The sequence below is a fragment of the Gracilinanus agilis genome, chromosome 3 (genome assembly GCF_016433145.1).
Source record: "Gracilinanus agilis isolate LMUSP501 chromosome 3, AgileGrace, whole genome shotgun sequence".
In the NCBI taxonomy this organism is placed as follows: Eukaryota; Metazoa; Chordata; class Mammalia; order Didelphimorphia; family Didelphidae; genus Gracilinanus; species Gracilinanus agilis.
The window spans coordinates 558,321,363-558,465,541 of NC_058132.1; the positions used below are offsets into that span (position 1 = coordinate 558,321,363).

Sequence of the window (144,179 nt, forward strand, 5' to 3'; positions counted from 1 at the left end):
ATAAAACATTTTATATGTGTCAACTCATTTAATCCTCATGACAACCCTGTGAGGTAGGTGCTTTTATTAAGCCTGTGTTATATATGAGGAAACTGAGTTTGAGAGAGGCTAAGTGACCTGCCCAGCATCTCATAACACATAACTGTCTGAGGCAGAATTTGATCTCAAGTCTTACTCTATAAACTATATCACCTAGGTGATGCTGGCTCATCATATCTTCTTATTTGTAAAATGAGGAGGATTTATTAAAAGTATTCTAAGACACCTCCAAGCACACTTTCTCTTTCAATGACTCTAACGTGGTTCCATATCTTTATGTGTCTTAAAGATAAAGCAGCCTAGAAATCCAAGACTCTTCTTAGAAACTGAAGACCAGATTTCAAAAAATGCAGTTGATTTTTTAAAACAGACCCCTTTTATCTGTCGATTTGGACTTTAGTCTACAGAAAGATTAATCTTATTCTTAATCCAGAGTCTGATCTTGTAGATCTTGGAGCCCACAGCAGGATGTTTTGTTTTTCTATCAATGCATTCATTACTGCTTGCTTATATCATTTTAATTTTGTTGATAAGACCATAACATTTACTGCACAAACCTTGGATGACTGAGATCGAAGATGCTGAGGTGACCTGGATAGTGTTGTTGTTGTTGTTGTTCTTGTTGTTGTTGTTCAGTCATTCAGTCATATCTAATTCTTTCATGACTCTCTTGACCAAGCACTCCAATACTGTCCATGGATTTTTCTTGGCAAAGATACTGGAGTTATTTGCCATTTGCCTCTCCACTGAATTAGGGAAAAGCCTGGGTGGCAGTACAAAAAGGGAAAAAATACTTTTTTGTATCTTTGTTTTCGTGATAAACACCTCTAAGAGTTAAGAGAGAGGTATATGATTGTGATGGAATATTAATATTCCATAAGAAATTATAAGCAAGATTCATTTCAAAATACATGGAAAGATCTATGTGAAATTATGAAGAGCAAAATGAACAGAACCAAGAGAATATTATACGCAATAACAAATACTTTTTTGAAGAATAACTTGTATAAGTCTACCTTCTGTAATGAAAGGTTCAAATCAGAAGTTTTCCCTTTGGTAGTATCTGGAAATGTATTCCCTTCAACACTTCAGGTATGACTACTGACTTAAAAGCTGACTGATGTTCCCTATCTTGCCCTGAAGTTTGTGTGACTGAAGTCAGATGTGTTTTATCTTCAATCACTGACCAAGCTTCATTATTGCTGTTATTTAGTCACACAGGTTACTGGGGATAACAACTGCTCCTTTTCCCTTCCCTATGCTTTTGGTTGGAATTCTTCAGCTAAGGGGTTGAGAAAGGTGGATGTAGAATTTCCTAAACAGCTGCTATCATCCAGCAATTCGGTGGGTTGTGTCTTTAAATCTAAATTTTTGCCAACATACTGATTTGTTTGTTCTCTAACCTCTTTCTGTGACGTGTCTGAAGCAAGTGAATGGGATAGAATTTTGGCATTTAACTTCCCTGAGTATCCTGAATGCATTCTTTTCTGGATACATTGCAAATTCTCACCATAATGTTCTTTATCCAAGTTTCCCCTTTGTTTTTGACTTGGAATAAAAAGAGGAGTTTGAGGTTTTGATAGCTTTGAACAAGATTGCAAGCTTTTGTCAGTGCTTGTATGATCTTTATGCTTCTCATTCAATGTTTTTGTGATGGAATGAGAAAGCTGATCTCTTATATAGTTATCCTCACTATTGCCATATATTTCTCTGTGCATCTGCATTATTTCTTCCCATTGTTGGTTATCTACCACAGACATATCTTGGTATTCTGTGTAGCTTGCTTTAGACACCTGTTTTGTTTTGCCCAGTTTTTCTATATTATTTTTCTCACTCAAGCTACACACTCTCACAGCCAAATTATAATGATTAGAACTTTTTGAATTAGGAACCTCGATTCATAGTGACTTTGGCTTCGTTCCCATTTGTATGTACCTTTCCATTTCTTATAGGGATGGGGATTGGCTAAATTTCTTACATGCATGGCTACAGCACAAACCATCATGTTTGCTTTCCTCACTTCTTTTTGTACCATTATTGTTTTGGGACCATTTTGTGTTGTAATAGGTCCTTCTTGTACTTCTGTCTCTTTGATTATAATTGTCATTTTTGGAAAAATCAATTTGTTGCCTAATCTACAAAATTTTAAAATATGACCTGAACATCCACAAAGAAAACACCAAGGGGAAAATGATTTTGGTCTTTGGGTGTTAATTGTAGGTTGCTTGTATTGATTTTTGGCTCCTACTAGTTTGGAGGGCAAAATTTTTTATTTCCTCCAATTCTTTTTCTCTTTTGGTGTGTTTCAATTGCCTTTTCAAATCAGCTATCAGTTCATCTTTATCTGAGTCAGTTTGTCTTGCTATTCTTGCTTCCTTTTGCTTTGAATCATGGATGTAGGAAGCATGCTGTCTTACATCTTCCAGTGGCAGTGATTCCCACTGTGGACAGTTTTGTCTAAAATAGTTTTGTATTGGGATTGATGTTCCCTTTACAAATTGCCTATGGATATGATCTATGGTGTCTTGGGCATGAGTATCACGTAGTCCCAGGATTGTCTTGGCTGCCTCTATTACTCTATTGAGGAAACTGCTAGGATGTTCCTCTTCTCCCTGTCTTAATTTTTCAAATTTTTGCCATGAATTTGGTCTTTTTGCATGGATTCTCATTGATTCTAATAAATCAGTTCTACATTGGATCAGGTATCTAAGGTTTGCATGTTGGGTAAAATCTAAGTTCCGATGGACCAATGGCCAGTCTGTTAAATTTGGGTTTGTCCTTGTTTCATTTAGGAATTTTTCCTTTTCTGAGGAAGAGTAAAATTCCCCTAAAAGAAATTCCACATCATCGAAACTAGGATTAAATAGTGTGAACACCCTTTTTAATTCTTTTATACTTTTGAATATTTTTTCAAAATACTTTGGAAAACATCTCTTTAGCACCTCCATATCACTTGGGGTGAATGCTTTATATGTTTTCACATGTACCACACCTTCCCCAGGCTGCACAATGGTTCTATCTACGAATGGTAAAAGAGAGACTATGGAATTTGTGGATGGTTGGTTACTATTGGGCTTTGATTTGTTAAAGGTATTATTTCCCAGGTATTTGGACTCCACAATCTCTAGCTGGAGAATTGTGTGCTTGTCCAGTTCCTTTCCTTCCCTTATCTGTTTCAATACTTGGAATAGTAGTTTGATGTTATCTACTAGTTCCCCAGAATCAATATCTTTCTTTTGTGAAGTAATTGAGTTAAACCATTTCCACAGGTGAGAGAAAACATTTTTAGAGTCCATAAGAAATTGCCAGATTGTTAGGATTATGGCTATGGTTGTTGGAATGAAACAAACACATTCAGCCAGGGTCAGAGCACACCATTTATAATAATCAGAGATGTTCAGTAGTTGCACGAAATTAGGGACCCTTATAAACCAAATCTACCATACCCTGCATTAGGGACCAAGAAATCATTGAGATGCTAGATAGGATGAATGTTATCCTAGCCAGCTTCATTTTGGTTGTTTCAGAAGATTTTAGGTAGTTCACTAACTTTGCTCACCAATTAATGTTATCAAAAAATAAATAAAAAATAAATAATCTGAGTAGATGGGTGTGAGGAAGGATAAAGGGGAATATAGGGTGATTATATGGTAATTGGAGGAGGAATGAAGGTATGGGAAGGTATATAGGAGATAAGGGAAATGGGGTATGTAGGAGAGGGCAGCTGAAATGGGGTATGTAAGAGAAGGCAGCTTAAACAGGTTTATTCCCAGAGGCTTGAGAAAGAGGATACAGGGAGGAAATTAGGTCCAGTAAGAAACGTTTAGGCTTGACTGGAGGCTTTCTCTTGTTAGTTTCAAAGTCTCTTGAGGGAGGAGTCGAGAGGGCCCCTCTCTGCCAGTCAAACTGATGGCTGGAGGAAGTCTTGGGGAGGTACTTCCTGTCAAGATGGATGCCCAAGTTTTCTCAAGAAATAAAGGAAAATGATTCCTTCCTCTTGGCCCTTGTCTTAATTTTCGACACAATGACTCACCAAAGGGTTTGAATAGGTAACAAGGGGATTTATTAATACCAGGGTCAGTCAGAATGAGAGGGGGTTCAGGGTTTTCTAACTGCTGCTAGGGAGAGGGGTGAAGGTGGGGGATGGGTGGCGGAGAGGTTAGACAGAGAGAGTCTGGCTCTCCCAGTCAGGAAGATTTGACTGCCTTTTAAGTAAAGACTTTATCAAACCTAGGGATAACTTATTTGAGGATACTCCAATTATCTAAAAAAACTAAAACCCACAATGCTCAATCATCAAGCCCTCCCTTCCAACCAGAACACAAAGGAAAATCAGGGAAGGGGAGGGATGGAGATGGGATATCAGGGAGAGGTCCAGAGAAATGAGATAGGTCCAAATTTCCCCAAACAAAATAAGCACAGGCCAAAGCTGAAGCAATTAGGCCAAAGCCAAAAGGCCAAAGCAAAAGCCTCCAGCCACAGCGAAAGCCAGAAGGCAAAAGCCTCATCTGTTGGAACTTCACCTCTATTTATAGCTTTAAGTTCTAACTGACTTTCTGAACATTCTAAGATGCTTAACTGACTTTTTTTGACTGTTAGAAATTACAGAAGCAAAAAGTTTCTGTTAGCCACCTTGCATTACACTTCAGAGAAAGAACTGATAAATAGAAATAAGCAAGAAATAGATAGATAGATAGATAGATAGATAGATAGATAGATAGATAGATAGATAGATAGATAGATGATAGATAGATGATAGATGATAGATAGACAGACAGATAGATAGATAGATAGATAGATAGATAGATAGATAGATAGATAGATAGATACATAGATAGATAGATAGACAGATAGACAGATAGACAGATAGATAGAAATTTTTAATATAACAAGCTTTTTTTTCATTTTCAAAGAATCAAGATGGCTTGAGGAAGAATATTGAAGAGTAGAAGCCTTATAAAATACTGTCATGGCTTCCATTCTCCTCTTTTGCCAAACCATCCTTTTCACAGATGCTAAAATAACTTTCCTAAGGCCTTACATAGATATGAGTATGTCATTCTGTTATTCAAAAGTCTTCAGTGGCTCCCATTGGCCTCTAAAATAATCATTCAGGAATTTAAAGTCCACTGTCCTCTGGCTCCAACTTACCTTTCCAGTTCTCTTTCCTATTCATCTTCTGCCCCTCCTCTATATATCAACTAAACTGAACTCCTAGGTATGTCACAAATTTGACATTCATCTCCTACCCCTGTGCATTTATATAAATTGTACTAGAAGGTACTTCCTCCTCATCCCTTTCATAATACTACTTTCCAAGCTCAGTTTAAGAGCCTTTTATAGATACCACTTCCTCCAGTAAAATGCAGGGACATTTTTTTTCATTTTGTCCTCTGTGTATCTAGCACCTTATTCTATAACAGTTTGCATATAGTAGGTACTTAATAAATGTTTGTTGAATTATACTGAATTGGATTGTGATGCTTTGTTCTAATGACATTCACCTTCATGTTAGTGTTCTTGCCTTTCTAAAATTACTTTGCATGTACTTATATGTGTATATTTTACATCCCTCAAGTAGAAATGTAAGCTCCCTGAAGGCAAGGACTATCAAAATTTAACACAATGCCTTCATTTGGATTACCGAAGGATTTTTCCCACAAGATGAAGTCAGGAGGTTAAGTATTTAGGTTACAATGAAAATCTTTCAGGGGAACAAAGGCCCAGTGCTTCTACCAGTTAAAGGCAAAGGAAACCAGACACCCTGAAGCAGTCTTGATGGTAGCAGACCCAGGAATGCATCCTTGAATCCTCACATTTCTCTACCTCAAGCTAGCCCTGTAGTTTTCTAACTATAGTCTTCCAAGGATGATAGAGCCCTGACAAGGAATGATGATTCAGCCTGGATATCTTTGAAAATCTTATTTCCTCACTCCAATACCCACCCACATTGGTCACTTAGAGGATACTTGCTTGATTGACAAAATAAATGTTCTGCTCTCCTGTGGTGTTTTTGATCAAGGACCTCAGTGCCAAGTTGACCTATTTATCAATCCCTTGAATTTAAAATTAAATGCAATTTCAGTATATGATAGCACAATAGAAAGTTCCAAACCCTGAGACTCCAAAAGTAATCTTATGCAAAATGGAAGCAGGACAGACTACCAAGGACATGTATAAAAAAACTGAGTACATCTGGGGAACAAATCAGAAAGTCCAAAGTGCAAAATGAGTTTACCACTACCAGGGAAAAGGGTAACGGGGACATATTTTATATGTGTATTTGAAAGGATACATTCTCTAATTGTTGCATTGAGCAGGAGATGGAAAGCAGATATTTTGGAAAATACTGAAGTTTAGAATGTCATCATCATTAAATAACACATAGTGGTGCCAAGAAATTTATTAATTGCTCATTGATTGGCCTTTGGTTTTTGACAAAAAAATAAAAAATAAAAAATCAGAGGCCACAATCAGAAGCCTGATATAACCTGTGCTAACACTGAAATAAAAAGGGAAATCAGACTAGATAAAAAGCCACTTAGCAAACTGCCTGCAAATTACTGTCTCCTGTTTACCTCTGCCATCATTTCACATATCCAAATACTAATTCTGCATTCAAGTATAAACTCATTTCCTTGGCTTTGACAGGCTCATAGCACACTAAGAGTTGGAAGGCATCTCAGAAGCATTTTGTCCAACTCATCACCTGAACTCAAATTCCCCTTCCAAATGGCCATCTGGTCTGTAATGAATGAAATATTGGGTATGCACTTACTTTGTACAAAGCCCTATGTTAAACACTTGGGATAAAAATGGAAACTCCTCTCTAGGAATTCACATTATAATGGAGGGAGACCATACATTAGGGAAGGTATCAGCTGTAAGTCAAATGGAAAAGGCCCTTCCAATATGACAGCAAATCAGAATAATGCCTCACCTTTAATGTCACTTTCATTGATAAAATCATATCCATTTCTGATGTTGAACCACTTGACAGTGCCAGGCAAGAACTCTATTTTCTGGGTCTTCGGAATCTAGGATTATAGCACCTACAGGAGCAGTTACCAGGCTGCATCTCCATAGGGAATCATTTCCCAAGTTTATGGCTTTGGGCCCTGAGTTGGAAGTATTGCCAAGGTTTGGGAGTTAAGGCTCATGGGCTATCTCCATCAGAATCAGAAAGCAGACAGTTGACAAGGGGGCAGTAGTGGTTTGACTTGCCTGGCACATGCTGCCTCCTATCTCTGCTTCCAGGTGCCTCACGGCTTTAGTTGGGCTGGCTTGCCTGCTATGTGAGTAGCACTCCATTGGCAGTTGGTAGAAATGGCTGGATCCCTTCTAATGGAGTTAATTATTCTCCAGATGATTGCTGTGAAGGCTAGGATAGAAGCTGGCTGGTGGACTAGGAGGCTCTGACACTTGCAGAGTCCTGTACCATCTGACTTTTAGGTGTCAGTTAGTTAACAGTGGTTGCTGTTGTCTTGGCATAAAAATCTCAACTCAAAGAGCCTACTACCTCTAAAGACTAAAGGGTCAGTATTAAGTGGCTCTATGTGAGATACATCTAGAAGAATAAGTGGGTGTCAAATTGTGTGAGTCCTTGAATACCAAAGGACTTTAACTTTTATTCAGACAACAACAGGAGCCACAGAGGATTTTTGAGCAGAAGAGTGATAAAACTAAGCAGAAATTTAATTAGGGACACTGGCACCTAGGACAGATTCAGTTGTTGGGGTAGAGATTATGGTCTGGAAACCACTTACTCCTGCTTTTACTAGGATCTGTACTGCCCCCTCCCTGGATCGAACTTGGTCCAAAAAAAAAAAAAAAACATAACCCCACTCAAGAATAACTAAGCTCCTATCCCCAGAAGGCTAAGTTCCCTAAGATTTTCTTCTCCATAAGTATACCTCTGTCAGAAGAAAGACTTTTCCACTCCAAGAGAATCCTGACCCTTGTTCTAAAAGAGAATTGTCTCTTCTTCATGAGCAGATTGTAGTTGTGGTACATGTTTGATTTATCCAAATTTCTAAAAGACTTAAAAACCTCTGTGCCAATTTAAAGTTTCCCAAGTATTTGACAATAATAAAGTAGAAAATAAAGTAATGTTTTGACAAGGTGGTACTGAACATCAGTAGCATCACTTATCTACTTCTTAGAATTCCTGTAAGAGCAATTTCTCCTTTGTTACAATCAAAAGAATTTCATCCCCTCCTTTTCCTTCATCTCCACTTCCTCTTCTTCAAGCCCCTACTTCTGTCCTTTCTCTTGGATCCATAGACACTCCTTTCTCTGAAGTTAATGGCCTGTAGGAATGAATCAATTAACAAATATTTATTAAGCATCTAATATGTTCCAGACATTGGGTTAAGTGCTGAGATAAACAGTGAAGTAAAATAGCCCTTACTTTAAAGAAACTTCCATTCTACTTGGGAAATGAAAATATCTACAGATAAGAAAATAAAAATGAGATTTTGGAAGGAAGTACTTAGAACTGGATAAATTCAAGAGTTAGTTGGACACAATTTTTGAATAAGCATTGAAGGGAGTTTGGGTTCCAAAAGGAAAAGGTGAGGAGGGAGAGCAGTCCAGGTATAAGGAACAATCTATGGGTCAGATCATAGGTAGGAGATGGAATTTCTTATGTGGGGAATAGCATGTATAACCATTTGTCTGGAGCATATACTGCTTGAAGAGGAGTATAGGACAAGTAATAATAATAATAATAACAATTAACATTTATATAGTGCTTGCTATGTGCCAGGCAATGTATTAAGTACTTCAAAATTATTGTCTCATTCAGTCTTTGTAATAACTCTGGGATATAGGTGCTATTGTTATCCCCATTTTATAAAGGAGTTACTGAGGTAAACAAACTGACTTTCTCTGATGCTACAGACAAGCTCAGGTCTTCCTCACTTCTGGCCCAGCACTTTATCCACCATACCACCTAGCTGCCAAGAAAAGATGGCCAAGAGATAGACTGTGAAAGTGTGATTGTTATGAATTCACCCAGTTAATCTTTTATTCCTGATGAAAATTATTAGCACATTCCAAGTTGGATCTATCACTAACACTACTATTACCATCTTTTTTTTATTTTTACAATCATATTCCCTACAAAATCATTCAAAATAGTGATTGGTTAAAAATACAAAAGTATATAAGTTCATCTTCTACATTTAAATTTTAATTGATTGTTCTCTAGAATTCCCAGGTCTTATGTATATGTTGCTATAAATTTCAATAATTGTTCCTGATTAGTAAAATATAACCTTTACCTCCTGCCATTTTTCTCTCTGATCTGAATATTCCAGTTCTTCTGGCCTGCTTTCTCAGAAGACTTTCTTATCATTCTACTAGATTCAAGTCCTTCTCCTCCTTCCGATGTTCATGTCATTTTCCAAAACTACACTTCCCCTTTCCTAATATCCCCCATGTCAATTAGGAAATTGCCCCAGAATAGCTGGTTCAGTTCCCACACAGAGTATTTTAGCAAGTTACATATCCTTTTAGAACAATAGTTTATTTACATAATTTGACATCAGGTCTATTGCATGGTCCAACAAATAAAATTGTGTTTCTTCATTTACTAATGATCTGAGGTCTAAGTCGGATTGACCAAAGTATGATTCTCAAGGCACAGTTACTTCCACTGTCACCCCTACCCCTAACACAATAAAATCACAAGAGAGGTGAAAAAAGCAGGAGCTAGAGAATGAGGATGGGAGGGGTAACATTTCTTCATAGATGAGAGTTGAGCAGCTGGCTTAAAAACAATAATCAAAGGAAAACTGAACAGGGTAGGATGTCAAGATAAGATAAAGCATTAAGATGAGCTGCATAAGGGTCTTCCTATGGGTCTCATTTTCAATCTTCATGTAAATGAAGAATCAATTGAAAAACACATTGCAGATGCTGGTAGGATTTTCTTTTACTTTGGAGAGAAAGATTGATCTGATCAAATTAAAGGACTGGTGGAATTCAATAGGATGAGATTCAGGGAAAATAAATAGAAGCACTGGATGAGAGGTAGAAGAAAATAAAAATTCCATCCATGTAGAAAGAATCTTTAGGAAATAATTTGGTAAAAACACATCTGAATGGCACTACAAATGTAGGAATAAATTTGAATATGGAAATAAGGAAGGAAACACATTTTTAATTTAAACGATACATCTAAAGGAGCATTATATATCCAAAATGCAAATAGGTAGCATGATGTTGCAGAAAGAACAGATGTGGATTCAGAACACATGGCTTTTTGACTCCAGTCTTGACTCTGCTATTATAACTTGGGAAAATTCATTTCCCCCTGTTGGCATTAGTTTCTTCTTCTGTAAAAAGAAGGAATAGGTTAAATAATCTGTAAATTTTCTAATACTCCAGTGAAACTATGTGTCATTAATATCCTTCTCTTCAATGTTGCAATTTACATCTTATTCATGCCTAGCCATTCTGTGCCACTTTTGTCCATATCCTTTCAAAAATCTGCCACAAACTTTGGCCCACTCAAAATTCTGGAGTCTTTCCATGAATTCCCTTGATGGCAGAAATACCAGTGATACACATAGGTTCCTACATAACTCATCACACACAGTTTCGTACAAATCTGTTCACATCTTCCAATACTCTTTAGATTACTCACAATTGCAATATTCCATGAACATGCATAAAAGTTAGAACATTGGTGATAAGAAAGTGGACCTTGATCTCAGTGAGAAGTCCTGAGTTCAAATAAAGTCCTGAATTCAAATATCTCTCGCATATCTCATATACTTTATACTCATATTACTAGTTACATTATACTCATATTATATTAACTACATGAATATCAATTAGCACTATAATTTCTACAGTACATGGATATCCTTAACCTAATATACATCATAATTTTACATAAGACAAATTATATGAACAGACATATACATTCTATACATAGTCATTTTTCTTTTTGATTTTTCTAGCATATCATCACTACTAGGAATACCTCAATCCTTACCTCACAAGAGAGATCACCATCCTACCATCTAAAGGCTTGCAGTCCTTTAGAGGAAACCCATGAATTGTGATGTGCCTGGCTCCTTTCACTGGCTCCTGGTTGTTACTTCAGGATCATTTGTTCATTGCTTCTAAACTACCATTAAATAAAGTATCACATTCTTATGCTTATTAATCAGTCCTTAATGCAGCAAAACTGATTCTAACTGGCATGAGGGAGGAGCTACATCCAATGGGCAGGCAGCTGGGAACACTAATAACATCTAGGACCTAACATCTAGTGCTGTCCTTAAAGTCCATGCAGAGTAAATGGGGATAGTATATGAATAATATTAAGATATATTATTATAAGAATTAATTAAATTTTATAGAGAGAGTATTAATCAATAGCAATATATTCAATTAATAGTTGATATTAAATCAATGATCTAAGGACATATATTTATATACCAACCCCAACAGGAGAGAGTACATGGAAATAATTTATAATAGCAAATGCTTCCTTTGAAAACATTTAACCTATGACAAAAAGAATTTACTTGGATCCATAGGAAAAAGAAATCTCAAACTACTCTAGTATCCTTGCCAAGAAAACTTGGATATCTATCACCCATGTCATCATAAGGAATCAGACACAACTAAACAACTGAATAAAATAATTTTCCAAAGATGATTTTAATATGATTTCTTACTATTAAATTCTGAGATTACTTCATAATTCATTTATGGCAAATGTCTATGAAATGTGTGTCTGTATATCTGTGTGTGTGTGTGTGTGTGTGTGTGTGTGTGTGTGTGTGTGTACTGAATGAAAAACCTATTGACTGTCCAACCAACTTCATATCATAGGAGAAGATAAACATTCTCCATCCATTTGTTCTTTCCAGTATGATAATGACTCTGAGATTATTTTTAAGTAATTAAAATATAAGAAGCTCTACAATATTTCAGGACTTGACACAATTGATTCAATGTAATCCCTGAATAGTATAATCTATATGATTTACTATCTATTAGAAATTCCTCTTCCGTTTAGACTCTGTGATAGACAGCCCTCATAAAAATGACAGATACTTTTGATGATCTTGTTTCACTCTTTTATGACTTACTTGTTAATAATTAACAAATCATTGAACAGTTATCTGTTTCATATATTTGAAGAAGTCTTAAATGCTTTTAACATTCATAAAAAATGTCTTGTTGAAAGAGCTTACTTTTGATTCAACCATACCACTGCTGGGTTTATACCCCAAAGAGATCATAAGGAAAAACACTTGTACAAAAATATTTATAGCCTTGCTCTTTGTGGTGACAAAAAATTGGAAAATGAGGAGATGCCCTTCAATTGGGGAATGCCTAAACAAATTGTGGTATCTGTTAGTGATGGAATACTATTGTGCTGAATGGGATAAAGGAAAAACTGAAGGAATCCCATGTGAACTGGAACAACCTCCAGGAATTCATGCAGAATGAAGGAGCAGAACCAGTAGAACCTTATACAGAGACAGATACACTGTGGCACAATCAAATGCAATGGACTTCTCTACTAGCAGCAATGCAATGATTCAAGACATTGCTGAGGGACTTATGAGAAAAAATGCTATCAACATCCAGAGAAAGAACTGTGGGAGTAGAAACACAGAAGAAAAACAACTGCTTGATCACATGGGTTGATGGGGATATGATTGGGGATGTAGACTTTAAGCAATTGCCCTAATGCAAATATTAATAATATGGAAATAGGTCTTGATCAATGACACATGTAAAACCAGTGGAATTGCTCATTGTCTATGAGAGGGGGATGGAAGTAGGGAAGAGAAAGAACATGAATCATGTAGCCATGGAAAAATATTCCAAATTAATTAATTAAATAAAAGTTTCCAAATTAAAAAAAAGAAAGAGGAATTTAAAGGCAACAGTTTCTTGCACTGAATCAAACAGTCAACAGTTAAGTTTAATGGACACTTGTATTATTCACACTTTTTAGTCAATTGTGCAATTATAAAGTAATGGTATTATGTGAACTAAAATTTGTGAACATTTGTCTATCTCCTTTTCATACTTTCATCAATGATACTCTTCACATATATGTGTATTCTCACATTAATGCCATAGAAATTAGAAAATAAACATATGGATCAGAAGTTACTCATATTCTCCTAATAATTTTATATAAACCAAGTTTTTTCAATGCTTTTGATATTTTCTCTCTTTTAGATACCTTGAAAATCAAGACTTCAATGAACTCAAAATTGTGCCATCTCTAGCTCATAGTTAATCTTCTTTGTGTTTATTTGGTCTAGACCAATTGCTTGAACTCCATTTACACTTCCTCATGAAGCATGTACTGAATTGTAACGTTAGAGGCAAAATGTTGTAGGATCAAAGACTTATTGTCAAAAGGAGCTTACTATGAATATCTTCTTCAGTCTTTCTTGTTTTCCATATGTCTTGTCCTTCCTCCAATTTAATCCTTATATATCCTCAGGATGACTTGGTTGGACGGACTGTTCACCAAACTTTCTCAAAATTCTGTTTTTGTCTTCATTGGTGCTTTATTTTATCATCATCCAAAACCCTTCTCCATAAGATGTTAACAAGCAAGTTTGTATTCTAAATAGGCATTGCTTTTGGAAGCTAATATCTCTCTGCTTTGCAAGAAGACCAAATATTTGTTAGGTGAAGTGGTTTCAAAACTCTTTAGATCTCTTCATGGCATCAATTGACGTATACAGGTTCTTTGGGAAACTTTTTAAAAATATTGTCAGAGTCTGTTTCTCCATTCATTGTCCAATGTTTGGCATCAATAAGTGAGGTTAGAATTATTTTAGTTACATGATAGTTTTCTCATTCTTGTTCTTTAACCTTTGTACTGAATAAATTCTAATTTTGATCTTATCCCTAAAACATTAGTGGCCCTATTGTACACAAACAACTATTTTTAGAAAAGACACTCATATCAACAATGATTCATCTCCTGATTGATGAAATATTAAATTTTTCTTATGTTATTTGCTGCTTGCCATTTCAAGTGCTTTTCTTGAAGAAATTTAGCTTAGCAGATAGATTGTTGGACTTAATTCAATAGAAATGAGGGTTCAAGTCCTGCCTCTAACATATAGTAATTATTTTTCTTGTAGTAAATATTTTTGCAAGTAATTATCATAAGCACTAAATTGAGATGACCAAATTTTCCATGAAATTATACTTCCTGTTGCTATTGAACACACAATAAGATCAATTCTCCAAACACTTGTGTATGCTTTATCAAATAGAACTCACAGTCTTCTACTTAGTTGCAACTTCCTTTTTACCTTCTGTTTTCAATCATAGTGAGAATTTAAAGATATTATAATTCATTTCTTCTTGAGTTTATGCCTCTCAAGCTATGTCTACTCAGTGGTCATTTGACAAGGATCTGACACTTAAATTACCAACAGCTAAATAAATGTTTTGTTGTTCATTTGTGCCCAACTCTTTATGACCCTGTGGACCATAGTTTATCAATACTGTTCATGGTTTTTGGAGGGGGTTTTTGGCAAAAATACTAGAGTGGATTGACTTTTCCTTCTCCAGTGGATTAAGGCAAATAGACATTAAGTGACTTGCCCAAGATCACATAGTAAATTAATGTTTAAGGAGTTCCAAAAATTGTATCAACTTAAGTACCCTTGACATCCCATTTCATTCTTCTGCCATTATTGCTGCAGAAGTGGAAAAAGTAAGGACCAAGAGCCATTTTGTATTTTCTTTGGTTTGTGGACTGCCATGTCAAAGAATGTAATGCCAAGTTGTCAGCTTCCTAGTAATGATCTTCTCTGTACTTAGAGTGACAGACTTTATACCCAAAGTCTTTCTGGGCAGAACTTGCCAGCCAGAACTTGTGCTATACTGGCATAGCCTTTAGAAATCCAGATGAGCAAAGCCATCAATAATCATATGAAAAAATGTTCTAAATCACTCTCAATTAAAGAAATGCAAATTAAAACAACACTGAGGTGCCACCTCACATCTATCAGAATGTTCAATACAGCAGTAAAGGGAAGCATTGGAGAGAATGTGGAAAAATTGGGATAGTGATGCATTGTCGTAATTGTGAAATGATGTAGAGCAAAATAAGCAGAACTGGGAGAATATTATACACAATAACCACAATATTATATGATGACAAGCTGTAAAAAGTTGGCTACTCTCAGCAAATTAATGATCTGGGACAATCCTGAAAGACTTATGATGGGGAATGCTATCTACCTCCAGAAAAAGAACTGTTGGATTCAGATAGACATAGATCAAAGCATGTCAGTGTTTTTAAGGTTTTATTTGGGGAGTGTTATGTTTGAGTGTGGCCTTACAACAATGATCAATATGGAAGTATATTTTATATAATAAAGATAAAATTTCAAAAATAAATATACTTTTTAAAAATCCAAATGAGGTCCTGGAGTAGGGTTATTTAGGACAGTTGGTCAAGATATCATTCTCATGGGACAGCTATTTCCACTAAATTGCCCTTTCTGTTAACACAAAAAAAATTCATGAGGACAAATGGAAAAGCCAGCAGCTGAAGGAAGGAAGGAAACTTCTGTCTTTATGAATGAAGTTTGGGCAGCTGATTTAAAAACCACAAAGGAAAATTGGTTAAGTGTCATGTCAAGACTAGAGAAAACTTCAAGATGAGTTGCAGAAGAGTTCTCTAGTGGGTCCTATTTTCAATGATCAGTATAATAATGAAGAATCAATTGAGAAATACATTTGCAGATACTGGTGAAATTCTCTCTTACTTTGAAGAGTAGAACCGATCTAATCAAATTAGAGAACTGGTTTGAATTCAATAGGATGAAATTCAGGGAGAATAAATAAAAGACACTTCATGGGAGATAGAAGTTAATCTAAATCCTATGCATGCAAAAAGAAAGGTGAAAAAATAATTTGCCAAGATCATATCTGAAAGACTCTGCAAACATCAAAATGAATCTGAATATGAATGTAAAGGGGAGAAAAGTCCATTTCAATTCAAGGGATCCTTCCATGGGAGCAGCATACAACATGTGAATAGGTAGCGTAGTGTAGGGGAAAGCACACTGAATTTGGAGTCAGAGGATATGAATTTGAATCTCAGTTCTATTCTTAATTTTGTCATGTTACCTTTGGCAAATTTGACATTCTGAATCTGTTTCTTCATCTATAAAAATAGGGTAGCCTAGATGAACTCTAAAGTATGTTTCAATTCTAATTCTTGTGCTCATCACTGGCAGTTCTTCGTCTAGAAGTTTCAGGCACTAATCAAGTCAGCAATTATTTATTAAGTACCTGCTATGTGCCAAACACTGTGCTGAGTCCTGGGTATGCAAAAAAAAAGGGAGGTGGAGGGGGCAAAAAAGGTACTTATTCTCAGGAGTTCACAAGGAAATATTCATATTATCACAGAGAATGCAAATAAAAGCAAGCATAAAAAGCTTAGGTATAGAAAACATGAGCTGAAACAGCAGCCTCAAAATTATTAACTTGCCTAGGCTATGGAAGAAAAGGCTAGCATATTTATCAAAATGATAAGCAAACATTATTAGTGATAGCAGTAAATGCTGATGGTATATAAAAAAGCCAATGTTATTTAGAAATCAGAATGTTAGACCTTGAATGGAACCCTAAAGCATCTAGCCCAACACTTATTTTTATAGATGAGCAAAATGAGGCCCAAGGAGTTTGGTTAAATTACCCAAGATCACATAACTCATTATTAATACAGACAAATCTAGAAATAAGGTTGCCCAATTCCCAAACCATGGCTTCAGGATCAAATTACTGACTCCCTGGAGAAAGTCCAGAAAATAAAAGTGGCCCACAACTGTTCTCTAGCCTGGTTACTTATAATTGACCCAAACAAGTGACTGTCTGGCATGTTTCAAAACCTTTCCAGAGAAGACAATTCTTCAACCTTTCTCACAAATCAGAAAACAAAATCTTAACCTACACAAAAAAGATTATCTTTCCAAATTGCACTTTCCATGGAAATGGAAAGCTGTATTCTTATTTGAAGAAGGAAAGAAAAGGAGAATTGGAAGGCTAAGTGATGTGTCTGAAATCTCCCAGATGAATGAAGGGAAATGAGCAAAATTCAGTGTCCTTGACTGAAGAGAAAGGCAGGTTAGTAAAGAATATAGAATACTTGACTTGGAGTCCAAAAGTCTTATGTTCAACTCCTGATAGTAACACTTACTAGTGGTGGGATCAAGTCATTTATCCTCTCTGAATCTTAATTTCCTCATCTATAAACTGGCAATAATGCCTGTCTCGTATAAGTTGTTCTGAGGTTTAAATGAGATGATGTATATAGACAAAGATGTGAATTTTTAAGTGTTACGTGAATATCAGTTATTATTATTAAGAATCCTGAACTTTATATTGTTCTTGAGAACAAAAATAGTATTTCTTAAAAGCAAATTCTAGGTAGTATATCATTGACAATATTCAGATTTATGAAATAGTTAAATAGAAAACTTTTGAGTGAAATTATTCTGAGTATATATGTTCTGGCTCTGGTTCTGTTTGAGAACTGCCATGACCACAGAGGGTAAGAAAAAGCCCAGAATTTTCAATTCCATTTCATAGATGAGAAAAAATGAGCTTGGGAGTTTCTAGGTTGCTTATTCAAAAATCACACAACCCTGACTAAAGCTGGGTGGCCTGATTTCTATGCTTGAGCTCATTCTGCCCAGATCAGAGAGTTCTGCCTCAATTCGGAGTAAATAGAAATGGAACCAGACTCCCAAAAGGTGGGTGGAAGAGAGATTCTCCCACAAAGACAGACACCCATACCTTTTCTTTATGCTTCCTTCAAAATGTGACTGGTAGAGGGAAGGCTGGCAGAATCCTGAGTGATTATGTGAAAGGCATTATTAGTTTAAAAGCTTTGGGAAAAAAGAATATTCTTCATTTTTCAAGAACCATTTTGGCTTCTGATAATGCTGAAAAGCTTGTGAATCAGAGCAATATAATAAACTAGAATGGAACCATATGAGGAACTTTTAAGTCTATTAGTCATAAGTCAATCAACAAGTATTTACTAAATGATTACCAGTGCCAGACATTATACCAGGACTGGGGACACAAATCCAAAAGTGATATGGTCCCTCTCTCAAGAAGCTTATATTCTATTGTTAGATCTCCAAAGGAAAGTTCTAGGAGACTTCCTCCTATTTTTGATACTGATACACGGTAAAAATGTGAAGAAATATGAGTCCTTGTGAGGATGTTATAGTTAATTTAGCTTTGTAAGAAGTACATTTGAAAGAAAAGAGTAGAAAAACCAACAAAGAAAACCAAAATCTCTCTTTGTCCCAAGAGTACATGAACAGAACCGAGGTAGAAATATGACCAGTCCCAGGTTCATGTAAAATGCAATATGGGTCATGTTTCATCTCTCTTTTTAGCAGTTTTTCCCTCCCATGAATTTTTCTCCTCTAAGCATCTCAGGTCTGAAATATTCTCCCCTTACCCATTTTTACCTCTTGTTCCCAAGTCAAAACTCACTGTCATGTCTCTTTCAATAGACAACTGTCAACAAGGTGTCAAATTGAAACTTGATAAAACTCCTTTTGATGCATCTAATAGCTGATAAAGCTCAATGTGTTGTCCTTACCAAGGACATATAAATTTTAATCAGTGACAGTTCCTTCATTCATTACCATTTTTAGGCATCAAGAATGGTGGGCTAGTAGAGAAAATGAATGAAATGACCGAGGGAGATTCCTGAACCCTTCAAATCTAAGATTGGTTCCCATTCCTAAATTGGACTCAGGGCTATCTGAGGCTTGAAATGAAACTCTGTCTCAGTAGGTAATAGGAAGACTACACTGAAAGGGAACAAAATATTATGAAATGCTGAGCCTCAGGGTACCAAAGGTACTAGAAGGTCTGCACTTTCAGTGACTCTGAGATTGAGCTGATTATTTGTTCCATATTCAGGCTTATTTCAGGGAGAGCCTCCTCCTCTAGGTTACAAGGATAAAGAAGGTTATAGAGTTGACTCTGGATCTGAATTTAGTCCAACCTAGAAAGGCCCAGGCATTAGAAATCCCTAAACCAAATAAACTAAATCAACCAACAAGCATTTATTAAGCATTTTTTATGTTCCAGTCACTGTATTAGACTATGGGGTTACAAAGACAGAAATGAAATAGTTCCCATTCAATACTGGCTGTAATAAGTTTTAGAACTTTTCTTACTTTTTTGAAAGAGGGTATCCATGATCTTTTTTTATTATGGTTTTCAGATGATTCAACATTTCTTGGATTATTTCTCTTTCCATTTTTTTCTAGATCCTTTGTTTTTTTTTTCATGAGAAATACCTTGAATTTTTTCTCCCTTTTTGTCCTTATTTCATGAAGTCATTAATTTATGTATTGTCCATTCTGATTTTCAGGAATCTGCTTGGATGAGATTTCAGACTTCCTTTACTAATTTGTTTATTCTTCTACTTCCTTTCCTCTAGAACTCTCATTTCAATTTTGTAATAACCTTTTGATCTCTTGCTTTATCTCGTCCAAGTATTTTAAAAGATTTTAATATTTATTTGAGTCTTTGCCTGTGAAATTGCTTATTCTCTAGGCATCTGTCTTGGACATCCCTGGATCCATAAAACTTCTTTATTGTTCATGAACAGAAGTTTGTGCATATTTCTAGCTTTAATTCCAGAAATAAGACTTATGTCAAGGCCAGGCCCTAACTGCTCCTGCACATGCATTATCTGAGATCCTGTTACTCATCCAGCCTGCTTTTGATGTCTGCTGTGTACAAAGTATTAGCAAGTTCCAGGCTCACCTAGACCCTCCACATGGAGCAAAGAGATCTTTATGACAGTCAAGTATGGCTCTTATCAGCTAGTTGCAAACTTTCAGAGCCATTTGTGCATGCTTACTAATTGCTGCTCACTGTTAGGAGCTTTTTCTATTCCCATTTCCATATTTGGGACTTGAGAATCTTGGATACCTAATTTTCCTGTAGAATCCCTTCCTAGAGCACTCTAGTCTTAAATCTCATGTAAATGCTCTTAGGTTTCTAGGCTAGAGAACTCCTAGGTTGTTAGAGCTGGAAGGATTTTCAAGCCTCATGTTTCCTCACTGCAATATCTCTTTCTGGACCTTTCTTTAGTGCCTAGAGATTTCTGGGTGTTCTCTTTTTTTAAAACCTAAATTGAATAAAGGTACGTCTATGAGGTATATTTCTCTTTTATTTATTTTTTACTAACAGGTAGGAAAATTGACAATTGTTTTTTGACATTTTAAAATTCAGATTTTTCTCCCTCTCTACCCTTCCCCTCAGGCGATGAATAATCTAATATAGGCTACATCCATACTTTCATGTAATATTGCTCATCATGATAGAATATACATATCACACATATGTTAAAAATGTCATGAAGAAAATATAGTGAATGATGGCATGCTTTGATCTGCACTCAAGATTCCAACAAGTCCTTCTTTGGCTATGGATAGCATTTTCATCACAAGTCCCTTGTGGTTATCTTGGAGATTTGCTTTGCTGAAAATGGGTTAGTCCTTCACAGTTGATTATTTCTGTTGCATTGTTCTGCTAGCTCTGCTTACTTCACTTTCAATCAGTTCATATAAGTCTTTCCAGGTTGTTTTTTTAACTCATCCTATTTATCTTCTTTATGACTCAATAGTATTCCAATACAACCATATATGACAACTTGTTCATCCATTCCCCAAGTGACGGACAATTTCTCCATTTGCAATTCTTTGCCACTACAAAAAGAGCTGCTAAAATATTTTGGTACAGGTAGGTTCTTTTCTCTTATCTCTGATCTTAGAACATTTTTTCATATAACTAATTTCTTCCTTTGAGAAATGACTGTTCATATTCTCAGTAAAGAGGGGAAACTTTGTTTCTTCATTGCCCATTCTAAATTCTTCAATTTCTTTTTTCTGCTCTTATTACTATAGGGACCATTTCTATCCCAAAGTTAAATATAAGAGTGGTGATAATGGGAATCCCTGATATATACCTGATAATATTGGAAAGGGTTTTAGTTTATGCCTATTACAGATAAAGCTTGCTGATGGGTTCAGATAGATGCCTTTTATGATTTCAAGGAAGATTCCATTTATTTTAATGTTTTCAAAAGTTTTTGTAAGGAATGAGTGCTTTATTTTGTCAAATACTTTTTCTGTATCTATTGAAATAATCATGTGGTTTCCGTTGGTTTTGTTATTGATATAGTCAATTACACTGATGATTTTCCTAATATTGAACCATCCATATATTCCTAGTATAAAGCCCACCTGATTGTGGTGTATGATCCTGTTGATATGAAGTTGTAATCTCCTTGCTAGTATTTTATTTAGAATTTTTACATCAATGTTCACTAGGGAGATTTATCTATAGTTTTCTTTCTCTGTTTTAGCTCTTCTTGGTTTAAGTACAAATATCTTATTTGTGTCATTAAAAAGAGTTTGAAAAGATTCTTCTGCTAATTTTCTAAATAGTTATGTAGTACTGGAGTTAGTTGTGGTAGAATTTACTTATGAATACATCTGGCCCTGGAATCTTTTTCCTAATGAGTTCTTTGATAGTTTGTTCAATTTCTTTTTTTGTAATGGGCTTAGGTATGCTTTTTCCCTCTTTTGTTAACCTGGGTAATTTATATTTTTGTAAAAATTCATCTATTTCTCTTAGATTGTCAGACTAATTGGCATATAGTTGGGTAAAGTAACTATCAATAATTGCTTTAATTTCTTCCTCAGTACTTATGATTTCACCTTTTCCATTATTGATACCAGTAATTTTGTTTTCTTTCTTTTTAAAACTCATTTTATGTTTTATTTATTTTTTCATAAAACTAACTCCTTATATTATTTATTGGTTCAATAGTTTTCTTATTTTCAGTCTTATTAAGTTCTCATCAGTTTTCAGTATTTCCAATTTGTTGTTTAATTGGGGATTTTTTTTTAAACCCTTGTACTTTGGTGTATTGTCTCATAGGTGGAAGATTGTTAAGGGTGGGCAATGGGGGTCAAGTGACTTGCCCAAGGTCACACAGCTGGGAAGTGGCTGAGGCTGGGTTTGAACCTAGGACCTCCTGTCTCTAGGCCTGACTCTCACTCCACTGAGCTACCCAGCTGCCCCCTTAATTGGGGATTTTTAATTTGTTCTTTTTCTAGGTTGTTTTTTTTTTTTTAGTTGCATGCCCAATTAATTGATTGGCTCTTTTTCTATTTTATTGATGTAAGCATTTATCAATATAAATTTCTCCCTAAGTCCTGCTTGGTTTCAGCTCATAAATTTTGGCATTTTCTTTCCTCATTGTAATTTTTAAAATGAAATTGTTCATTGTTTCTATAATTTGTTCTTTGACCCAATTATTCTTTAGAATAAGATTATTTAATTTGCAAATAATTTTTCTTTCCTTCTCTTGATATTTGTTGGGTGTAATTCTTATTGCATTATAGTTTGAAAAGTATGCATCTAATATTTTTGCTTTTTTACTTTTGGCTGTGAGGTTTTATAACTTATTGTGTGTTTTCATCTTGATCCGAAAGAATTTTTGTGATGAAATGGAGCTGTTGCTCTAGTTACTCTTCCTTTTTGGCTCCATGCTCGGAAGTCTCCATTATCTTCCCATTCACTCAACTCTATTGTTTGATAATCAATTCCTCAAGGAGGTTATCACCTGTTGTACAGATTTCCTTTCACCCTCAGACCCAGTCTCATGCTTAAACTTCACATTTATACCCTTATGTTCCCTCCAGCATCTAGCATCCCAGTTCATTAACTTACTTGACTTACACCATCATTCTTCCTCAATAATTCCCAAGGAGAGTCACATCTTAAATCTTATTATTATCTGTAAGTATCTCTATCTATGCCATTTATTTCCCCAACCCCATCTCTTGAGGTCTGGTCTCACTGTGCCTTCTTTCACAGTGTTAAATCTATAAACTACCAGTTCAACCATGCATTAAAATCTACTCTTGACTAACTTCATTGTCATATCGCCAAAACCTACCATGGTTTTTTCACCATTTCACTCACACTTGAACCGCTGCTGTACATATCCATGTAGCAGATTACTACCAAGCCAGGCTGATCCCTTTGTATGCTCAGACAAGAGATTAGCTACACACGCTTTTGAGGAATGTAATCCAGTATTGCTTCTTCCTATTCTGGGAGACATTGAAAGAACAAAGAGACAGATAGGTAGTCAGCGACAGAGGGACAGGGAGAGATAGAGACAGACAAACACTTTTCTCTTTTTTAATAACCAGAATGTGACAATTGGACATTCTGAGGAATGGCTGTCTACACATGATTGCTTATTTTCATTCTATGTGAATAAGTATTAGGTTGTAAAGCATAGTCATGATCTTATTTCTTCCCTCTCTGCCCAGCTGAAGCAGAAATTGATTCCAAAGCTTAGTCTGTTCCATAAAATTAATCTAATTTCTGTTTAAGTAGTATAAAGGGTTTTTTTTTGCCAGTTGGATAAATCCTATAGATTGTATCATTTTGATCTATGTGTTATCTTTTTTGAGAATAGAAGGAAGAGTGAATGCTAAATTGCTGAGATTTTTGTAGTGAGAATTTTTTAATTTTTTTTTATTTTTAGAAAAATGTTTTCTATGGTTACATGATTCATGTTCTTGCTCTCTCTCCCCCCACCACCCTCACCCACCCCATAGCCGATATGCATTTCTACTGGTTTCTTCATGTGTCATCGATCAAGACCTATTTCCATATTATTGATATTTGTTCTGGAGTGGTCATTAAGAGTCTACATCCCCAATTGTGTCTGCATTAACCCATGTGTTCAAGCAGTTGTTTTTCTTCTGTGTTTCTACTCCTGTAGCTCTTCCTCTGAATATGGGTAGTGTTCTTTTCCATAATGACCCAGGACAATTCTGAGAGAATTTTTTTAAAGGGACCAAGGCTTGAATCTGGATCCAAATAATGCCAGACTTGAAAGGGAGTAATTCAAATAAGATAGAATCTTTTGATCCTTTTTTAAATAAATTTTTGAAAATTCTCATAGCTGAGGAAAATTAAACCCCACAAATACAGCTCTTAGGTAATACAATAAGTCACTGTAATTTTTTAAATCATATTTAAATGGTGAAAAGAAATCTGGTAAAAGAAGATCCCCTCAAAGCCATCATCCTATATCTCTTCTGTCTCTCTGCTAAATTCCTTGACAGTTGTTTGTTCTCATTGCCACTATTTTCTCACCTCCCATTCACTTCTTGATCCCTTACAATCTGACTTCTAACCCCACAAATTAAAAGAAAACAAGTTCTACAATATTGCAAATGATCTCTAAACTCTTTAGTCCAATGATTTTCTCAGTCCTCACTCTACTTGACATCTCTGAATATTTTGACACTACTCTCTCCTTCTCCATTGGCTTCTGAGCCCTGAATGCTCTTGTTTAGTCACCTTTCCTGCATTATCATCCACCTCCTGCTCTATAACCACATATGCGCTCCAGGAAGCTTTCTGGGCTCTTTTTTCATGTTATACTTCCTATTATTAATGGAAACAATCCTCCTGATTTAATTATCATCTTTATAAAATGATTCTCTGTAAGTGGAATTTTGTACTCCAAGACTCCATTTCCCAGAATCCCACTTTCATCCCCATGTTATGTCCTCACGTTTTGGAGATAAAGATTCTGTAACCCCACTTTCGTGCACTCTTCTCCCGCTAACACGATTGGGAAAATTTCTCTTTAATCTTACAATTCTAATATCTGCATAATACATAGTAATCTCTCTCTCCTGAACACCCACCCTACATCACCAATTATTTATTGGCCATCTCGCCTGGATATCCCATTGATATCTGAAACTCAATATAACTAAAATGTAACTGATTGTTTTCCTTCCTAAGATACAACCTTTCTCCAGATCCCCTGATATCTCTTTCTTGAAGGCACCATTATCCTTCACATGTTCCTGTTTGCAACCTTGAAGTCAACTATGATTCCTCCCTCTCCCTCATTGCTCAAATAATTGCTGGGTCTTGGCAAAACCTTTTTACTTGCTTCCTCTCACTTAGCCAATACCCTAGTTTAGACCCTTTTCCCCTCCCCTCGGGGTGACTGCAGAATCTTCTTATATGATCTCCTCGCTTCTTTTCCTTCAGAGCTATTAGTGTTCTTTCCCTCTTTAAATTACTTTGGATTTACTTATATATGTGGTCTTTTTATTCTCTATGCTGAATGTAAGCTCTCTGAAGACAAGGACTATTTCCTTTTTGTCTTTTTATCATCAAAGCTTCACACATTTTCCACATATGGTAAGTATCTAATTAATATTTGTTGTTGTTGCTTTTTAAATTTAAAAAATGATGGGGCACCTGGGGAGCTCAGTGGATTAAGAGCCAGGCCTAGAGATGGGAGGTCCTAGGTTCAAATATGGCCTCAGACATCCTGGCTGTGTGACCTGGGCAAGTCACTTAATCCCCATTGCCTAGCCTTTACCACTCTTCTGCCTTGGAACCAATACACAGTATTGATTCTAAGGTGGAAGATAAGGATTTTAAAAAATAAAAAGAAATTCAAAATATGCAGTTATACACTGAAATCACGAAGTTTTTACCAGTTCTTGGTCTTTAAAAGAATTTTGGTAAAGATTTTCTTTTGGAAAATAAATTTATAGTATATATCAATATGATAATTGTACTAGGTAATAATAGTAATAAAATAACAACTTAATTCATATTAATTCAATAATTTAATAATAATAATAATAATTATTATTATTATATAGTGCTTTAAGTTTTACAAAGCATTTCACATATAGCTCAAAACTACACTTGGACTTTGGGGACACCCTACATGTTATTTCATATAAATAGGGGTTCAAGAAATATACTCAAGAGATTACAAAAGTTCCAATTATCTCTAAATTCTTTAGCCCAATGACCTTTTCTCAGTCTTCACTCTACTTGATCCCCTTGGAGCTTTTGACACTGTCTATTATCTGCTCTTTTGGCTTCTCTGTCCTGATTCCTCTTGCCCAGCCACCTTTGCTGGATAATCATCCATCTCCTGCTCTATAACCATTAAAGAGTTCTCAGTAGTAATTGATCCTCAAAAATAATCTAAATGTATTTAATAAGGTTCATTTATATGTGATATGGCTATCAGATGACTAGAATCTAATCAAATAATGCCAATTCAATACCATAAGCATATTGAATATTAATTAACAGTGTTAATTAGAGCAATATAAACTTTATCTTCCTCAATTCCATTTAGCACTGGATTTTTCAACTAATAAAAAACCTTTCTTGGATTATCATAAATTGTTATGGAAATCACAAATTGCGGAGGCATTTATGGAGGAGAAATAATTTATTCATTAATTACTAAAATTCACTGACCATGAATTTGTCACAGAAATAAAACTGTGGCACTTACGCCCAGATGCACTCATAAATAACTAAATAATTAAACTCTCAGCCACAGAAAAAATACTGCACAATGAGCACAATGAAATCCAAATAAGTATCACACAGGACAAAAATAGGACATGTAATAATAAAAAAAAAATTCAATGCTAAATCACATGTGACCCTGCTGTCCCTTTTACACTAGCAGTTTCCAGAATTTTCACTTTGTTTTCCACAAATTCTTCCAAGTTCTTGGCTTCTCAAAAACTGATAAGTTTTTGGAGTATCCTAAGAAAGACTGTTAAAACAAACAACTCCAGAGAACCTGTAGCACTGTGTTGAAATAGTGTCCTAGCCTGCAACATTCGATTGAAGGAACTTAGAATGCTTAACTTAGAAAAGAGAAGATACTTAGGGGTATATGCAGACTGTCTTCAAATATTTGAAGAGTTAGTCTGTATAAGAGGAATTAGACATCCTTTGTGGCTCAAAGCGGAAGTCTAAGACTAGAGGGTACAAATTGTGGGGAGGCAGATTTAAGTTATACAGCACATTCAGAAAACCTTAGCTGTTAATGCTTTTGGAATGTTGTAAATATAAGGATGAACTTTCTAAGAAATCACTGGTCTTGGAATAAGGATGACTTGGATTCAAATCTTACCCTGGAAACTTACTAACTAAGGAAGGAAGAAAGAAAAGAAGGAAGGAAGGAAGGAAGGAAGGAAGGAAGGAAGGAAGGAAGGAAGGAAGGAAGGAAGGAAGGAAATTAGTTTTATTAATTTTCATAGTACCTTCTTCACATATCTGCTGAAAGTCTACAGTAAATATTACTTGATCTATGTTTAAAAGAAGGGAGGGAGATAAAGAGAGAGAGAGAGAGAAAGGAGAGATTAATGAGGGGAGGAAGGGAGAAAGTCACAAAGGAAATAAGCATTATATAGCTCCCACTATGTGCCAAGCACTGTGCTAAAGTGCTTTCCAAACATCTCATTGGATCCTCACAATAACCCTGGAAAGTAGGGGCTATTATTATCCCCATTTCACCATTGAGAAAACAGGCAATTAGAGTTTAAGTGACTCATGCAGGATCACATAGTGTCTAACATTAGATTTGAACTCATCTTCCTTAGTCAAGGGCCAGCAGTATACCCACTGGGACACTGCTTCATTTAACTTCTTTGAATCTCATTTAATTACCTCATTTAACTTCCTTCCTTCTCATCATCTTCACCTATAAAATGGAGATAAAAGTCTTTCCCTAACTGGATTGTTGTTAGGATTAAGTGAAATAATATTTTGTACAAAAGTTTTCAAACATTAAAGTAATATATAAAATTTTAGTATTTTTTCTTAATATTTAGAGTTGTGCCAAAATGAAATTATTGGGCAATGAGATTCCTGTCACTAGAATAGTTCAAGCAAAGACTGGCTGACCACCTGAGAAACATTCTGTGAAAGAGATTCAAAGCTGATCTCCAACTTCACCACAACTCTTTATCTAACTATAGATGGTTTGTGGCAATAATCTCTCAGCCATGAGAGTGGGAACAGCCATGGCCCTTAATATTACTTAAAGCAACTTACATCTTTGGAGTATTTGGAGGCTTACAAAACATTTTCCATGCAACTCCCAGGTAAAAAAAATGCATATACTATTAATCCTATTTTATATCTAAGGGAATTAAACACTTTGGGAGATCAACTGACTAGTCACAATTAACTAACACAAATAACTAGCTAGTCACAATTTAAACTCAGAACTCCTTACTCCAGGTACAACACTATTTCTACTATATCCAACTCACTTACTTGGTAGGCATGAACCCTCTTGATGCAAGGAACATCTTCTGACTGCCGGAATTGGACCAGGAGAATCTTAAACAGGCCTTTTGAAAGCTCTTCAGGGGACTGCTCCATTGAGATCACCCAAAGCCATGATGGAACATCACTCAGAATGATTAGCTGCAATATACTTCCATACCTTGGGCTCTCTGTCCAGAGCACTTTTCTCTTGTATTTGGAAAACAAATCAACATGTTGGATTTAATCTGACACTTCCAGAACCATCTTTTTATAGAAAGAACAATGGTTTGGGAGACAAAGAAGATTCTCGTATGATGATGAACGAGTCCTTTCTCCAATTTGGGCTTCATTTTCCTCAACTCTAAAACAAAATGATTGAACTCTATGATCCTCACGTTCAAATGACTGATTAGTTCCAGTTCCCTGTTATGTGGTTAATCATTTCTCCTTAGTGCCACAGGTAGGTAGTTTTTTTTTCTTTTTATTAAAAAACAGAATAGTTATTAAAAATTAGCTGGATAACCCTTGGAGTTCACCCTTCTCAGAAACCAGGGTTTTCCCTTCAGAAAAACAATACCACATATTTAGCATGCATACATATCCTCTATCCTGAACCTAATGCACATGTTTGTTTGTTTTGTTTCCCTGACTGTATATTCCCCGGGGTTTTTTAAGCATGTAAAAGATGACTTTCAAGAATTGGGCTTGAATAAAATGTTGAGTTTGTATCGTGTAGCCATGATAAAGTCATAAACATATTAATAAAGAAATCAATGGTATAAAATCAACTCTCCCCTTCCCCTAGCCCTGCCACCCCTGCTAGCAAGGGACCATCTGCTACCCTGTGTTTCATTATAGTACTTAATATCCCCATGATTAGTGTTTCTCCCCCTGTGAGTTTATTTTAGGGATACTCTCATGAATAGATGAAAAGTTATTAATTATTTGTTTGGATAATCTCCAAAGCATCCCTGCATTCAGAGCTTTTATAGCATGCCTTGCTAGAAGCTTTATTTGAAAAAGAGGGAAATAATAAGGGATGAGGTGGTAAAAAAGTTTTTGAAGCATGTAATTCAGTACTCTGGGACTTGTGTTGTAAATTATCCAGATGTCTTTGTTTAGGTAGAATGGGATAAGAATCAAAGACTTATAAGAAATTTAGAAAAAAATTTAGAATACCATTATTAAGACACCAATTTAAACGCCTAAATTTTACCAACTTACAAAAATGATTCAGGTTCCTTTTTTTTGATTGCTGTTTTTCACTAATTATAATTCAAATAAGTCATTTCTGTAAAAGTTTGCCAAGAGCTCCAATTTGCAGTGACTAATTTTTCATGGAACTCTTGAAACTGGGTAGGTGGCAAAAGCCTTCAGCTTCTTTAATTTACAAAGTTACTGACCCAAAAAAGTCCATGAGAAGTGGCAAATTAGGGATAAGAAACAAAAATCCATCTCCCAGTTGACTATGAGAGACAAAAACCCACACCCATTTGTTGACCTGGATAAATGCTAGAGCTGCTATGAGCGATGCCCAGTAAAATGTCCTCCATTAAATCTAAGTGGTGCATAGAGATGAAGTAATTAAAATCAAGTAATTTATAGCTCAAAGTCTTTTGAAATCTCTTGTGGCAAATGGATTAGTGTCAGTTATTCTAAATCATTAATTGTTGGCATTTTTACCATGCAATTGATAGCTCCCATAGAGATAACCAAACACTCAAAGTTTAATATCATTTATGAAGATCATTTTATAGCAATTAATACTTTTAAATGATGCCTCTTTTAATATACTTATGAAATATATGTATCAGAAAAATATGTTACTAACATTCAGTAATCATTTCTAATCTTCAAGTTTACTTCTACTAGTCACCATTGATGGAAAAATTCTGCATTGCAAATTTAATAATAACTGATACTTGTATAATTTGCTAACATTTCCAAGGGCTAAATAGTCATTATTTCAATTGATCCTCACAGATTGATGGGATATCATCTCCATTTTTTAAAATGAGGAAATAAGATTAGAAAGGATACATAACTTAGCCAGGCAGAATTTGAACCTAGGTCATCCTGAATCCATATCCAAGAACTTTTGGATGATCCCCTCTGTGACCCTTAATTTTCTCATTTGTAGAATGAGACTACATTCTTTTTGAGATTTCTTCCACCTGAACTTGATAAATGACTCTCTTTATTTGGGAGTTGTATTGTGCACAGGTATAATTTGTTTAATGTTTTATTTCTACCAGCAGCCTAAAGTAATTTCACACAAAAAAAAATGTTCTCAGGCAAGAAGTTGCTTTCAGAAGAGACCTAGCTTTAGGGTTATTCTATATAGATTCAAAACATAATGAGATCCACGGTAGTGGGGAGAGGAAGGAATTAACAGAATCGACAACTTGGTTATTATCCTATTGGTGGTGAGTCTCTAATAGACTAAAAACATTTAGAAAACAAAATGGAGCTCATCAATTCTGGCCTAAATAATGGCTGAGATCATTTTGTAGATAATGTGAGCCAAAGGTTCAATTTTCTACCACACTGATCTCAGGAATGGTTTCTAGCCCCCAAATGCTCTTTAAGCACAGGGATCTGGTGGAGGAAAATTTTTATTACTACTCTCATCCTTCCCCTAGTCCACCATACATAATTCACCCTGCTAGCAACCACAAAGATGGTTTTATAAATCCCAATGATGACAGTCTTTGAAAAAGTTTGGAAAATTCTCCTTATCCTAACATGGACAAGAGGAATCAATAAGCTTCCTATCCTCAAGGAGTTCTAAGTCTAATTGGGACCATGCTGTTAAAATATGTTTATGAATTAAATAAAGATGATAATGAAAGGTTGAAAATGTATAAAGCCACATGCAGCACAGAGTAGGTAAATTCAGCATCATAGATTTCATTTAGACTTGATTGAATAAATTATGTAACTAGAAAATGTCCATGGACTTAAATATAACAGTTTACAGCACAGAGAAATTAGAAGAACAAGGACAGGATTCATGTCCAAACAAGGGCTAGAAGATGACAAAATGGTCAATTTTGCTTACAAAAAATGTAAACTTTTTTACCCAAATAAATCCAATGCAGGTAAAATGAAAAGAAAGAGGTAATTAGGAAAATCTTTGCATCAAGTTTTTCTCATTAACTTCTTTTCAAGATACATAAGTAAATTATTTAAGAATAAAAATCATTCCCCTGTTGATAAATTAGAGTTGTGAACAGGAATTCCTCAAAGGAAACATTCCAGGCTATTAACAGCTATATGAAAAATATTATACAACTCACTACCAATAAGAGAAATGGAAAGCAAAGCAATTCTGAGTCTTCATTTTATACCCATAAAATTAGCAAAAATAACAAAAAGGAAAACAACCAGTGTTGGAGAGGTTGCTGGAAAATAGGTATATTATTGGTGGAGCTGTGAATTGGTACAGTCATTCTGGAAAACAATTTGTAATTATGTCACTAAATTGTTCCTTCCATTTGACCTGATGATACCTCTACTAGGCCACTGCTCTAAAGAGATCAACAAAAAAGGAAAAATATCTGTATTCACACACAGACACACACAAAAATTGCCAGCTATTTTCATTGCATAGTGGTGAGGAAACTAAAAGGGCATGCATCAATTGGGGCATGGTTAAACAAATTATGGTTTTTAAATATAATTGAATGCTACTGTGCCATCAGAGATGAGTTCAGAGGAAGTTAGAAAGATTTCTCTGAAATGATGAAAAACGGAGTGAGCAGAACCAAAAGAACAATTTATAAAATACTAACACTGTTAAGACAAACAACTTTGAAAGACTTAAGATCTCTGATCAACACAACCACGAAACATGGAACCAGTAAAGGTAAAGATTATTGCTGGTGAATAAATTAAGACATGTGAATCATGGAATCCTAGATTTCAGAGTAGAAGGGACCCTAAAGGTTATCAGGTTTAAATCTCTCCTTTTTCAGAGGGGGAAACTGAGGCACAGAGTAGTTAAATGACCCTAGGATCACACACCAATAAGTGTCTGATGTAGGATATAAGCCCAGGTCTTTCTGACTCAGCAGTTTCCTATTCTCTACACTAAGCTGCCTTTCATGAAAAACAAAAGCATACTAATATGTGATAAGAATATAAAAGGGGGTTAGGTAGCAAAAGAAAGAAGATAACCAATCCTTAGAGTAGAGGAATGATAACTGGAAGTGTAGAAAAGGCAAAACTATTCAATCACTTTTTTATTTGTATTTTCTCTACCATGAAGAATAATTTTCATGCTGGAATGAATAATATAAAAATGATTTAAAAGGAGCTAAAACAATTGTACCCATCTAAAACTGGAATAGGCTATCTCAAGAAGTGGTGGGTATCCCTCTAATGGAAAACTTAAGAAAGAACATATATTGGATGGCTGCTTCTTAGGAAAAATAGAAGTTTCAGGTTCGAGACAACAATATGTCCTTTGAAGCTCCATTTAACGCAAGGATTCTGTGTGGAGTTGATGTCTACTATAGATACATAGCACACAAAATAAAATATAGTATTGTTGCACCTGCTTTCTTTACCCCATGGGAATAGCAGATTTGTCAGGGAGGAAGAAACTAGAAAAATAATTGAGGAAGGTAGTAATATGGAGAGCCAAGGGATGATTTTTTTATTGATATCTGGGCCATGTGAGAACTGGGTATGTGGTAAAGGATGATGGTAAAGATGAACATATTCTAATTACATAAGTATAACAAAATGAAATTATTTCCCAGAAACTTAAAGAGCTCCACAAGGAGATTCTTTATAATAATATTAACAACAACAATAATAACTAAAACATGTATTGTGTTCTAATTTTGCAAAGCTCTTTGCTTTTATTACCTCATTTAATCTTTTCAACAAGAAAAACTCATGTGGTCATGAAGAGTTGGATACAACTGAATGACTGAACAACAAATTACAACATAGCTCAAAATAAGGAGAAAAGGGCTCATAGTTTCTGATGGTGGAAAGCCTATTAAAATTAATAAAATTATGGATCTTTCCAAGTATTTACAGGTCTGTTTTTATTTTGTTTCGACATCAGAGTTTCATGAATTCATAAATTAGAATTTTCTTAGAAAAAGAGATATGATGGCATTTTCATTAATTTTGCTTCTTCTTCCAGACAATTCAAGTGAGAGATGAGCTATTGCCAATTCTTCCAAGAGGTGCCTACAGTTCCACCAACCCACCATATGAAAATTATATTTTGTAATATATGTAGCACTTACTGGAGGGAAATTGGGGCATTTAAATATTACATAAATTACTACCATGAATATAATTACTGAACTATTCTCTCATCCAATAGGATGATTTTAATTTTGCAATCCAGATATAATTGTCATGCTGCCTGGTTCAACAGTGGTCAAAAGCCAGCCCGAGACTGTATCCAGGAAGGGCAGTGATGATTTCCAGGGAGTAAATGAAGCTGTAGGAATCATAGAATCTTAAATTTCAGGTTAGAGGGGATCTTAGAGGTCATCAGACTCAAACCTCTCATCTTGCACATGAGGAAACTGAGGCACACAGAGGTCAAATGCCTAGCCTAGCATTTCATGGTCAATAAATATTTGATGTAGGATGTAAATCTGACTCTAAATCCAGTACACTAAGCAAATTCTCATGAAAAATGTAATCAGAATAATTTGAGCTCTGTGGAGCATTAGTCCCTTGTAGAATCACTCCAGAGAAACTTGGTGGTGCAATGGTTAGAGCAGCAAGTGATGGAGTCAAGAAAGATTCATGTTCCTGAGTTTAAATCTGGTCTCAGACACTTGCTAATTGTGTGACCCTGGATAAGTCACTTAATTCTGCTTGTCTCATTTTCCCCTACTGTAAAATGAGCTGGAGAAGGAAATGGCAAACCACTCCAATATCTTTGCTAAGAAAACCAAATATGAAATGACTAAAAAGTGACTGAACAATAGCAGCAACAGAATTCATCCAGAAGTTAATGGTGTTTCTTCTATATTGTTGTGAGTACCAAAAATGCATCCTGGCCATCAGCAAACTTCCTCCAAGGTAAATATTTCATCTATCCAATGCTAAATTGTTAAACCAATGATTATAAATATCAAAGAAACATAAATATTGTGTAAGAAGGATCCTAGAAGTCATCTAGTATAACACCTACCTAAAGCATGAATGTTTTTATTAAATCCTAATTTCTGTCTTAGAATCAATACTGTATATTGGTTCAAAGACAGAAGAGTGGTAAGGGCTAGGCGATGGATGTTAAATGACTTGCCCAGAGTCACACAGCTAGCAAGTGTCTGAAGTCAGATTTGAACCTAAGACCTCATGTTTTCTAGTAAATTGTTATACAGAGTCAGTATCAAAGGTCAGTCCAAGCCTTTGCTCAAACAGTCCCAAAAATGAGAAGTTATTTTATGTAGTATATAGACCATTCCATTGTTCAGAATGTCAGGAAATTCTACCTAATAGGGAATTGAGATCACATCACTTCTAGTATGTTGGCTCTGTTTCTTTTCTCTCCCACCAGAGTAGAATTCATTCTTCTATATAAAAGCTCTTCAAAGCTCTGAAGCCAGTTATCATGTCCTCCACTCTGTCTTTCCTTCTCCAGGTTAAATATTCCTTATTCCTTTAAATGGTCCTCCCATGACAAGTATTTGTTTATGCTTGTTTCTTCCTTTCTGGCTACCCATCTGAAAAGCATCTCTTTGTTTCTTCACACTACTGTATAAATGGAGATTTTCAACCTTCAGACTTCATCCCCCAGAAGTCCCTTAATATTTCCCAAAATTCCCTTTAATCTCTCCGGCACCTCCTCATTTGCATGGTCACGTTATTGTTTTACAAGTTCTGTAGCTCCTCTTCTCTCTCTCCTCCTTCATGAGCACGGCTGAAGTTAGTAGAGTACCTTTTCACTCTAGCTTTTTTTTTTGTTGTTTTATTATTTAATAAAATTTTATAAAATATAATACTTAGTTATGGGATATTAATGTTAAAATCCACACTACAAAATCCACAAAATGGTCAAATAAAGCAACCAGTTCCACAATTTAGTTAAAAATAATTGACAGACAAGTATGAATCAAAATGAATTGCATTTGATGATTTTTGGATTCTATAGTTGTCCAAATGAACTCTTCTCCTCATAACAACTGATGAGACTCAATTAACAGCCATGCAAAATTAACTGAAAAGAGAAAAATTAGCTATTAGTCTACTATAGAGATAGACAGATATATTCATCTATTATAAATTGTTCTTAATCTGAGTCATTACTCTCTAGTGGCATTATCTCCTTTTTCTGTCCAGTGAAAACTTTCTGTTCCTTCTTTCCTGTTCTCCCCTTCCCAATCTTAACAACCCAATGAAATCTAAGGATGCAACTGGCACTTTGGAAAACTCTGGACCTTGGAGTCCTGGCAGCTGCTTCTCTCTGGAACAAACAGATTTAGGAAGCAACTGGTGCAGCAGAGCCCTGCCCACAGATTGAGTGCACCAAGTCTAGGCAGCTCGTTAGGGAAAGGAACACGTTGAAATTCTCTGAACTTGACAGCTTCCATCAAACCAAGAGGCATTCTTGGGGAGGATCCTGAAATCACCACGCTGCGTCTCTTGGGTACCCAATGATGCCCAAATCCACTCCCTCTGCAGGAAACCTCCACAATCTGGGGTAGCCACTGGAGAAAGAAATGAGGACTGCTCTGCTGGACACGGCAACAGTCAAGATTTGCTCGGTGTAGAACAATAATCATTTAAATTTACAGTTAATTCTCAAGCCAGTCTACTGTAGAACATGGTGCTGGGCTGTGCAGAGACTACTAATGTGGGGGCAGTCATTTTTTTTTTAAAGGGTTAGAAAACGGAACAAAAACGGTCTTTTCCCATCATTTGGTCCTAAATGCATTTAAACACTGCCACCTAGTGCTAGAAATAAATAAGAAACGGTCCCCACTGTTGCTCGCCTTAGACTTCTCAGGAGTCCCTAAAACTCAAAATATTGGTAAAATAAAGTCACATGAGAGAAGGGATCATTTCACTCTAGGAAATTCTTTATTCTTCAGATTTTCATGAGGTTTTGTGGGTCTGACATTTCAAAATCTGATATGACAGTTTTTTTTTTCTGGGAAAAAAACAGCTTTTGTTCATTCCTTTGTTCATTCACTCATTCTTTCTTTTTTAAACCCTCACCTTCCATCTTAGAATCAATGCTGTGTATTGCTTCCAAAGCAGAAGAGCAATAAGGGCTTGGCAAGTGGAGTTAAACTACTTGATCAGTCACACAGCAAGGAAGTATCTGAGGTCAGATTTGAAACCAGGACATCCCTTCTCTTGGCGTGGCTCTCTATCTACTGAGCAACCTAGCTGCCTCCACTCATTCATTTTTACCATTTACTGAGCAATCACTATATACTTGATATACTTCTAAGAGGTATGTTGTTGTGATGGTTGTTTTCAAATTGTTGCCTTATGTCTTAGAGAGATACCAAGTACGGGTTTCAAGACATAAGGAGAGTAAGGGCTAGACAATGGGGGTTAAGTGACTTACCCTGGGTCACACAGCCAGAAAGTATTTGAGGTCGCATTTGAACTCAGGATTTCCCATCTCTAGGTCTGGCTCTCTCTATCTGCTGAGCCACCTAGTTGTCCCGTATTGTTGTTAATTTTAATGAGTCTCTGCCCTCAACGAAAGCAAAAGTTCTGAGGGCAGAGTCCATGTGTAAAAATATGGAATAAGCACAATTCTTCAGGAAAAGAGAGGAAGGAAGGAAGGAAGGAAGGAAGGAAGGAAGGAAGGAAGGAAGAAAGGAAGGAAGAAGATGATTTCAGGAAGGCAGAATCTTTGTTTTATTGACACTAACTTTGAACACCTGGATGCATACAACTAAAGAAGGCCCACTGATTGAAGTATTAATCTTCACAATTGAAGAGGAAAGCATTTTCATGCCATCCCTATGATAGTTTTTCTTAATTGTTAATAGATAATACCTTAATAAAGAATAAGAATAATTTACAAAACTGATGATTATTATTCTGAAAACGAAAACCAAGAAGACTGCAAATGTTGGATTTGTCATATTTCCTAGGAAGAATGACAAAATTAAAATATTATAAGCTAGTAAAAGAGTATGCTTATATGGATATTCAGTTAAAAGCATTAATGAACATTCCCTTGAAAGAAAATGACTCATTTAAGGGTGACATTAACTTCTTGAAAGGCAGTATACATAGCAGAGAGAAAACATCCTCCACTGGGAAAAGAGTTTCAAATCCTACTTCTGTCTTCCATTCACTGTAGAACCCTTGAGAAGCTACTTAATGTCTAGTCTCTAAGGAGACCCTCTTTGGGGATGGATTTGATAATAATGTCCTATGTAATGTCTCATAATACCCACTGAGCCACCTAGCTGTCTCCACTCATTCATTTTTGCCATTTATTGAGCAATCACTGTATACCTGATACTGTTCTAGGTTCTTGACATTTAGATCTATGCTTTTGACAAACCTTAATTTGGCACTCAAGATAGATGTGGGCTTGTTTAGATGTCACAACAGTTATTTTTCCTTCTGTTTTGATATCTTCCTTGTTCAATCACCTGCTTATCCTTAAGGTTTTTAGCTGAGTTTTCTTCCAAGATCTTTGATAATTTCAGTCTTTTCCCCTCACACATACCCTTTTGTTCACAGACTCTCCCTTTGAGGTCAGGTTCTCCCAAGGGCTGGACTTCTAAATTGTCTCATCCTCCTCCCCCATTTGAGGAATCACTTTTCACTCACTTCAGTCCCTTCTAAGAGAAAAGAAGCGACCCATACCCCCCTTCTTAAGTCCTAGTGAAGTCCCCCAGAAACATTGACGCCCACCCCAAGTCTCTTTTATTTAGGCTGTCATGGTGGTGGCTGACACCCTGGACAGCTCCTTGTGAGGGCAGGAGCAGGGTGTGGTGACAGAACATAGAAGCAACAAAGTAAATGGTGAGGTGGATCCAGAGCACAAGGCTGTATGTTGGCTGGCATTGCCTTGGAGCATAGGAGGGGATTGCTGAGTGAGCATGTTGGGGATCAGAGAAGCTTTCTCTGATGTTAATTCATCAGATTAGACTTCTTAATGTCTTGGCCTGAGGAGAAAACAGAAATTACCTTACTTCTTGCCCATAATTCTTATTTGGGGAAGGTCTGAGTTCATGAGACAACAGAAAATGTCTAGTTCTCCATCTTATTACTGGCATGGCCCTTGAGATACAAAGGGGGAAATGGTCTTAGCCTTCAAGGATTTTATTTTACAGTGGGAAAACTTGTGAGCCAAAAGTTAAATATTGATATGTAATCACACAAGCATATACACACATATGCATGTGGGTATAGAATGATATGCACTGTTGTGAGGAAGATTAGATTAGGTATTGATTAGGTATTGATTAGGAAGTACATAGCAGGAAGGAGCTGGAGCTGGGAATTTCAGGTCGGAATGAAGGAGCAGGAAGAGGGGACTTGGCTCTGAGTGAGGACTCCATTAGTGGTGGGCAAAAACTGTTGCCAGCCTGGGAGACCTCAGAGCAAAGGACACCCTGCTTTCTGATTTTCCCTGGGATCCTGTGTGGTGTGGCATCTAGCAAAAAGGACAAGATCTACAGAGCCAAGGGAGGAAGAGAAGTTTGAGTTCTGGTGGACAGTGCTTCAAGCAAAACCCTCTTTACTTGGTTCCTGAGACAACCTTAGCTCCTGGCATCCAGAGATCATCAGTGGATTGCAGTGAGAATCCCAAAGCCACAAAAGCCCCAGCTGTACTCAAGCTTGGCAGGTGCCAGGTCTGAGGCAGAGACTCCATGTATAGCTCCTTGGGCCCTGTTAGTTTAGATCACTTAGATAAGAGTAGAATAAGTCCTCCCATTGCCCTGTGGCTTTATCCTTTAGATTGTAAGTATAGAAATCCCTTTCCCACCTTTTAGTCAAACATAAGTAAAGCTGTTAAGTCCCTTTTACCTTGTTAGCCTGTTACTATACTCTGGCCTAGTGGAAGCTGAGTGACAGTTAAGATCAACTGCCATTCCTGTGGAAATCCAGTAAACCCTGGTCTCTCCACCCTGGTCCAGTCTCTCATAAATCCTAGAGTGTGTTCCCACAAACTACTTAGTTTATTTATAATATCCCTGGTGACCCCATTACCTTACATATATTTTCCACAGCACATGCATGTGTAGATAGTGAAAATATATACACACATATATATTTGTATATCATATATATGTAGGTATCAATATATACACATATCTTTGTAGGGAGAGAGAGATGGATAAATAGAATGGATAGCTGAATAGATAGATACATAAATAATAGATACACATTCATGTGTAGATATCAATGGAGATATAAATACACATATGTGTATCAATACATATATATACACATATGTTTAGGTGCTGATGCATATACATACACATGTGTGGGTATCAATTGACACATACACACATATATGTAGGTATTGGTTGGTATACACACATATATGTATGTAGGGAGAGAGATGGGTAGACTGATAGACAAATAGATATATTAGATAGAAACATGTATACATATATTGATAGATAATACACACATATATGTGTGGGTGTCAATTGACATATACAAACATATATATGAAGATATTGATAGAGACAGACACACAGAGATAGACAAAATAGATAAACAGATAGTCAGATAGATGATAGATAGATAAATAGATAGATAGATAAATGGATGAATAGATAGATAGATAGATAGATAGATAGATAGATAGATAGATAGATAGATAGATAGATAGATAGATAGATAGATGGATAGATGGATGAATGGATAGATAGGCAGGCATATGTATAGGTATCATTTGACATATACATACATATATGTGTATCGATTGATCTACACACATATATGGGTGTCGATATTGATATATACACGTGTAGGTATCAATAGCTATATTCACACATATATGTGTAGGTATCAATAGAGATACACACATATATATGCATTCACACATACAGCAGATTCAATACATACAAAGTAGATTCAAAACAATTTCTTCTGAAGAGGTTATGAGGAGCTAGGGAGGAATCAGGACAGGTTTGCAGAAAAAAAGCTGTCTGAACCTTGAAGCAAGTTGGGAATTCCATGAGTTGAAGGTTAGAATGGGGCGGGGGGATGATGGGGTTCAGCCTATGCCAAGGTCTAGAGAAAGGAGAGAGAATGTTGAGTGCAGAAGTTGTCTACAACTCAGCCTGTTTGAGTATTTGGAGTGATTTGTAGTAAACCTGGAAAGGTCCAGAGGAGACAACAGATTGTGATGAGCTTTCCAAGTCAAATAGAGGAGTTTTTTATTTTACCATACAGGCAAGGAGGAGCCACTAAATCTTCTTAAGCTGGGGAAGGACATGATCCCATCTTAGCTTTAGGGACTTCACATTGACAACTTTGTGGAGAATGGATTAAGATTAGGGAATAGGAATAGAGAAACCAATTAGGAGGTGATTATACCAGCTCAGGCAAGAAGGCTTAAATCAGGGTAGTAACTGTGAGTAGAGGAAAGGGGCTGGATGTGAAATATATTGTGGAGGTAAAATATTGATATCATTAGAGAGGAAGAGGGAAGAACTGAAAAGGATTTAAGGTTGCAAACCTAGCTGACTAGAAGATTAATGGTGCTGACAACAGAAATAAGGAAGTTAAGAAGAGGCAAGGGCTTAAGGAAAAAGAATGAATTGTATATTGGACATGTTGTGTTGGAGATGTCTTACAAGACAGTCAGTTGGAGATGTCCAAGAGAGTCTGGAATATGGTGCTGAAATTCAGAAAGGAACTAAGGCTAGATATATAGGTTTGTAAATGGATAACATTTGAACCCCTGGAATCTGATGAAGAAAAGGGAAAAGCAGAGAGGAGAGAAACTTTTTTCTTTTAATACATCTTCATTTCATGCCAAAATTTTTGGTAAATTAAGAATACAGTACCATGGGCAGCTAGGTGGCTTGAGAGCCAGATGTAGAGAAAGGAGGCTTGGGTTGAAATCTGATACTTCCTAACCATGTGACCCTGGATACGTTATTTAACCCCCACTATCTAACCCTTACCACTCTTCTGCCTTAGAACCAATACATAATATTGATTCTAAGATAAAAGGTAAGAGTTTTTTAATGATATATTAGAGGAATGTCTGAATGAGAGGGAGAAAAAAAGAAAAAGAGGAGTGAAGAGTGTCTAATAGTAGATAGTATATGCTTGTGTATATTAGTATTAACAAGGGACAGATATGCTGCCTTGGAGTTGTAAGAGAAGGATTCATAAAGAATCACAGAGTCATAATTAGATCTGGAGCTGGAAAGAATTCTGAATGTCAACATTCCCATTTTATAGAAGGGGAAAATGGAGCCCAAAGAGATTAAATCAACTCACCCAAAATCTCAGAGGAAGTAATTGTCCGAAGCAAAATTTGAACTTAAGCCCTTTGACCCCACAGCTAATTCTCTTTCCATTGTAAAGCCCTTCCTCTTTATTCTTCCAGCAACGAGGAATATATGAGACTATATGAGCAATGAGAATTCCTACTATATTGTACATCACTGGGATCTGGTAGAAAGTGCAAGAAGAGTTTTGTTTTTACTCTTTCATTACAAATTCAATTTTTAAGACCTACAATGTGTAGAACACTAGGATAAATAGGCATTGGCCATATAAAGATAAAAAAAACATCCTTGCCCTCAGGGAACTTCATTTAGCTTGAGGATACAATCATATGTTATGTAAAATGGCAAACAAATGTTCGTGACTTCTTCATAACTCTGGCAAAAAGTCATAGAGCCTTCCAGACTGTAAGTAAAATAAGAGACTGCAGGTAGGGATTCCCATTCTTGCTGGACTCATCACCACTGCCAAGGGCAGAGTACCATCTCATCTGGAATTAATAAAGCCTTCAAAAGATCAACGTGTGTGGGAGGCCAATAAAAGAAACAAAGTCTCAAATAGATAAAAATCTGAGACACCTCTTTTGACCCCTTTTATAATCCATACCTTTTCTTATTGAAAAACATTATAGCCTTATTGGAAAACTTTAAGTTCCTAGTAAACCAACAGGTAAGAAGTTAACAGTTTCTCTTTAAGACAGAAATGCAGAAAATTAAGCTCAAAACTGTTCTCAGACAGTCAAGGTCAAAACTGGACAAAAGTTAGACAAGACTCCTCCAGCAGGTGCTTTTCCTCCCGATAAGGTAGAAGACTCAGCCTTCGGACATTTTTCTCATTCAGCATTATCTTCATGATAAAATTCTTTGTAAAACTATAACTTTATTGTGCTTTGGTATGACATAATCTGTATTTCTGCACAACTGCAAAGTCCTTTGTGTTTGTGTGTGAATTGGGTTTGATATACATAATAATAATAATAAAATTCTAAGCTCATTGAGAGAGATGCAAAAGCAGCTATGAGCTAACAGAAAGATCTCCTGTGTCCTGTTACTTTCATATCTACTAAGCTGTCCTTATCAGATTATCTGGAGATGATAAATAGATTTCGACAAACTTGGTCCCTTATGCAAAATGGTTGAGTTCTCCTCACCATATCGTCCTTCTACAAAAGCTCTAAACCTGATTCGGCTTTCTGAATTCCGACTCTCATCTGAATTAGATATCTGAATCCATTTCTGCCCCTCCATACTTTACATGGTTCCATAGTTCTTCCAGTATATCTTGGGTAAATGGTTTTCTGCTGCTATAAAGGAATAGGATGAAAAAGGCACATGTAAGGTGGTACAGTGGAGTCAGGAATATCTGAGTTCAAATCCAACCCCAGACACTTCCCAACCATATGATCCTGTGCAAGTCATTTAACCCTGTTTGTCTCAGCTTTCCCTGCAATAAAATGAGCTAGAGAAGGAAAGAGCAAATTACTCCAGTATCTTGGCCAAGAAAACTCTAAATGGGGTCACACATGACCAAAACAAATGAACAATAACAAAACAATTTAACAATAGAAGATACAGAATTTAGGAATGCCTTGAAGAATTCTAGGGACATCATCTGACACATATATTTGCACATACTAAAAATAAGACTAAGAATGTATAACATATATAAAGAATATAATAAATATAATGTCCACCCAATTCTTTTTATTTAAAGTACATTTTCACGGCTACAAGAAATTATAGTAAATTTATTTTTTTAATTCTTATAAATTGACACACCTGATTCTTTTTTAATTTAAACGTATTTATTTGTTACATTAGAATACCCAGTTAACTCTCCCACCCCCTCATTAGAGAAGACATCATTTGAAAAAAGATATATTTATACATATATATAAAACCATGTCTTATTAATTTCTATTTATCAGGTTTTTCTCTGGAGTTGGAAATACACAAATCATTCTTCAAATGGTATTTCTTTTCCTGTATATAACGTTTTTTGGTTCTGTTCATTTTACTTTTCACAATATCATATAAGTCTTTTCATGTTTTTTCCAAATAAAAACAGAAACTAAAGTTGTTCTTTGAGGTAATCCCAGCAGCCAGCACATGGTAGGTGCTTAATAAATTTTTTATACAATTGAAGTCTGACTTCTGATCCCTAGTGCCTAGCACTGTGTTTTGGCCACAGAAATATCCTTGGTAAATGCCCACATAATTTATTTGATTTTTTTTAATACTCATATATTAGAACCTGAAATGGTAACAGAAAGATCCAACTGGTGACATCAGACAGCATAGTACAAAAACAACAGTACTGGACCAGGAGCCAGAAAACCTGAGTTCTCTTCCCAGCTTTGTCACCAAACAGTTGGGTCAGTTCTAGCAAGACTCAAGACCTCAGTTTCCTCTATGGTTGAAACAAAGAGGCTGAGTTAGAGGACCTCTAAGGTACTTTATAATTCTGTCTTTCTATACCTCTATGACTTATTATCTCACATAATTATGCCAGTATTATTGCTGAACCAGCCCACTTGGTTGTAAAGTTAAATAGCACATAAAATGCCATAAGCTAGTAACCTAAATATAGGACCCCCAAATTGCTACTTTTACATGCAACTTTATTATCACTTTTTTTCTGGAACTTTGAATACACCTCTTATGCTCAGCAGCTTGTTTTAAAAGCAAAAAAAAAAATAGTATTAATCCACCCAGGAGAGCCAGAAAAATAAAGTTTAGTGATCAGAAAGTATTTAGAAGACAAAAGTTCATGGTGACATACAAAATAAAAATCAAGAAAGAGAGAGGTTTATGACATAACTGATTGGATGGAATCGATGCCTTTAAGGAATTTGCAAACTAAATAGTAAGAGTAGAAATTTAACCAATGAAGAATTAGATCACTGACTTTTATGCGGGTAGATGATACAGTGAACGGAGCACTAGGCCTAGAGTTAGGAAGAATTGAGTTGAATTCCAGTCCTTAGCCACTAACCAGCTATGTGACCCTGGACAAGTCATTTAACTCCAGTTTGCTTCAGTTTCCTCATCTGTAAAAAGCACCTATCTCCCAGGGCTGTTGTGAGGATCAAATGAAATAATAATTGTAAAGTGCTTAGCACAGTACTAAATACTATGTAAATGCTAGTTATCATTATTATTATGGAAAACCTAATAAAACACTTTGTAAGATCACAATAATCTCTAAGTACCACTGTCCACTTTTAGAGGTGATTCATATTATTACTTTTAGTTCTTGTGTACTACTTAGATTTAAATGCCTATATATATTATCATATTGGTGTTATAAGATAACATTATTTTAACATATTTTATGTATAACTTATTACATAAAATATTTACCATATTAGAATATATCATATTAATATTAGAATGTTATATGATATTAATATTAGAATACTAAAATATGCATATATTATTATATTCTATATTTATGCATTTATATTTTATTTTATATCATATATTAATTATATAGCATTCCAATATTAATATAATACATTCTGATATTAATATAATACATATATAATATGTAATAATATATTATTATACAATATATATCAAATAATATACTAGAATATATTCTATTTTTACATATATGTTCTATATATGTGTGTTCTGCATATAACATATTATATAAATAGACATATAATGGAACAATATATTATATAATAAATATCTATATTATATAATAGAATTATCTATATGTATATAAAATTCTATCACCTTTATTTTTTAAACTCTTGCCTTCCATCTTAGAATCCATATAAGTATAAATTCCAAGTTAGAAGAGCAGTAGGGGCAAAGCAATTGGAGTTAAGCAACTTTCCCAGGATCATATAGCTAGGAAGTACCTGAACTTGAACTCAGGACCTCTAGACCTGGCTCTCTATCCAATGAGCCACCTGGTGTCCCAGTTCTATTACCTTTAATGAAGTTTGTTCTTATTACTCCAGGGCACCATTAATATCCTATCCCATCTATACCTGGTATTTACCATTTCACATACATATGTTTTCTCTCCCTAAATCAATGGTCTTTGACCTATGGACAAAGTGAATTTTTCATCAGTGGCCTGGGAATGCTTTAGACACTCCCCAGGGCATTAAGCCACCGTGTCTTGTTTGTTTCTTCACTTTTAGTGGAGTTATGATTATACTGAGCATTTCCCCTAGCCTTGACTTGGCTAGTCTTTAATCATGCCCAAAGTCTTCGAGGGAAATAACAGAACATATAACTCAGCTCCATCTATCCCTGATGAGTACCTTTTTTTCCAAGTTGAAATCAGAATTGTATATGTAGTGTGAATTGGATAGCATGAAAAGATGTACTGGCTCACTTGACTACAGCAAAGAACTAAAAATGGATTTCTAACTTAGTCTCAGCCACAACATTTCCAGGATATTTGCTTACTTCTTCTGTAAAGCAAGGATATTTATGTTACCTGTGATTTCATATATAGAATCCCAAAAGGCCCTAACAGATGTGCAATTTACTATAAATGAAAAGAAGGATTACCTTCTTACGATAAATGCCAAAGTCAAGGCTCCTACACTTTGGCTCAGCTATCTCTGCATCATTCACTTTGCCTTTCTTTCTATGAATGGCCCAAGATGATTCACTTCACACTTTGGCATTTTGTGGATTTTGGACAATCAGCAGCCAAAGCCTATCCTTCAGGAACTCATTCCTGTTTTGTTCTGGCACAGAGCAGACAATTCTTCAGCCATCCAGTGCCATACAATGAGAGATCTATAAAAAGGCCATTTATTCAGTAAGTGTATGTAAAATGTATGTAGAACACTGTTCTGTACATTGTGGGAAACACAAAGGACCATGAATCACCATTAGAGATCTGCTATCCCAACCTTATTATTTTACTACTGAAGAAACTAAGGTCTAGAAACTTACCTGAAGTCACATAGCCAGTTAGTGCCAAAGCTAGGAATAGAACACAGGCTTTCTGGTTCCTAGTTTTTGTTTGTTTGTTTCTCCCTCCCATCTAATGTCACTCATCAGAACTTTCTGTTTCAATTCTCAAGGATCAAAAGGACTACAGTGTCCACCCCCTACTTAAAGGAGAATCCCTTCTAAAACCTACCTGACAAGTCATCAGTGTCTGTTTAAAGACCTCTAGCAAAAGATGCTCCCACTATTTCTAAAGGAACTCTGCTTTGGGGTCTCAAATTTAGGGAGTTTTTCCTGTCATCAAGACTTTAAGTTACACCTTGTCCCCTTGTTCTGCCCTTTTAGACCAAGAAGAACGCATCAAAGATTAGAAATAAATAAGACTATTGAGTGGGGAATGATTCAAAAATAAATTATATTACATTACTATGATGGAATACTGGTGTTCCTTAAAAAACAATGAAGATGAAGAATCTAAAGAAGCCTGAAGAGACTTAAGAAGTACCAAGAAAACAATTATACCAGTCAATAACACTATAAATGAAAACACACAGAGACAAACTGAACACCAAATTATTACTAGCTCTGAAGAATAAAATGAGAAAATAAACCTCTCCCCTTTCTCTGCTGAAGAAGAGGATCATAGGTGTGGAACTTGGCATATGCTATTAGATTCAATTGATGCATTGTTCATTCATTGTTGCCAAATTGCTTTTTTCCCGTTTTATTTTTTGTTAAATGGAATGACTAGGTAGGAAGGAGGATAGGATATATTTGAAAATTAACATTATGTCAAGAAAAAAGATACCAATGAAATTTTAAAATTTAAAAATGCAATAAAAATATCTGACAAGGATTCCCTTGAGTTAAACATATAATTATACATTAATCTGGAAATGGGAAAATTCAAATTCTAGTATGGAGTGTAGCAATGCCATTTTTTTGAGTGATATCTATCACATTCTCCACATTTTTATGCTAATTTGATCACCTAATGATTAATGCAATGTTCTGAGCAGTCACCTTCATGCCTAAGTACAGGGCTCTAGTCTCAGGTCTTAGAGTCCTTCAGTTAGCTACACAATGAAGAGATGAAGGGTATTCCTTACTGTTCTATCTGTGAGACACAAAAGATGAGAGCTCTCACCTGCTCCATATTCTCCTATTCCAGTACCAATGTTGCTATTTCACTAGAAAGCAATTAGTTTGTGGCTTCTGGAAGGAGATGGGCTTTTATCTGTTTGGTGCTCACAATTCATGCCCTTTTCTTAAAGATCTGTTATTTTTATACTCTTAATTCCTGTCTTAGGATCACTGCTAAGTATCAGTCTCAAGGCAGAAGAACTGAAGGGGCTAAGCAATTGGGGTTAAGTGACTTGTGCAGGGTCAAATCAGAAGGAAATGTCTGGGGCCATATTTAAACCCAGATCCTCCTATCTCCAAACCTAGGTTTCTATCCACTGAGCCACCTCATTGCCTCATTACATACTTAATAAAAAAGCTGTTTCTGTACTGGGGACATTAGGATGCTCATTACGTTATTCCTATAATTAATAAGCAGATTAAATTCTTGAATAAAACTGGAAAGCAAGACCCTATATATAAGCCATCCTATCAAATATTCTCCATCAAATAAGAAATAAAAAGAGAATTAAAACAAATGTTAGTTTATCTCAAGTGCTTCCACAAGTTCTTGCCTAAATCAATGGAAAATGGAACCATGAATATTCTATGATTCAATTAAATTGTTCATAGTGATAAACAAGTAGAATGTCATACTCCCTTTTCCCCTAAATTTAATATTACCATAAAACCCTTCCTGCCTTGATGTATTGTTCATGAATCCCTACAGTCCAATATATTGAAAAAAATAAATGTATATGGGGAAAAAATCTATATTTATTACACATCTAAGTCACTTTTATAGGAAGGTGATTCTCAGGATTATAATTTGCTTATGTGATTTTTAAAACTGGAATCATCATCTCATTTTTTCTACCATTTGACAGCTTTATATACTTATAACCCATTCCCAAGAATGTTCTCTCCACTGTCCTGTAATTTTGTATTATTCACTCCACCAACTACCCTTGTAAAATATAATATTCATTAAGCAAGCTTTCATTCCTATTCATCAAATAACTAGGCTAACCTGTTGTGCCTTTGCTATTCCCATCCAGGTTTCTTTTTCATCATATGTTTGTGCATAATAACTTGCCCTGCAAGTCTTCTAAACTCAGTGTCACATTATCCTGTATTACCTATATTGCAACAGAATAAGGACATTATACAAAAAGACAAGCTACCATTTACCTAACTAAGGGAAGGAAGCAAGAGGAGGCACATCTTCAAGATGCATACATATGAGAATAATTTTCAGGTGTGACAGGAAAAAAAAAACATTTTTGTTGTAACAATTAAATTAGAAATTTCAGTGTCAAAATTAGAGGGCAAGAGAAGTAAGAGAATACAAAAAGAAACATGTGGCTTAAATGCATCAGCAAGTTTATTTACAAATGCAATTGGGACAATAAAGAAATTCACTAGTTCTTGCAAAAAAATCTTTTGTTGAACAAGCCATAGTTACATTTTCTTAGTAAAGAGAAGAAACTCAAGTGAATTGTTCAAAACTAAATCCACTGATCAGCCATTCTGTGTCCCTCTCAACAACAACAACAAAAAAGAATATTGTATATGGGGAAAAAATCACAAAGGGAGGCAAGTTAGAAAACCAGACTACAGAAAACAAATATTAATGCAATAGGTATGCATTACTTATTTTGTGTTATACATACAAATAAGGTCAGCCATTACAAATATATTTAAATTAACTATGTCAAATAATGTTTAAGAGCATTCTTCCTTTCAAAAAACATCCTCTTCATACACCATTGGAAAGTCAAGCTAGATGTGAAATATCAGCCTCAAAAATTTTTTGAAATTATTATTGATAAGTATTTGTTCTCCCTTGTGCTTTTAATGTGCTGAATTCAAAAAAGTGAATACTGTGCTTTTCCCAAAACATGATTACCTTCTTATAAATAACCAAAAAAAATACAGTTAACATGAGGGATATAAATGTTCCTATGTAATCTAGACAGACCAAAAAAGGTACTTTTAAAAAAGACACATACAATATATATTTATAGATCTACACCAGCAGCAACCACCTCTTCTTCTATCTGCAACAGTGCTTTCGTATGGAGGTTAACTTCACATGGAGGTTGGCTGTCCAGCTAATCAGGCAAGGAGAAAAGAAAGAAGAAAAATACTTAGATTCAGAAAGAATTCAATATTGAGTATCTGGGACGAGCAGCAATCGTGTTTCGAGAGAATCAAGACTGAAGTAAGTTTTGCAACTCAGTCATTAGACAAGTAAACTGCATCTTTTGGGCAGGAAGATGTCTCCTCATTTGCAAAATGAAGATGAAATTTAACCACTTGGGTAGAAATGAATGAATTAGTCAACTCTCACTTGTGCTAATGGAGGGAAGAAAAGCCATCAATAATACAAAATAATGATTACTTTCCTCCAAAAAAACATCCAGATTTGGCCCTCCAATTTGGTTCAAGAGAAAGACACATGCATTCAAATTATTACATGCCTATACTTGACATTCTCATACCATGAATCTACTGTCAGCAGTTCGGGATGCGGCTTGACAGTTAAGAGTAAGGAAACTTTAGCATCACAGATAATCCACTGAAAGAATCCACAGAAAAGAGAGAATTGGCTGAGTGTAAGCCATTGATAAAGCACTCATCAAATAAAGATCTATATAAATACCTCTTAGTTCAAAATCATACTGGTTTGTTGATAAAGAAGAAACACAGGTTACCAGCATGGCTGTCTAAAATATAAACAGCAGGCATGGTTGCATTCACAAAGCTATAAATAATATGCCAATTGCATTAACTTTAGCTTCCTATGCTTTATAACACGCTCAAAAATACATTCTTTTAAACCAAAACAAAAATGCCACGTGCTAAGACACAAAGTAGAATTTGCAAATGCAAAAACTTGAGACCCCAAAACAAAGATGCTGAAGGTCAGAAAAACCCTGAGAAATATTGCTTTTTTGGGGGGAAAACAAATAATAGAAAAAAGACTCAAAATAATAAACTTTAACAACTTTGTTCTTTTTTTATTTTTTTAACTTTAATATTCAAAAGAAAAAATTCTAATTTTTTTAACTTTAATATTCAAAAGAAAAAAAATCAAAGCCATTGACCTCATTTGGTTATTTTCTAAGCAACATATGTGAAAGTTAGACCTTTGTTGAAATGAGGTGAAAGTAATGAAAAATTAGAATCAGTTCTTAAGAGGACTAACCTCTTATCTCTGAATTTCCTTTTTAGCCAAACTTGTTTAGAGTTCTGTGTACCCCAGGCAGGCAACAGAGGGACAACTCCTGGGTCTCCAGCTCCATACCACCCCCTTTCTAGACCTTACAAATCACCCTCGTTTCCCGGCATCCTGAGCAAACACCTGATTCTAGTCAAATCCTCCCTGTAAAGGGGCAACTTTAAGTTTATATAAAATGCTCCTAAAAATGGGGATTCTGAGGCAGGGTGCTTGAAGGGGTAGCAGATGCAGATTCAGGAAGGTGCATGGGAGCCCGAGGTCTCTTTAAAAGGCAAGAGATTTTCTCTCTGATTTGCTCTCTTACATTTGAATCGGAGATAGCACTCGTTGCAGTACAATTCATTATTTCGGATCCTGACTTCTGCTCCAGACCTGGAGCCCCCAAGGTCACGCCCACAGGCAACACACTGGAAAGGAAACAGCAATAATTAGTTATCTATTAAACCAAGGTGAGGGGGAGGGAGGGAGGAAAGGAAGGAAGGAGATAGAGACAGAGAAAGAGAGAGAAAAGTAAGGAGAGATAGAGAGAAAGAGAGAGAGAAGAGAGAAGAGAAAAGAGAAAAGAGAGGAGAGACAGAGAAAGAAGAAGAAAAGCAGTTTCTAATTCCCTTAACCAATATTAGCAAAAGCAAACAAGATGATTAGCGGATGAAAAGGAATTGTTCCAAATGAGGCATGAGTTAAATGGTTACATCAAGCCAACTTTCATTCTAAATATGCTGGGAGGCAGGAATGAATCATCGATTAGTTTAATGAAATCCTAATCTTCAGGTTTCCTGGGGTGTGGTGAGGGGGTGAAAAGTCATGGCATCACATGAAAGAAGTACCTCATCCATGAAGGCTGGGATGTTGGCACAACTTTCTGAGGCAAGCCCCTGGCAGATTCCATGAAGTCCAAATGCCAACCTATTTCTCACATGGAACCTTTACTTCATTGAAGAATACTTTGGTCCCTCAATTTTGTTCTTGTATTTGGAGAACATTAAACATTTTAGCTTGCTCGGTTAAGCCAGCATTCAAGCCTGTGCTGCCCTTGCACCAGTTAGAATAAGACTAGTTGTTATGTCCTGTAGGACAATGAGGAACCAACGACTACAATTACTCTTTTCCTAAATAAGTGTTCCTCAGAAAATGAACCTACACAATGTTTTCTAATAATGAGCATAGCATAAGGTAAAAATTATGGACTAGGGTTTTGGGTTTGTTTGTTTTTTACTTTGCTTTGTTCATATGAAGAATGTCAAATGTGTACATATGGAGAAGAAGATTAAAATTTAGAACAATTTTTCACTTTTATATTCTCCATTTCAATAGCAAAGCAAACTTTGGTTAGGAGATAACAGCATGACCATTATATTTTTCATAGCATGATCTCTGCCTAAAGCATGTTTACCACCGCACATTTGATAATATTCCAAGGGCAAACCACTCTAAAGATTACCTTTGACTACAAGCACCCTCACTCTCCACCCCTGGAAAAAACATAAGATCTATATTTTTAAATATGATAAAAATAAAAGTGATTGTACTTTGTTCACCAGATCAAAGACTATGCCAGAAATTAGAGGATATTGTAGTGGTTCTGTCAAAGCAAAACTTCTATTAAATTCAAGCTTTAAGAACTAAATATTAGTAGAAAACTGAGCAGAAAGACCACATGGATTGATGCCCGAAGCATTAAGCCAGTTAGTAGTGTTCCCACAACCAGCGATCCAAGAAGCCATGCGTTCTCCAAGCCAAGCCCCAGTCTTCATGTTGCTTCTCTCAATTCTCACCTTAAAACAATGTAAATGATAACAAAGCCCCAAAGACTCGATGATCATGGCCGCTCCCTTGCCCAGAATGTTATTACAGTAGGAGCATACTCTCTTCCCACTGACTGACCTGGACACAGAACAAGAATGGGATGGAAACCTTGTTGTTCAAGGTAGTTAAAGACAGAGGGCATCTTAACGTTATTATAATACACTTGAAGTTTGAGTCCCTTCTTTAAAGAAAAAATTCTTCATCAGAAAGAGTAAATGTTCAGAAAATATTCTATGTGGAAACACATCTGTTTAGGTGTGTTTTGCTTGTAACTGTTATCCATATAGTGAAAGTGGCACTAAGGTATTTAAAATAGCTTTCTCAATCCATTACATATACTATTGCAGTAATAATCTATTCGGACATATTCATGCCACTAATCCAATCTATATAATTAATTTTATTAAATAGTAATAAACAAAAACACCTCTGCCCTCAAGAAGCTAACATTCTATTGGGGAACCAGATGATACCCTAGAAAATAAAAACAAGGTAATTTGAGGAAGGGGAACACACTAACAACTGAAGAAGATTAAAGAAGGTTTCATGAAGGAAGTGACACTTAAACTGACCCTCAAAGGAAGATTCTGAGATTCTAATTGTAGGATTCTGAGAAGATTCTAGGATTCTGAGAAGTCAGTTAATGAGGAAGCAGTACACCCCAGGTGTAGGGGACAGGCTGAGTCCAGGATCAGTGAGTCTGGGAAACAACCGAGCATTTATGTGCAGTTCCTTGGGATCCATATGCAGCATACGCTACCCCTAAAGGGAGCACTGTAAATAAGTCTGGCTAATTAGTCTGTAGCAGGATTATGGATGGCCTTAAAATATATCCTTGTATTTTGTGCTGTATGAAAAAGAAAGTCACTAAACATTTTTGAGTGGAAGAAGGATATGGTCAAGCCTCTGCCTTAGAAAGGTTATTCTGGCAGCTTTGGGAGAGATGGGAGGGGGAAGGGAATGAGAGAAGGGAGACTATCTAGGAAGGTCATAAGGTAAGAGGTGATGATAGCCTGAATTAGGATGGTGGCTATGAGTTGAGAGAAAAGGATAGATTCAAAAGATATATCACACTTTGTTTGAATAGTTTCTATCCTGGTGCCTTCACCTGTCTAACCTGTCCCATGTTTCTTCCTTCACCTGATTTTGTCTAAAGCTATTGAATAACATAAGGTGGGGGGGTTAAACCAAGAACCAAACTTAAAATTCTCCCCTTCAGTAGCCACCCTCAAGCACAGAAATGCAAACACCACCTTCAAGTATTTCTTGGCATTGGCATAGAAGATAGTGTAGCATTACCATCTTGCTTGCAGTATGTTCTGTGTCAAAGGTATCCTCTTACTTGCAATAAGAAATGGACCAGAGATGACTTCTGGAAGGATCATCCGTGCAATTATTTGTATAGTATCTAAGATACTGATGGTACTCTTATTGTATTTTGTGGTAGGCCAGTCTTTTGATCTAGAAATCTACAGTTACCCTGGTTAATAGAATCCATAGGTAACTGGGAAAAGCCAACATTAAATGGCTCTTCTGCTCTAACATTACATGTTGGTATCTGCAAAAAGCCAAGGAACTATCAGCCTAACATACTTCATACCTTCAAGAAATGATGATCATAATATTAGAATATATATATATATACATATATATATATATATATGAACTGATTCAAAGTGAAGCAAATGGAACCAGAAAAACAATGTACACACTGACCACAACAACACAAATGGAAAGAATAGCCACAACAAAGCAAACAACACTGAACATTATAAAATTATAATTACCAAGGTTGGCCCCTCAAAAGACAGAAAACTGTACTTCCTTTCCTTTTTGGCAAGGAGGAAGGAGAAACTACAGATGATGAACTTTATATATGTGTATGTGTGTGTGTGTGTGTGTGTGTGTGTGTGTGTGTGTGTGTTGGACTGGATTTATGTTTTGGTTAGTTTTGTTTAACTATTATTTGTACCTTTAAAAAATTATTTCTTATAGAGGACAGGTCTCTGAGGGTATGAGGTGAGAGAGATGTGAGGAAATGTGAATTCTTGTAAAAATAAGAGAGATCTCAATAACCTTTTTAAAAATAATGACAACTTACATGTAAATTACATTAAGATTTGAAAAGCACATTACATACATACTCATTTAATCCTCACAACAACCTTGTGAAATAGGCATTATTATTATCCTCATTACAAAGGAGAAAATTAAGACTTGGGTTAAAAGACTTGTCCAGAAGTGCATAGTTAATAAATGTATACAATAGGATATTAACCTGAGCAGGTAGGTGGTGCAGTGGATAGTCCTCTAAGGTTGGAATAAGGAAGACTCATATTCAGGAGTTCAAATCTTGTCTCATATTCTTATAATGCTACATAATAATATATATTATATATAAATATATAACTGTCTGACCCTAGGTAAAGCACTTAATCGTGTTCACCTCAGTTTCCTCATTTGTAAAATGTGCTGGAAAAGGAAATGGCAAACCACTCCAGTAGCTTTGCAGGGAAACCCCAGAGTTGGACATAACTAAAATGACTAAGCAACAACAACAAGAGGATTCAAATTCAGATCTTACTGATTCCAAATCAAATATTCTACTATGCCATATCCACTATGCCATTTTGTCCTCTCTACTACAAAATTAATTTATATATTAAGAAAACTGAAATTTAGCTTTCAGATTTGGAATACTTCTTGTGTGAGCAAGCTGAGCTTACTGGGGCTCAAGTGGAATGAAAACGTGATAGTACTTCATAATAGAAATTAGAAACTGAAAATAATTGAAGTCATTTTTCAGTATTAAAAACGAAATACAGAATATAACATTCATAGGAACAGATGAGGGAACATAAGTTTTTAATTTCTTCATATTGCAAAAAATTAAAATTGTCTAGAAAACCCATAATGGATACTAGCACACTCTAATTTTTTTTAATTATCAGGATATCTGAATTGAAAAATTTATTGGGAATACAACTGATTTATTCAAAGTAAGCCCCCATATTAAAAAAAAAAACTTTCCTATGCCAATGCTAAGGACTTCAGCAACATAACAAAATGTCTCCCCATTGGCTTCTATCTATCCTATTTCAATTGAAGAAAGTCTATGCTAGGGAAATTGTTCAGTTTTATCTTCTACACCTCTTCTTTGTTTCCCAATTCTTTACCTTTTATATATTTCCCCTGGAAACCCTTTCCTCATTTCTAACCATCAATGCCTTCCTCTGATCTCTCTCCCTTCCCCCTATGAAAACCAGAAAGAACTAACATCAATCATTCCCAGGCCTAGGTACAATATGGTTTGTAAGACTTTGATAAAAACTCATTCATGCTTAAAATGTTATCTCAACCAAGCTTTTGCAATGAAGTGTTATCTCAATAAGGCTCTTTTCTCTTATTTGTGAAATGAAAGTTCTTTTCCCTTGAAAGGCATTGTTGCAAAACAGGAAGAGTACTAGATTTTGCATGCCAAAACCTTGGCTTGAATGCCAGCTCCAGTGTCTACTACTTGTGTGACACAGGTAAGTCACTTAAGTTCTCTGAACCTCAATTTCCACTTGCCCTACTTCACTAACTGATCCTTTACATGATGGTCAACCTTGTAGTGCTGTGTAAATGAGAGCTCTTATAAGTCCAACTCTCCTGGCAGGAATATGAGTCAATTAGAGTATCCATTTCTTTTTTTCACTCACTCTTCATTCTCAAACTACTTTATTGCCTCTTTGGCTAGATTATCTCCCTGCTCTTGTCCTCTGAAATATATAAGATGGTCCAGCATAGTTTCTTTTGTTCTCTTTTCTTTAACTCCTATAAGTACCCTCACACTATATAGTGAAAAAGGACCACTCATTCTCTCAAACACATTCTGAACTTTCCCATTTCCAAGCTTTTCTCCTCATTGTTTCCTGGGGACATTTAACCCAGAATCTGTAAACTTGACTTTTTAAAAATATACATTTTGATAATAATTTCACCATGACTATTTTCCTTTTAAATCCTACCTATTTTTACTGTATGCATTTAAAAACAGTATTCTGAAAAAAGGTTCCATTTACTTCACCATTCTACCCAAGGAGATCATGAATCAAAAAAAGGTTAAGAATCCTTTCTTGATCTGGAATGCCTGTCTTCCCCATTCTCTATCAACCCCCAACTCCAAAAGCTCTTGCTCATCTTTCAAAAATAGCCCAGCTAAACTGCTACCTTCTCCATAAAGCACCTTGGTACTTAGTAGTTAATGAATACATTTGGGTTCATTGATTAATTGACTGAATGCTTCTCTAGATCACTTCAGCTGGGAATAATCACATCTTCATCAGAAGAATCTGGATTGTATTAGCCACAATGGTTAACCACGTTCTGCCTTCTATTATAGTTACTTGTACAGATTATTTACTCTAACAGATCCTTTATAAACATATGCTACCTTTTTTTTTTCAAGTGAATAATGTAACCCATCTTCACCAAACCAAAAGCTATTGTTCTACCCCATCTTGCTTTAAACTCCTATTTCGTTTTATGTATCACATGTGGCATTCATTTATGACAATGTCTAGAATTATATAGGAAAACCTTTACTGTCTTGAATCTTTGAGGAGTGAGTTGGTTTGAATGGTTAAATTTCTGGAGAACCAAGGTTTTACTTTTCTGAATATGAAAATATTTTATTTGAACCATTTTGAGTTAAACTTTTAAAATGTATTTATTCCCTTCTTAAACATCAGTACATCAAAGACCTGGGATTTCACTATTCTTTCTGACAAACCCGGCTTTTTTATCTAGAGCAACGGTCAGCAACCTTTTTGGCCATGAGAGCCATAAACGCCTGGGTAAGGAGGAGGATGGAGGTAGAAGGGGCTGGAATATGGGGCAGGGGCTGAAGGGCCCCTGGGGCACATCCTGGGGCTCTGAGCAGACTGGCAGGTTGGAGGTGGAGCCAGATGTGGCTCGAGAGCCATATGTTGCCGACCGCTGATCTAGAGCAACTCATTGCTTCTCTGGGCTTAAAGACTGTAGCAGAAAATTCAATGTGGTTGGAATTTGGAGACAAGTGGGCTCAAATATGGCCTCACACACTTACTTGTACTATCGTCAAGATACTTAAGCATACTCAGCCTTAGTTGCTTCATCAGTAAAATGAGGATATACTTTGTTTTTACCTTAAATATCAATGAATTTTTTTTAAAAAAAAGAGAAGACCAAAATTTTTAGAATTATAAGAAAAAATGAGATCTGGATGAGAGTCCTTAAGTTTTGGCACAAAGACTTTTTGACACTTATTTGAACTCAACTCAAAAATATCTTTTGTATACTTCTCCATTCCATTCTAGAGTTAAAGTTGATTAGTTAGGTTCCAGATAGATGAAGTGTGATATTACATGTGTACATGTTACCTCCCCAGATAAATCTGTGAGCTGCCTTGAGGACATGGACCCTGTTTCTATTTTTTTTTTCTTTTAAATTCTTGACTATGCTTAGTACACTGATTAGAGGTAGGACAATCAGACAAGAACTGAATCAGTGATTTCATAGATGCATATAACAGATAAAGAACTTCTTTTCTCAAAAGATGCAGGATAGCATCTAGAGTCCTCTTCTGTTGTTTTCTTAAAGAATAGATATCACAACCTCTCCCATGCTGGAAAGACAATGGCCAATCATAGGGTGGATCCCAATAGTGATCACTGGGAGACATTAGAATATTATAATTATAATNGGAATGAAAACGTGATAGTACTTCATAATAGAAATTAGAAACTGAAAATAATTGAAGTCATTTTTCAGTATTAAAAACGAAATACAGAATATAACATTCATAGGAACAGATGAGGGAACATAAGTTTTTAATTTCTTCATATTGCAAAAAATTAAAATTGTCTAGAAAACCCATAATGGATACTAGCACACTCTAATTTTTTTTAATTATCAGGATATCTGAATTGAAAAATTTATTGGGAATACAACTGATTTATTCAAAGTAAGCCCCCATATTAAAAAAAAAAACTTTCCTATGCCAATGCTAAGGACTTCAGCAACATAACAAAATGTCTCCCCATTGGCTTCTATCTATCCTATTTCAATTGAAGAAAGTCTATGCTAGGGAAATTGTTCAGTTTTATCTTCTACACCTCTTCTTTGTTTCCCAATTCTTTACCTTTTATATATTTCCCCTGGAAACCCTTTCCTCATTTCTAACCATCAATGCCTTCCTCTGATCTCTCTCCCTTCCTCCTATGAAAACCAGAAAGAACTAACATCAATCATTCCCAGGCCTAGGTACAATATGGTTTGTAAGACTTTGATAAAAACTCATTCATGCTTAAAATGTTATCTCAACCAAGCTTTTGCAATGAAGTGTTATCTCAATAAGGCTCTTTTCTCTTATTTGTGAAATGAAAGTTCTTTTCCCTTGAAAGGCATTGTTGCAAAACAGGAAGAGTACTAGATTTTGCATGCCAAAACCTTGGCTTGAATGCCAGCTCCAGTGTCTACTACTTGTGTGACACAGGTAAGTCACTTAAGTTCTCTGAACCTCAATTTCCACTTGCCCTACTTCACTAACTGATCCTTTACATGATGGTCAACCTTGTAGTGCTGTGTAAATGAGAGCTCTTATAAGTCCAACTCTCCTGGCAGGAATATGAGTCAATTAGAGTATCCATTTCTTTTTTTCACTCACTCTTCATTCTCAAACTACTTTATTGCCTCTTTGGCTAGATTATCTCCCTGCTCTTGTCCTCTGAAATATATAAGATGGTCCAGCATAGTTTCTTTTGTTCTCTTTTCTTTAACTCCTATAAGTACCCTCACACTATATAGTGAAAAAGGACCACTCATTCTCTCAAACACATTCCGAACTTTCCCATTTCCAAGCTTTTCTCCTCATTGTTTCCTGGGGACATTTAACCCAGAATCTGTAAACTTGACTTTTTAAAAATATACATTTTGATAATAATTTCACCATGACTATTTTCCTTTTAAATCCTACCTATTTTTACTGTATGCATTTAAAAACAGTATTCTGAAAAAAGGTTCCATTTACTTCACCATTCTACCCAAGGAGATCATGAATCAAAAAAAGGTTAAGAATCCTTTCTTGATCTGGAATGCCTGTCTTCCCCATTCTCTATCAACCCCCAACTCCAAAAGCTCTTGCTCATCTTTCAAAAATAGCCCAGCTAAACTGCTACCTTCTCCATAAAGCACCTTGGTACTTAGTAGTTAATGAATACATTTGGGTTCATTGATTGACTGAATGCTTCTCTAGATCACTTCAGCTGGGAATAATCACATCTTCATCAGAAGAATCTGGATTGTATTAGCCACAATGGTTAACCACGTTCTGCCTTCTATTATAGTTACTTGTACAGATTATTTACTCTAACAGATCCTTTATAAACATATGCTACCTTTTTTTTTTCAAGTGAATAATGTAACCCATCTTCACCAAACCAAAAGCTATTGTTCTACCCCATCTTGCTTTAAACTCCTATTTCGTTTTATGTATCACATGTGGCATTCATTTATGACAATGTCTAGAATTATATAGGAAAACCTTTACTGTCTTGAATCTTTGAGGAGTGAGTTGGTTTGAATGGTTAAATTTCTGGAGAACCAAGGTTTTACTTTTCTGAATATGAAAATATTTTATTTGAACCATTTTGAGTTAAACTTTTAAAATGTATTTATTCCCTTCTTAAACATCAGTACATCAAAGACCTGGGATTTCACTATTCTTTCTGACAAACCCGGCTTTTTTATCTAGAGCAACGGTCAGCAACCTTTTTGGCCATGAGAGCCATAAACGCCTGGGTAAGGAGGAGGATGGAGGTAGAAGGGGCTGGAATATGGGGCAGGGGCTGAAGGGCCCCTGGGGCACATCCTAGGGCTCTGAGCAGACTGGCAGGTTGGAGGTGGAGCCAGATGTGGCTCGAGAGCCATATGTTGCCGACCGCTGATCTAGAGCAACTCATTGCTTCTCTGGGCTTAAAGACTGTAGCAGAAAATTCAATGTGGTTGGAATTTGGAGACAAGTGGGCTCAAATATGGCCTCACACACTTACTTGTACTATCGTCAAGATACTTAAGCATACTCAGCCTTAGTTGCTTCATCAGTAAAATGAGGATATACTTTGTTTTTACCTTAAATATCAATGAATTTTTTTTTAAAAAAAAGAGAAGACCAAAATTTTTAGAATTATAAGAAAAAATGAGATCTGGATGAGAGTCCTTAAGTTTTGGCACAAAGACTTTTTGACACTTATTTGAACTCAACTCAAAAATATCTTTTGTATACTTCTCCATTCCATTCTAGAGTTAAAGTTGATTAGTTAGGTTCCAGATAGATGAAGTGTGATATTACATGTGTACATGTTACCTCCCCAGATAAATCTGTGAGCTGCCTTGAGGACATGGACCCTGTTTCTATTTTTTTTTTCTTTTAAATTCTTGACTATGCTTAGTACACTGATTAGAGGTAGGACAATCAGACAAGAACTGAATCAGTGATTTCATAGATGCATATAACAGATAAAGAACTTCTTTTCTCAAAAGATGCAGGATAGCATCTAGAGTCCTCTTCTGTTGTTTTCTTAAAGAATAGATATCACAACCTCTCCCATGCTGGAAAGACAATGGCCAATCATAGGGTGGATCCCAATAGTGATCACTGGGAGACATTAGAATATTATAATTATAATATAATATATAATATATAATATAATTTATATATATACATATATTAATAAGCAGGAAGCTAAGCCTGCTCCTTTTTCTATCCTAGTTCTGTTCTAGTTCACCCTTTCTTGAGGAGCATGGCAAACCCTTTGCTCTCAGAGGTTCCCCCTATTGGTGCCATATTTAAAATGAATCTCAATGGCTTTATCCCTACTGCAGCTTAGAATTCCCAAGCTAAAATGATTAACCCCTCCTTGGTTTCCTCAAGGAGGAGGGGCTTCTGATAATTTATCCTCTAAAAGAATTATCCAGGGAACTGAGAGGATACGTGACTTGTCCAGCTCATACAGACAGTATGTATCAGTGGCAGAACTAAATCTAATAATTTCTAAAGAATATGTCCCATGGCTTCAAATTTATATATAACATTGAATAAATTTTGGAGACCTTGACCCAGAATTACCAGGAAAATAGAGACACCCAAACATTTTCATCACGTATGTTTTATAAAATCTAAAACTCATACCATCTTGACTTCATGTCTGTAGGTAAGCTCTTTTAATGACCTTCTGTATGTAAGAATAAGTCAAATCAACTCCCTCCATCCTAATAACTTTTATTTAATTCCAGTCATCCCTTCCCTCTAATCCAAACTCTCATAATACATATTAGGGATTTGGGGGTATATATGCTATTGTTTTAGTTGGTGTTTAATGATTTACCTTATTCTAACTACTCTTATCTGACATCCTAGAAGGCAACACTGTGCCTTAGATAGAATTTCAACATCTAGTTACTTAAGTTTCAGCCAAAGACAGTCACTAGAATGCACCCTTCTCACGATTCAAGTTATTACTGTTAAAGCATCTTTTATACATCTTTACTTCTCTAGAGGCCATGGTCTGTCTGGGTATCTCTACCTCATTAGAAATCGAAAGGCAAGTTCTAGACTTGTCATAGCACAACTGATTTTCAATTCCAGAAACATAGAGAATATAGGGGTTCATCTACATAGAAGGAATATGTCAGAAAACTGGAGAAAGCAAAAAGTCAAACATTCTTTAAAAGTAAAAGAAAAACTCTAGATCTGTATTGTCCGTGTGGTATATTATTACTTATTAAAATATGACTTGACATGTTAAATAGACTGTCTGCAGCACATATTTATAATTCATTGCGGTTCTTATATCTTTTCCTCAAAGTGATCTTGAACAATGTGTCTACTTTAAAAACAAGATACTCAAGTTTAAAACAGATTTTGCTCATCAAGTGGAAATATATTCATGAGTTTTTACAGATTTTTTGATTCATATTTCTGGACTTAGAATGATAAACTAATCATACACATCATCAAGAGAGACTAGGGCAATAACCTTGAGATATGGTTTCAAAAGAAACCTATAAATGCCATAAGTGTAGTCTAGAAAAAATTAAGAAAACCATCACTGACAGTGTGGATAACAGCAAAAAAAAATTTAACATGTTACAAGAGGGGTTACTTCTTCCAGTGGAAATTGTGAGTGAGAATGTTTCCCCAAAATAAAATATAATTGTTGAAAAAGTTTTCCTTTGCTGCAATAGAAGGAAAATAATGGCTAAAAGAAGCATCTGTGTGTGACATACCTGTTCCGTTGCTGCATCCCTGACTGAGAAGTAGAAGGGGACTGTGTTCGAGGTGCTGGGGAAGGTGCTGATGATAAAGATCCAGTTCGTACAGAACCAACAGAAGAAGGTAGAAAACTGGAAGATGGATTTCGCATGTAAGCACGGTTGGATGTAGAAATAATTTGTGGAGGTGGACGGCTGAAGTCTTGCACAGATGAAGAAGTATGGAAGCCAGTTGACTGATTCATCCAAGGGGCTTGTCTCCATGAATTTGATCTTGGGGAGTCTAAGTTATCTAGAGATTCACCTCTGAAACATAAACAAGAGAAATCAAAATGAAATTCATTACTAATATATCTCAAAAGATTCAGTTTTTAAATGATGTGATAGTTTCAAAAGAATACAGGCCATTAAAAATTTTATTTCAGTGTACATGAGTAACATTTTATTAATATTACTAAGGATTGTATATTTGAGTATTTACTACACACACAATTAAAATTCCTTTTTATTTTCATGGCAAAAGATGAAAAAAATTATTGACCATTTTTCAGTGAACCTTCATTTCTGTTATGATTGATTCCTCTAAAAATTTAAGTATGAGAGTGTTAAGTAAAGAGGATTAAATTAATATTGGGGAAAATAAAAGAAGGCAACCTCTAGTTCTCAATATGTATCTGTATCTGTCTTTAAATATCTTTTCCAATAGACTACACTAGGAAAACACAACATAAGAAATCTCAAACTTACCAAACAGAAGAATGAGATTCATATTATAGAACAATTTGCTATAAGCTTCATTTAATGATAACCTAATTTAATTTTCAAAAGCATAGCTCATATACAATTCTGGTGAACACTCGTAAATTACAAAACAATTTACATTTATACTCTTCTATAAACAATGTTATTTCTATACATGAATTATTAAAAGTCATCAAATACCTAAAATAAAATAGCTAGTATAGTTAAGCAGTTTTAAGTGTATCCAATGAAGTCAAATTTTTAATATTTAAAAGTAATTAATGGTCTGACATAACTGCCTTCATTAAGGTTTTTGTAGTATATATAATATATATTCATACCATGGAATCTTCACCATAAAAATGAAGTTTAAAAATTAACTAGTAACTCATGCTAATAAACAAATGATAAACTGAATGCAATAAAATATAAACCAAGAAAGTATCTTAGACCTTATAGAAAAGCACAATTCTGCAAATGAATGTTCTCAGTTTCCCAGCCACCACAATTATCATTTGGAAGGATCAAAGAGAGAAAAGAAGCAAAAGGAGTAGGAGTAGGGAAGAGAAGAATTTATATATTGCTCTATGTTTTCCAAACTACTTTATAAATATTACCTCATTTTCTCCCCAAAACAACCCACAGGAGTTGGTGATATTATTATCCCCATTTTACAAATGAGGAAATTAAGGTTGATCTTGCCCGAAATCCCACAGTTAAATAAGTGACTGAGACTAAATATGAAATCTATGGAATCTTCACCATAAAAATGAAGTTTAAAAATTAACAGGCACAGGTAGTATCCTAACCATTGTGCCGTCTCATGTCGCCCAGTGAATGGTAAAGGTTGAAGAAGAAGCAAAGACAAGTGATCGTCTAAGTTTCTAAAGACCTCGAAGACCTGGAAGAAAAGATAAGTTCAAGTGTTAAGAGTATCTGCACAGCTGTCACCTTCTCATGATGCCAGGCAGGCAGATGGGTTCCTTGGTGACACTGGAACTCCGCTGTCTGATCCAGCTGTTGTCATTGTGGAGGGAGGTCTTCTTCCTCATTTCTTGAAGGATTTGCTGTCTCTCCATCTCAGCTTCTGACGTGACCTGTTCTTTTCGAGAACCTTTCTGTGAATACCCCGAATTCCCAATCCGGTCCAAATATTTGTTACTCCCTAAGTGGAAAAGACATCAAGAATGACAGGAACTGAAAATAAAAATACAGTCAGGGGTGAAGATTAAAAGTTACTCAATTCAAGCTGCCAACTGTGAGGTAATTTGCATGTTTTAACATCAGTTCTGGCATATAATGCTAGAGTGAGAAGACCACATTTATATTATTGCTGCAGTGCCCGATTCGATAATAAGCAATACTACACAGGACATGTAAGAAAGGAAATCAATGCTACTGCCAAAGAGAGTAAATCACACTGTTTTGATTCCGGCCACTTTTAAGTTCTATTTTGTAAAATAATTTTTTGCTATTTAATGCTTTCTATATCAATCAACAAAAACAAAGACTAGTGATAGTTCACAAATATAGGGAAGTTAATAGTAAAAAACTGCTTTCCTCAAAATAACTTTATGTGCTTGATAATTCAAGAACTGGTATCCAATTTTAAAGATGAAGAAATTGAGGCTCTTTGGAAGTTAGGTGACTTGCTAGAGGTCAAAAAGTTAATAAATCAGAATATGACTGGACTGAATTCTGTGCTCCTTTTATCATATTGTGCTGTCTCTACAAAGATTGCCAAGGGTCTATTACGCCCACTGAACTATGTTATGTCCTGGACTATATAGTCCCAGCCCTCAAAGAAGTTTCCAGGTTGGCTATGGTGACAAGGGAAATACTAAGTATATCCAAACTAAGACTGCATCATCCTCAGGTGAGTCAATCCAACAACAAAGCCTGGCCAACCTCTAGGAATTAAAACATTTACTGATGGCACAATGGTTTGTTTGTTCATGAGCCTAGGAAATGGTATGAAGATTCAATTATTCACTGATAAATGTTTTCAGGTTTCCTTATTTTAGAGCTGAAATAATCTACATCTAGCTTTGCTATTAGATGTATTAATTACAATTGGATTTATCAGTGTTTCTCATGAGCTGGAACTAAGGTTAGAGTATCAGTATTTGAAATGTGTGGGATATAAACATTTTTAAGATATCTTCTCACTTTAATTAGGGTCAGGAAGTTTCATTAAGAATTTCTTTCCTTTCCATCTCTAGATTCAGTTTTTGTCTATGGCTAAAATTTTATAATTTAGTTATTAGTTTACAATTTAATTTTATTTACAATTTAGTCCTTGGTTCATCTTTTTGCAAACAATATGAAATGTACACAAAATTGCTCACAAAAATTTATTTTTATGTTTGTACAAAGCAATATATGTAATATTAATTTGATAAGATGCAAAAAAATACATTTGAAAATTACCTTGTTGCTAGCACAAATGGAATTCATCAAAAAACCAAGAAGTAGGAAGCAGCTGGGTAGCTCAGTGGATTGAGAGCCAGGCCTAGAGATGGGAGGTCCTAGGTTCAAATCTGGCCTCATACACTTCCCAACTGTGTGACCCTGTGCAAGTCACTTGATCTCCCATTGCCAACCCTTGCCACTCTTCTTCCATGGAGCCAATACACAGTATTAACTTCAAGATGGAAGGTAAGAGTTTAAAAAAAATTTTTAATAAAAAAAAAAAGTAGAGGGGCAAAAGTGAAAAAATCATATCCCCAAGTCAGATGCCTGAGGAATTAATTAGTTCACTTGCTAAGTGAATCTGTTAACATTGTAAAATGAGAATAATATTGGTGCTTTCCAACTCAGTGGTTTGTTACAAATAAATCCTTTTTAAAGTAAAATGGTATAAAATTTTAAACATATATATTTGTGAGCATATATATGTGATCTACATATATGTATGTCTAGATGTATTTTTATTATTATCTCATTCTCTTTTTTTCAGTGAGGTTCAGATAGAAATAGTTCTGAGAAAAGTACCAAATTTTCTAATTACTCTTTAATATTTTATGCATTATGAACTATTGCAAAGGTGGTAAAATAATTTCTTTTGGTAGTTGAATTAAAATTTTACTATATGGCATCCTCTCGAAATTTACTGAAAAAGTTTCCCAGTATGGACTGGACAACAATGTATATAGAACATATCATTATGTTAGACTTCAAAAGGGAGATGAAGAAATGTAGAGAAACAGATTATTTTAGAAAAATTTAGTGAACTGACAAATTGAAACTATACTTGAGAACTTCAACTCTTCATTTTAGAAATGGCTTTAACTATTGAAGTTTAATAGCACAAAGTAATTGCATTTTTAAGAATTTTTTTCTAACTTACCATTTCTACTTGTAGTGTGATCCAATTCAGTGGTAGATCTTGATTTATTCCTAAAAAAGAAATCCTAATATATCAATACTGAAAGAGTTTTAATATAAATGTATATATTTAATATAAATATATCTTTACAATTAAAAGGAAAGATCTATTCATACTTATACAGTATGTAAAACTAAAGATGCAACATTCTAAAACACTGGTCTTTTTTCCTTTTTCCAAATGACAGTTATTTTATAAAACCATCTTTTATAGAATCATCTATGTATAGGGCTTTAACTAGTAGAGTTCATAGAAACTCTGAATGTAGAGGACTTCTATATGAAAATGATAAAAACAAATTCATGAAGGCATTTCATCAAGAGTCCTACAATGGTTATTATAATAATTTTTTAATTACTTTTGCTGATCCATTTGCTCCTTAAAATTGGAACAGCTGTCTATTACTCAAACTCATGAAGTTGATATAAAGAAACTTTCGATTCCTACAGAGTTGATTATTCTAGTATCTAAGCAAGATTCTATAAATAGTTCTAACTTCAGACTAGAAGAATGTGTACTATTTGGTGCTCTGAAGTAACAATATGGTAAATGGCAACTTGAGTCCCAAAGAATTGGTATCATTTCTAAAAGAATTTAACTATCCAAAAGAGTGTAATTTGTGAATCTACCATGATATGATTTAGTCACCCATTCCATGACCAAGCAACTTCAGATATTAAGGTAAATGTGGAAAATCTTCCATTTATCACTTTTAAGGGTTGAAAGTTCACTATTTCCTCCCTTATAAAAACATAGAACTTCAGACTGTAGATTTGTGCTTTCATGTTCTTGAATAGACAGGAGAGAAAACTGGACCTAAATTATAGTGGATACTAAATAAAGTAAAAATACACTTACCTTAAAAATAATCATTTTATAAGTGGAAACCTGGCAAAATGCATTTAGATATCCATAACATGGTGTATCATCACTGCTTGGAGAGATGACATTGCCTCAAGATTCCTAACACTGCCAAGGTTACTGTCTTGGGATAGTAATTCATTTTCCCCAAGGTACTAAGTTACATAAGACAGTCTTCTATAAATAAAATCAATTCCTTGAGAAAAGCAATGTTTCTTTTCCCAACATATACATAGTCGTATAATATATATAGATATAGATATAGATATATAGATATAGATAGATACATGCACATTCATATATAAATGTGTGTGTTTATGTGAATGTGTGTATTTATGTATATGTGTATGTATGTGTAAATTAATGTACAGTACCAAAAAATATAATTAGAAAAAAGATGGCCCATCAATACTTTTTATAGGTCAAAAATCAATGCATCCCTACTCACTTCTCTATGGCCAATTCTGTATCAGATTTAATGATGCAATGAATTATCAATGTGTCTGAGGTTTTTACTACCAGATTTCACCAAAAGCAAAAAATATGTATTAAGGCATAAACAGATTCAAAATCCACTTAGGATAACAGCTGTGAAACTGAAATATCAAGACTATATCAATACTAACTGGCTTAATTTGGGGGGAGAAATTTATAAGTACTATTTTCAATTAACCAAATGTTTCAAAGAGAAATTTTTAAGAAATAGCTTCCCAAAATAATAAATGCAGCAGGGAATATGGCAAAATTGGGACACTAATGCACTGCTGGTGAAACTGTGAACTAATACAACCTTTCTGGACAGGGATTTGGAACTGTGCCCAGAGAGCTTTAAAACAGTGCATCCTTTTGACTCAGCAATACCACCACTAGGTCTATATCCCAAAGAGATTTTTAAAAGGAGAAACAGATATGTTTGTACAAAAAGTCTATATTCCAAAGAGATTTTTAAAAGGAGAAAAGGATATGTTTGTGCAAAAATATTTATAGCAGCTCTTTTTGTGGTAGCAAAGAATTGGAAAAAGAGGGGTTCTCCATCAATTGGGGAATGGTCAAACAAGTTGTGGTACAGGAATGTAATAGAATACTACTGCGCTATAAGAAATGATGTGAAGGATGATTTGAGAAAAACCTGGAAAGACCTGCATGAACAGATGCAAAGTGAAGTGAGCAGAACCAGGAGAACATTGTACACAGTAACAGCAATATTATATGATGAGTGTTATGAATGACTTGAGCTATTCCTAGCAATACAGTGATGCCAGAAAATCCTTTAGGACTCATAATGCAAAATGCCATCTGCCTCTAGAGAAAAAATTGATGGAGTGTGAATGCAGACTGATTCTGATATAAATTTTACATGTATAATAATGTAAAGTATCTTTCCACATTAGTCCTTTTGTGAAAGAGCACTCAAATAAGCATAAGAAAAGTAATGAAATAAGATGAAGGGCTGAGTTAATTCTGCAAGGAGTTGAGCAATTCCAGAAAGTCTGAGCTCTTTCTTGAGAAATCAGATGAAGCCAAATTATTACCCATTTGGCAGTAATTCAGTTTTACAAACCTGTCACTAGGAAACAGATTTGTTGACTCATCTCCTCGCTTTGTTACTTCATATGGATCAACAGGCCTAAAAGATGGAAAAGAAATTTTCTTAAATTTAAAATATTAAAGTTAAAAGATGTTTTTCTCTATTTGCAAAGTAATCCTACAAAAATATAATATTCCCTATTATATATATATATACATATATACATATATANGAAAAGTACCAAATTTTCTAATTACTCTTTAATATTTTATGCATTATGAACTATTGCAAAGGTGGTAAAATAATTTCTTTTGGTAGTTGAATTAAAATTTTACTATATGGCATCCTCTCGAAATTTACTGAAAAAGTTTCCCAGTATGGACTGGACAACAATGTATATAGAACATATCATTATGTTAGACTTCAAAAGGGAGATGAAGAAATGTAGAGAAACAGATTATTTTAGAAAAATTTAGTGAACTGACAAATTGAAACTATACTTGAGAACTTCAACTCTTCATTTTAGAAATGGCTTTAACTATTGAAGTTTAATAGCACAAAGTAATTGCATTTTTAAGAATTTTTTTCTAACTTACCATTTCTACTTGTAGTGTGATCCAATTCAGTGGTAGATCTTGATTTATTCCTAAAAAAGAAATCCTAATATATCAATACTGAAAGAGTTTTAATATAAATGTATATATTTAATATAAATATATCTTTACAATTAAAAGGAAAGATCTATTCATACTTATACAGTATGTAAAACTAAAGATGCAACATTCTAAAACACTGGTCTTTTTTCCTTTTTCCAAATGACAGTTATTTTATAAAACCATCTTTTATAGAATCATCTATGTATAGGGCTTTAACTAGTAGAGTTCATAGAAACTCTGAATGTAGAGGACTTCTATATGAAAATGATAAAAACAAATTCATGAAGGCATTTCATCAAGAGTCCTACAATGGTTATTATAATAATTTTTTAATTACTTTTGCTGATCCATTTGCTCCTTAAAATTGGAACAGCTGTCTATTACTCAAACTCATGAAGTTGATATAAAGAAACTTTCGATTCCTACAGAGTTGATTATTCTAGTATCTAAGCAAGATTCTATAAATAGTTCTAACTTCAGACTAGAAGAATGTGTACTATTTGGTGCTCTGAAGTAACAATATGGTAAATGGCAACTTGAGTCCCAAAGAATTGGTATCATTTCTAAAAGAATTTAACTATCCAAAAGAGTGTAATTTGTGAATCTACCATGATATGATTTAGTCACCCATTCCATGACCAAGCAACTTCAGATATTAAGGTAAATGTGGAAAATCTTCCATTTATCACTTTTAAGGGTTGAAAGTTCACTATTTCCTCCCTTATAAAAACATAGAACTTCAGACTGTAGATTTGTGCTTTCATGTTCTTGAATAGACAGGAGAGAAAACTGGACCTAAATTATAGTGGATACTAAATAAAGTAAAAATACACTTACCTTAAAAATAATCATTTTATAAGTGGAAACCTGGCAAAATGCATTTAGATATCCATAACATGGTGTATCATCACTGCTTGGAGAGATGACATTGCCTCAAGATTCCTAACACTGCCAAGGTTACTGTCTTGGGATAGTAATTCATTTTCCCCAAGGTACTAAGTTACATAAGACAGTCTTCTATAAATAAAATCAATTCCTTGAGAAAAGCAATGTTTCTTTTCCCAACATATACATAGTCGTATAATATATATAGATATAGATATAGATATATAGATATAGATAGATACATGCACATTCATATATAAATGTGTGTGTTTATGTGAATGTGTGTATTTATGTATATGTGTATGTATGTGTAAATTAATGTACAGTACCAAAAAATATAATTAGAAAAAAGATGGCCCATCAATACTTTTTATAGGTCAAAAATCAATGCATCCCTACTCACTTCTCTATGGCCAATTCTGTATCAGATTTAATGATGCAATGAATTATCAATGTGTCTGAGGTTTTTACTACCAGATTTCACCAAAAGCAAAAAATATGTATTAAGGCATAAACAGATTCAAAATCCACTTAGGATAACAGCTGTGAAACTGAAATATCAAGACTATATCAATACTAACTGGCTTAATTTGGGGGGAGAAATTTATAAGTACTATTTTCAATTAACCAAATGTTTCAAAGAGAAATTTTTAAGAAATAGCTTCCCAAAATAATAAATGCAGCAGGGAATATGGCAAAATTGGGACACTAATGCACTGCTGGTGAAACTGTGAACTAATACAACCTTTCTGGACAGGGATTTGGAACTGTGCCCAGAGAGCTTTAAAACAGTGCATCCTTTTGACTCAGCAATACCACCACTAGGTCTATATCCCAAAGAGATTTTTAAAAGGAGAAACAGATATGTTTGTACAAAAAGTCTATATTCCAAAGAGATTTTTAAAAGGAGAAAAGGATATGTTTGTGCAAAAATATTTATAGCAGCTCTTTTTGTGGTAGCAAAGAATTGGAAAAAGAGGGGTTCTCCATCAATTGGGGAATGGTCAAACAAGTTGTGGTATAGGAATGTAATAGAATACTACTGCGCTATAAGAAATGATGTGAAGGACGATTTGAGAAAAACCTGGAAAGACCTGCATGAACAGATGCAAAGTGAAGTGAGCAGAACCAGGAGAACATTGTACACAGTAACAGCAATATTATATGATGAGTGTTATGAATGACTTGAGCTATTCCTAGCAATACAGTGATGCCAGAAAATCCTTTAGGACTCATAATGCAAAATGCCATCTGCCTCTAGAGAAAAAATTGATGGAGTGTGAATGCAGACTGATTCTGATATAAATTTTACATGTATAATAATGTAAAGTATCTTTCCACATTAGTCCTTTTGTGAAAGAGCACTCAAATAAGCATAAGAAAAGTAATGAAATAAGATGAAGGGCTGAGTTAATTCTGCAAGGAGTTGAGCAATTCCAGAAAGTCTGAGCTCTTTCTTGAGAAATCAGATGAAGCCAAATTATTACCCAGTTGGCAGTAATTCAGTTTTACAAACCTGTCACTAGGAAACAGATTTGTTGACTCATCTCCTCGCTTTGTTACTTCATATGGATCAACAGGCCTAAAAGATGGAAAAGAAATTTTCTTAAATTTAAAATATTAAATTAAAAGATGTTTTTCTCTATTTGCAAAGTAATCCTACAAAAATATAATATTCCCTATTATATATATATATATATATACATATATACATATATATGTATATGTGGGGGGAAAGCAAGGTTTTAGTATAAAGAATAAAGTATTTCAACCATAAAGATATCAGATATTTTAAAGCTAAATTGTGAGTCTTTCAGGAACACCTACATAATTCCAGGTTATACAAGATCTCATCTGAGGTATTAGCAAGGACTTTCTAGCAACTTTTATGTTTGTTTTCTAGGCTTTTTCAAAATTCTGAAAACAAATATTTAAATAATACTTTTTCACATATAAAATAGAGTTATAAGATGAAGATACACCACTTTATAGTTTGATCAACACAATTCACAAGCCAGGATTCAAATCCAAGCTTTACTGTCCACTGTCACTGGGACCTGTGGAGAAAGTCATTTCACTTTTGTGGGCCACATTTTCCTCACCATTGGACTAAATAATTTCCAAGGTCCCTTCCAACTCTAAATCCTAGGTCCCTAAGTTTCATTAGTTTTGCAGGAAGCCTTAGAAGGAAAAAAATTAATCTCATAAAAGGCTCAGAGCTACTTAGGGAAAAACTCTGGAAACTTAAGCTATTAATGCTATCTATGAATTTAACATGAAAAGATGAGAATGGCAATAATAACTAGCATTTATAAAGCACTTTACACATATTTTATCTTATTTAATCCTCATAACAAAACTGGGAGGAAGGAGTTATTTTTATCCCCACTTTACAAATGAGGAAACAGAGACAGGCAGAGATTTAGTGACTTTCTCAGGGTAATATAGCCAGTAAATGTCTAAAGCAGCATTTTAAAATACTCTGGGTCCAACTCTCTATCTTATTGTCATCTTATCACATAAATTCAAAATGTTTAAAAACTATTAGTCCAAAACACAAATATTTATGCTCCAAGTCAAATTCTGTTTTTTATTTCCTTAAAGAACGGTTATTGTTGTCACTGTTGTTGCTCTTCAGTCATGTCATGACCCCATTTGGGGTTTTTGGGGGAAAGATTTTGGAGGGGCATGCCATATCCTTTTACGGCACATTTTATAAATGAGGAAACTTTGGGAAACAGGGTTACATGACTTGCTATGGGGGTCACGAAGCTAGTAAGAATCTGAGGCTAGATTTGAATTCAGGAAGATGATTCTTCCTGATTCCAAGTCCACCATCTAGAATGAGACTGGATGAGACATTGGGAACCTAAAGTATAATGCTGGCAGCAGAAATGAGAAGGAGATAGGTATCAGAATCAGTGACACTTGAAGGCCACTCAAATATAGGAAGGAAAGTGGGGAAAAGATAATCAACAATAGGGGGGGAAAGGTTTTAACAAAAATAAGAAAGCTAGGATGAAGAAAATAGTTGGAATGGGAAAGAGCAGAAAAGATTGATGGCTTCCTATCACCTCTACAATAAAAAATAAATTGCTCTTTTATTTTTAAAGCCCTATTCAGGCTGGCCCTAACCTATCTTTCCAGCATCCCTGGATACTACTGACCTTATCCATACGCTAAGATCCAGCCAAACTGACCTTATCTGGAGTCCTCACACATGACATTCCCTCTCTTGTCTGAAGGCAGAGCAATAAGTGTCCCACATGACTAAAATGAGTCCCTTCATTGCCTAAGCTGAAGAGAGTCCTTTTTTCCTTTTAAGATGAAATTCAGGTGCTATCTTCTGTATAAAACTTTTCCTGATCTCCTAATATAGGGTCCTCTCTCCCAAATTACCCCATGTTTAACAAGTACACTTATATGTATATATTTATACAATTTTATATTTGTTACATATTTTAGATTCTTTTTCCATTAGGATAAAAGTTCCTTGCAAATAGATGATTCATTTATTTTTGTATCTCTAGCATCTAGCACAGTGCCTGGTATACCCTAGGTGCTCAATACTTGGTCACTGAACTGATATTATATTGCTTGGCTTCTCAACGAGTAGAAGAAAAGCTAGAAAGATGGAAAGAAAGTGGCAGTCAAAAAAATTTAATAAATTTAAAACAAAAAAAAAGTTGACAAGGCATTTGCTTTTTGACATGTTGAGTTTAAGGTGAAAATGGAACATTCAAATGGAAATATGTTTCATATCTTTTCTGAAGTAAAGGTCTGGAGCTCAGAAAAGAAGGTCAGACTAGATATTCCTATTTGTAATAAACTCTCCTCACAGAGGTGATAGTTGAAGCTACAGAACTGAATGAGTTTAGCAAGGGAACTAGATGGCATAATGGATAGAAAGACTCATCTTCTTGAGTTCAAATTCAGTCTCAGACACTTACTAAATGGGTGACCCTGAACAAGTCACTTAATCCAGTTTGTCTTCATCACTTATCTATAAAATGAGAAGGAAATGGCAAACCACTCCAGAATCATTGCCAAAAAATCCCAAATGCAGTCATAAAGAGTAGAACACAAGCAAAACATGATTGAACAGCACCAATGAGGTGCAGATAAAGAAAAGTTATGAAGCCAAAACCTTGTTCAAAAGCATAAATAGATGAGATGGCATCTCTTTCTTGATAGAATTCAGGAGCAGCTGTGTGCTGAAGTCAAAACAAGTCATTTTCAAATTATGTGTTACAGACTGTAAACAGACCTATAATTGCAACCATAAGCTAACAATAGATATGTCTGAGGCAGACAAGTAGGAAAAAATATAAGTGCACTTTAGCTATGGGCACAAACCTTTTATACTGATATATTTGCACTGAAGTTTCTTTCTCTTTCTCTGCCTGCCGTTTCTGCTCTTCTATCTCTGCCCGTCTCCTTTGTTCCTCTATCTCTGCCCGTCGCCTCTGTTCCTCTATCTCTGCCTGTCGCCTCTGTTGCTCTATTTCTGCCTGTCGCCTCTGTTGCTCTATCTCTGCCCTCTGCTTCTGTTCCAGTTCTTCCAATTCCTTTATTTTCCTTTCTTTCTCAAGAAGAAGCTGTTCTTCTAATTGTCTCTTTTGTTCTTCATGACGAAGTCTTTCTTCCTCCTCTACTCTGTTTTTTTCTCTATCTGAAGGATAAATTTCTTCTCTCCAATTTGTTTCCCAGTTGGCAAGAGTTGGCTCACGTGAGGTGAGAGAAACATTATTTGAGTGTAATACCATCTGTTCCTACAGGAAAAGGGGATGGAGAGAGAGAGAGAGAGAGAGAGAGAGAGAGAGAGAGAGAGAGAGAGAGAGATGCATGTATGTATCAATATACACAAAAGACATACATTTGTTAACATTTATTTTAGATGGTGCTCATTCTATCCCTGAGGCTGATAACTACTTTTAAAAAACATCAAAGAAATAATACTGACACATGAAAACATATGGATACTTCAGCTCTAATAAAGAGAGAATATAGACAACTTTAGATTCTTTTAAAGTCACTTTTAAAAGATGCAGACCCTTCTGCTATTTTATTATTATACTATCAAAGAAGAAAAGCTTAAATATCAAGCAGAATATTGGCTACAAGTCAAAGTCTGCCTTTGAAATGAACCACATAGCAAACCTTTATAAGGGACTGGCCAAAACTGAGTATTTTTCTTCCTAGCCTCAATTCATTCAGTGAAATGAAGGGAGGGAAAAGGGGGTGTATGCCAATGCTACCTCATCTAAGTACTTTGAGCTTTCTTTCTCAGCCTCTTGTTGAGCCCTCTGCCATTCTTCCCTCAGTTTTTCCTGTTCACGTTGATACTTCTCCTATCAAGAAAGAAAGAATGTTAATCAAAGTCAAATAAAGATGATTTTATTCTTAAATTAGTAGTTTTTATAAGTTAACAACAGTTGTTGCCAGGACCCCTGAACTTTTATATGTAACATTTCATTCAGTAAAGAGTTCTTCCTTTTAAAATTTAATCAATCACAGATTCATCCCAGAGATATTGAATTTCCTGGGTTCCTTTAAAGCAGGGGTCGGCAACGTATGGCTCTTTCTGCAGGAGCCATAAAGTCGATTTTTTTTCAGGCACTGTTACAGGAGCGCATACTGAGAGCACTGTACAGCTCTCAAGAAATTACATTTTAAAAAATGTGTCATTGCCGACCCCTGCTTTAAAATCTACAGTGAAGTGCTATTGAGATTTTTGTAGAATACTTTTCATTACATGCTATTTTAAGTTCATTAAGAACTATCTACTTTAATCACAAAGAGATAATAAGAGAAAAGACTTGTCCAAAAATATTTATAGCCATGCTCTTTGAAGTGGCAAAAAAAATGGAAAATTACAGGGTGTCCATCAATTGGGGAATGGCTGAATAAATTGTGGTATCTGATGATGATGGGATATTATTGTGCTGAAAGGAATAATGAACTGGAGGAATTCCATGTGAACTGGAAAGACCTCCAAGAAGTGATGCTGAGTGAAAGGAGCAGAACCAGGAGAACATTATACACAGAGACTGATACTTTATGGCACAATCGAACGTAATGGACTTTTCTACTAGCAGCAATGCAATGACCCCAGACAATTCTGAGGGACTTATGAGAAAGAATGCTATCCACATCCAGAGAAAGAACTGTGAGGGCAGAAATGCAGAAGAAAAACATATGATTGATCACGTAGCTCTATGTGGACATAATTAGGGTTTTGATGATAAAAGATCACTCTACTACAAATATGAATAACATGGAAATAGGTTTTTAACAATGATACATGTCTAACCCAATGGAATTGCTTGTCAACTTTGAATGGGGGGAGGAAAGAGCGGGAGGTGGGGTGGATCATGAATCATGTAACCATGGAAAATATTCTAAATTAAAAAAGAAAAACATAAAGTACTTTATAACATATAAAAAAAACTATCTACTTTAAAATTACAGGAACACTTTAAAATTACAGGAACACTTTGTCAAAGAGAATGCAATAAAGAAAATTGGCATTTCATGGGCATTGAAAGATCAAGAAGAAAGTAAGGTCTTATTTTGTTTTTTAAAGCTATATGACCTGATCTCCTCTGAACACTTATAGAAAACATCACATACTTTGGCCAAAAACAGATGCATTCTCTAAATCATTACTAACATAACAAATGTATTGCTCTTTAAAAAACAGAGGTAAATATACATTCAATGACCATACCAATTCAAATGATTTGTAGATCTCTATCTAGTCCTAGCATTTCTCCTGAACTCTTTCTTAAAACCACCACAGCCATCAAACTCAATATGACTGAAACAGAATTCATTTTCTTTTCCCAAAAATTCTGTTCTTTGCTGAACTTCATTATTACTTTTATGGGTACCATTATCCTCCCAGTCACCCAGAAAATGGGGTGCAGGGAAACAGTTGTGTAAGACTATCTTAATATATCTATTGAGTTTGCCAGTATATGCAATGTTCTGAATTCATGGTCACCTACCTCCACAATAAAGAAAAGAGAGGGTTGTTGGGTTGTGTTTTGTTTTTTAATTATCTCTTCTCCAAAGTCAAGCTTTGTCACTCTTCTTTTTTATTTTTATTTTGCAAGTACTCCTTTATTTAAGCAATACCTTTTAATACAAGGTAGGATTGAGCAGGCAAAACAATTAATAGGCAATATTTGGGCTATAATCACTTGGATAGTTCATTATTACCTGAAGCAAACGATCCTGTTCTTTCTGCCATTTTTCCTGTCGTTTCCTCTCTTCCTCTTGATCCCAAGCCCAACGACTTGGAGCATTAATGGTTGGAACTGGAAGCTAACATTTCACAAGAGAATCAGTAGAAAAAAGTTGAAAAAATAAATAATTTATTAAATTAATTTCAATAGGTGCAAAATTATAATTTATAGGCCTATCACACTGTTCTTTAAACTAAAGGCTTTGTGAAGTTTTTAACTGGTGGTTTTCAGAACTACTGTTGTGTTCAATTAGAAAGAAGAATAGTTATCTAATACTTTATATAACTTATACCAAAGAAATGCAGATATTTTTGCAGAGAAATTGGCAACCACATCAAGCTTATTTTATCTACTCCAATGCAACAAATAAATATTACTTACATCAGGCACCACAGAATCAGAACTTCCTGTATCATCATATTGGAAAAAAGAAGAAAATGGGAAAACATATTAAGTTAGAAATTTATTAATAAGATATTTTCCCTCCCCAAAAATATCACTATATACCTTAGGCACCCATATTCTGTTTTTTAAGTGACAGTGATTCATTTTTTTTTAAAAACACAACCTATTCACTCCTGAGTATCATCAATAACTAGTCATGTTTCAAGATATAAGTGGGGAAAAAATAAATACGAACAACTATTTGGTTTGATTTGGTGGTATAGTCCTAAACTTACAGGGAAGGTTTCCAGTATTCTCCCTTTTTTAGACACGGCTTGCCTTAGTACTGGAAGGTATTTTTCCAGCACCTAAAAATGTCATGGTTCAAGCCAACATAATGCTTAGATATATGGTATTTTGCAATGAAAGTAATTCTTTAGGTATATGTATTGATTTAAATTTCACTTTATAACAAAGATATAACCACTACAAATATGCTTACTATAGAGTAAATATTTAATGTGCCACTCCTCTTATAATGAAATATAAAGTTTTAAGCTTTATTTTGTTCTTTGTACTTTCTTGGTTTAAAAAAATGGATTTTATGCTGAAAAAAATGAAGGAAATCATAGCACAAATGGTATTTTAATGTCTTCTAAAACATCAGGTATTACTAAATTAGTTAATGGTATTTTACAACTTGTTACATTAAAACAAAATTGTTTCCAAATCTTGAAAATAATCTCCTCTGAAAAATGTCTGTTAAAGAAAAGTATGCCAAAACTAGAATGGGAGGGAGGGGGGTGTTAGTTATTTTATCCTAGCCAACAGGAAAATGGTGTGCAATATATATTTCAGTTACTTGGCTTTAGAAACATTGGATTTTAGCAAAAGAATCAAACACACTAAAGATGAGATCACAAATATATTTTACACATATAGACAATGATAAAAGTTGCTTGAATTATTTTATTTATGGGTCAATAATGAAGCTTAGAATGCCCTGGGCAAGAAATTAATTATCAATTCCGTACTTAATATGTTCAAACCAAGAAAAATTACAAGTCATTATAAAGCTAGTTTGTCAATATTTGGGTAATCTTAAAAGTAAAAAGCAATGACATTAGAAATCAGTAACACATCTTAGTTTGAATGTGCCACTTTATTTCAGATGTTTGCTCTTATTTTTAAGTTTCCATTGACAACACAAAGTTGAGAGATGACAGTTATCAAAGAAAAGTATTAGACAAATATAAAAATGTGAAAAAAATACAACATGCAGAGTGCACAACAAAAGGCAGCAGTTCCATAAGACTACACCAACATAAGGTTTTCAAAAGCAAACTCCCATGCTTCCTGTTTCCATAATTAAGCTGTTTTAAATGACTTTCAAATTAACAGGGCAGCACTTAGGCACCAGTTTCTTCCAAGACTCTCCTTTGGGGAAAAAAAGTCCCTTCCAAACAAACCTTTTATTTACTGTTAGAGAACTTATCTCTAACACAAAAATATATCTAGAACAAAAATCCTTTAAAACTTAGAATCAAGTGTATGTTGGTGTAATCTAATAGTATGCCTTATAGAAAGAGCAGTCAAGCTTGAACAAAGTTCCTCATTTCTTACTATTACCAAGTGCAAATTTGTGTTGTGTTTTTGTTTTTAATTTTAACAGCATTTCAGTTTAGGAGGGGAAAAAAGTTTTACAGGTATAAAAAGGACACACAAAGACCCATTACCACAGAGGTAGACCCATGAACTGTAAGAAAAACCTGATGACCCTGGGGAAAGAATGGAAATGGATTATGTTGCTTGGCCATAACAACAACAAATGATGTTGAAGAGGCTTAGTACCCAGCACCACAGACTAGTTAGGAAGAAAATATAGTGGGAACAATTTCATGAAGGTACATGAATTGTTAGCTGTGTGGTTTACCTTGTTCAAAAAATTGTGACCGTCTTTTTAAGTTTTTCAAAGAAATAGGTTCAGAGGCTAGTTGAAAAATGGAAAAAATATATAAATCAATACCATGTTATACTTATTTTAATCTATAACCCATGGAAAACAAATGACATTTCATAAAATCTGACATCTGGAAGAGACCACCACTGAGGTCATCTTGCCCTTAAGAAATGCTTACTGAATAACTGATCTTGTCCAACCTCCTAAGGACACACAAATCATCCCTACCACATCACAGACAAATAGTCCCTGCTTTAATGCCTTCAGTGATGAGCAGTTTCCTGCCTCAGAAGGCAGTCACGCCTTTTTAATTTATGGTTAATACCACTGAAAAAAAACCTGAAGGCTATGTAGGATATGGAATTATTTAATGCACATACACAGATGTTTTTAGTAGGTTACTTGGCATTCAAATTAGTAAAAGTAGTAAACTGATTCAGGAACACATTTTAGCAGAGGGATATAACAAAGCTTTGTCTATAGCAGTCTAAGTGCATAACACCCAATTTAAAAGGTTCTCTTTTCCTGTCCAAATTGGCTATAGATTTTTCCTGTGCAAATTCACTAATTCTTAAGGAAAACTTCATTTTAAGAAACCACTGCACAATGATGTAAATTTATCTCCACTATAAGAACAACTCTTATTAACAGAACAGTACTCCATCTAGTACAACCATTATTAAGAAAGAAAAGGAAAGCAAACTTATAGAAATACCAGGAATGAGAGCTGACCTCTAAATTGTTGGGGAGAGAGAGCTGGAATATGAAATAAATGGAAAAAAAATTAAATTCTCCTAAAATATATCAATGTTTCTAGAAAGTCTAGGCCCAGTTTCAAAAATCTCATGGATATTACAAGTAAGATCAATCAAAATAGAGAATGAGTAAATTGTATTCTAGTTTCTCCCATTGATTTTTACAAGGTCTTGGTATAATTATATTCCATTTGTATTCACTCAAAAGAAAGCAGATGATATTATTGCTTGGTATTAATTTACCAGCAAAATACTTGATCCTTTCATTCAACATATGAATCTTAAAGTTGTATACTGCACCCTAAGAATTGATTAAACAGTAAAATCCCACAATATCAAGGCTAGACCTCAAAGAAGTATGAATGCAAGGGAGGTGATTTTTATGTTAAAACTCCTCAAATGAAGTATGTAATATTAAAAATTTGAAATTATATTAATATTTATTCAAGTCAAATTTAACCTTTTTAAAGGGCAATGTAAAAGGCAACTAGATGGCTCGGTGGATAGAGGATCAAGTCTGGAGACCCAGATCCTGGCTTCAAATTTGGCCTCAGCCACTTCCTAACAGTGTGACTCTGGGCAAGTTACTTAACCCCAATTGCTCAACCTTTACCACTCTTCCACCTTGGAATTAATACCTAGAATCAATTCTAAGACAAAAGGTAAGGTTTTTTTTTTGTTGTTTTTGTTCTTGAAGGTAATGTAAGAATGGGAGAAATGGAACAATTTATGAATTTATTTATAATTTTTAGGCTTGAGCATTTCATGTTCAAAGGCTCCAAACTCAAGCATGTATCAAAACAGACTAGTACTAACATAGTCCCAAGGTCTTTAGCTTCCCAATAATGATAGCTAGCATTTATATTTTAGTTTGGCAAAGTAGATCTTAGTGCCTTTCCTCTGAGACTAAATGGGTCCTGATTAAAAAACAGCAGCCAAAGGTAGCAAAAATGCATAATCTAAGTTCTCACCTTTTTACATTCTATTATAAAATATCAATCTATAAAAAAAAGATGTACAATCCCTTCCAAAATGGAAACTTAATGCTTGGGAGTAAGTTCTTCCTTTTCCCTCTCATTCAGAAAAGGCCACAATTAGCATCCGGAGATCCAGACCTTGCTGCCAATGCTCAAAGTGCCATTGTAGTGCTATTCAGCACTTAGTGGAATTGAGCTCCAGTCCACCTGGTTGCAATTGGATCTGGGTGCTCCTTTTTAGTTTCAACTTGCATCAGGCCAGTTTTTATTTCACTCAAAGTTATTAATTTTTACAACAGTAGAATCTGAGTACTACATCTGTTCTCTTCAACAAGATGTGTGATACCATAATCATTTACCTTTGGGTTCCATAGAACTGTTTTCACCACTTATGCCATTTATTCCTTTTGTTTCAATATTCTGTAAAGGGGAAAGAAAGCAGTTCATGTTATTTCCTCAAATAGGTTTTAATAATGCATGAACCAAGTTAACATTGTGATTCCTATTAAGTGAAACCATTTTCCAAAGAGGTAAACTTGGTAGGCTATTAATATAGGTTATTAAATGCAGTCAAATCTTGAATATTTTTCAGCATTTTATAACATTGGCTTAAGAATTAATGAATGGTTACAAGAATTAATGGTTTTAAGGTAAATCAGTCATAATTCTTGAGGAAATATTATGAGCTAAATAATTACTATTTCCATTCATTACTTTGTATTAGTAAAGAAGGTAAAAATATACATATTATTTTCCCACAATAAAGAAGAATAGTTAGATATTTCTAAGGAGGAATGCCCCAGAAATGTTGTAATAATAGTCTTGAAACAAAATCAAGTGCATAATATTTAACAAATATTTTCATTTAAATTAAATATATAGTTCCAATATAGGCAGACTGGTTCCCTACTTTTGAAAACTCTACAATAATGGCTGCTTCAAGAATTAAATTTCTCATGAAATGATTTTTTTCGGAAACAAAATTTTTTTTAATTTCATCTCACATGGAAAAAGACAATAAATTCTGCTATGTGTAAACACTTATATGCATAAAATCAGTAAGCATTTTATAAAATTTTAAACTGCAAATATTCTTTACATTTTTTAATCTAGCTGCTATCAATAAGCATACAGCAGAAACCATTATGTTCTACAGCTGTCCTTAAAATAATTATCATAGAGTATGTTTTGGAAAAATGGAAAATACATAGGAACTCAGTTCTGAATCTTCTGGCATTTTCTACGATACAAAACCATTACATAAATTATGTCATTGGAATACTGTAAGCATTCCTAAAATCTTTGTGTTCACATCTACCACTGGATAGCATTCATAATACTTATAGCAAATAAAAGGTATTATAATTTATCAAATGTTGCCTTTTCTAATGGGGAGGGGAAAGATGAAGGGAATTACCTGGGAATTTTAATGTAACAAACAAGTAACTTTAAATTTTAAATAATAATTTGGTTAAACACAAACAACACTCTTTCTAATCCCATTTGATAATTCTGTGAATTCTTCCTAGAATTTCCCTTTTTGTAACCACTTCCCATTTCTCAAAAATCAAACTTACGGAATTTTGAAGACTTTCGGAGAAATCACTCTTTACTGAAATGTTTGAAGTCTTGTCTGAACTGTAAACTCCAGAAGTTGCATCAATCCACTTAGTTTCAGGTGAACCTATAATTTTGGTAGCCATACTGGTGAGATTGAGGGTTTTATGCCGTACAAATGGCAGGGAAGGTTGGTCTTTGCCCCAGTCTGATTGGCACATCGAGATCAAGGAATGAGTACAGGTAAATGTCAAAGTGGAAAGAACAAAGTTACTGACAGTACATCCAAAGAGGACAAAATGCAAACACAAAACTGAGAGACAAATAAGGAAGGAAGCAGAGGAATGTGTTAGGGCTTTCAGAGGCAGACCACCTTCCCAAAAGAGAGGGTTAATTTTTTTAAATCCCAAAACATACCAGCTAATTTACTGAAATATACTATAAGCCAAGATTTAGTATCAAAAGATGAAATTATCATTAATGAAAATTGTTAATATGTGATTGAGATGAGGATAGGTAATTCATCTTCCTCAAAAAGGAAATAATCAGAGATAATGCAAATAAAATATCAAATAAACCTTTACATTATACAAAAACCCAGTTACTACTACTACTACTACTACTACTACTACTACTACTACTACTACTACTACTACTACTACTACTACTACTACTGCTACTACTACTACTACCACCACTATCACTACTACTACCACCACTATCACTACCACTACCACCACCACCACCACCACCACCACCACCACCACCACCACCACCACTACTACTACTACTACTACTACTACTACTACTACTACTACTACTACTACTAACTACTATAAAGATCTGCACTGGTTCCTAAATAATGTAAAAAGATTACAAGAATGGCTCTAGAATTTGGAAATTCCTATGAAGAATATGCAAAAGGACTAAGCATAATAAGTCCTACTTGATGAGAAGGGGTAGATGAATTGGTCTATGCCTCTATGCATTACTAGAGAGAGTGACTACCTAGATAGATCATATATCCATTGAATTATTATTAGTTACAAAAAGTATCAAAAAAGTCACCTATTTTTTCTAAACTCATATTCACTCTTAGAATGGCTACGAATATTGGTTCCAAGGCAGAAGAGTGGTAAGGATTTGTCCAGGGTCACCCAACTAGGAGTGTCTGAACATAGGTCCTCCTGCCTCCAGTTCTGGCACTCTATCCAATGAGCCACCTATCTTCCCTTTACTCATATATTTCTCAAGAATCAAGAATAGGAACACAATCAACTCTGTTTTCCTTTATAGACCGAAAACCAGAATATGTAAAACAATGACAAATGCCATATTCAACATCCGATAAGTAATTATTGGCAAACTTCAAGCACAAATGCAAAGCCTTTCAATTCAAGAATTTAGCAGAGAATGTCTCAACTAGGGCTTAGATATAAGTTTCAGTATATTTGCTAGTTGAAGAGGTTTACAAACAGCACAATAAAGACAACATTCAAATTCTTTCACATTACCATAAAGCAGCCTTTTGTGAGAATGTTACTGCAGTAAGTCAAGACCCTCAACCAAAGAACAAACACACACACACACACACACACACACACACACATATGCACATATTCCACATAACAAATAACCCACCATTTTTTCCATAACGCCTGACATCCACAACTAGGTTTCCAGTTTCTCGTGCATTAGCCATGATCTCCTCCCACTTATCTGTGTCCTTATTTGAAAACTTGGTGTTGTTAACAGCAATAATTTCATCATCTACCTGTAGCTGAGACAATGCTGCAGGGCTACCTATAAATTCCAAAATAAATTTAACATCAACTTGAATGATCAGCATTTTGGTGAGAGTCAGCATATTCATTTCAGAAAGAAGAAAAAAAGTACAACAATTGTGCTAGTTTACATTAATCATTGCTCAGGAAGAATCATGTAAACCCAAACACATAGACAAAATAGAAAGTCTTTCAACGAATCAAAAAAAAAAATAAAACAAAAACTTTGGTGTGAACTATGGTATAGGACAATATAGGGTATTCCTTTTTAGTAGATATTTTTATTTAAAACTGTAATGACTAAAAACACCTTATCTAGTCCATGAAAAAAATTCCCCTAAATTAAAAAACTGTAGATTATAATAACTTTTAAAAGTCATCTCTGAATACGAAAAATTTTATACTATGCAAGGCTGGGTTTCAAGCCCTAATGCCAAAATCATATCAGAACTAGAAAAGATTAAACATATGCACTTAAGAGTACTGTTCTCCAATAATTGAAGTTATTGTCTCCCATTTAAAATTACTTTTAAAAATTAAAAGACTACATCAATATTTTTTACCAATGTGCACTGGACCAATAAATCTGTTCCCCTTTTACCCCAGTCCTTCCCAAGAATACATATAATCAACTTCATTCAAACCTAATGAGAGTTAGTTTAGAATTCAGGCAAAATTGTTTAAAGGTCCTCCCCTATTCCAGCTAAACAGCTCCAGATGCACCACTAGGCAAAGGGAGGTAGAGAAGAAGTCATCCTTTTTTTGGAGAATTCTCAGGTACTTGTGGTAGGTACCATATTAATTACACTACACTTATTCCAAGTAACTACAAGTTATATAATTTAAAATATACGTAGGTGGAGTAACATGGATTTTAGTTGGCAAAAATACTTCCTGAGATTTAAAATGTTCTTTTCTAAGTACTTCAGAATACAGATTTTCAAAAGCATTAGTAAAACCTAAGCTTTACAAATAATAAAAATTTAAAAGACTAACAGAAAAAAAATTTTCAAGTGGGCCAAGAAGAAGATTGAGAGGTGAAAGTACTCAATTCTGAAAATCAAGACATTCAGAGAGCAAGAGAATACTGTCTTTTCCCTTCATGTTTGTACATTTTCATGTTCATTCTCTCTTCTTCTCTGAAACTCATTCATTTCGATAGCTTTGTTTACACCCACTGTAAACACTACCTAAGAATAAAGTTCACAGTAAGGCTAAACTGAAAATTTACCTGCTTCAACTGATTGCACGATGATTCCAGGAAAATCCCATCTTACAGTAAACCCAAAGTCAGCATCACTATTTCCAGGGCTGTGGATCATAATGATTCTCATATCACTGAACTGATCCTGAAAATGAAATGTGACACGATGAGATCAAGTGTCATCTGGCATCTACATGAGGAAAGTCCATCCACTAAGTAAGTAAGGAGGCTTACAGAATACTATACACTTTAATTATCTTGGGAGAAAATAACTGGGAAATTAATTTTCTTTTTCTTCCACAAACTAGGTAAAATTTTCTTGTTTGTTCATTATCATAGATATATATCCGGTTCAGATAACAGTTTATTTCTATTTATATTAAAAAATAATAAAAGAGAGATATCTCCCAATACCCATAAATCTTCACTGACAGAGTGATTAAATACTTTGCTTTTTGCCTAAATCCAATTGTCCACCTAAATTCATTAGTTTGGTTGTTAAAATCTAGACCAAGAATAGCCTTTTATAAGTGACAATACTGTCTGCCTAAATTTCCCAATAGGGTACTCTACATCAGATATATTCAGGTACACTGGAATAGTATTTACAAAGTAGTATAAATTATTTGGAAGGAGGTGATGCAAATTAATGATATACTCCTCTAACATGGCACATGCATTTTGGAGAGAATTTATGCATTTGTTCCCAACAGTATCCTCAATACATCAAAGAAAATAATGTTATTTCTCTCATCTAATAAAAATTTACTGTGATCAACTTCAAAAAGTTTCATTTTCTAAAAGGGATCTTTGCAAACACAGTTTGAGGGGCAGCTAGGTGGCTCACTTCCTGGGTTCAAATCTGGCCTCAGATACTTCCTAGCTGTGTGACCCTAGGCAAGACACTTAACCCCCATTGCCTAGCCTTTAACACTCTTCTGCCTTGAAACCAGTTCATAGTATTGACTCTAAGATGGAAGATCAGAGTTTAAAAAAATACATATTTTGAGTAAAGGAAGCAAAGATATTTAGAGTTATTCATGATGTCCCTCCATCAGGGAGCCCATTGTACATGTCTAATTCTATAGGAAATGGTCTACTATAACAAAGGTCCATGTCTTTTAGCCTCAACACAGGCACTAGGGCACCCAGCATAGCAAAGAATCCCTTGATCACTCCTTACTACAGATGGATTTGGTATAGAGAAAGCATGCTGGATTTTGAGTTAGAACTTTCATGTTATCACTCATTAGCTATATAACCTTAGGAAAATCATTTAAGACCTATGCTCAATTTCCATTTATGTAAAATTAAGAAATTTTATTATTATGTTAGTTACCAACAGGTCACCTGAGAGGTAGGTAGGTACTTTGTAAAAGTCTTATATAAATGTGGATTGTTATTAAAAATAATCATAACAATCACATTTATAAGGCTGAAGACTAATAACATTCTACTAAGAAGGGAGATTTCTCATCAGTACCATTCCGTAATGTCAAAAGATCACATACTGAAATTAATAAGTCAAAGAAAATGAACAGTCAGTAAATATTGATTTCTTTCTATCTTTACCACTGTTACCAATGAAACAAGAATTAAAAAGCCAACAAAACTACAGAATTCAATGCTATATAAAGCCAAAGAATTAAATGGTAGGTTTGATTTTCAACATTCTAATTAAGGTTATTTAGCCAGGAGAAAAGAAGATGGAGGGAAGAGGGGGGAAAGGGGAGGTGGGATTTAATAACCAGTTTTAAAAAACATGAAAGGATATTTTGTAGATGGTGGTTAGTGGCCAATATCCATTTACACAAAAGAGAAGATGAAAAGGAATGGGCTTAACCCACATCAGGAAGAATATGGGAAAGACACAAAGAATTTCCTGACCAGATGGATTATGTGCTGATGGACTGCCATTAGCTGAGAGTTGTGAAATTTCTATTGGAAATTTTTAATGAAAAAGAGTGAAAATCCTTTAACAGAGATAGTGAAGAAGACAGATAACAGCTACTGACAGGCAGTTATTATAATGGACTGAGTTCTGATCTTGGAGTCAGGAAGACATAGGTTCAAGTCCTGATTCAGATATTTTTCAGCAGTGTGAAATTGGGCAACTCATAAAGGTGCTCTTAGTCTCAGTTCTACATCTGTAAAGTGGGAATAATAATATTACCTACCTCACAGAGTTGTAATCAAATAGGATAATATATGTACGATATTTAGCAAGCTTTAATATGTTGTATAATTCTTAGCTATTATTGTTATATCATTGTTATTAAAAATTATAAAGTTTCATGAATTATAATGGAAAGAAAAATTGATTGGAGGTAGAGAGGGGTCAAGAGATCTGGAATCTAGTTTGAGTTCTATCACCTACGAGCTTACACAACTTTTATCAAGTTATTTTGCCCTTTCTGGATTTGAGTTTCCTAATTATAAAATGAAATAGATTGGACGACTCAGCTCTAAAATTCTATTCTGTAAAGGCATAAATTGCTCATTACAAGAATCAGAAAAGGTTAATGCTTTCTCTCCCCCTTAAAAACAAATATAAAACACTAGGTATTTCCTTAAAAGTTTCTTGAGAAGAAAAATCATTGCTTGATTATTTTTTGCCTTTGATCAAAGAATGGGAAAAGCTAAAGTTCTTAGTTACCAGTTTAAGAGGTGAGAAGGTGAAGGATGAAGGAAGAGGATAAGAACTAAAACAGAGTACTTTATTTCAATTGTTAACTTTCTCTTTTACAGTAGGATAAAAAAAACAGAAGAGATGCTAATGCTGTTTTATAAATCTTGATTTTCAGAATTGAGTACTTTCACCTCTCAATCTTCTTCTTGGCCCACTTGAAAATTTTTTTCTGTTAGTCTTTTAAATTTTTATTATTTGTAAAGCTTAGGTTTTACTAATGCTCTTGAAAATCTGTATTCTGAAGTACTTAGTCAAGTATCCTGGCAGCTAAGCCTTGTCCATCCTAAGCCTTTGGCAGCCATAGAAGTGTTAATTTGGGCTACAAATACAGATCAAAAGCAAATCATTTTATATTTAAAACAATTCAGCATAACAAACTGAGTTGGCTTATGTCTGAAAATATGATAAAGGACAGCTCTGAAATAATGACCATAAATTCAGTTCTTGGGTCTGATTAAACATTTAGTTGGTGAATACTTGGCCACAAAAGGCTATTATACGAAAGCAAAGTTTGTCTTGTGCATTTCTACATTGCTTATTACTTAGAAAGCTATTCACCTGCCTAACCTTTTGCAATATTAAAAACAAGTTTGATTTTAAAATATGTGTAAGCTTAAACAAAGTGAAAAAAATTAGATTCTAGTTGTTGTGGTGTGTATATTTTTTTTAGAAAAAGGGAAGGAGAAGGTAGTGTAATATTCACCCAAATAATTATTTGGGGATTTTAAACTATTATTTAAATAACTAGGACATATTCCTTCTATGCTGTTCTACATTTACAGAGGTTTCATGTTTTATCTAAATTTCATATTCCTACTCTCCAACACCTCTGGCACAAGTGGTCAGCAGTTAGGGTGCTTTATTTTATGTGTCTGTTATAAAGGTGTATAAAATAGATGAATGTGTTTTTGGCTGATTTTTTTTTAAATAAGAATTGATTAATACTAGAAGCTTTAGGTTCTTCTTTGCTACCTGAAGAATATGTAATAAGCCAAATGCCAACTTATATGAAATTAAATGATCTAGATATTAGGGATAAGAAAATATATATTTCACAAATGCTTTACAGTTATATTTTTCAGTATGCTCAACCTTGAGAGATTTCAAAAACATACCTTTTCATCCCATTACTATCTCAATGGTATTTTAGTGTAACAATAAATTAGCATGTTAATTTTCATGTCAGAATACCAACCAGTTCTTTTCTGAGATTTTGTTCATCTCTAAAATGAGGAGGCAGGACTAAATGAATTCTCAAACCCATTTAAGATCTTATATTCTAAGCATTCCATAACTGATTATTGCAAGTAGTGGAAAAGGAAACTACAGGGGGCATCTAGGTGGCTTAGGGGATTGAGTGCCAGGCCTAGAGATAGGGGGTCCAGGGTCCCAATCTAGCCTCAGACATGTCCCAGCTGTTTGACCNTTAACTTGCCCAGAATCACAGACTTATTATATTAGTCTCAACAAGTGGATTTGAACTCAGGTCTTACTCAAGTATAAACCTTAGATGCACTTCTTGTTTCCAGCCTGACACCCAATTCCAAGAGACTTACTCACTTGTTTCCTTTCCATCCTACTGAGTTCAGGGGGGCAACAGCAAGATGGCAGCTTAATAGGAGCAAAAGCTGAAACCATTTTCACATTCCTTCCAAACCAATCTTTAAAAAGCACCCCAAAACAACAGAAGTCAAAAACCAACAGCAAGGTGGAGTAAGGCAGCTCTCCCATGGAACACAACTTGAAAGGTACGGAGACAGAATTGATTTACATGGGATACAGGGGACCAGAATCAAAACAGCATGCAGAGAAGTGTTGGCCAACCACCTCCCACCTACTGCACCAGGTCCTTATCCTGGATATAGGCCAAACTCTGGATCCCAGGACCCTGCCTAGACCACCAGCAACAGAGAACCCCAGACCCCAGAACCACTCCTTGAAGTCCCAGAACCTGGTACCAGCCCATAGTGAGGCCCAAAAGTCCAAAATTCTAGTTCCTTTCAAGTCTTTCACTGTGGTACTACCCTTAGCCCAAGGGTAAAATAGCACCCATTGCTAAGATCTGTAAGCCATCAGCAGAGAAAACAGAATCAGCAGCTTTCAAAATTCCCAGTCCAATGGCCAAAAAAAAATTGCTGAAAAATGAGCAAGTAGCAAAAGAAACACCTATCCTTAGTATAGTTTAATGGTGACAAAGAGTAAAGCACAGAAATAACAGGGGATGGTGAGATCTAAGTAACCACATGCAAAATTTCAAAGAAAAGCAGGAATTGGTCTTGGGCTCTGAAAGCACAAAGAGGAATTGAAAAAGCAAATGAGATAGGTCAAAGAAAAATGGGAAAAAGAAATTAAAGTAAAGGAAAAAGAAAATAATAGCTTAAAAAGCAAAATTGTGCAACTGGAAAAAGAAGCAAAAAAATCCAATGAAGAAAAGAACTTCATGAAAAGAAGAATCAAAAGGTCATGGAAGAAATTGAATCTTTAAACATTAGAATTGAGCAAATAGAAACTAATGACTTCACAAGATATTCACAGAAAAAGACTTCACAGAAACAATAAAAGAAAATCAAAAGAATGAAAAAAATAGAAGAAAATATGAAATACCTCATTGAAAAACTACTGACCTAGAAAATAACTCCAGTAGAGACAATTTAAGAATTATTGGACTACAAAAAAGTCATGAATCCCCCCAAAAAGGTCTATACCTCATATTACAAGAAACTATCACCCCTGATATTGTTGGACAAAAGGATAAAATAGAAATTGAGAGAATCCACAGATCATCTCCTGCAATAAATGCCCAAATGACAACTCCCAGAAATATTATATTCAGGAGCTCCCAGACAAAGAAGAAAATACTGTAAGGAACCAGAAAGAAATAATTCAAATATCATGGAACCCCAGTCGGGATTACACAGGAACTAGCAGCTTCCACAATGAAGGCCCAGAAGGCTTGGAATATGATATTCCAGAAAACAAAGGCACTTAGTTTACAACCAAGAATTACTTACCCATCAAAACTAACTATATTTCTATATTTAAGGAAATAGAAGATTTCCGAGCATTCCTGAAGAAAATCCAGACAAACAGAAAATTTGATGTCCAAATAGAAAATTCAAGAGAAGCATAAAAAGGTAAATAAGAAAAAGAAAAATATTTAAGGGCTTCAATATGATCAAATTATTCATATTCCTACATGGATATCTGTAACTCTTAAAAATTGTGATCATTATCATAGTAGTTAGAAGAACACAGACAGAGGATGTTGCAGTAAATTGTTACGGATGATATGCAAAAAAAAATCTAGGGTGGAAAAAGTAGACTGCACCAAGAGAAATAGAAAGAAGTAAAATGAATTAACTTATATACATAAAGAGGCATGGTGGGTGAACCATGACAGTGAAGGAGAGGATGAGGGTGGTGATGGGTAATATTTAAACCCTTCGATTCTACCACTTGTTATTTTTTTTCATTTTTTTATTAAGAAAATATTTCCATGGTTACATGATTCATGTTCTTTCCCTTCCCTCCTCACATCCCCCTCCCATAGCCAAAATGCAATTCCATTGGGTTTTACATGTGTCATTGATCAAGACCTATTTCCATATTATTGATATTTGCACTAGGGTGATCATTTAGAGTCTACATCCCTAATCATGTCCCCATCGGCCCATGTACCACTTGCTATTTTTAGCAAGAGTTTCATCTCCTTCTCTGGGACTATTAGAGAACAGACCACAATCTGAGTTAATTTCTTGATCCATAATTAAGTGCTTGTAAGGGTTTTGGTCACCAGCAACAATGAACAGTAAATAGGGCAGAAGTTCCTTCCTATACCCTCTCCTTTCCATCTTTACTTTCTTACAGAATTTCTGAAGAAAGGGAAAAAAATAAACATTTACTGAGTACTTCCTATATACCAGGCACTGTGCTAAGCATTTACAAATATCTCATTTGATCCTCACAACAACCCTGGGAAGTTGGTGCTATCATTATCCTTATTTTAAAGCTAAGGAAACTGAGGCAGGAAGAGGTTAAGTGACTTGCCCAAGGTCACCCAGCTTGTATCTAGGACTTGATTTGAAGTCATGATTTTCTGATTCCATTCACTGTACCACCTACCTCAACTCACCAAGAAGACTAATCTCACAAGTGACAACAGAAAATAAGATACATCCATATTGGGTACCCCATTCAATTCAATATGCATTTATTAAGTACTTCCATCAGATTATAATAGAAAGTGCTGGATTTGGAGTCAGAAGATTTGGGTTCAAATCTCAGTTTTCCTACTTATTATGTGTCCTTTGCCCCAAGTCCTTCAATTTCTTCAAAGCTGTAATATCATTATCTTTTTTTAAACCCTTACCTTCTGTCTTAAGGTTAATCTAAAATATTAATTCTAAGGCAGAAGAGCAATAAGGTCTAGGCAGTACAGTTAAGTAACTTGCCCAGGGTCACACTGCTAGGAAATGTCTACGGCCAGATTTGACAGATCTTGCACTCTATAGAGTGTGCTATCAAGCTGCCTCTCTCAATATCTTGAAAATAAAATTATAGTATCAGATCCCTCACGTTGTCTCAGATTGCTTATGTTTCTGTAGAGTATAAACACATATACACATACACATATGCATGTGTGTGTGTGTGTGTAATGAAATTTAACATTCTATCCTTGGGACAACACTAATATAATCCTTTTTTGTCTTCCTACTTCCAAATCAATCATTCAAATGACTATACATTTTTCTTCCTAACATACCACTTTCAGCAACCACCAGATATTCCATGAATGGATACCACCAACAGGACTCTTTTAAGCAAGCCCATTTTCTTAATATCCCTAACACATACTGTACTGATTGTCTTCTTCATTCCAGTATTACATTTCCCCTACCTGAAATACTTTCTATTCTCTTCCCTGGTACTAGAAAGCCTATATATTTTTCAAAGAATTTCCAGTTCAAATCCTCTCATTTCCATGAAACTCTTCGGAAAATTCAAATTTCTATCAATCTCACTCTTCACTGAATCCCTCTACTTACATGCTGAGCAACATAATCAGCTCACCTCCTAACTTTGGTAAGAGGTCTTTTGCAGTCCTGCCAGCTGTTGGTGGCTTTCTCTCTAAAGTAAGCTCATAGGTACTTTGTCTGAACTGCTTATATTTTATACATGGTTTCCCTCATCAGAATGTAATTTCCTTAAAGGAAGGGCTCATTTCATTTCTCTTTACTGTACTTGTCACAGCACCTGATACATAGTATGAACTTAATAAATGGTTCTTGATCAACTGATAATAGGCTGCTTTGTGTGGTTCTGTTTCATTCCTTGTGTTTATATACCTAATCTTTCCACTTAGACTGACAACTCCTTAAAGGCAATGACCATGTCTCATATATTTCTCACATTTAATTCCGAAGACCACCAAGCACAATGCCAAGCACCTAATATCAAAAAATAGATGATTCCTCATATCTGCAATATTAACACACATATAAATATACAAAAAATAAGCACACAAAATAATTTATAGATACTTCCTTTGGTTCCACTAATGAAAATTATTTTGTTTTGTGGCTATCTATTTCAAGAAACCCTTACTGGATAGTTAAAACTCCTAAAATCTCTAAAATCCAGAATACACTCTCCCCCCACCTATTGTCTTTCCAGCCTTCAAGGTCATCTCATCTGTTGCCATTCTTAAGACAGGTACAACATTCCTATGAAGCAATACTTAAATAACAAATACTGGAAACCAAACAGGTTAGAGATAAGGGCAATCACTAGTGGCCACATAAATCAAAGGTCTTTCACTTTCATTTTTGTGTTTCAACCTCTAACTTGTTTTCCCAAGATTCTGGAATTTTTCTTTCCCACCAGTCAAGAGTTCCATGGCCCTAGTAAAATATTTTCCATTTTTTAAAACAATGTAATAAAATAAACCATGCTTTGTGATTTTAACAATCTGAAGTTTTCAATAGTGGCTTACAAAAAAAAAAGCTAGGATTATTTTATATAGAGATATAAACTACTTAGAATTATTTTAAGTAATCTCCCTCATCAGTGAATTCTAGGCTAGGGTTTAGTGTTTAATGTTCTTTTTCCTATCCTAAATTAAAAAAAAAAAACCAGCACACATGCAAAAAGTCAAATCCAAAGAACTACAAAGTACTGCTTAATGCTAAATGTCAGTGAAGTTATCAAATTACAGCAATGTGATTTTGTTGGTTGCTGATTTTCTTTGTGTGTGAGAAGAGAGAGAAAAAAAGGGAGGAGAAGAGAAAAAGAGAGATAGAGACAAGGGAAAGAAGAAAAATGTAGAGATGGAGAAAGAATAAAAGAGAGGAGAGAGAGAGAGAGAGAGAGAGAGAGAGAGAGAGAGAGAGGGGAAAGGAATAAGGAAGGGAAGGAAAGAGGCACAGAGGAGGAGGGAAAGGTAAAGAGGGAGAAAGAGAGGGGCAGGAGAGGAAGAAGACAAAACAAGAGGAAGAGAGTCAGAGGAAGAGAGAAGAAGGGAAAGATGAAGAGACAGAGAGAGGAAGAAAAGGAAAGGAGAAAGACCGAGTGAGGAAGAGGAAGAGGAAAAAGGCAGAAGTGGAAGGTGACAGAAAGCAGCTAAAAAGGCTTTTTATTCAATATCTATTTATTACTTAATATTGAGAGTTCATTACCTAAAAATCTCACAAATTCTCCAATATGGTACATTGGGAGGGGGGGATTATAAATGCCTATCAGCATAGGTGTTAATTTTGTTTATGATTTATTGGTTATTTGGGAATTAAATTTGTTAATGCAAACAATTCTTATTTTCACAACTTAGTCTAGATTTTCATTCTCATTAAAGAAAGCATTATAAACAGTAGAGCAAAGTTCTGCCAAATAATCCAATTGAGGAGAAATAAACAAAATAGGGGGGGAAAGGCTATTGTGCACCATAAAATGTTTCCCAATATCCCTGAGATCCCTGAACCCATAGCTTTCAAGTTCCCTTCATGAAGAAGAGGTTGCATTAACCCAAATATACTTTAAAGTTGTTGCAAGAAACTCCACTATGATCCACTAACCTACTGATCCAAGTCACCACATTTAGAAAAGGACTAAAAAGCAATTGAAACAAAGAGCAGAGTAAACAATGGAGATAATTAGTCCATGCATCTCTGTGCTTCTAAAGTATGACTAGTATTTTCAAAGGTTACTTCTCTCCAATACTCACTAAAGATCATATATGTCACCATTCTCTGAATGAGCACTACTAATGATCTAACTATGGGGACTTCCAGATTTTCATTACGGAGTTTCCCATACTATCTTAGTATTTCTGAATTGCTAAGGATAATTACAGACTATCCAAACTCACCTTTGTACTTGAAGGTTCCGGTGATGAAGAGGTTCTCCCTTCTAAAGACTCAGAAACTGGCAAAGGGTCTGATATTAAAGATTGTTCTGATTTAGGAAAAGCATCACGTTCTTGGGAAACGGGCAAATACAAGGATGTAGAAGATGACATTGTCTTCTCACTTTCTCTTGCTTCTTCAACATTTTTGAAGGTTGAACTTGAGTAAAGCTGGCTGTCATCTGATTTTGAGAAAGAGCCACTTGAACTTTCTGAAATTCTTTTAGTGATTTCTACATCCCCATTGTACTTCCAAGCATCATCCATCTAAATTGAGAGAATCACACCATTTTGACAGTCATTAGATTTGTTTTTTCCCTCCCATTTCCTTATTATTATATTTTATCTTCTAAAATGTTAAGAAATCTCTAAAATGTTCATCAGCTTAGTTAAAATGATTTTGCACAAAGGTTCCCCCCAATACATTTGTTCCTGTTTACCCTCTCAGAGACAATACATAAGCAAATACATACAAATAACAATGACCTATTTAGTGCTATCTGTCAAAAACATGTGGAAAATTTTAGGAAAAGCATTTTAATCTAATCTTCCAAAACAAGTTCATAGTAATCATTAAGATCTATGCCCCAAAATCCCAGGATATTCATATTCAAAAGTTTTAAAGTTATTTTATTCCTCTTAGGCACTGTTCTGTACAAACCTGCTCAAAAATGCTTCAGTCCGCTTTCAAAGATGCCTAAGTCCAGTAAGTTCTTCATCCTTACCATTTATAGTACATTTCTATTTTAAATACTTAATTTCAGTTAAATCTCAATATAAAACTGTTTTACTTGGTTTGGCTCTTCTATAGAAATCAATTACAGGTAATTTAAAATTTTTGCACAAATACCCTAACATTTTATTATTCAAGAAAGACTAACGAAGAACCCAGAGGATTTTTTACCGTATAGGATCTGGGAAGCGATGAGATCCCTCTTGACTGAGAACCAAAAGGTCTTGGCGTAACCACCGATGTTAACCTAGATGTATCAGTTTTCTGGTAACTTCTGGGGAGAGATGCTGAAACCCGAGCAGGTCCCATTTGTGTACTCAGTGAATGGTTAGAAGACAAAGCTGAGACTGAGCTCTGTTTCTCTGTCAGGCTTTGAGAAGGAACCTGAATTTCAGCTGTTTTATAGTCCTCCATCTTTGCAAGAGTTGAAGAATCTTCTTTATCACTCTCTGTACCATAAGTCACTTCCTTCTCTCTTCTCTCATTCTGGTAACCCTCTCTTGTCAAAGACCCTGCAGGAAATACTTTTTTTTCATTGAATACCTCATTGTTAGATGAATACATGCTCTCAGGATCAACTGTTTTCTGCTGATGACTGTTGGTTTCTTGGTTTCTGGTTTCCCTTAAAGGAGAAGAATACCACTTCACATTTATATCTTGACTTTAGGTTAACAAAAGGCATTTTCCCTCACAACAATTCTGTGAGGGAGGCAGTGCAAGTAGTATCCTCTTATTAAAGATGAAGTACATAAGAGTAAGGGAGGTCAAGAGTCTGGCTCAGGGTCACATGGCTAACAAGTATAGGTGTCAGTACTAAAACCCAACCCTTTTAACCCTTAAGACCCAAGCTCTTTCCAATAACACTATAAAACTGGTGAAAGTACAACAGAGCACTGTCATAAAGAGTAAAGTCACAATTCTTAATCAGATAGCTAACACCTAAAATAGACAGTAAACAAACAATAATTAACAATTAAGAAAAGAAAAGAGATGGAAAAAGAGGGAAAGAGCTTATAATTTTCTTTTCAGGACTCAAGACAAAAGTGACTAATAGCTATGTGTACTTTTAAGCTGCTGGTAAGCCTCCCAATAGCTTCGTTCAATTTTATTTCCTAGAGATCCAACAATTTACCCACCCCATCCATCTAAAAGGAAGGAAACTGTACTAAAGATATTGAGGAATTATGATAAAAGTTCTCTTTTTAAACTATTACATACATATTTGTGTTATATATGTATATATGAGCATATGGGTATATATATGTACTTACAATATAAATAATATAATATATAATTTGATGTTAACACATCAAATTGACTAAAAACATATTAAGCAAAGAAAATGTGGAGTTCTTTTTATAAATTTTTACTCTTTGTGAATGAAAAACACCAAGGAAAGAACTACATGGAGTTTTAAAGAACTTTCTGTTATCCTCAATATCTAATTTCAGGCAACTCTAAAACTACTAAAAATGATTGATTCACATTTGTCTTTTACATTCATAAAGGGGTTAATTGGAATATAAAATGCTGTGTATACAAGGATACAACCTTCATGTGCAGCCTATACCAATGAAAAGAATGAAGCTACGGTTATAGCTGGCTTCCACAGCACAAAGAGAGTGTTGTTGAATTTCACTAGCCTATTTCCTTTTATACTTTATTCTTAAAGCATATTTGCTTTCTCTTTGGCAAGGAAAATCATAGGGTTTCATATAGTGCTTGCTTAGAGGAAAAGTTCACATGTCCTTTTCAATGATCTTTTGCAATACAAAGTCATAGTTCAGTTTATAATGTCTTTTTTTCAGGAAAAAATTTGGCATTATTCAAACTGAAAGGAATATCAAAAGTGCATTTCATCAGATATGCCCATATAAGATATTTTAACAGAATTTGTAAAATTAGTTTACAAAGGAAAAGCACACATATTTCATATTAGCAGTTGTCATCAGCTCATTCTTAATATTAAATGGCAAAAAGAATATATCAATTAAAATTCATACCTATTTTAAACATAAAATGCTCTTATAAGGCCGTACCACTGTTTAGAACATCCTATGCATGCTTCTTGTTTGTTTTTCACTTAGAACAAAATCCTGAATATTTCCACTACATTTCAGGTTTACAAATGATTAACATGCCAGTCAATGGTTCCTAAACAAAAGCTATGTCAAGCTGGGACCAGTTGAGGGGTGCAAAGGTGGGGGAGGACAAAGGAGAGAAAAGAAAAGAAAACATCCATTTCTAACATGACTTCTATGAAATGCAACTACTGAAATGCAGGTTAAGTCTTACCTGCTCAAATTTGGGAGATTTAAAATTTGAAATGCAATCCAGGTTTCTTACCTGTCCTGAAGAATTTCTCTAAACGTTTTTGAGCTCCTCTCAGATCTCTCAAGAGACTGCTTTTCAATTTCTTCCCTCTCTTCCTTTTTCTTTTGCAGATCTGAAGTATAACTTTTTCGACGATTTTTCCATTTTGCTAGGTCCTAACACAAAATCACATTAGCACAAGTATACCTGAGTTTCTATACACTTCTGTCTAGCAGCTAGAGAGTACCAGAGTATCCAATTACACAACTGAAACTATTTACTCAAATTAGATGCTAAGGTGCCCTAATTTTCCTTTATATAGCTAGTGTTTCTATACCGAGGCTTGATCTCGTGCGTCTGTATGTGTGTGTGTGTGTGTGTGTGTGTGTGTGTGTGTGTGTGTCCTCCTTCCTCTGTCCCTCCCAAATTTGACCTAATAACTAGATCCCATTTTTGTTTTCTAGATTACTGATTTATCTTCTGTCCATTTCACAAAGAATACGAAATGCTTATAAATTAGATAATGGGTCAGAAACAACACTGAACTTTTAGACTTCATTTTCATTTAACATTTTAATAACATTTAATCCAGTGAAATGTTTTAATGTTAAACCCAATTAATAGTGTGATTTTAATAATTGAGTGACAATGTATTACTCTTAAGAAGGTAATAATACAGGGGAAAAACAAATAGGGCAGTGTCCTAAAGGGCCTTATGACAGCCTAATATATATAGTCCCCAAGAATGGAGGGCCATTCTAACCTATCAGCCACAAGACATTTTTCCAGTTTGATCCTTAGTGGTCCCAAGAGGCTGGTTTAGCTTTAGAATTGCTCCAGGGAATTCAAATAATCTGAAGAGGATTCAACAAATGATATCTCCTAGAGGTTGCCCATGCTGAATAAGGGCAAAAAACAAGCCTTGGTCAAGTCCCTCATTTCAAACTGAGACACACACCCCATCTCACAATCAACTCAGTCTCCAGTAGAGAAAGGCACTCAACATGAGGTCTATGTATACTCTAAAGCCAAGTAATTATTCCAGTCATTGACCTCAAACTGCCAGTGGCACATCAGAATCAAATATCTCCATTTTTTAAATAAGAAGAAAATGGGATACATCAGTAGCCATTTAGTGAAGTACAGCTGAGTTTTAATTTGGCTCAAAACTTTATAGGTATATTCTGTATCATGCCACTTCTTATCTAGCCTCCATGCTGATAATTGACTATATATTTAGAGAAAGTGAAGCCAAGTCACTGTTTTTTCATTGTGAAACTTTTTGTCCTCAATGAAACAGAGGACTTAAAAGTTATAGAATAGGTAGTGTTTAAAATCAGCACAGAAAATGCAGACACTTCCACAGCTGAAGGATTTATTTTCTATGGCTTTTGACCAGTCTATCCATTCTTTGCAGCCTAATATTGAACTTGAAAGCCCCTAAGTTTTGCTATGTTCAAATATTCCATCTATTGTTACCCATTGGCATTCCTCTAAATCCTTGAGTTCTCAGATATTCTTTTAGGGATCTAAACTGCATCCCCCCAGAATTGAGGCAAAATATTTGTACAACTGCTGACAGCTGGAATTTCTTTGAATTTCAAAACTTTTTAAATTTTTATTTTACTGCTCAGGTCTTTGTCCCTTCTGATTTTGTGAACCCCTCCTCAACATATACACACATAAATACACTCCTAAACTTAAGGAAACTGGAACTCTGAGAATATCATGGAAGAAGAGAAGCATACTCATAATTAATATTGATATATAGAGCCAAAAAAAATCTAACAATCCTGAGAAGTATCAGTAAACCCACCATGAGACAAGATTGTGATGCAAAGAAAGGTTATGATTAGTTGACCACAGATTGATTTTAGAAAAGTGTGTAGGAAAAGAATTTTCAGTGTCATAGAAATGCAAATATCCATAGCATCCCCTTCCCCAACTTTGAGGAATAAGTACTTACATCCTGCCATTGCTGGTCTTGTTCTTGCAGTTGTGATTTTATTTTCTGCATTTCTTCATAGCGCAGTTGGCGCAAGCTATGTACATCCTCTGCTGTGATATCACTCAAGGATTTACTCCTATAACAGAAAGGTCTGGGGTTACTAAAACTTACACACTATGAAATATAAGGTAAAAGAAATCAAGACTGGACATGTACCTGGGGATTCCATCTAAATTTCTATTGTAATACTTTCAGACTTTATAATTTTATGTTATTATTACATGAGGGTTGATGCTGTTTTCCTAAAAACAGGAAACTAAAGCTTAATACTAAATAAAAATATGTTGCAAAAAAGTGCTGAGTTCACACTGAAAATGGTTAAGCCTATAGAGTTCAACATTCAAAATGTCAGTGACCAAATTATTTATGTAACTAGGCTAAAATGTTTTAAGTGGAAGTATTAAATATAGTTACAAGAATATCATAACTACATCTCTTTGATTCCCCTATCCTCAGTTATTTTTTAAGGCTTGGTCTCACATTCTAATCACAGGAATATTTAAAATTATTATCTGATTATTTCCTCAAAATTTACAGGATTCTGGGGGGGAAACATAAGCTATTCTTTATGATCACTCTCAATACTCTCCTGAAAATGATTTGCCCATGGACCTCATTGATATTTTTTAATTCCTTTTTCTTAACCTTTGACCATTCAAAAGTTTTTAACATGATTGACCACCACATGAACTTCGACACACTTGTTTTCTGTAACAACTGAATCTTCTCTGAAACGAGTGATTTTTCTCTAACTCTAAATTCCCATAATACTTTTGTGCTCCCCCTTTGAAATTTATCATACTCTATTTTGTACTTTTGTTTTTGCTCACTTTAGTCAGTTCTGGGGATACTAAAACAAGCAAAACACAGTCCCTAATCACAGAGATTATATATTATAAGCATGGAGAAAATATGCAAACTACACAAAAACAGATCATATATAGGATAAATTGAAAATAATCAATAGAAGGAAAATACTAGAATTAAGGGGCCAGAGAGAAGAATGGTGTCACAAGAGGCTTGTAGGAGGTAGAATTTTAGCTGGTGTTTAAAATAAGCTAAGGAATCCAGAAATGAGGGAGAGATTTCTAGGCATGGGGATCAGCCAGTGAAAATGCCCAGAGCAGGAAGATGGGAAGGTCTTGTTTTAGGAACAAGAAGGAAGTCAGTGACACCTGACTTGACAAAACAGTAAATGCACTGGAACAGGAAAGGAAATCTATGTAATAAAGCTTTAGGCCACAGAAAGAGGCGAATATTAATAAAATGGAACAGATTTTTGAACTTGGGCATCCTAGAAAATCTTAATTTCTTCCTCTCCCATAACATATTTATCTACTTTCTCCTCTTAGATCTCCATTCAAAATAATCCAAATACCAAGTTCTCTAAGGAAATGGATAATGGTGATCTTTTAATTAGCTATAAATGTGTTATTTCTAAATAAAATTCCATATACTTTCACTGTGTTTATTCTCCATTATCTGTTAAGATGCTTATTGTTCAGAAGTCTCGATTTACAGGCTGTCTTACTTTTATTCCTGTAAAAACTCTGATATTGTGTTGCATTGAGGGAATTTTTTGAAAATTACCATCAGTAGTAGAATCTTGAAATGCAAACTATGGAAAACATTAATGTTACTAATTATAGCTACAGTTAAATATACTGAACTGCAGCACTCAAGTTAATTTCTAAATAAAATTTCATGAAATTCATAAATTCAGAACTGTAAGAAGTAAGGAACTTTAAAAAGGAACAAATGAACTAAAATACATTGTCAGAAATTCTCTACATCAGCCCTTTACAACAAACTGAATGAACTTCACACCACCAATTGGGGAATCCACTCCTTTAACCTGAGTCAGCCATGGATGAAATAGGCCACATGTGTGGTTCTGAATTTTAAATAGTACCTCACTTCAGGCCTCTCACTACATTCTTGAGAGCCAACTTTGGGATTCACTTGGACAGATGTCAATAAAGCTTGCCAAATACTGCAGTGGCTCTGTAATTATTATAAAGAGAAATCAGGAAAAGGGATGAAGAATTTTCAATGGTAAGATTTGGATTCCAATCTCTAGAACCACAAGACCAGAAGATGAATCTAAAATTCCTATAAATGGGAAAGCTGCCCATCCATGCTTCAATCGCTCCAGATACAGCTCAGACCTATTTAATTTCTTTTTTTGAGGGGGCCAATGTTGTCTTGTACCTTTGTCTTGTGCTTATTAAGACCAGCAAAATCTTCTAGCTAAAAATACATTAGTGGGATATAAATAAATAAATAAGTGTGTGTGTGTGTGTGTGTGTATGTTGATTATCTTTGATTAAAACTCTACTTTCAACTAGTTTTTGTTCTTTATTGATATTGGCAATAGATTCTATGGTTTCATCATGTGTTATAAAATTGCTATTGTACAACCTTAAACCCTTATATCAAAATTTGATCAAAAGAGACTTCTGCCAACAACCATCAAGTATCAGTTTTTAGATTTCATAAAACCACACCAAAATCCATGCAACATAAAAGCATGCACATATGAAATACCTCCCACACACAACGCATCCTGTTAGACAAGCCAAAAAATTGACAAATGTTAACAGCTCAACAAAAGCAAGCCAGAAATTACAACGCTAAGACTTAAAGAGATATAATACATTTCTTTCCCTTTAACATAGCTCCTGCCAAAAAGACCATATTAATGGCATTTCCATAAGTGGTTACCTTGCCTTGCAGCAAGACAGAATGATGAGCACTACTGGGCTCTGAAGTATTACAAGCTTCATTAAAAACATTATGCACAGAAAAATACACAAGCAACATATACATATATTAAAGCAAGCTCTACATGAAAAGCCAAAACCACATCTAATTTCTATTTATAATCTATAAGTTATAATAGACAAGAGTTCTTAATTATAATAAAACTACCATAAGAACTTATGTGATTCTGTAATCATTTTTTTCTGAAATCTTTTAGACAGACAAATTTTTAATACATGGGTTCTCTACTAAGACATTCATACTTCACTATATTTACTCTCCATTTTCTGCTAAGACATTCATCATTCAGAAGTCTCAATTTACTGGGTGTCTTGCTTTTATTCCAGCAAAAGTTCTGATGTTGTGTTGCACTGAAGGGCATTTTTAAAAATTACTATCAGTGGCAGAATCCTGAACTACAAACTATGGAAACAATTAATACTACTAAGTATAACTACAGATAAATGTAATGAATTGTATGTAGCATTCATATTTCTCAATTTCAGCCTTGGCTCTATTCAGGCACTTGGGCCAAATCTAAAGACTAGCAAGTGTAGCCATTAAAATAACCACAAATATTTATACATTTGTATATCTTAACTGTTGTTCACATTAAAAAATAACTTTGCTAGCATCTGTTGTTCAGTCATTTCGATAGTGTCCAGCTTCCTCCTACAGCTCATTTTACAAATGAGGAAACTGAGGCAAACAAGGTTAAGTGACTTGCCCAGGATCACACAGCTAGTAAGTGTCTGAGGCCAGATTTGAACTCAGAAAGAATGATTTTCCTCACTCCAGACCCAAAACTCTATCCACTTAGATAGAGTGGGCTAGCTATCCCTTACTAGCATATCTGAAATTTATGTTTTTAAGGTTTCTCTTATATTTCAAACAATTTTGAAAGAAAATATTCTAAGTGGGTTAAGCTTCAGGCATTTTCTTGAAAGAAGTTAGATAATGCCTCAGTGAATTGTGAAAATAAGATATTTTATATGAATCATGGAATTTCTTATATTTTCAATGAGGTATAAAAAAGTAATTTCCCAGAAATTTTTTAAAGCTGGTAACTGTTAAGTTCTTGCCTAGCATGGGAATGTCCAAAGTCTCATTTTTACCTTTCATACCCAGGAACTGTATGTTAATTTATGAAACATTAACTTTTTAGTTATTTTCTATAGCTTTCAATTTACCTGAAATAAATAAACTTTCAGAAGATGTAAGATTCCTGAAACCCTAAAAAACTCAGATCATAGCAAAAGAAAAATGTAAAAAATGTAACATTTTTAGAAAATATTTTATATAAAAGACCAAAAATTACTCAAATATTTCTTTGGTTAAGAAGGCATGCCAATGAGATTATTTATATAGTTAAATATAACTATCTGGTATTGTGTGTTTGTGAATTATGTGAATTAGTTTGTTATCAGTAACTCAATTCAGATTTATAGTAATAATGGAAGAAAAAAGTCTAAAGAATATTTTGTTTTTTCAAATCATAGTTTTATTAAATTTATTTTGTTGCTAAATTGCTATTTAATATATCTAATAATTAGTTATTACCTTCATTCTTTCAAAGTTCCAAGCTACAGTAAAGAATGGAGTCTACCCTTAAATTCTATTGAAATTTCCTGTGATTGGCCACAAGGGAGACTGGAACAGTGTAAGTGAATCGATGTCACTAGTAATTACTATCAGAAATTAATGTTTGATCATCATCATTATAAGAAAATGAGCTCCAAGTTCATGTACTACTGACAGAAGTATTACCATCCAAGCTATAGGCCAAAGGAAGTAACCACTTTTTAAATTAATAATAATGCCCTTAAAGGTAATCTAACCTCAAGAAGACTTGAGACAAACTAAGAAATATTGGCATTCCTTGTTCAGGCATAACATTTCTTTTAGAAAAGAAACTATAATTTGGATCTTAATAATATATTTTGCACACACACACACATTGCCTATTCGAAAATACTATTCGACCTGTTTGCATTCTGATTAATTATTTTCTCCTCTTTTATCCATCTCCTTTCTTCAAATAATTTGGGAGAAAAGTCAGGAACTGACTTTTAAATGTCCATTATTCTCTCCATTGTAATGCTTTAGAAACTAGAAAATGACTCAAAACTTAACTCCAGAATTTCCTAAAATTTAAATTTTGCCACATATAACATTTTAAAGCCTCATGCATGGCACACAGCACTCCAGTTTAGTACAGGCCTTAATAAACATGCACCATCAGTTATAAGTAATAGAAAAGGACCGAGGTGGTGGGAAAATTTTCCCGTTTCCCATAAAACTTACCCATTCTCATCAGAAATCTTTTGAAAGAGTCTAAGAAACCAGAAAACCAAAAGTTAAAAGTGGCATTATTTTTTTCTGGTTAAGTTCGTTTTTGCATGTTCAACATTTTATGCACAAATTATTGTAACTAGAGATGGACAAATATTAAAAGATAAGAGAGGTTTATTTGTATATTTACTCATATCATAGTATACTTAGTCAACTTTATTTAAATAACATTCTCAAAACCTGATGAAATTTAGGCAAAATCTTTTAGGTCTTTTGAATTATATCTAAATTAGCAAACATCTCTTTTAGAAACAAATAATAAATAGCTTCTCATATTTAGATCCTTAGAATATTACATACAAATGAGGTACATTCTAATTAACCAACTTAATCCAAATAAATCTGATCTGATTTGTCCAACTCTAATGCATCTAATCAAGTGAACATACACCAAAAATACAAACCACTTAACACATAAATGCAGACTCCACCATTTCAAAAATGACCATAGTTATAATACAAGAACTTCAGATAACACTAAGAATTTCAGTAGCTGAGGACTAATGAAATTCATGCAGTTTCACATTCATCAAAGTTTGCATTTAACCTTGTTAAGCTTCAAATCAAAAGCAAAAATTTTTCAAATAACAAAAATTCAAGAAAATCTGAGACAAAATTAAAAGCATGAGAAACAAAATTTGCAATACCATATTCTAGGGAAAAGATTTTAAATAAAAATCATATATACCCTCATGTTTTCTAACATATAATTTCAAACAAATATATCCAGAATGTTTACCAAATGCCTCAACATCAATAATTAATAAGCACTTATAAAAATAGCTGTTATTTCCAATGGAATCTCAGGTTATAATGTAGAATTGTGTTTTTTCTTAAGGTAATGAGCAACTTTCACAATTTTTGGAGTTTAGAATATAGGACCTGAATAGAATATAGTTTAACAGGACCTGAGCAAATGAATTTAAGGAATGAAATTATATTATAATTTTAAAGGGGGAGAAAGGTGTAAATATGGTATTGCACTTTTTTTCTCCCAGACAAGAATAATTTTATCAAAACAAAATGAAACTAAATGTCTCAAATTTGCACATGGCATGCATGGTTTAGCAACACATAATGTTGCCCTCTTTCACAAGAATTAGACAGGACAATCAGCTAAATGAACAATTCTTGCAGAAACACACTCTGACCTCTCAACCATCTGTCGTTTCTTGTGCCTAACTTTGCTGGCTGCTCGAATAGCCTCCCATTTTTTTAAGTCCTCTTCACTGCATGGACCAGGAGTAAAACTGATGGGTGGTATCGTTGTCCCTAGTTTCCAGGACTCAATCTTACGAGTCAACATATCATCCTTCTTTTGACAAGAAGATGGAACTAAGACTCTACAGCTATTAATTTTTTCTTTTGATGAGGATGTCCTTTCAAGTACACAGAGAAATCTGGCTTGGATTTCTGGTGGGAGAGTCCAAGGTTCTGGAAAGGGGACTGGATGGTATTTATCTGGGGCTCCTGATAAAGGCACATCTTTCTTCTGTGTTGGAATTCTGCGAACAATCATGTCATCTTTTTCTAGATCCGGAAGCACAGGTTCACCTTCTCTTTGTTGCAGGATTATATCTCGCTCTATGAAATCATCTGGGACAGAGAATCTTCTAAAATCTTCAAAAGCCTGGAGAACAGCAGGATTCGCATGGAAAGCCCCAGTCTTTCTAACAAAGTAATCATCATTTTCTAAGTCAGGATCTAATACGACATTTTCAGCATCATCTCTTCTGTAGCCTGGGGCATAAAAGACATTCCTTCGGCATGTTATGATCCTTGGGCCAGATGTGGGATCAATTTTGGTCTTTGTTTCAGAAGACAAGATGTCATCAGAATATGTTTGTAAGGCCTGAAGTAATAAAAACTGACTGAAGCATATAAAAGAAAAGGAAGGTAGAATCTTAGAAGCTATTTTAAAAGGCAACTAAATTAGAGACAAACTAAACAGTACTTCTATATAAATGTTTTTTATGTGCTTAGGCAGAGATTACTACATCTGGGGGCTGGGGAACCTACCATATCATGCCTTTGCTTTTGCACAATACTATGTAAAAAATACGGAAAACCAATTCAACTAACTAAAAAGAGCCCAATGAAGGAAATCAGAAGTGTCAAAGGAAGAGACTAAGATGATTTCTCTGTAGAGAAGCAAGGCTTATACATGGTTTAGTTTATCAAATATTGTCTTCATACCCAATGACTACACCAACCAAAGAAAATCCTAAATCTACAGCTGGAAGAGATCTCAGAGGGTCTGCTCCAATGTCCTACTTTCTAGACAAGGTATCTAGGGCATAGCAACTTGCCAAAAGTCACATAAGGTAGCAAGGTGCAGGGTCATGAACCTAAGCTCCTATATGATTTGTTTTAACTGTGCCACTTTCCTAAATTAATGTAATATGAGAGAAGAATGACAGTGAGGAACTAGTATATTTAGGAAATATATATTTAATCTAAAAGGCATATTATAGCCTGCGAACATTTTTTAAAAATACAGTGGCAGAAACAATGAACTGTTATTTCTCTTCCTTCTTTTTTCTCCCATCAAGCCCATACTCTTTTTCTGCCAATACTCTTTTTTTTAAACCCTTACCTTCTGTCTTGGAGTCAATACTGTGTATTGGCTCCTGGGCAGAATAGTGGTAAGGGTAGGCAATGGGGGTCAAGTGACTTGCCCAGGGTCACACAGCTGGGAAGTGTCTGAGGCCAGATTTAATACTCTTTTTATTTATAAATCCTTTTATTTCCTCTCTAAGTATAAAATAATAATGATGATATATCTTCTAAGGCCGTATTTTAGGGGAAAGATTTTAAATCAAAAGTATATGTACTGGGGTATCTAGGTAGCATAATGGATAAATTACCAGGACTGGAGTCAAGGAGGACTTGAGTTAAATCTGACCTGAAAGACTTCTCAGCTGTGTGACCCTGGGCAAGTCAAAAAATCCTCGGTTGCCTAGCTCTTGCCCTTCCCTTATAGTTGTTACTAAGACAGAAAGTAAGGGGTTTTTTAGACTATATTTGCTCCCATATTACCTAATACATAATTATAAGAAAAACACAGAATTAAAAACTTCCGGTCATAAGAATAGAAAAGAGATTATAAAATTAACCATTGATAATTTCTACAGATTTTCAGATTATAATAGAAATATTGTCTAACATAGTAGATAAAAGGCTTGTCTTAGAAACATGAAGACCCAGATTCAATTTCTGCCTCTGACATATACTGGGTTTGTGCCACTGGCAAATATTTTAATCTCTCAGTGCTTTAAGAATTTATGAGTTAAAAATAAATTCCTGATCTGTGTTGGTGGAAGAAATTCGCGCACAGGGTTTTCCTTATAGTCATAAAATTCCAGATATGGATCAGAGAAGAAGGTTTCTCAATTTAAAAAAAAAAAAAAGAGGAAATACTTGGACCTGATTTTTTTAATGACTTGAAAAGCTTAGCAGAATACTTTGTCTCCAATGTATATGCATGCAACTATAAAACTATACAAGTTTCTAAATATTTGTATTTTAAAATGCAAATAAAATTGCTATGTCATAGGTATTTTGCTCTCTATTTTTAAAAGAGTTTAAACTGAAGTTTCAGGTTGTTTTTTTAATATATAAAAATATCAAGAGAACAAGTTTGCCAAAAGCCATATTTTACTATATTTTATATATTGAGTGCATTCAAGAAATGGCGGCTCATGCTTCAGTACAGTAAAAACAAGAATGTCATATTTTGTTAGTACAGCTGCAGAAGCAAGTAGATATATGATCTAAGTTCACTCTTCAGATGAGTCAGGCTCATGCAATCATATCAACCTTGGTCTATCAGAAGCACCACTGAATCTCCTTTCCATATTTTTGTTCCATGAATGTGGGGCTTGTTTGGTAGCAAGGTCCATTAAGATTGAACGTCTCTGGCAATTGCCATCTGAACCTCGCCCTGTTCTCCATGCCAGACTAGAAATGGCAGGGTTTTGTTCACACACTGAATTTTCATCTTCTGAGTCTGAATTCTTTCTATTGTTCAATGATATAGGAAAGGGGAGGGAAAAGAAAAATAAGAAGGAAGAGACAGAAAAAATAGGACTACTGAAAATAGCCATAATGGTTTATAAAAGAGAATTTTTTTTTCAGGATCCAGGCATCTCTTAAATTTGTTGAATATATACTTCTTTTCGCACCTCTATCTCCCAAAACAACCTCAAAGGATTAAACTGTTGACTTAACCTGGCAAGAAAGTGTATGAAGCAACTTGTCTCCCACCCCATATCTTTGTTGAGTACAGAGAAGTACATAAAAGTAAATTAACCAAGTTTAAGTATATAAGCTCCACAGAGACATGCATGAAGACAAACCTGAATCCCTGAAACTCCTTATACCATGGCTTGTAAGATGTCTTTTTAATTCTTTTCCAATTCAGATCTTCTGGAGTCCAACATTTGGGGAGAAACTTATCAAAGTCACTCCCTGCAGTGGGCACTATGGGGCTTAGCTTGCGCACATAAAGATCATCTTTTACAATGTTTGGCATTCCCATTGTTTTTTCATCTTCTTCCTCTTCTTCCTCCTCCTCCTCCAAATAGCTAGAGGAGTTTGAAGTTTCTTTTATTGTTAGCCTGTTTTCCATTTTAGAGTCCCAGTTCCTCCTCTGTTTACTGTTCAAAACATCCAACCAGTTAAGATACTTTATAAGCAATTTGACAACAAGTACACAAAAGGCATGCTTTTTGGCTCAAAGTTCACACCACTGTGAATGAAGCAAATTAGTTCTCACTTTCATCACTGCAGTCCCTAAAACAAAGTTAAGGCATTATAGATGCATTTTATCACTATCACTGAATAATTAAACGAACCATTGAGGCCACTGAGAACAATTATTTAGTGACAATGAGAAAGACAGAAGGGAAAGGAGGGGAATCCGGAAAGGGGGAAGGAGGGTAGGGAGGAAGGAATGAAGGAAGGAAGGAAGGAAGGAAGGAAGGAAGGAAGGAAGGAAGGAAGAGAGGGAGGGAGGAGAGAACAAGAAGGGAGTAAGGGAAGAGGAGGGGAAAGAAGGGAAGAGAAACAAATGACAACAATTTGGGGAGGGGTGTTACTCTCTGGACTAAAAAGAATTCATAGCACAGTAGATATTCAGATCCAATACAAATCTCTCTGACCTCATCGGTTCCTTGAATCCAGTAGCTAAAGGATCAGTTGTAGAAAGCTTTTGTGAACAAGACTTAGGCAGGCTGGTTTCCAAGATGGAAAGCTGTCTAGGTGCCGAGGAGTGCTCATGTCTCTTTTTTACTCGGAATCTACGGTTGGCTAAGTCATCCAAAATTATGTCAGGCAACCTTCGTTCGTTCTCTGAATCTGAACCACTGTCATAGTCACATACCACCATCAGATTTGAAGCTTGTTTTGAAAAAACCACATCCTGCTTTGCTAATTTTATGGGAAGTTAAAAATTATTCTTTTCATCTCCACTGAAGTCAATCAAAATAGAAAATAAATTGAAGAAAACAACAAAGCTAAACATGAATACCCTTAAGAACTGGCTGGTAAAGTGAGAGGCATGCCAGTGAACTCAAGAACACACTTTCAAAATAGGAATTTGCAATCACATGCTGATATTCTAAGTTGGAAAAAAGAAATCTCTTACAGATATAAAAGAATAAAAGAAGACAAACTGGAGGGGGAAGGGGACTGCTAACACACACATTAACAAAGAATGTTGAAAATTATTTTCTCTGCCATATTCATGTATTGTACCAAAATATATCACAAAATATACCAAATTTGAAAATATTTAGAGTCCACACCAGTACCTTGAGAAGGTTCCATCAGCTTCAGTGTATACAGGACTTGCCCAACTTCTTCGATTATCCTCATTCTTGTCCGGCCTTTTTTTCCTCAGTGGTGCAGGCACATAGGTTGGCTGTCTACTTTTGTTAGGTAAAAAGCGATTGAATGGTAGAGCAGATTTGGGCTCAACAACTGATATCCTTCGATAGGACATGTCATCCTTGTTATAATCCTGCATTTTGAATGTGAGTTCGGAATCTGTGTCACTCTCACAACCTAAAAAGAAGCACATAGACAATTTTTTTTTTGCTTTACACTCCAGATTTTGCATCTAACTGAAACCCACACAGCTTGCTCATTCTCTCTTTCCCTTGGAAACTCAGTGCTGCTGATGCTAACTGCTCGAATTATTTTTAGAAATTTGTCATGAAGTTGTGATAAGAGCCATTAGGTGGAACTTGCTTTGCATACTGGAGCTACATGCATTACATTCTTTCACTGTACCACATTCTATGCAGAAAAAAAAAATCGCTAATCTCTTGCCAAACTATCTTTATTTCTAATCTCCTCCCACACACACCCCTAACCCCAAGTAGTTTTCCAGAAACCTACTTTGCATAGCAAATTTTATAAAATTCTTAAGTTATATCTATTTAAAATAAGGTGCTAAAATAGTTCCAAGTAATTTAGTAATTTTAACTAAGGCAATGCAAATATATTAAATGTATGCATGTATGTCTACATTGGAGAGACACAAAGACAAATCCCCAAAATTCCTTGATCAGTGATTAAATGGAAGCAGTGGGCCAAGTTTAAGTTATTCGCCCCTAGTAACAATGGAAATTGCTATGGGAACTTTGTATTATGATGCTAAATCATTTGCACAATTTTAAGTGCATCCATTTATACTTTCCCTATTCAAACACAAAAAGTGTTTTCTATCTTTAGGAGACAAAAGGAGATAAGAATAAAAAGAAAGGAGGTTTGAGCAAAACAAAAAGGGAAAGGGTTTGATTTTCCAATCAGAATATACTTGCCCCAACTAACTACTGCTACTGATATAATCTCTCTCCCTTCTTTCCTACCACTTTCAGTCACTTCACTTTTCTTCCTTTGTCATGCTCACCACAAAGACAACACTGTTTGGTGCACTCTCAGCTACATGTGTTAACAGCAGTTGAAGGACCCAGCAGGAAAGAAAGATGGTAATGTGAAGGACAACAAGGCTAGTCTAAGCTAATGATGTTTTTTCTCACCTGCAATAGGGCATCTACAGAAGCTAACCGAGAAAGAGCAGAGACCTACTAGCCCAATGCCATAGTGATAGGAAGAAGAGGATACACCAAGTTGCTTGGGATAGAAAAAAAGAGATAAAAGTTCTTACATCAGTGGTTCTTAACCTGGGAACCATTACCTGGTTGAGATTTTAAAGATATTTTGATAAATCCATCATAACCTGAAATCTTAGTATCTTACATAATACATTTAAACTATTATTTGGAGAAGAAAATCATGGACTTCACCAGATTGCCAAAGAGTTCCATGGCACCAAAAAGATTTAGAATACCTTTCTTAGAGCTTATGACTGAACTGGACAAGGAGCTAATGCTACAAGAGATTTAATTTGTCTATCGGTATTTTTTCCAACAATAACACAGTCAAAATTTTAGTGAAGTATATAGTTTGATGAAAATTTACAACTAAAACTTAGATCACTCTGAGACAGGGGTTGGCAACGTATGGCTCTTTCTGCAGGAGCCATAAAGTCCATTTTTTTTCAAGCGCTGTTACACGAGCGAGCACTGTGAGCACTGTACAGCTCTCACGAAATTACATTTTTAAAAATGTGGCATTTATGGCTCTCACAGCCAAAAAGGTTGCCAACCCCTGCTCTGAGAGATGGACTTGTAAGTTATTTTGTATCTTGTATTTTTACTGTAATTACACGTAGTAAATGCAATCTTCCATTTACAAAATTCCCTCACAATTCTTCTAGGTGGGTAGTAAATATAATATTTACATTTTACCAGTAAGAAAAGAAAAGCACAGAAGGCTATTCCTTATTCTTCACATGGTTGGAGGTATCTGGGACAAAGACTACTGAAAGTAGAGAGAATATAATAAAGACATAAAGATAAGACTGGAGTAGAGAGCCCCAAACCAGCTTAATCTTTACACCATTCTGCTGACCTTTTAAAAAATACTTTTCAGTAATGAAATTGCCACCAAAAACAAAAACCTATAAGGGAAAAAATAATTAAGTAATTTAAATCTATAAACTGCCTTATTTTTTTTAAACCCTTGTACTTTGGTGTATTGTCTCATAGGTGGAAGATTGGAAAGGGTGGGCAATGGGGGTCAAGTGACTTGCCCAGGGTCACACAGCTGGGAAGTGGCTGAGGCCGGGTTTGAACCTAGGACCTCCTGTCTCTAGGCCTGACTCTCACTCCACTGAGCTACCCAGCTGCCCCCTAAACTGCCTTATTTTGAAGTCTATCAAGGAACTCCTTAATGGTGGCCGATTTACGATACTAATCAATAAATATTAGGGTTTTTGTAAAAATTCACAGAATCCCCTAAAGAGGAAACTCATTTTATTTTAATGGATATACACTCAAACCTTAACCACCAGCATTCCATGAACATTGCTCATATTTCCATTTCTCAAATTTTCAGACAAAAACAAATCTACAATTCCAATTCAATTCAAAACCATCCACCAGGAAAAAATAAAAAAGAAATTAAGAGCCTTGTATGTCATTGACACTATGTTAAGAAGTAGGGATAAAAATATGAAAATAAACAATTATAACCTCAAGCTTACAATTTTAGAAAGAGAGATGAAGACAAAGTGATAAATGCAAAGGAAAAATCCATATAGTTTATGAAAACCTTCAAGTAGAAATTATCAGGGAAAAGAGAAGTGAGATTTTATAAGGAAGTAGTTGTTACATTGAGCCTGAATTGAAGGGTTTTTTCAATAAGTGGGGATGCAGAGGAGTGGGTTCCAGATATAAGGGACAAAATGAACAAAAGTATAAAAAAGGAGAACAGAGAACAAAAAGAGGAACAGTTTGTTGGACAATTTAGCTGGAAATACAGCATACATAAAAAGGTATGTTTGAAATGAAGCTGGAGATACAACTTCCTTGGTAATAGATTTTAGATTATTTTGTATGCCAAGATAAGAATTTTAGGCAATTCAGTGGGCAATAGGAAGTCATTAAAGATTGTTGAGCAAAAGAATTGTGTTATTAGCCTTAATGGGGACATGAATTCCCAAGCAGGTATGTGGATTCAAGTACTATTCAACAACTACTTTTGAACATTCCGATGTTTTTGTTTTCTTACATATTTCTCTTTCATTTTCTCATTAATTATTTTATCTACCTTTTTGTTCCTTGAATATATACATACATACATATTTTATATCGGTATAATAAAGAAATATATATGATACATATATAATATGTAACTTGTTTCAAGTTCTTTGGACAGTTCCATAATAAAGTGAGCTAAGAACTCCAATCACTATTTTTCTATTAATGGTTTAGTTACTCAGGTGGAACTGTGTATTAAAATTACATAAATAAAAAGAATAATAAAGGGACTTCTAAAAATACGTTATCCACATACCTTGAGAATAAATTAACTGAAACTGACAACAGAAATATTTATGAAAAATAAATCACGAATCTACTTTAAAAGGGACTATAGGGAGCAGCTGGGTAGCTCAGTGGAGCGAGAGTCGGGCCTGGAGACAGGAGGTCCTAGGTTCAAACCCGGCCTCAGCCACTTCCCAGCTGTGTGACCCTGGGCAAGTCACTTGACCCCCATTGCCCACCCTTACCAATCTTCCACCTATGAGACAATACACCGAAAGTACAAGGGTTAAAAAAAAAAAAGATTTAAAAAAAATAAAAGGGACTATAGTTGATAGTTTGGTGGCTTTTTAAAACAAAGGTAATAGTTGGTAAATGGGAGTTCATTTTGAAAAACTCAAGAATATCAAAGTTTTATGTAGATTTGAATTAAGCAAATGGATAAACAACCTACTGACATAGTCTGACTCATTATTCCAATTTTGTAGCTGTTTCCTGTTGAAGAGGGTGGAAGCAAAGGAATTTTCCAGGAAGGAATATTCCTTGCCTGAAATTACTGTCAGGAACATCCAGAGATTTAAAGTCAGAAATACTTGACATGACTTGGTACCAGAGAAGAGATAAAGAATGCAACTTTGTCATTTATTTAAATGTATTAGGGTCTATAAACATAAAATATTGTATATAGAAGGTGTCAAACTATCATTGGTCTTCCTTAAATTTTTTTTCCTTTTTTTTGTATCTTTTTTTACAAAGAAGCTTCTCTGGATATGGGATGGGGAGAGTACTTTCAGAAATGAATATGATGTAAAACCAAGACATTAATACTGATTTTTCAAAAGAGGGTTAAAATTCCACTGCAGTAGTAGGGATAAAGTAATTGTCTTAGGGGATCTTAAACTGGCCTCCATCTCCTATGCTACCAACCTTTTTAAAAATTCCAGATACAAATATTTGATAAGAAAAAGATAAAATAATAGTAAAGGAATAAAATATCAACATTGCTACATGATTATTTGACTGCTTTGTGGCCCTAAATTTTTCTACCTTTATTTGCCCCAAAACACATCTCCTGCCATATCCTGTAACACAAACTCTTCCATCCAAGGAAAACACATTAGTTGGATAATTTTAAACAAAAAAAAATTAAGTTACCTTCACTGCCCCCTTTCAGAGTTAAATCTGATGAACAGCTCGTGAATGACCTAGACCCAAAAGAATCCAAGCTATCAAAGGAATCGTCTCTTTTGTGGTAGGCTGAAGGACTAAGAAATTCTCCACGTTCAGTATACCAAATATCTCCGTAGCCACTGTCTCTGCCACTCCTCTTCAGACTGCTGGAGTCTTCAAGTGCCTAAGGAATTTTATTTTTAAATTAACAAAGGGTTAGTTTAACCTCCTAGGAATTTAATCAGCCATTTCTAATAATTTTTGTTTGCATACTTCACTCAAAAGGCACTGTGGTCAATAGGAATAGAAACGTTTTCTCTATTGGGTCCAAGACATGTAAGTCAAAGAACGAATTAGTGTCAAATCCAGATTCTAGGTGGCATTTACATGGTCCTTGTCTCTCTAGTAACAATGTTTAAAAATTAAAAAAAATGGGGAAGGAATTTTAAGAGCTAAAAAAGTATTACCAAAACAAAAGGCAGGTATGGTCTTACTACTAGAGTCAAAGGACTTTGGTTAAAATCCCAACACTATTATTATCTGCCTCTATTACCTTGAATAAGTCATTTAATTTCTCTGGACTTAAGTTTCTTTACCAATAAGATGAAGGATTCCCTCCCCCAAAAGGCACATAATATCATAAACTTAAGACAGGACCTTAAAGACCTTCGAATCTGAACCCCTTACTTTACAGATAAGGAAACTAAGATACAGAGTAGATTAGGTAATTTACCCAACCTAGGGCCAAAGAGTTTATGAATTTATAAAGCCAGATTTTAATCCAGGAGGCTATTCTATATGATCTCTAAGGTCTCTCCTATCTCTAATCCTTCTGAAATAAAATTAAACTATGAAATGTCCCAAACTATTTTTAATTATCTACAATTAACATTAAGTAGTAATAACAATGACAACAGGTTTATGTAGTTCTTCAGAGTTTACAAATTGAAAAAGGAAAAACTATTTTTAAAAATAATATGCTATAAACATATACTTGCAAATACTAATCTATAACAATGTCTGACATTATTATCTGACTTCAAGGAAAGAATATTACTGCTTGATATAATACAATAATAATTTATATTGGTATGAATAACTGAGTCACAGAATCATGGAACTTTAGAAACGAGGCAGGGGTATCTTATAAGGGGCAGATAGATTGCATAGTGGATAAAGCTTCAGTCCTAAAGTCAGGAGGACATGGGTTCAAATATGACTTCAGACACTGTGTAACCCTGGACAAGTCACTTAACCCCAATTGCCTAGCCCTTACAGCTGTTCTGCCTTGGAATCAATAATTAGTATCAATTCTAGTGCAGAAAGTAAGAGTTAAAAAAAAAGAGAGAGAGAACAATCTAGTCCAACTCCTCCATTTTACAGATGAAAAAACTGAGGGCTAGAGAAGTGAAGTGACTTGAACCAATATATTAGTGGTATGGAATTCTAATTACCATTTATGATGGCTGATCAAAGTGTTATTGTATTGACATTCATTTAAATGCAAAGTTAACAGAATATAAAGACTATATCACATATCATAGCACATAGTGGGCATTTATTATGAGAGATTATATTATACTAAAAATATTAAGTTCTTTACCTTAGTCAAAGCTTGTCCTAAAAGGTTTTCAAATGCTTTCAGATTAAGATAAGGACCGTTATAATAAGGGTCACTCTGTGCTTTCCTGCCCAGCCAATATAAGGTAATCAAAACCTAAATGGGAAGAGAATCTCACAAGTTAAAATTATTAGTCAAGCACTTAACTCATTTCCAACCCACAAAACTTTTTACAAATATCTAAATCATAATTTCAGACTCCTTTAAGGCTTAAAAGAAAACAGAACATTTTTTAATCTAGAAAAAAGAAATTAAAAGGTACTAGAGTTTTCTGCTACTCAATCACCTTAACAACTTTTATCTTAAGTTGTGAAGATGCCCATAATCTCAAAGATGCTCATAATTGTACTAGCTTTTTGGGGGGTGGGAAAGGGCAGTGTTCCATGGAAAAGGAAGATGGGGAGATGAGTTCTTACTGAATAAATACACAAGAATGAAACATAAAATTTTGGCAAAGTAGCATTTAAACAGATGAGTAAAAACACTTCAATAAGTAACCTATTTAGGGTTTTAAATTTTTATTAAAATGTTTATTCTAGGTAAAATATTTCCAGATATTCCTTCCCTTTTTGTTAATCTTATCAAGAGAAATAGAATTATGTAGTTTTACAATGTATAATTAATTACATATAAATTAGCATGAGTCCTACCACTAAATTGATTCAGAGAAAAAAATGAGTTTGTCAATTTCTTTTAATAATACTAAAATAATGCTATAATAAAATCTATTTTATACAACAAATTTTAAAATTTCATAGAACCAGGTTTTCAGATAGTTTTCACATTATACATCTACACATATACATGCAAACATTTGCCTAAAAAAAATTTGAACTGTCATGAATCATACTAATGCCACCACTATCCTCTTTCTATTATAGCCCAGTTTCCCTCCTCATCTAAGAAGACATAGGAAGAACAAGTAATGTCTAGAGCCAGTATACTTGGGATTTCACAAATGGATAATTTCTAACCAAAAAAAAAAAAAAAAAAAAAAAGAGGATCAAAGGATCCATGGAATAGAGACAGAACTTCTTAGGTATTTGGGGGGAACATAAAAGATGACATAATTTAGGTGAAGGTAGAAAGGTAAACATATCTTACATTTTTCACTCTTCTATCAGTCTCTTCTTGCCTGCAAAGAAAGAAAATAATTCTGTAATGTATGAAATTTAAAAAGATAAAATTATCCAATTAAAAACATTTATTTATTCCTTTAAAAATCCAAAATTACCTTTAATTTTAAAACCTGCAGAAGGCTCAGAATGAAGATCCTCCATTAAAAGTAAAAATAAAATCATTCCCCACTCACATTTGCCATAAAACAATGATGAAGGTGAACCACTTTCTCTAAAATAAATAACCAACTTTCTTCCAAGATTAATAAGAATTTTCTTTTCCTATTCATGTCATTCAATATTTTCTAAACAGAGACGTTAAAGCCCTTGTTTTGTCCCACATCATCTCTGCCATGTCACTCCAAAGTAAATACTAGCAAGTTTCTAGACATAAGTTTCCTTTGTTATTTTTAAAACAAAAAACTCAAAAGTAGTTTGAGTCCAAGTAGTTTTCATCTGGACCTAGAGATTTGCGTGCATTCTTGTTTGTTTGTTTAGGTGCCAAAAGAAAACAGGATAAAAATAAAGATGTGATGATAATGATGATGGTGATTTTCACCTATATAGCATTTTAAAGTTTGCAATATACTTAAAGAGAATCTCAAATGAGCTTCACAAATAGACTTAAGAGGTAGTACTACAAAGTACAGTGGGTACCAAAGGTTTTAGTGCAATTTTGAGTTTAAGGCTTATTAAGGGCTAAAACTTCACTAAGACTTTTGGAATACTCCCTATATTATTATTATTATTATTATTATTATTATTATTATTATTATTATTCCTATTTTACATATGAGAAAATTCTAGTGTCACACAATCAGGGTATTGGAAGTATCCTAGAAAGGTTTTAAACAAGTGCAGCATTTTATCATCTACATTAACAATAGAGTTAGGAAATGGGCTTACTTGGACAGTCTGTCTGTCACTAAAGATTGATTAAGTTCTTACTATGCTTCGAGTATCTTGCTAAGTGCTGGGAGTACAAATAAGAAAAATAAGAAGAAAGTTCCTGCCCTCAGGGATCATGTAATCTAATGGGAGAAGAGAATACAAAAAGAGGGGATGAAGGGTAGAGGAGGGTACCCAGCACATAGGTATGTTGACCTCTAGTCCAGAGTGCAGACCTTATGGGAAATGAAGAGTTGGTTAGCCCCAGCACCATCCCTAAATGTAAATTCAGAAAGGAATTCTCCATTCTAGCCTCCATTCACAGAGTAGTACAAGGGGCAGAGGATGATAAGAAAGAGCAATGCTGATATATTCCTATAAGATAATGAGGTTCCTTTGGGCATGATGGAAAATCCCATAGGACTACAGTCAGGTGGAAAATGAAAATTGTATAAACATACTATATATAATGAATGTTAGAAAGGATACTGTACTGGTCATGCTGGTTAGCTATGAAGGTTGTTTCCAGTTCTAAGAGTCCCTATAACAATCTACTAAGACAATGTGTTTTTTTTTTCCAGTGTGGCTTTTGCATTACTTAGAATAGACTGTTAATTAGAGTCTAAGGTTTATTTTCACCATTGATGGTCTATCCTGTCCTGAACTGGGGTTCACATCCTATCTCAAATATTTAATAGCTATGTGGCCTTGAGTTAAGCACTTAACCTCCCTCTGCTTCAATTTCCCCATCTGTAAAATGGTAATCATTATATGGGTAGCACTTACCTCACAGAGGTATCTTCAGGATCAAAGGAAATCATGTATGTAAAGTGTTTTGCAAACTTTAAAGCAAGTCAACTGTCATTATTGTCAACTAGTCATCTTTGTCTCTTTCTATAGGGCAATTAAAAGCCTGGTATGAACATGTTTAAAATCACCCCCCATAATCCACAGTTTAGGAACTAAAACTCAGTCCATATTTTCAATCCACTGCTTAACTACCTGAACCATTTTAGGTCCCACTCCCTAAAATGTTACTTCAGGAAAACTGAGACAGAAACAACCACTGGAAATATGAATAAGAAATAAAACGGGAAGAGAGAAGGCAATGGTAAGGTTCACCATGAGCAAAGCTGATCAAATATTTTTATACAACTGGATGAAGGTAAAAATGATTCCCCAGATATATGGCAAAAACCTGAAAAGCAACTATATCATCTAGTACATGGTAGGAAATTAACACGTTTCTTGAATCCTGTTTGTCTACTTTCTAGAGTACTTTTTAAAGGTTTTTAGCTCAACACCTCTTCATCTTAATTTTCCTTATTTTATTATAAGGTAATCTCTGGAAGCTGAAAGAATGTGTTCCTTGTTTAGAATCAGCACTTTTGAGTTTGGACAGCATAACCTTTCAATAGTCTCACATTCTTTGCTAATTATATGCACTTATAATACCCTCCACTACAAAGACACATAAAACACTGATTTTAACAAGAGTATCTATCACAGAAAGGCAATGTCTGGAATGTAAGCAGTAAATGATTTGCTAATGTAGAGTTCGCTATTTTCCAAACAGCAAACAAATTCCACCACACTGCAGCTGGTAACTGGGCTGCACCTTTGCTTGATAAGGTCACAGTGGCACAACCTCAAGCCACTTGTAACAGATCCTTGTGGGGAGAAAGGAATGGTAATGTTGATTTGCTTTGAGCCAGCTGAGTTCCTACACAACCCATTCTGAACTGTCAATTAGAATTGTCTTCATTTTCAAAGCAGAATAATGTGTTGTAAACATCTATCCTATCTGTCTTCCCAAATGTTTTAAGAGCCTAAAGCAGCCCATAGCTATTTAACTTAAGAGTTCCTGAAGTTAATAAGAAAAAACTTGAGGAAATAAGAAGAGTTCAGAAAATTGAGGATAACCCATACTATGACAAAGAGGTGGGGAAGGGATTAAAACTATAGGAAATTTATTGTTTTCATTGAGTTAAAATATAATCTTCAACACCACCCATTTCTGAGAAATGCAGTTTGTCTTATGGTTATTACTCTGATATAACTCATAGTTTCTATCAATAAATCTCAAAGGAATGACAATATATCCAACTGTGAAACATAAAACCAATGTCCAAAGACAAAATATGGGTTCAGGGAATGAAAATAAACTTCAAAGTTGTAAGCACAAAGTATAAAGATCTTTCCCTGTGATAAAAGTTCCCCTACAGGGTCTTAAGAGATGCATAACAAAACTGGTATGTGCCCATAGGAATGCACAATTTCTATAAGAAGAGCATTGGAAACCAAAGCTGTACAAAAAATGGGAATGGTTTTATAGTTTTTATGGCATATTATGAAGCTAATATTCCAATCTCAAAAGGTAACACATTCAGTATTCCAAAGAGATGCACAAGTGCATCTGACAGGTGTAACCAAGCATTAGCAGACCGAAGAGTGATCATCATTCCTTTGCTCACTTGGCAGAATCACAGTAATTCAAGGAAAATAAACAGCAATCTATACTCCTTAAAGAATCCTTGCCACAACACGATGAAAAAGTGATCATCTATATTAGATGATCATAGTCACACTCTGCAAAGCCAGGCTAGAGTGAAGAATATTGCTAAATAGTAATTATAAGACACACAAAAAATGAAAATAAAGTTACTTTCCAATCAAGGCAAGAAAGATATCAAATGCCTCTGATTTCTGCATGTGGAAAGATTTCTAAATTAAATAAAATGTAAATTATCAAAGGTAGATGACCTCTCCCTGAGGGGCCAGAAAGAATAGGCAAAACAGATGTTTTTGCTTGCTGTAGATTTTTTCTACCTCCACCAAGCTGAATAATAATAACAACAAAAATACAAGGTCCCAGGCTAATTGCCTAATCATCCAGAAAGAAGAGCTTTGGCAAGACCATTTGTAGGTGGGAGAAGAATTTCTCCAAACCTTTCCCCTTTTCCCCCCTAGCAAAAACAAATGCAAAATGAAATTTACCAGAGTGCCCTTCACATTATGTATGCTTTCTTTCTCCAGTCACACAGCATCTGGAGTAAGGATAGGAAATTACTTCTGGCTAAGAACCAGGCTAGGGGCTGGGCAAACAAATATGATGTTAGTGTCATTGCAAAAACATCCACATTGGCTCCAATCCAGGCTACCCCACCCTTGCACAGTCAATCAGTGCCAGTCTAAGCTAAGCACCTCTGAATTTCCTAAAGGACCTAAAATTCACTCGAAAAAAAAGGTCTTGATGACTATATTTTGTTCATTTCCTATCTGGAGATTATCTATAACCAGGAAGCTTCTCTGTTTGGAGGAAGGTGTTAATGCTGCCCACAAAACTAGCCCTTGAAGAGACTTAGAATTTTGTCCTGAGCACTAGAATAAAGTAAGAAGGGCTTGGCTAACTGAATGGTTGCTTCCTCCTAATTGGTGAATATTAGAATTGCAAGGGCTTTTAGGGACCTACTCCAATTTCTTCACTTTAAAATGAAAGAAACTGAGATATAGAGATAGGCTCAAAGTATCCAAGATGGTAATTTAAATGGCTGGAATTTAAGCCCAGATCTCTTAATGATGAGTCCAGAATTATGTCTTTATTACTATCTTTATAGGTTGTTGTTCACCATTAAGAATAAGATTAGACCTGTGATTTTTGGGGGGATGAAGACACTTTCCCTAATAATGCACTTTGGCACCTCCTCTACAGTTTATAGTCTTAGAGAGTCACTCACAACTTCACCCAACACCCAACCTCGCCCCAATCACATAGACATATGAATAATGGAGTGAATATTGCCCTAATTCTGACCAGCTTAATTCTCTGCTTAAATGCTCTACTCCACAGAGAGAGAAGAGAGAGATCAGATAACACCTACCCTTAGAATTTCCATTCCTTCCAAATGAAAGTTTCTCACAGCACCTTCTCTGGACCCCTCTTTTGTATTTATATAAACTGGTAATAGTATAAGGGACTTTAGAGATCCAACCCAATATCACATGTTGCATTATTACATTTTATCCTTCTGCCACATCCTCCAAAAAAGACTATAATCTCCTTAAGGACAGAATCATTTTCATTGTTGTGTCCCTAGCACTTACAGTGTCTTGCCCAGAGTAGGCAATTAATGTGTACTGAGTGAAATTTAAGTGAATGCCTTTAAGGAAGGAAGATAAAAAAAAGATAAAACAGAGTATAATTTCTTGAGACATTATATGAAGTGTTTTCTTGGGAAAACAACTCAAAAACTCTAATTGGCAATGGTTTGGCACTATTAATGTATTGCATGTAGAGATGAGCTAAAAAAAGATAGGAGTTCTAATGAACCCTAAGGATCTTGTTGTGTAATTTGGGGGAAATAAAATTATAAAAATCTTTTCTAATTTCCAAGAAAAGAGAACATCAGAATGTAAACTTATGAGTAAGCACTATATATATTTGTTTTCTCAGTCCCTGATAGTAAATGCCTACTAAATGTGTATTGATTAAATAATCCTACAATCCTTCATCAGTCAATAAATTATTTATGGGAACCAACTCAATCTAGCACTGGACACCAAATTTTTAAAAATAAATTTATTGTCATCTATTATTTCTGTTTTACAAGGTAAAAGAGTGAGGGAGAGAAAAGCAAAGAGAGAAGCTACAAAGAAACATGAAAATGAAAGATGGGGGAGCATCATAAAATTATACCTAAGGAATATAACCACCCTACTTTTTGCTATTAAACACTACCCACAAAAGTTAGGATGAATTATTGCAAAATGTTGTAACTAAAGGAATGAAATTCTTCTCTCCACCCACTTCTCTCCCTGAAAATAAAGTTTTATACCATTTGACATCTTTCCAAGGATGTTAAGCTTCCATGACTCATAGGTTTTAAAACTCCATATGCCACAAAATATAATTCCACCTGATTTGTGCAGAAAAATAAACTTTTTTCACACTCTGACATATCTATATTATATAATTTAGAAGTTATGCCATTCCCAATAATTGGCATGGATGCATACAGAGACATTTTAAGATTTCTTTCATTTACCTATAAATTCCCAAAAGATAATATTCTTTAAAATTTCAATATTTTGGCCCTAGCCTAGCAAAATTTTCTCTATTCCAAATGTTTTTGCTAACAAGCTATCATCTTGCTAAAAATAACTGGATATTAATTTTCAGTGCTTCATGTACATTCAAAATGGCAAAACCTGATAGAAGCATATAATAAATAAATTTTTAAGTAGGCCCTATTTTGGATTCCTTCAATGGCTTATTAGAAGCAGCAAGGTAGTGAAATGGATAAATTACTGGGCTGCGGATTAGAAAAACTTAAATTCAAATCTGGCCTCAGATCATTATAAGCAGTGTAAGTCCTTATAAGAAGGACAAGCAACTTCACTTCTGTTTCAGTTTTCCCATCTGTCAAATGGGGATGATAATAGTGGCTATCTCCTAGGGTTTCTGTGAGGATAAAAAGGGATAAATTTGTATAGTGCTTTTTAAACCTTAACATGTTCATGCTTATTATTATTATTTAATATCTATAATAATCTCTATTATGTAATATCCATAGTAATAGATATTATATGATATAATAATAAATAATAATAATAATAATAATTGAGATAGCTAGTGGTGCAGTGGATACAGAGCTGCATCTCAAATCAGGAAGACCTGAGTTTAAATATAATCTCAGAACCTAAGTATTTGTGGGGCTCTGGGGAAATCAATAAAATCTCAATTTGCCTCAGGTTCCTCTGTAAAATAAGAATAATAACAGCACATTACTTGTGAAGATCAAATAAGATAATATTATAAGGAGCTTAGCTCAGTGCTTGGAACATAGTAGGTACCATATTAGTTATTACTACCATCATCATCATCATGTGTTATAACCGTTGTAGTTTAACTTCTACAAATTAATTTTCATTGCACTAACATCATACTTTAATGCATCATTGTGTCACAGAGTTGACCTATACCAAAAGAATACAAATTCTGGTAGATTCTACTAGGTGGAAAATCTTACTCCACTTCCATGCAGATGGACCAGCAACTGACTACATGCTTGTGGTCTAAAAAAGTCAAGTAGGGACCCATCACCGGCCTGGCCAAAGGGGAGCAAATTTTTCTGGCATAGTGTAATGCAAAGATGCAACAAAAGCTTTTGCCCTTGCAAAAGTTAACTGAAAACTTCTGGCAGATAGAAGCCTTAGAATCCTGACAGAAGTTCATTTGGAACCTGAGACTTGAAGAGAGCGGAAGGTCCAACTGAAGCTCTGCTTTTGGGTTTCGGCGTTGCTTTTGGCCTGTGCTTTTGTCTCTGGACAATTTGAACCTAGCTAATTTCTCTGGACCTCTCCCTGACCTTCTCCATATTATTCCCCTGTTACCTTTCCTGTGTTTTCCCTGTAGGCTCTGGGAGGAAGGGTGGCTTTTGAGTTTTATTGATTAGACTTTGTGGGTTTAGTTTCCCTATAGGGAAGTAAGGCATCCTTGAATCAAACTATCTGTTATTTTATTGATTTAGTATACACTCTACCTTAAAGCAGCCAAATCTTTCCTGGCTGGGAGAGTAGGCTCTCTCTCAGTCTAACCCATTCCTGTGACACTCCCCCATCTTGAGTTTCTCCCTAGAGGCTGTCAGAAAACCCTATACCCCTCTCTCCTTTCTGACCAACCCTGAATATTAATAAATCCCCTTGTTACCTATTCAAACCCTCTGGTGAATCATTGTGTCGAAGATTAGGCAAGGGTTGAAGAGAGAAGGAATTATTTCTTTTACTTTCTGAGGAACTGGAGGCATTCATCTTGGGAGGAAGTCCTTACCCAAGACTTCCTCCTGAAACCATCAGTTTCACTGACAGGGAGGAGCCCTTCAACTCCTCCCTTGAGGGACTTGAGAAACTGACAAGAAAAGGCCTCAAGGCAGATTTAAACCATTTCTGACTGGCCCCACTCCTTGAGTCTATAGAGATACCTTTCCTGCCTGGAAAGGTTCAGCCTATCCCCCCAGTATCCTCTGTCTCTAGCCTGAGTGTCTAGCCTGTTTCACTGCCTCTCCTGAATACCCCACCTATTCCCTTGCCATCCAATATACCTCCTTGTCCATTCCTTCCCTAAACTCAGTCATCCCTTTCATTCCTCTCCTATCACTTCAATCTCCTTCTACCCCTCCTTGTTAGCAAGGATTAAGAGAGCACCCAACTTTATTGACTACAATAGTCATAGGGCTTAAGTCTCAGATGGTGGGGGAAGTACTCACAACAAAGAAAGTATGGTCCCTTCAAGCCCTGAAGAAGTAGATTTGCCACTGCATAACTACTGAAAATTAATCACTAATAAGCACTTACTCTATATCCATTATTAGACAACAATTCCAAAGCAGAATTTCAGTATTCTGAAATCTATAGTTAAAGTAATTTTACATAAGGATTATAACAACTAGCCTAAAAACAGTCCTTGGATAACAGTCTACATATATAAATTTAATTATGTGGACTTCCTCTTAATTCTATTTGCCTTGAAAACCAAGCTGAAGAAGTGGGAGTAGACAAGGAAAAAACCATAAGGATAGAAATGGCAATGGCTGTAATACACTAATGACATCTGGTCTAATTTATTTTTTCTCTCTTTTTTGAAACAAAGATGAGGAAACAGAGGCTCAGAGTGCTTAAGTAACTTGTCCAAGGTCACACACGTAGTGTCTTATGGGGATTTTTCCAAGTCAAAGCTAACAAATACATATTCATAAAAAAGGATATGTTCATATATAGTTATGAATACTTACATGCTTTATGCCATAATGTTCTCAAGCTAAATAAAAAATATTGAATTTAGGAGACATTAGGGACAGTTAGAGGGCTCAGTTGGTCAACATCAAGTCAAATATTGGTGATTTTGTTCAGGTAGAATCATATTGTTCTATTGTTATGGGATGGCTTCACTCAGAATGAAAAATATCCAATAAATAACTTTCAGTCCTTTTCATTCCCGTCCCTCCACTACATGAACTCAAGAAGGTGTTCTTGTACAGCAGTCTTATGATATGTGGTTACTGAGGCTGCTTTTAGAGAAATTCCAAAACAATGGAAGAATGATTCTTTGGGCTATTATTCAGTAATGATTAACATGAAGATTAACATAAAGAAGAAAGAGAGGACATGAGCTTCTATCTCAGGCCCAGGATTCCCAAAATAAGTCAATGCTCTCCAAGAGTTCTGTGTGACTGACTTTTTCTTCTTCTTCAATCATTTTCACTAGTTTTTTAAAGTAACTAAATGCCTTTGCTTCAATGTTTTCAAGAATCTCTGGACTTATCACAGGTCCTCCCTCCAACAGTGCAAGTAACAACTCACTCATGCCTTTTCATCTTCAATTACAGGAGTCTTATCTCAGAGTGAAGATGACACTGGGTTTTTAAAGTCTCAACCATGAGAGCACAAGCTCTGACAAGTCTTACCAAGCTGTAAAGTCTTAAATTATGGACTAATTTTACAATCTGAATACAACCCTATCTAAGTTCAGAGAAAATCATCACATACTTTAATGAATTGTTATGGTCCACCATTAAGTAAGTCATCTATTAAAAGGGCATGGGATACATTGTGGAGGACAAACTCATATCATGGAAATTACAACCCATTAAAGAATTGAAGAATGACAATAATTCTTTGAATACTCATCTTCTTTACAAAGAAAGCAGCAAACATTTCTTCTAATCTAAAACTTGAACCATTTGAACTTCATATGATTAAACTCATCTAGCTCTAAATCTACAATGCCATGTTCCTACAAATATTTATACTACTAATTTCTCTCCCTATCACAAGTGTACTAAATATACTCCATATCTCATTCTCAAAGGTCAGAAGCTAAAAAAAGTCTACTATCATGCTTTTTATTTCACTGTGGAATTCCTAAGTTACTATACAATTGGAAAATTATCCAAAACCCTCTCTCTAGACTTGAGAAGTGATACCAACAATCATGACTCAATTCAGAGATGAGGAAAATAATGTGGAAAGTTTAGGTTTTCTACTATAGCAAAGCATTCACTGGTAAAATGAAGTCATCTATAAATAATAAATGTCAATGTCAAAAGAAGCAATTGTGGATGACAATTTTTTTTTCTTATTGGTACAGTCTCTGAGAGGTTAATGTAATCTAAAGGTAATAACTGAATAATTATTTGTCCATCCTATCTCTACCCATAATTATATATGTATATAGATTATGTGCATATGTGTACGATAAATAATTTCTTTAAGAAATAAATAAATTTTAAAAGTCTAATAAACCAAAATACACAATAATTTAAAATCATGCAGAAATATTAACAACTCTTGTAAATTTCTATTCGTCTTTAAATGGAAACCTCTCTTCAAAATGAAAATATGTAGAAATCAAGAGATAAAACCAGGGGGCAGCTGGGTGGCTCAGTGGATTGAGAATCAGGGCCAGAGACGGGAGGTTCAAATCTGGCCTCAGACACTTCCTAGCTGTGTGACCCTGAGCAAGTCACTTAACCCCCATTGCCTAGCCCTTACCACTCTTCTGCTTTAGAACCAATACCCAGTATTGATTCTAAGACAGAAGGTAAGGGTTTCAAATAAACTAATAAATGAATGAATGAATGAATGAATGAATGAATGAATGAATGAATGAATAANAATGAACAAATGAATGAATGAATGAATGAATGAATGAATGAATGAATGAATGAATGAATAAGCAAGCAAGCAAATAAATAAATGAATGAACAAACAAACAAATAAATAAATAAATAAGAGATAAAACCAATAGAAACTCAAAAGATAATTGGAAGATGATAGATAAATATAATAACGTACCCTCTACCACAAATTATTTTAGTTTTTAATTCTTACACAAGTTAAAAGGGAGAGAGATAGGGACAGAGATAGAGTTAATGAGGTAATATATGAGCCCAAGAGTTGGGAGGCAAAGGTTAGAGAGCTATTTTCATAAAATTGTCCTTGCTTTCCCAATTTCCAAGTAAATATGTGGACTTTTTAATTTTGGAAAACATATAAAGCGTTCAACTGACCACTCAAATATATTAAGCAAATATGCATTCTCAAAATTCCTATGCATCAAAAGGTCACAATTAGAGCAAGCTAAGAAAATATAAAATGCATTAGTAATACAAGTGGCCAAACATAAAGCCAATGAAAAATTATAATAAGATTAAAGAAGGGACAACATCAGACAAAATGAGGTGGAAACAAGGATCATAACATTTCCACTCTAACTACAGAGGTCAGTTGAAGAAACATATATTATATATTCATTGCAATAAAAGGAGTATAATCTTTTTTTTTGTTTAATCCTTTATTCTCCCTTTGTTCCACAGTCATGACAAAAATGAAATCTCAAGTTCTAACATGTAAATAATATATCAGAAAGAACACTGAATTTTAAATCAGAAGATTTGACAATTCAATAGCTGTGTAAAGTGAATTAAGTCATTTAACAACCCTGTCCCTCAGTTTCCTAATTTGTAAAATGAGGGAGTCGAATTCAGTGAGTCCCAAGGTCTTTCTCACTCGAAATCTATTATTCTATGATCCTAGATGACCCAACATTTCTTGGATTTCAGTGGCCTCACACATGCATCTTATTAAAAACAATTAGCTCCACATGGTTCCTCCTTCAGCAGCTTTAGGAAGTTTATTTTCAATTAAGTTATTACTTCAATCACAATTACTCCAAGCCTCTAGTTAGGAAAATTCCCCAAGTAAAAAAGAGAGTTTGTACTCTCTGCCTTAATTCAAGCTTTTATCTATCTCTAATTGACTTCTAACTTCTTTGTGATTGGGGGAAAATCCATGTTATTGGCAATGTTTAGGTAAAAAAAAAAGATTATATTATAGTGTCTGTTAATAGGCAAGAATAAGAAAAAGAAACAGAGGAAAGAGAGCAAACTTTTTACTCAGGACTTTTCTCTTTGAGTAGGTAAGTACAATGATAACATGAATCCAAGTCTTCATTTCTGAAATATCTCTTTGATGCTTCTCTTCTCTGTCACAGCTCAATCTTATTTCTCTTTTTCCTTTCACTGATTGATTCCTGGATGCTGGTACTTTCTAGCTCTAGTCTATATTATTCCTTCTTCTTACACTTCCAGACCATTAGCATCTACATTTGGTTGAGATAACCCCTTTTTTCCTGAGGACAAGACTAAATCTCTCACACAATGGCTTTATTGATTCAAAAGTACAGACTCGACTCAGACATTGCTTCTGATTCAGAATGTTTCAGCTGACTGATTTAATCAAGAAATGCTCCTACCTAACAAAGGTAATAACTTTAACTGGGATTTAATTATCATTGGAGTCCCATTTTATATTATATAGAGAGAGAATCTCATATATAAGGAAATGTGGAAGACAACATGCTTAGAGTAGGGCATACTATACATATATTTTTTAAAAGAAACTGTCTTCTCTAAGAAAACCCACTATTGAAAATCATTTTCCACTTCAATAGATCACATTTTTATCTTTTTTCCTTTTTATACTTATAATTTCAGACTTTCACAGAAGTTTTAGCATTTTAAAAATCTGTCAAAATACAATAAAACAAGTGCAAATGTTAAAGAAATGATCAAAGCTTAAAAAGTAAAAAACATTCACATTAAGCTTTTAAAGGTCCCTAAGATACTGATTTGTTACCTTTTTAAAAATCATCATTTATAACACCTAAGAGACAACAATGCTAATAAATATTAAAATTAAGAAACTTCTTAGTTTCTTCATCTTTCCCATTACCAGCAATAGCTTGTATTCTTGGAATTATACATATCTCTTTTACTTCATTCTCTCTTATTGAATGCATCACCAGTCCTAACAATTTTTTTTCCTAGAAAACATTACTTATAGTTCTTTCTATTCCAAAGAGCTACAACTCTGTTCAGAATCTAAAATGAAGAAAGAAAAAAAACACCTAGATCTAAGTAGACTCTCCATGTTTGGCAACTTTACTATTCAAACCATCATATGTACACTCAAAAATACAATGTTTTAAAGATCCTTAACGCTGTTATTCCTCTACTTACAAAGATACAAAGGCTACCGATTTTAGTCCCATGCTTCAAAAGGAATAGTCAAGCCATAGCTCATTTTCTAACTATCCATATATCCAGTTAATATCACTCTATGCTGTCCACCTTAACCAAACTATTCTGTCTAGTACATGTGACTTGCTTATTACCAATGCTTAGACATCACTCGTGTCATTCCTTCAGCCTGGGATGCCCTATCATTTCTGCCTTTCCTTCAGCATCTCACCTCTTCCATATTAACCTGAAATCACTCCAGTACCAAAAGAACACTTTCCTCATACCTTGTATACACAATACCCACATATATATGCATACCTACGTGTATACAAGTGTGTCCCAAACTTCTTAGTGCAGTTTTAAGATTTAAGAACTTCATAAATATAAATTCTAAGAACTTACAAAAATAACACTTGAATATTTAAAATCTCGGGACAGGAAGGTGGTAGAGAAGAATGCACTGGACCTGGAGCCAGAAAGATCAGATCTTACTTCAGCCACTTACTAACTGTATAACACTGAGTAAGTCACTCACTCACTGCCAGCATAAAACCAAAGAAGGAAATGGCAAACTATTCCACTATTTTTGCCAAGAAAATCCAATGGACAGTTGGTCCAGAGGGGTATGAAGAATTCGACATGGCTGAACAAGAAGAAGAAATTTAAAAGTTTAAATACTGATGTTTCTTATTAAAATTCTAGTCAAATTTTAATTTGTGATCTTAGCCTTAGGATCATCCAAATAAGAAAATTTTGAGGCATACATGACAATTTTGACATCTCTCCATAAGAAAAGGTCTAAGAGAAGTGGAACAGATGATATACGTGGCCAAGCAAGAAAGGGCAAGCTCTCTAACAATCCAATATTCTGAAAAAGTGTCGTCCAGAAACTGCTGAACATGTTTTATTTAAAATTAATAAAAATTAAACAAGTGTAAGGTTTGTAACATGTATGCATCTAAAGTTATTCAAGCTTAAATAGCACTAAAATTTTGCAGATAGTATAAATAAAATATAAATATGTATAAATAATATTTCCATAATGTCTGTGGATACATATAAATCAGGCCTCTATGTCACTTTCTATTTCTATAAGCCATTCATTTGGTACTTTTTTATGTGTGTTTGCTTCATGTGCCCCTATTTACTTATTATTTCACTGTCTTCTCTATCGGAATAGGTGTTGGAAGTGTCCATTCATCCAAACTGAATTCAAAATGATCTTGAGATTCTAGTAAATTGATATATAAAATTTTGGCAGTGTGATAGAGATTATAGAGAATTTAGCTGAACTTTGGGGAGACTGTCAGTTACTTTCTCACCCTGATCCCTGCATAGTGGGAGTTACTTTCTCTCTCACTGATCTCTGCATGGTGGGAGTTAGAGACTCATTGAAATCCCTGAAAGAAGGGAGCTGTATTTCCCTTGGTCTGGATCTTAAATTTCTATCTTCAATCAAGTGACTCCGTTAAGGAGTAAAGTTGAGTAAGCTTTTTTTTTTTTTTTGGCTCAGTGGTGGACACAGAGGCAAACTCCCTCCCTCTCCTAATTTGGATTACTTGCTGAATATCAAGACTCCTCAGAACAGCTTGGAAGAACATCTATCCTGGACCTACATGTGAGATTCCCACCCAATATAGCTGGACCTGCTAACCAGCAGTTAGTTTTAGCTGTTAAGAGTAGGTTTCTTCCCTCCTGTACTTTTGGGTAGAGACCCTAAGATCTTTTGTTCAGTTTATCTATTCCCCTTCCATTCCTATCCCAGTATTTATTAAACCTCTGTTTATAATACTCTCTCCTTGGAAATTCCTTATCCAGATATCCTAATTGACACTTCAAGGACCCACTGTGTATCTCAGCAGATTCCCTGGTGTTAACTCTCTTAACTGTCATCCTGTCTACCCCACTGAGGTTATTTATCATTTCAATCCCCAAGGAGTCCATTTATTTAGTCAGTTAATCTACCTATTCCAATTTACCTATTTCAGCAGTCATTCATGCTTTTCAACATTATTTGGGCTTGATACTCATTGGTTTATCCCAGTGGAGTAATGAATAGAAATAAAGTCATTGAAAGCCAAATTTTTATCTTAATTAATACTAAAGCTTCATTTAGTTTAACTTTATCCTTATTTTAAAAAAGTAAACAAATGTAGTTCCTTTAACATTTCACAACTAGCAGTAAAAATACAAATAGTTCATTTATTTACAAAGGTTGGGGGGGTTGGGAGGGAGATACAGAAACCTCACACAAAAGTTGAAAGTTTAGACTTAATGCCAAAGATTTTTAAGTGTTGACTGAAAAACTCAACATGTCTCATTGTGCTCCGGTATGTAGAAAGCTAAAATCAGAGAATGCCATCACATTTGTTACTACCCTTACATACTGACCTAACTCCTCAAAATGTTTCTACCAAGAGTTAAAGGAATAACAAATCTACTAAGTTTATTATTTAACATTTCTTGAGCAAGAACTAGTTAGATTATGTAAAAGACTGTTAAGCACAATAAGCACACATCTTGAATCTACAGAACAAAATGCTACAAAAAGCACAGAAGTAATTTCTGATATGTAACAAGATTCTTCAAAAGTAAATCCTAAGGGGCAGCTGGGTAGCTCAGTGGACTGAGAGTCAGGCCTAGAGACCGGAGGTCCTAGGTTCAAATCTGACCTCAGACACTTCCCAGCTGTGTGACCCTGGGCAAGTCACTTGACCCCCACTGCCCACCCTTACTACTCTTTCACCTAAGAGCCAATACACAGAAGGTAAGGGTTAAAAATAAAAAAATAAAATAAAAAAGTAAATCCTAATATACTTTCAAGAGAAAAAAATACTATGAATCAAGTATATCACAATGTCTCTTGGTATCAATTCATCGTGTGAAATTAAAGAATTAAAGATCCAACTAAAACATCCTTTCTATAGATAAATATTATTGTTCTTTTTCCATCTAATAACTTGATTACATTATAGCAAATGATAAATTCCAAAGAAGTTGCAAAAGTATCATTTTGTAATGCATTATTAATCGCCTTCTTAGCCCATGTATCACAAACAGTTCTTTCCTCTCCAAAAAAAAAAATCTTTGAATTCATAATTAAGTTTATTGTCATTAGTGCTATAGAAAATGAGAAAAGCAAAGCTATCCAATAAAATCTCTCTTAAAGATTTCTGAAGTTTCTTCCAATTTATAATATTCATACTCTTGTCAAAGTAGGAACAGAATAAAAAAGAAATGATCAGGTCATCAAAACCATTCATCTCAAAATTCATCCAAACCAAAAAAAAAAATGTAATGGCATTCAAACATCATTTATTGAACATCATAATCCAAAACACTGTAAACTAAGGGTTCAACAGGCTATCAAGATGAATAATAATACTAATCTCTGTCCTCAATGAACTTGCAATCTAGTAAAGACTGACAATGAGCACATATAATTCCAATATACACTAAACTGTGGTAAGTGCCTATGAAAGGGACCAAGTTCCATGAGAATTTAGAGGACGCTATCACTTTAGCTGGGTTGAATGGGGAAAGAGCTGAGGCTAGGTTAATGAAAGAAATGGCATTTAGGTTAACCCAAAAATATTTGCAGGATGGCTATAACTATATATTAACAAAGGGAAGAGTGTGAACAAAAATAAGAGTCTATTCAGAGAAAATACCTTTTTTAGACTTAGAAATTCGAATGTTTACCTCAACTTCTCAATTACTTAAAAGTTCCTTTCCAAAGGGTCCCTATTTTACAAGCTATTAATTTTTTATGAAATTCCAAACATCATATAACCTACACCTGATTTCTTTTACCTCTCTCTTCAGAATAATGACTAAAAAAAGTTTTTCAAGGGATCACTTTTTTGACTATTCAATTTCAGCTTCAGTCAATAAAGTTTGAAAGTGCTGAGAACAAAAATAAGCCATGAAAATAACAGAGATACAATCCCTGATAAAGGCATCTCCCATGTAAAGTAGAGGAAATACTCCTTAGATGTGTTTTCTAGGAATTTGGAAGGCTTGGAAACAGTGCTCAGTACATAAATTGAAAAATGAGAAGCACTAACATTGAATTTTACTGAAAATTTTGAAAATATAGATGGATTTTAAGATATTTTAGTGATGATGGTTGGGTTAAGCACATGCATTAGTGCTTTTAGTATATTTAATTGGTATTATTCTTTAAGAATTTTACATTGAAGGGTTTTTTTAATATATCAAAATACATTCATGAGGATATGTACACTTTGTACATAATTATTTACTATGGCATTGGAAGTAGCAGGTACAAAACTGAAAAGGACTATGATCCCCGCCTCTAACATTCTTAAGCTTCTAATAGTAGAATAAAGAGCTAGATACTGAAACTTCAAATAACAATCATTAAAAACTGCCTACCACTCAATATTTTTATTTTATTATATGTCATATAGTTTCTACTCTTAGAAAGTTAAGTTTCTCCAACATTAATTCACATTAGACAAATATTTAACAATGTATTTCCCAAGACAACTTATAACTTAGAGCTTTTATTCCCTCAATTATAAACTTTCCTATATTCCCCTTTTATTTCCCATTAAATCTCTAGTCAACCCTTTTTCTCCCCTTCTTCCCTTCTCTTATGTTGTTAATAAACAATTAATACACTGAATAACTTCTAGTAACATTGCTTGGTTGTGGGGAGAGAAGTGGTACATCCCTGTGTATTATTTTTAGAAGCATCATGCATGAGTAAAAATTTCATTTTAAGCATAGGCGCTATGCAAGTTTCTGCTATAATTTAAATTTTGTCCTTTTCAGCTGGATATCATTAATTGGAATTCATAAGAATCAGAGTTGTACTGAACAAAATAAGATATACAGACAGTTATCTTGTGAGCTGAGAGCCTTAAATACATGTGCCCAACAGAGCAATTATCATTGGGTCCAAGAATTTAGTTTTTTTAAATATTTTGATAACTTTGGTTTTCTATAATTGGTATATACCTACATACACATATAATTGGTTTCCTTTGCAGGTCTACACATTTTGTTTTATGCATTTCAAAACATTATTCTGAGAAGGGGTCCATCAGCTTTATCATATTGCCAAAGGGCTCCATCTTATGGACGCGAACACACACACACACACACACACACACACACACACACACACACACACACACACACACACACCCCCTAGAAAAACAGCAACAACATAGCACTTCATATTCAGCAATATATTTTATCCATTGCCCTAGGATGACTTTTCCCAACCAAACTTCTTTCTTTATTTTGTCATATAAAGTTTTCAGACCCCAAAGAGATGAGATTACTTTAACCTGAGAACATTATGTATTTTCCTTTCTATAGTAAGTTCTAAATTAAAACATCAACCCTTAACTTCAGAGCAATACACACAGAAAAACAGCTAGCTTAAAAAACAAATCAATCAATCAAGCTTTTATCTGGTTCCTACTGTCAGAGCAATGAGAATTGAAAAAACAATGCAAAACTTGATTTTTACCCTCAGGAAGCTTATGGCCTTCATTCACAAAATGGAAATAAATGATACCAATGAATGATACCCAGGCCTGCCTTGACAGCGTTATTGTGTTTGGATTAAAGAGGACCTTGCAGTCACGGAACCCAAAGGTCAAAGGAACCTTCAGTTGCACCCTACTCCTGCCTACAGAATGAATCCCTTCTACAACTTCAATAAATCCATTTTGAAATTATAAAAGACTTTACCAATGCAGGGTCTTATGATATTATTGTGAAGAGACCAGAAGGTCAAGGAAACACTTAACTCAACCAAAACTGCATCCAAGGTATTGAAGAGTTGAAAGAAAACTATCACAGTCTGATCTTTTTAAAACTTTATTTCAAGAAAAAACCCACCAGAGTTCCCCTAGGCTGAAATTAACTAACTACTCCCCCCCCCCATCTCCTCCGATTCTAAGTTCCCTCCTAGGCGGGGAATTGGTCCTTATATAGACCAATCCCATACCCAGAAGTAGGGGCGTGGTCTCCCCTAGCACGGGATTGGTCCATTTAGGACCAATCCCACACCAGGAAACAGGGGCTGTGGTCCCTCACCAGCACAGGTTTGATCCATTCAAGACCAATCTCTTGCTGGGAGTAAGGGGGAGGGACCCCTGGGGCAGGCTGGGAATGTAGTTCCAGGGGCCAAAACAGTTCAAAACCCACATTATGAAGTAAGGATTCAAATCCAGGTTTTCCCATCTCAGCCTGAGAAAGCTAAAATCTTCTCCCTTATGAAAGTAAGTAAACATTAGATTACGGAAGTGATATTTTCCCAATCTGTGGGACAGGGCACACGCTGAAACTATCATCACTAGATTCAAACATGTAGCTTTAAAAACTTGTCCTTTAATTGCTAGTTCACCAGGACTATTCATTAGGGTAGGATGGCGATCAAAAATAACATCTTCCAAAATGAAGCAAAGAGCTTGTGACAGCAGTCAGGGAGGGTGATTTTCTTATCACGTGAGACTTCCACAAGGAGAAAGAATTGTTTTCCTAAAGGTAGCACAGGGTCACAGTAGAGAGAGATTTGAACCGATGGTAGTCAAGAAGTTGTTCTTCAGTCGTTTTTAAATCACATTCAACTTTTTTTATGACCTCATTTGGGGTTTTCTTGGCAGAGATATTGGAGAGGTTTGCCATTTCTTTCTCCAGCTTATTTTACAGATAAGGAAACTGAGGCAAACATGATGAAATTACTTGCTAAGCATCTCTCAGCTAAGTGTATGAGGCCAGACAAGAAGACCACCATTCAAATTATACCTCAGACACTTACAAGCCCAGAAAAGTCACTTAACTTCTTTTTTTCTTAGTTTCATCTTTAAAATATGAGGAGTGGATTCAACATCTTTTAAGGTCCTCTTCCAGCTCTGAAACTATGATTTGAAATTACAAAATAGGCTGTTTACTGTCAAATTTTCCTATTTATTCCACTAACCTGAGTAAGCAAGCAAAATCAAAATTGTTTCCCATTTGGATCACAGATTTAGAGCTAAGAGGACCTTCAAAAGTCACCTTCACTGAAACCTTTCATTCTTTTTTTGTATGATAAAATTGGGCCTCGATAGGGCTAGTAACTTATGACTTCAAAGTTATATAGGCATTAAGTGTCAGGGCAAGAATTTGGCCTTGTCACTTCAAAATTAGAGCTTTATTTTACTATATTACCTTGACTCATGATTCAAATATCTTTTTATTTTTAGAACCTCATCCTCAGATAACTGACAATATAAAAATGGCCCCTGTCAAGCTTGCAATCTTATCTTCCATTCTCTCCTCTGTCACCATTTCCACTTCCTTTGGCTCATAGAAGGTAACTCGCTTGAAAATCTCACAAATTAATTCATAGTAGCTTTTAATTAATAATATGGGCTAGATAGTACCACTCCCAAAGAGTGCCTCTTAAAGAAGCTCTTCAAAGAATTAATACCAAATGATTTATGTAGGAAATAAACAGCAACTAGTTAGAACTAAAGCATCTAGAGAGAATTTATTTTAGGACAAGTGGAAGTACAAAGTGCCTACAGAAGAATAGGGCTGACCTAGTATTTACTTCCATGGTAATGATGATCATATTTTAAAAGCTTCTATTAATATCAAGTTTTATGATTACCAAGCACTCTATATAATCTCATTTGATCCTCAAAATGGCTCTTTGAATCCAATCCAACAACCATTTTAATACCTTCTTTGTGAAGGAAGCAGATGAAAGTATTATTTCTCTCATTTTACAAATAAGTAACCTAAAGCTTAAAGAAATTAATGATTTTTAAATGGAAAACTCTCTAAGAAACATCATAGACTTTTCTGCCTCTTCAAATATAGTATACTTAATCTCAGAGCAATCCCTATGAGCATCAATCATGGCACCATGCTTTAAAAATGGTGACCTCGAGATCCAGTGAGATGTTGGAGTTATTTCCTATGTTTAGGGACCTCAGGCTATTTTTATGGTTTTACCACTTCTCAAGTCTTTCTGCTTTTGATAGTAATCTCTTCTTCCTGAGAAGACTCTCTGACATAGTTGGTAATCATTAATTAGCCCCAATATTTAATTAATCTCAATATCATAAAATTTTATATTAATTGAAGCTTTTAAATTATGATCATCATTACCAGGTGAATACCATGTAAACTGGCCTTTAGTTTTCCACTAATCCTCTGTGGAAAACATATACATATATGTGTGTGTGTAAATAATATATATATAAATACATAAATAATGTATATTATGTGTATACACACATATTTAGGTTTCTATATGTATAAGATTATACTCTTTTGTATATGTGTACACATATGCAAACATGTATAAAACTATACTCCTCTGTACATGTATATATAATTTATGTTAAGTTTATATATTGCATTCTATGTATAATATAATTTGTATTTGCACACATGCATAACATTATATTAATTTATATGTATAATGTGTGCATACAACTATACTAATTTGTATGTATACTATATATTTATTAGATTAATTTATATATGTAAGCACATATAGTATGCATACTATACTAGTTTTATATTACACATAACATATGTAGGCATTAATGCTATACTGATTTGTTCTGGCTATATAAATTTATATATATACATATATGTATAACAATATATTAATTTGTGTATTTGTATGCATATATGTAAGACCATACTAATTTGTATATGTATTATAGATACATGAATATACTATAATCATTTATATTGAACAGATACATTTATTATACCAATCTGTATATGTACTGCATATGCATAATAATATATTAAATTTACATGTATGCTATATTAAGTTATATGTATTATTGTTTTTTAGTCAGTTAGTCATGTCTGATTCTTCATGACTCCATGGACCATAGCATGCCAGGTTTTCCTGTCCTCTATTATATGCTTACCCACACACATATATCCGTATGTGTATATTTAAATATATTAATTTATATATGTGTGTGCATGTAGATATGTGTATAATACATAGTGATTTGTATATGCATATACACATGTACATACAATACTATATTAATTTGTTTATGAAGATATATAATACATACTAATTTTGCATGCATATATTAATATATTTATAATACTATGCTAGTTTGTACGTGGATTACAAAATATCAACTGTGGTTTTAAAAAAAGATTTATTGGAATTTTCTATCTCTATCTCATAGTCTGTTCTGAATTACTTCTTCCTATTTCCCCTTCATTCACTGTCAATCCTAGTGCCCTTCCTTTGTAACAAAAGAAAGTTCTTAAGGAAAACCCATGCGCATGATAAAATGGACCTAATAGGGTAAGAAACATTCTGTACCCCTAGTTCCTCACCTTCTAAACACAAGGAAACAGGTGAATTTCCTCCTCCCTTCTTTAGAGCCAAGATTGGTCATTATGGTTACAATAATGTTCTGCTTAACTTTAATGTTCTTTTGTTTATATTATTTCAGTTTTTAATATTTATATATTTATCATTTTATATATTTATCATTCTGTTTATATTAAAGATTATTTACTTTATTTCAATATTCAATATTCCCAAAATATTCAAAAATGTTTCCACAATTCCCCCAACCTATTGGTATGAATCAGTTTCCCTTTTTTGCTACACAAAAAGTGTACTGGTATACATGGGAAGTTTCTTCTTTATTTTTTTATCATTGACCTCTCTGGAGATTATGTGACCAGCAGTGAGCTTTGTAACTAAAAAGTTTTTTTTTTAATTTAATGACTTTTCTTTTAAGATTCTAAATTGTGCTGGAAGACAGTTAGACTGATTCACAGGTTCAGCTCTGCCCTAAGGTGCATCAGTGTGCCTTTCAATATTTTTTATATGTAGTTTTGCCATCTTTATCAGTCTGTTCAGTATTGTTTTGATTTGCTTTCCTCTCAGTTATTTCAGCAATCTTTTATACTGTTATGGAAAGCTGAAAATTCTTTAGAAAATTGTTTATCTCAAAGGAAAAACTATTTGCCATTGAGATTCATGGTTTCATTAGCCATCCTCTTTTTTCTGTTCTTTGCATAAGGAAATGTTCATGTAAATTGATGTTTTGTCAAGTATGGAATAATACAAAAAATATATTATATTAAAAAAATGGAAACTTGGCCATCTCCTGTGACCTGTCTGTGTATTTAAATCACTTGCTGCACACTGGATCCTTGAAGACAGAAGACTAGATTTCCTTTTTCTCAGAGCATTTAATAGAGGAACTCGCTTAGGGTAGTCATAAAAATGCTTATTAATAGTGAATCCTTTCATGTTTGGGGGTTCCTTAATGCTATGGAGGAGACTATAAAAAAATCTACCTCCTCTTTGGATTATCACTTTCAATTCTTATTATCAGATCTTGGTAATCTGGGCAGTAAATCAATATTTCATTTGAGAATGATTTGCTGCCCTTGCTTCATCTTAGTCTGTCACACTGCTTATTTTTGTTTTATCAGTTCCGCTGCCCTTGCTTCATCTTAGTCTGTCACACTGCTTATTTTTGTTTTATCAGTTCCAAGTCAGAATAGTGACCAGGGCAAGGTAATTACAAAGCTAGAAAGTGTCTGAGGCCAGATTTGAACCTAGGAACTCCCAACTCCTGGCCTAGAACTCTATCCATCAAAT

The 144,179-nt window shown here is 34.7% G+C and overlaps 1 protein-coding gene across 1 annotated transcript; it reads right to left on the reverse strand.

Annotated features, from left to right (window-relative positions):
* Positions 1 to 50,827: 50,827 nt before the first annotated feature.
* On the reverse strand, positions 50,828 to 117,868 carry LMO7 (LIM domain 7). The gene is made up of 25 exons (XM_044670586.1): positions 117,819 to 117,868; positions 113,085 to 113,337; positions 111,630 to 111,929; positions 111,091 to 111,291; positions 108,423 to 109,142; positions 107,224 to 107,253; positions 102,115 to 102,232; positions 100,182 to 100,324; positions 98,007 to 98,457; positions 97,067 to 97,369; positions 87,045 to 87,162; positions 85,671 to 85,832; positions 84,050 to 84,237; positions 82,832 to 82,892; positions 80,714 to 80,770; positions 78,778 to 78,803; positions 78,371 to 78,475; positions 76,405 to 76,497; positions 75,503 to 75,918; positions 72,663 to 72,728; positions 67,178 to 67,227; positions 64,780 to 64,993; positions 63,103 to 63,393; positions 52,764 to 52,872; positions 50,828 to 51,395 (listed from the first exon to the last, which is right to left on the reverse strand). The coding sequence occupies exons 2-25, from the start codon at positions 113,297 to 113,299 to the stop codon at positions 51,222 to 51,224; spliced, it is 4,611 nt and encodes a 1,536-aa protein (XP_044526521.1). The 5' UTR covers positions 113,300 to 113,337; positions 117,819 to 117,868; the 3' UTR covers positions 50,828 to 51,221.
* Positions 117,869 to 144,179: the final 26,311 nt, after the last annotated feature.

Coding starts and splice junctions, on each gene's coding strand:
- LMO7 (XM_044670586.1), bottom strand. CDS start 113,299: ATGCAGGATTATAACAAGGATGACATGTCCTATCGAAGGATATCAGTT. Junction 111,930..113,084: donor GCTGATGGAACCTTCTCAAG/GTACTGGTGTGG, acceptor TGTTTTGAACAG/TAAACAGAGGAGGAACTGGG. Junction 64,994..67,177: donor TCACACTACAAGTAGAAATG/GTAAGTTAGAAA, acceptor TTTTCCACTTAG/GGAGTAACAAATATTTGGAC.